The 144,179-nt window shown below is 38.8% G+C and overlaps 1 protein-coding gene across 7 annotated transcripts; it reads left to right on the top strand.

The window, feature by feature from the left end:
- Positions 1–83,820: 83,820 nt before the first annotated feature.
- FOXN2 (forkhead box N2) lies at positions 83,821–142,231 on the top strand. 7 transcript variants are annotated; one of them, XM_060413902.1, is made up of 7 exons: positions 83,821–83,882; positions 112,289–112,497; positions 116,904–117,454; positions 126,140–126,264; positions 128,484–128,548; positions 136,056–136,124; positions 137,604–142,231. In XM_060413902.1, exons 3-7 carry the CDS (start codon positions 116,918–116,920, stop codon positions 138,125–138,127), a joined length of 1,320 nt encoding a protein of 439 aa, XP_060269885.1. In that variant the 5' UTR covers positions 83,821–83,882; positions 112,289–112,497; positions 116,904–116,917; the 3' UTR covers positions 138,128–142,231. The 7 variants fall into 7 exon arrangements, with proteins under 7 accessions (XP_060269885.1, XP_042102142.1, XP_060269881.1 ...); XM_060413898.1 differs by lacking the exon at positions 83,821–83,882 and adding an exon at positions 84,071–84,207 and having other exon boundaries at positions 112,355–112,497; XM_060413899.1 differs by lacking the exon at positions 83,821–83,882 and adding an exon at positions 84,071–84,207.
- The last annotated feature ends 1,948 nt before the right edge of the window (positions 142,232–144,179 follow it).

Genomic DNA, 144,179 nt, shown 5'->3' with positions numbered 1-144,179 from the left:
GCAAATAACCATTTGTCTGAAGTTCAGCAATTCTGCAGTTTCACGTCAATTTCCTTTAACTCCATTAAATAAAAGTACAAAGTTATTATTTTTCATTTTAAAGTAACACGTAATGTATGATTCCCATTTTTGTCTACCAATCAGTCTCATTTTTACTCTACCTATATTTACCTATTCACCTACCTACTATCTTTCTGTCTGTATCTTAGATGTATATTGAATGTCTGGAAATGTCATTTGTTGTAGGTTTAAATGGAGGAATTTCTCTTTTTTCCTGTATTTTAATAAGGATTATGTCTTATTTTGATAAACTATCAACTCTACAGAAATCAAGTCCTTTTTTTTTTAAACAAAGTAATTCTTCCATTTTCTTCTGGAAAAATCATAATCATCCACAAATGAAAATGAATACTTACCCCTAAACCAGGCACTAATAGAGCTTATATTTTAAGCTTTTAATTTTATTATAATTATAAACAGAGGTAGTAACTGTACAGCAGTGACTTTGGCATAAATAAAAAATCTATACCCATACGTCTTGTCATAAGTCTTCCTGAAGGCAATACTTTACAATTGTGCCTTATTTTTACCAAAAGGAATTTTTAACTTCACAAGAAAATATGTTTTAAAATAAAATAGGTAGAGAATGTTTTATCCTCATTTTATAGATGGCAACAGCATTCAAAGGAAACAAACCTTAATAGTGGCAGAGCTGGGATTAGAACGAAAGTGTTCTAATTTCCAGACCAGATGTTCCCAGGGAAAGACAGTTACTATTATTTCCCCCTTGTTGAATACAACTGATTTTCATAGCAATAAGATAACCAACACATACTCAACAGAGCTATTGGTTCAGAGAATTTTCAGCTTGCAAGGGATGTTAGAAATCTTACACAGGTATCAGCAGAAGGCCTTGGCAATCCTCCTTTCTAGGCCCAAGCTGGAGTGCAGCTAATGGGCCTCTGGGCTCCCATTTCAGACCTCACCCTTTTTTCAAATCTTGTCTGATTTACATATTAATGTTTCACATAAGATTCCATTTGAAAAAGAGGCTGGTTTCTACAAATAGATTTTAGATCACTAAAAGATTGGATTAGACCACCCAGCCTAATCTTACAGAAATAGAGAGGTGATTTAATATAATCATTGCAAAGTGAGGAAGTTTTAAGAAGTGCCAACGAGTTCACAGGAGAATAAGCAATCTTGGACCAAGCTTATTTTAAGCCTGTCTGACATCATTCCATTTAGAAGCAGCTGCTTTTCTGAATTGACACTTCTCTTTTTTTCTAAACCACTAGTTAAACCAAGTGTACATACTGTACAAATCTTCTGTGGTCAAGAAATTATAGATTTGATGCATGAACAAGAACTGGAGAAAAATGTCAAGTGTCTTGCCTTGTAATGTTCCACAGTTTAACTTTGAAAATTGTCTAACCAGAAGCAATGGTCTGCAGTTAAAAATGTGGATCCATTTTAAAGGTAGTAGGAATGTTCTTTATTAGATAAAAATATGACTATGCTTCTGAGGTTGATGAAATCAACTGGAAGATGTAGATAATTTAATAATTTACATTTATCAAGTGATTTATAGATTATAATCAGTAAAATAGTATTTGGTACCCTAGGAAGAGCACAAGCTTTAGAATGAGACATACACAGCCTCAAACTTTTTTCACCACTTAGTTGCTGGGAAACCCCAGGCTCGTCTACTTACTGAAATAATGTTTGGTTTTATCACCTGTGAAATGGAACCAAAGTGAGGATTAAGTGCAATGACACACACTGAGTACCTGATGCTTCCCCAAGTAACTTTAATTTCCTTTCCTCCTCTTTCCTGGAATGTTGAATATAAGTGACATTTTTATTAATTGGACCCTATTTTAAATATTAAATAGGAGTACAAGTTGTAATATATGAAAATTTATTTTGATAAAGAATAATTTTGCAATCTGAATCATAACTAGTAACTATATTGCGATGTAAAGAGCACTGGATCAATAATCTGTGCTGTGTTTAGTCACTCAGTCGTGTCTGACTCTTTGCAGCCCCAGAGGGTTGCCATGCCCTCCTCCAGGGGATCTTTCCAACCCAGGGATCTGAACCCAAGTCTTCCACATTTCAGGCTCTGCATTGCAGGCAGATGCTTTACTGTCTGAGCTACCAGGGAAGCTCAGGTCAATAATCAGAAGAGTACAATTCTTATCTCCATTCTGCCACTTTTAGGTCGAATTCATATAAAATGACCGTTTTTACAGGTCACAAGTGGTTGAATAAATTTGTAGTTCTGGAGAAACAATAATCTAAGATTGTTTCTTCATTAGATGAATTTAGATAACTAGGTTCATTGATTAAACATTTATCATTTGCCTATTACAAGGCAGAAATTGTTTTAGCATATGACAATATAGTGAGGAGTATGACAATGCTCCTTTCCTGTTGGTACTCTGTTCACTAAAAGAGATGTAATTAACAAGCAAAGAAGCTTACACATCATATAAATTTTTCAGATAGTGATAAAATATTCAATAGCTAGGTGATCACTAAGGTTGCTTCAGCTTGAAAGTTGTAAAATACCAGGTCATTTTTGTAATGAATTTTACTTCTATTAGTTTAATAGAAGATATATCTGTAGACAAATTTATGCTTCTTAAAAACAGAAAGAAGTACCTTAACTGTAGGAAATCTGAAAGAGAATCTTTAGAAAACCTCAAATAAAAGGATTTAGAGGGTTATATTAGGAAATAAGTTTGGCTGCATGTAACAGAGAAATGCCAAATGATAGTGGCTTAAAGAATAAGAGGTTTTTTTTCCCCCCGCTTTAGGAATCAGGACGTCCAAATCCAGCTGCTCCAAAGCTAACATGGCACCACAGTGCGTATAGGGTGGCTGCTCTTAGCCGTCTTTCTTCACCCGTGTTGCTTCATGGTTGCATGATGGCAGATAAAAATTCCTTCTGCAACACTGTACCAATATAGCAGGCAGAAAGAAAGTAAAGACCAAGGGGGTAAAGCTTAACTACCAGCTTAGATCTGCCTACTTTTAAAGAGTTTTCCCAAAAGCCTCACTTGGCAATTCCCACTTACAATTCATTAGCAGGAATTGGATTATGCTTAAATTTTCAGTTAGGCAAATTGTTACCCTAAACAAAATCAGAATTATGTTAATAATGAGGAGTGTTCAGATAAATACTGGCTAGAGAACTGACAGTTTCTACCAGAAGGATGTACCAAACTTCACTAATATGATTCTGAACATCTGTGAAACAAACATATACTGAAAAGAAAAAAAATCATTACAAAAGGGAAACTTTGACAGGAATCTTCTTGTGTAGCAAATACTGTTTGGCATATAAATGATTTTCCGTTGCTTTCTCCAAGCTCTACCTCCCATGGGTCTGTAAGTAAAAGTTTTACTTTTTGTTATTTACTAAAGGAATGCCCATCTGTAATACTAAACTGAGGGCTTGATTTGAATAAATAGGCAAGCACTCCATTTATCCTAAATGGTTTTCTGTTTTCTTCCTTCCACATAACATTTAAGAAGACTTATAAACAAACTCAAGTGATGAACTATTGAATAACTAAGGGACTCACGTTTGAAAAAAGATAAAGAAAACAAAATCTAAGAAGGTGCAGAGGTCCCTGGGATTAAGGGAGGGTTCCACAAGTGTGGGAGTTCCTTATCATCTGAATTCTAGCAATCTAAGTACAGTGGATAGGAATCTGCCTGCCAGTGCTGAGGTCACAGTTCCAATCTCTGGTCTGGGAAGATTCCACATGCCCCAGAGCAACTAAAAGCCCGCAAGCCTCCACTACTGGAGCCCATGCACCTGGAGCCTGTGCTCCAAAACAAAAAAAGCCACCACAAAGAGAAGCCCATGCACCGCAACCAGAGGAAGTCCATGCACAGCACAAAAGACCCAATGCAACCAAAATTTTTAAATTGATTAATTAATGAAAAAATATGTGCATAAAATCAGGTAAAAATGGGACTTCTCTGGTGGTTCAATGGTTAAGGATCTGCCTGCCAGTGCAAGGGCATGGCTTCAATCCCTGGTTCAGGAAGATCCCACATGACCCGGATGACCCTGTGTGTCACAACTATTGAGCCCACACTCTAGAGACTGTGTTTAACAGCAAGAGAAGCCACTTCAATGAGAAGCTGGTGCACCACAACTAGAGAGCAGCCATCCCCACCCCTGCTCACGGCAACTAGAGACAGCCTGCACACAGCAATGAAGATACAGTACAACCAAAAATTAAAATTTTTTTAAAAAAAGAAAGAAAAAAATTAGGTAAAAGTGTTTTCCAAAGTTTACTATCCAAATAAAAAATCAGCTATAATGAACCCAAAGGTGTACATCAACTAAAGCATTGTAGGTGAAGGCCCAGTGGTTCCTTCCAGTATCCCTCACCCTGGTGTTCAGAGAAGCTGTGGATCAGAAAGTGAGAAATATGGGTACAGCGAAGATAATGGGATGTCACATTCGAGATTAGGGTACAGACAAAATGTGACTTCTGTCCTGCTCACCCACTCTAACTCTCTTGTTTCTGGTGCCAAGGAAGCCAGCTGCCATGTTGCAAGCTGCCTGTAGAGAGGTTCACAGGGCAAAAAACTTAGGGAGACCTCTGATCATGCAATGAGGAACTGAGGTCCTCAGGCCAACAACCCACAAGGAACTGGATTCTGCCAACAACCCATGAGTGAGTGTGTTACCCGATGAGTCAACAGCCCCGTTGACTTCTTGACTGGGGCCTTATACTTGACCTTGAGACCGAGATGCTTGGCTAAACTACACCCAGACCCCTGATCTGCATAAACTGTAAAATAACCATTTGTTTTAAGCCTCTAATTTGGGGAGTAATTTGGTTCCTAGCTAAGTATAATTAGTATAGGAATGCAAAAAATATTTACCAGCTTTTAACATTTTGGCATATAAAAGAATATGTCTTGGTCATATGGGATTCTCGTTCATAAATATGAAACATCTTATTCCTTAGCATTGTCAAAAAAAAAAAAAAAAAAAAAAACACAAAACTTACCAGGCAATATGAAGTACAACAAATTAGGGTTCAAGCTAGCTGGAGAGCAAATGCAAATCCCCAACACAGAATCCCTGTTTACTAAATACTAACAAAACTGAATCAATAGCCAGAGTAGATGGCTGAGCCTTGGAGGAAAGAAAAAGAGCTCCCTCTGGATCCAATTGGCCAGAGCTTCTCAATCCTTAGCAGGAATCAGAATCATCTAGGGCTTGTTAAGCCATAGACTGTAGGGCCTACCTTCAGAGTTTGTGATTCTGTATGACTGAGGTGAAGACCAAGCGTCTATTTCTAAGAAGTTCTAAGGAGATGTTGCTGGTGCTGGTTCCAGGACCACACTTTGAAAACCACTGCAGTAGGCAGGAGTTGCTATAGTTTCCTGTTGGAAGGAGTAACATGAGAATAGTCCTCCCAGACAACTCCTGGTGGATTAAAGTAAGAGCAAGGCTGAAGAGCCCAAACTTGTAGCAACAGTGAGGCTCTTGTTGAGATGAAAAAGTGCTGGTATTGGGGAGCAAAGAGTATCACAGCAGAGGGAAATAAAAGGGGGAATATTAGAGGAGGTTTCTGACTTCATCATGTGTGCTTAGTCACTCAGATGTGTCCAACTCTTTGTGATCCCATGGATTGTAGCCCACCAGGCTCCTCTGTCCATGGGGATTCTCCAGGCAAGAATACTGCAGTGGGTTGCCATGCCCTCCTCCAGGGGATCTTTCCAACCCAGGGATTGAACCCAGGTCTCCCATACCGTAGGTGTATTCTTTACAGTCTGAGCTGACTTCATCAGTTCTCCTCCAAAACAGCCAGTCTAGCTAGAGAGGGAGAAAATAAAATTGCTGTCATTACTAATGAAACAGCCACACAATCAAGTTCACCTGGCTTCCCATAAGAGACATGAAGTTCCATTCAGTATGCCTCCTTCGAATCAGGCACTCTGAACTCTGTTTACTGCTGCAATCAACTCCACCCATTTTATTTACCTGATAGAATTGTCTTTGGGCTTCCAGATGGCCCTTACTTCCTCTAGGATCATCAGTTGGGGACCCCGAAAGCCATTCAGACCCTTCAGATTTGCGCCTGATATGATTTCAGAACACTGAGTGCAATTCTCTCTATTGGCATTCGTTGTCTCTATTTCCAAGTTGAAACAGAGTGCATAGTTGTATTTATTCATGGACTGGTTTTGAAATACATTTATTTCCTGGATGTTCTAGAGACAATGGTGTTACTAGGGTATTTTCCAGACACACAGCCCATGGAGGGTGCCAGTTTCCAGGTCTGAGGCATCTGTTAGTGGATGTCATATGCAGTGGTGTTGGGGTGGCAAACAAAGAAAGCCTCCTTTGCATCTGCATCTTGGCACACACCCCTAGAGATAGGGTTACCTTGCATTTTTCTTTTATTTCCTTGTGTTTAAGAGTTTAGCGTTCTAGTATGATGAGAATAATATCTGAGTAACACTTTCAGATGTTGGTTTATTTTTGCTCTTTTGGGAAATTGTCTAACTTCCAGCAATTCCTAGTACCAAACAATACCTCCAAAACTGGAGGCTATCCAAAGATAGAGCACTATCCAAAGATATCCGTGGTTGATTTACAGGGAAGGGAAAAAGCAAAGCATCTTAAGGGTTGAGAGGATGGAAATTTACCCCCAAGGAATGTCCAGCCTAGCAGGTAAAGAGATATTTGTGAACCAAACACGCCAGCAGGTATGAATAAAATTTCAGGGCCAAAAATAAAGTGTCTCAAATGGAAAAATCACACATTTTAAATATTTTCTAAATGCAGTGAACATAATTAATTCCCAACATTATCAACAGGCATTTTTATTACAGAAATGAGTGAAGACTCTTGGACCTGAAACATGAGCAAAAAAGAAGGGAGTCTTTTCTGTCTCCCTTTCCCCAGATTTGTTTATTAAATTTATTTCTTGAGTAAAATTTTTAACAAGCAAATGCCCTGGTTTCCCTCAGTCTCTTCTCTGCCCCACCTCCTTGGCACAGGGCTTGTGCTGAACTTACATGCACATGAACTATGAGCAAAGCATCCACATAGATACAAACAGTAATTACAATGGTTTTTGTTTCATTTTGCTTTGATTTCACCTTTTTTAATAAAACGTCTATTTAAAGGTACTAATAACATTTAAGTTGAGCTGACAGATATCAAACTGAGGCTGTGTTTACACCAAGATATCTCTTAGACCAAGATAGCAGGGAGTGTTTACTGGTGGAATCAGTTCAGTTGCTCAGTCGTGTCCGACTCTTTGCAACCCCATGAATCGCAGCACGCCAGGCCTCCCTGTCCATCACCATCTCCCGGAGTTCACTCAGACTCATGTCCATTGAGTCTGTGATGCCATCCAGCCATCTCATCCTCTGTCGTCCCCTTCTCCTTGTGCCCCCAATCCCTCCCAGCATCAGAGTCTTTTCCAATGAGTCAACTCTTCGCATAAGGTGGCCAAAGTACTGGAGTTTCAGCTTCAGCATCATTCCTTCCAAAGAAATCCCAGGGTTGATCTCCTTCAGAATGGACTGGTTGGATCTCCTTGCAGTCGAAGGGACTCTCAAGAGTCTTCTCCAACACCACAATTCAAATGCATCAATTCTTTGGCGCTCATCCTTCTTCACAGTCCAACTCTCACATCCATACATGACCACAGGAAAAACCATAGCCTTGACTAGACGGACCTTAAGACGGCAAAGTAAAGTCCCTGGTTTTTAATATGCTATCTAGGTTGGTCATAACTTTTCTTCCACGGAGTAAGCGTCTTTTAATTTCATGGCTGCAGTCACCATCTACAGTGATTTTGGAGCCCCAAAAAATAAAGTCTGACACTGTTTCCACTGTTTCCCCATCTATTTCCCATGAAGTGATGGGACCAGATGCCATGATCTTCGTTTTCTGAATGTTGAGCTTTAAGCCAACTTTTTCACTCTCCTCTTTCACTTTCCTCAAGAGGCTTTTTAGTTCCTCTTCACTTTCTGCCATAAGGGTGGTGTCATCTGCGTATCTGAGGTTATTGATATTTCTCCCAGCAATCTTGATTCCAGCTTGTGTTTATAGTAAAACAAGGCTCCCATCCCACTATGCAGGTGGGCTAATACTGATGCATCTCCATTTTAATGGCAAGTTTCAGAGTTAACTTCTACTATATTCATTTTCTCTGAGGCCAACCTTCCCTGCAAGGTTTAAAGATTACCAAACAATGAGTCTCTTTCAAAATCATGGATTTCCTTGGTGCTTTAAATTCTTAACTTGTTCATTTCTCACATTCATGAGATATCTACCTCACAGCAACCCAAACACACAAGTACACTCACTTCTGTGGGTTGTTGATGTCGCTTTGAAGGCCTTTTCAGTTAGCCCTTTCCTGACTCACCCCACCATTTCCTCTGGTTTTTTATTTGACAGACCATCCAAGTCATTTGCCTAAGTCATTTGCTTCCTTCCTACTGAAGGCTTTTTACTGCTACCACCAATCTCTTTCTTCCTGAGCAAAGATCAGTGTTTTCTTCAGCCTAGGCCTGCAGCACATGGTCTCATTTCATAACTTTTAGTAGAATTCCACTCTTTGAAATGCTTACTGGGGAACAGGGGTAGGTATGAATTACAGACTCAGTCATGGAGGTGTAATATAGTTAATTGTGAGTGCCTAGAGTAACTACTCGGAGAAGGCCATGGCATCCCACTCCAGTACTCTTGCCTGGAAAATCCCATGGATGGAGGAGCCTGGTAGGCTGCAGTCCACGGGGTCACTAAAAGTTGGACACGACTGAGTGACTTCACTTTCACTTTTCACTTTCATGCATTGGAGAAGGAAATGGCAGCCCACTCCAGTGTTCTTGCCTGGAGAATCCCAGGGACAGAGGAGCCTGGTAGGAGGCCGTCTGTGGGATCGCAGAGTCGGACACGGCTGAAGCGACTTAGCAGCAGCAGCAGCAGAGTAACTACTACCTGGAGAAGGCAATGGCACCCCACTCCAGTACTCTTGCCTGGAAAATCCCATGGGTGGAGGAGCCTGGTAGGCTGCGGTCCATGGGGTCGCTAAGAGTCGGACTCGACTGAGTGACTTCACTTTCACTTTTCACTTTCATGCACTAGAGAAGGCAATGGCAACCCACTCCAGTGTTCTTGCCTGGAGAATCCCGGGCACGGGGGAGCCTGGTGGGCTGCCGTCTATGGGGTCGCACAGATTTGGACACGACTGAAGCGACTTAGCAGCAGCAGCAGCAGAGTAACTACATTTAAAACTCATACAGCTTTTCAAGGGAATGGCCTTCTAGGTCCTTCCTATAATTAACAGGTAAACAACATCATTTTAAGTAGTATATCAACTGTTCCTGCATAGAAAGAGTTCATTCTCTCAAATGATTTCACTACTTCCCTCTGAAAACCTCTCTTTTTGTCAGTTGTTTAATAAATCTCATTCTCATAGATATCACAAAGACAGAGTCGAAAGATTACATAGTTTTAAAAGTGGCTACTAATCTCGGGGCTGGAGGCCTCCTTTGACCTCCTGGAGATAAAGGTTGGTGTGTACGTTAGTTCTCCTGAGAAGTACCAAAGGCTTCCTTTCTCCTAAAGCAACCCTAAAGTAGTCCTTTATACTTTACCACTCCCTTCTCTGGGCACTGGAGTCTGAGACATTACTTAATATTTGCTTGTTTCTCCTCTGGAAAATCCCCAATTTAATGCAGGCCACTTCATACCTAAAATACACTGATTTCTCAACTCAATCTTGCTGAAGAGGTTCCCAGTGTGCAAACAGCACCAAGAAGTGTTTTTAGGTTGCCAAGTAAATGGGATCTGAAAACACTACAATTGGTTCCCAAGCTAATGCTCCTAGTGACCAGGTATGAATTTGGAAGATGGTTGGATAGTTTGATCTGTAAACTGTGTTGACAGTCTAGAGTTATGGAATATGTTCTAAACATCCAAGCTAATCACTACCCACATACTCTGAGTTGAAAATGATAAAACTATAAATTAATAAAGTGTCACTTTCTAGCTCAATGACAATAGAGTTGGAATGTGAGCCAGATACCAGAAGATACAGATATAACCCTGTCCCCAGCACTACCTATAAGCTATATCATGGATCAATTCAGTGAAATGGTTTTATAGGCTAGTAGAACCTTCTGCTCAAAATCAGATGGGAGTAGAGCAAATTAATACCATCATCTATTATTCTATCAGTAAAGTTATGCTCTTTAATTTCTAAAACTTTTTGATTTTGATGAATACTCTATTGAAATGTGAATATCTTTTGAAGGGATTGTACCAATCTTTTATCAAATGACATAAATAGTTAATATTTTAGCAGAAATTGGGACAAATGCAATACAGGGAAGGAGAGAAGAAAAGCTGAGGCTGATAAGTGAGCAAGGAGGCACCAAAGCAAATTTTATTACCCTTCCAAAGCTGCCCTTTGAGGACCACCTTCATTCTCCCCTGCTGACCATCTCTTTCTTGAAGCTGGTGGTTTTTCTGAATACAAGGTCAGGCTTCACAATTTGGATTATGAACAGTGGCAACCTTCATACTGGGTAGCCTTCAATCTAAGGCATGTTCACCTTCCTTCCACTGGTAAATGAATCCATTTTTCCTTGACTTTCTAAAAGTGATCAGCTGTCAAACTGAGACTCTTATCTACACAGAAAGTACAACACATGACCTTTGTTTGCTTTTCTCTTTTCATAGGAATCAATAATATCAGACTATCCCTGCAATGCCAGAAGGCTGGAGACCAGCATTTTGAAAGTAAGGAATGATAAGGGAAGACCCATCTAAAATTTTCTTGTTGGCAGTCCAAAATATCTAGCCCTGCCATCAGTGGAATTATCAGACAAACTGAACCCTGAATAGCTGAATTGCTGGTACAAGGGAAGGAAATTAGAAATACCAGTTGTGGCTGTATGAGCAGTTTCAGAAACAAAGACTATAGTAACTCCCCTATTTTCTTCCTAACAAATTATAGATAATAACCAGTACCCCTTCTTCCTTACTAAATTGTAAAGGTGCACTGGTGGTGGTTAATTTTATAATTTAGATCTCAGGTGATAGGATGTCTAGGAGACATTGTTCCTAAACAAGAAGAATAAACTTTACCCAGAGAAAGGTCCAAGGAAGGGGATTTCAAAATTTCCCTTTCAGAGGGATACAAAGCATGTTTTCATTTGTACAAAGGATCATAATATTTTGTTAGGTGAAAACATGTCCAGATTGTTACTATTGTTTAGAAATTAAAGTACAGGAAGAAGGGTATATATAAATGCTGAATGGTCAAAGGGTGAACTGTGATGGCTTTGGTGAGTGGCTTTCCATATCTATTCCAAACTCTTTAGAAGGCGCCTTCCTCTACTGCAGAAGCTAGAGAATTAAAAAGCATATTTTTGATTTCCTGACTCCAGAGTTAAACTAGGTGATTAAATATACACATGTAACTTTGCTTCATCTTCAACCAACACAAAAAGTACAATTGAAGATTTTTTTTTTAAGACATAAACCCTCTGGAGTGTGGAACACAAGAGGCAAGAACAATGATGTTTTGGCAGCTGAATAGTGGCAATGAGGAAGCAAAGAAACAAACAATTTATGTTGTAGGATTTCTCAAAAGGTTCAAGAACTCATGGTACTGGGTAATGCTGGAACTGGGGTGAAGGGGCATCATGCTGAAATAAGGAGTGAGTAAAAGTGTTTGAGTAACAATTAGATCCTTCAAACCCCACCCCTGTTCCACAGTGCTGGTAATTGCCCTCTGTCCTTGCAGATCCTGGGGGCTTATTACCTACAGAGGTAAAGAAGATGTCAGGACTGGGAAATGCTAGGTTCCTCTGAGTGCTAGATCCTATACCAACAAATGGTCCACCCAGATGTCCCAAAGATAAATCTCTAATTGTTAAGTCTTAACCATTTACTCAGAGCTTCCAGTATTTTTATTCCTCACTTAGTTTTGTTTTTTTAAAACAGGTATTTTGTGGGAGAGGTATAATTTATATATAGTATTGAAATGCACAGATTTTAAATGTACTTGAGCAGTTTTGGTAAATGCATACTTCTGTGTAACTCACACCTCTAACACAATATGGAACATTTTCAGTTCCCCAGAAAATCAGTCCCTAACTCTAAATCATGAACAGACAACTAAGAATTACCAGACGTCTGAGGAAAACTCCAATATGGAAGATAAAGACCAAAACAAACAAATAGGAAAAATGGAACTTAGAGGAAAGAGTTATTTTAGGAAAAATAAAAACTAATCTATATTAATATCCTTAGGCAGATGAGAAGAGTGCACACTGAATACTATGGAAAAAATTCAAAGAAAAACAACAAAAAAAAGAGCTCTTAGAAACTGAAAGCACGATGAGAATTTAAAAAAAAAAAAGTAGAAATTTTGGAAGATATAGTTGGAAAAATTCTCAGAAAAAATGGAACAAAAAGACCAAAAGAAGGAAAATCAGAGAGAAATGATGAGAAAAGAGGAGCCCAGTCAGGAGATCCAACATCTAAATAACAGAGGGGAAGAAAGTAGTAATGAAGAGATCAAGAGAATGCCTAGGGTTAGCAATGAAGAGATCAAGAGAATGCCTAGGGTATTCAGACTGAAAGGGCCTACTGGATGCCCAAGAGAATGAATGGAAATGAGACTCACACAGAAGCATGTCATTATGAAACTTCACTGGGAACAAAGAGAAAATCGTACTTTAAAAAACTGGCCACATAGCTGGAATTAGAAGAGCTTCTGATTTTTCAACAGCAGCATGTAAAACTAGAAGTCAATGGAGGAAAGCCTTCAAAACTGAAGAAAAAAATATTCCTAATCTTGAATTCTATGTCCAGTTACTTTATTAATCAAACAGAAAAGTAGAATAAAAACATTTTCTGACATTCAGTCTCAAAAAATTTACCCTCCATATGCCCTTTTTCAGAAAACTGCTAGAAAATATACCCCATTAAATGAAGAGAGTAAAGCAAGAAAGAATATATGGACCACATGAAACAGGAGATTCAACACAGTGAGGCAAAGGAAAACTGTCAGATGATGGAGATGATGGACCCCACATGCCTGTGCTACACAAAGGACAGAAGATCTTATTAGAAAATCCGATGCTCAAAACTGTAGAGGGCCCAGATGCATAGCTGTCCTTGCCTCCAGAGTAATGACATAGACAGAGTGAAGCCCGTGTATGGCCAATAAAGATGCTGCTGCTGCTGCTGCTGCTGCTGCTGCTGCTGCTGCTAAGTCACATCAGTTGTGTCCAACTCTGTGTGACCACATAGATGGCAGCCCACCAGGCTCCCCGGTCCCTGGGATTCTCCAGTCAAGAACACTGGAGTGGGTTGACATTTCCTGCTCCAATGCATGAAAGTGAAGTTGTTCAGTCGTGTCCGACTCTTCGTGACCCCATGAACTGCAGCCTACCAGGCTCCTCCATCCATGGGATTTTCCAGGCAAGAGTACTGGAGTGGGTTGCCATTGCCTTCTCCAGTGAAATCATAACAAAAGATCTTTCTAACACAATGGTACACAGAAGCCTGGGGTCTCTCTATGTCTCAGCAAAGCTTTCCTGGCCCTCATAGACTATAATGCAGAAAATAATAAACATCTGCCCAAAGAAGAGAAATCCTACATGTTAATCTATATGTTCATATGTTCTGTGTGGGTGTCTATGTATATCTATGTACCTTGATGTGCTTAGTAGCTCAATTGTGTCCAACTCTTTGTGACCCCATGGACTGTAGTCTTCCAGACTCCTCTGTCCATGGGATTCTCCAGGCAAGAATACTGGAGTGGGTTGCCATTCCCTTCTCCAGGGGATCTTCCCAAACCAGGGATTGAACCTAGGTCTCCCACTTTGCAGGCATATTCTTTACCCTCTGAGCCACCAGGGAAGCCCATATACTTGTATATACACAGGCTATCTCTAGATGGATTGTAAAGGAAATCTACTTTCCACTCTCTAGTTTTTGTTCCTTTTTAATTTATCTTTCTACCCTGTGCATGTACTGGCTATTCAGAAAATGAGCTAATGAATAAAACAAAATATATTCTTCTTTAAAACTTACAAACAACATGCCCACTGACTATTTCTACTCTTAGGAATTTATTCTGTGAATATACTTGTATACATGTCAAGTTATATAAATACAAGGCCATTTATTGCAGCATTATTTGTGGTAGTAAAGTACTGGATATTGCCTACCTGTCCACTGAGAGGGAAATGGTAAGATAAATTACATACATCTACATTGTTGACTGCTTGGCAGTCATTAAAAAAAGAATGAAAAAGCTTTTCAATAAAAGCTCACTATGTATTGATATAGAATAATATCCAAGATATTCTATTAAGCAAAAAGGCAAGGCATAGAAGAAAGTGTATAATTTATTATAAAAATACAGCAGAAAAATGTCTCTGACTCCCACAATTCAAGTGTGTAGATAACTTACAACATCATTGTAGGTTATCTTTATATTCTGTCCTTTGCTTTTGTGATGCTTAGTGTGTGTTAGTCACTAAATTATGTCCAATTCTTTGTGACCCTATGGACTGTAACCCATAGGCTCTTCTGTGCATGGGATTTCCCAGGCAAGAATACTGGAGTGGGTTGCCATTTCCTTCTCCAGGAGGTCTTCCCAAACCAGGGATCAAACACAGCTCTCCTGCATTAAATGCAGATTTTTTACCATCTGAGCCACCAGGCAAGTCTTTGTGATACTTATGACAATAATAATTAATGATTATTTGTGCTAACAAAAAAATTTCACATCTCTCCTGCTTCTTGCAACTGGTTCTAGGTGTGAAACTGATTGCATCAATTCAGTGCATTAAGCAAGATTTGGAAAGCAGAAGGGGCAAGCAACAGCTTCTCGTGTTCTTAGCTGTTGTTGCTGACAGTCATAGTCATTGCAACAGCATCCCAGTGTCCAGAGATTAGCTTCACAGACGCCCAAAGGCAGTTGCAGAGGCAGCTTCCTGACCCCAGGGATCCCAGTCTCCGTGGTATATTCTTAGACTCAACACTTCTAGAGGGAGCTCCTGAATCTCCACCTACTTGTGGTAGCTTCTGGCTAGAAAGTTAAGAGGTGATGTTCTAGGGTCATTGGAAACGACCTTGCTTATTCCACTCTTACCAGCCTTCTCAATAATTCTATTAGCATCTATTGTATTAAATGCTCCTGTGGCAGTGGTTTGTTTTCTACTACTAAACTTTACTGAGACAATTGATAACATGAACTTTTAACATATGGAAACTGAAAATCTTACTTTATAATCATAAAAGTAATTTTCTTTATTTGGTCTCTCCTGTACACTGTGTGCTATCAAGGCTTTAAAGGGCTTAAAAATTGAGGATCATCTATGAGCTTCTCTTCTGCATGTGTTAACAACTACTGGCATGTCAAAACATAAACACAAAATCAGGGGCAGAATGGTTTTTTGTTTGTTTTCTTTCATTGTTGTTGTTTTATTTTTTAACTGGAAGATAATTGCTTTACAATGTTGTATTGCTTTCTACCATGAAACAACATGAATCAGTCATAACTATATATACATATATGTGTATGTATATATATGGGATATAGATATATACATGTATATATACAGATATGTATATATATACATATCTATATCTATATATATATCCCCTCCCTCTTGAGCCCCCTTCCCACCCCTTACCCCCATCCCACCCCTCTAGGTCATCACAGAGCATCAGGCTGGACTCAGGGGCAGCATGTTTAACTTTGTTTTTCAAGTTTATCCAAAACATAGGATGAGTGAATGAATAAGTATTAGGGATTATTTTCAATAAACTAGTATATTTTTTAACTGATGAAAGTAAACATGACTGGCAGGGCACAGTGGTCTATTCTACTCTCTAAGAAAAGCCTGTGGGCATCCATTGCAAAGTATGACAGAAATAACTGGGAGATTCTAGGTTTTACTCTCCTCCATTCAGTAACGTGAAATGATTCTCAACAGGCTGAGAAACCCATTAAAACATCTCCTGGCCCATAAAAATAATTGCCTTGTTACCTCTCGATCATGGTAATCCTGTGTGAGATGACAATTCTGGATTTTGTCTCTTTCTACATTGTTCGAAATGTGAATTTGAGAGTGAGTGAGTAAAAGGGAGTGCCACATGAGCAGTTATAGCCTTTGAGTACCACTGAGCACACACTTAACATGTTTGTTTCTGAGGTAGCCTTTCATAATAACATTTAATCCAGTGACATTTTTGCGTGTGCTTTTAGAAAAGAAGCAGTTGAAGGTGGTGGGTAAAAGAGCAAATGTCTGAGAAGTCACAGCTCTCAGCAAACACAGACACACAAGTTTACAATTACCTGGTGGACAACAAACAGCAACAAACATCTGATTCTGAGTTTTCAGAGATTTACTCAATTATTAATGAGGTTGCCACTGAGGGAAGAATAAGACAGAATTGCTTTGACTTTCAGATCTATTAAAAACTGGTGGGAGCCTTCCAGTTCTTGACCATATGTGAATTATCCACCTGGCAGATTATTGTTTCCTTGAAATTCAGCCAGCTTAGCCCCAAGTGACCTATTCTGCCTAAGTTATATTTAGCAAATACTAACTTATTTAAACATAGACTATGCAAAATATTTACGAGATGAATATATCCAAGGTAAATATATATATATATGTATATATATATATATATATATATATATATAACATTTCTTAAACTAATGGAAATGTTTTATAAATCATCCAAAGTTTTGGAATTAAAAAATTTGAAGCTGCCAGGGCCCTGAAAGATTTCTTATCCAAGAGTTTCATTTCATAGCTGAGAAAAATGGCATGGTGAGGTTTACTGACTTGCCCAGAGTAACAGTTAATTGTGAAATTAAAATGTTTAAAGCATAGCTTCCCTTCTATTAAGTTTTTGGAAATATTTTTAGGAGTGCCTGCAGTATGGGGGAAATGATCTGCACAGAGTCTCCCTAAGAACAGAGCTGGACTCCGGGGGTGATGGGTTGATGGGGTGTGTGGCTGGGGGAAGGGGAGCCTGCCAGGTGTTCCCTCACTCCGCTCTGTTGCCGGCACTACAAGAAGTCTTCAGAATCCGTCCTCATTCTCTCATTTTACAACTCTCTCTAATTGCTTATTGTTTTTGTGCTATATCTCTTTCCTATGAGTAAACCTTGAATCACTCCCCTCAGTTGCCTTTTGTGAATTACAGACTCTTAGGGAAGAGCTGGGACCAAACAAGGAGTTTGGAGAGACAATCCATAGCCTGAAGAGAGAATACACTACAGCTTCAGGAGGAGAGAGTGGAGGAAGGTTCGCAGTGTGTATTTAATGCTGCTGAGCAGCTGGGCCACAGGAATTGCGAGAATTTATATCATTGAAGGTGCTCAGCAGTGGTTGATAGGGCTCTGCCAGGAGTGAGCAGATGGAGAAAGAGGAATAAGTGTCTGTGCAGCCAGTGAATAAATTCCAGAAGCTCACCTCAGCACCATTGGCTGCCTTTCAGACTAAAGACCCATAACTGGGGACTTAAATGTATTTGCAGATGTACGTAGATTTTAAAAGGAAGTCTGCAGCACCTCACATCCAATACGATGGCTACTATCAAAAAAAAAAAAAAGAGAGAAAGAGAAAGCGAGCGAGAAGAAAGGAAGGAAGGAGGGAAGAAAGAAAGAAAATAACAAGTGTGTTGGCGAGGATATGGGGAAATTATAACCCTCGTGCTCAACTGTGGGAATATAAAGTGACATAGCCACTTTGAAAACTGTATGCAGTTCCCTCAAAATTTAAAAATACAATTACCACATGACCCAGCCGTGGATACCCAAAAGAAGTGAAAGCAAGAACTAGAACCCATGGTCATAGCAACATTATTCGCAATAGCTAAAAGGTAGAAACAATCCAAGTGTCCATCAACAAGATGAATGGATAAACAAATGTGGTATATACATAAAATGGGATATTATTCAGCCTTAGAAAGAAATTAAATTCTGACACTTGCTGTAACGTGGATAAACCTTGAGGACATTTTGATAAGTGAAACGCAGCAGTCATAAAAAGACAAATACTGTGTGCTTCCATTTATATAAGGTACCTAGAATACTCCAACTCTTAGAGATAAAAAAGTAGAATGGTGATAGCCAAAAGGGTTAGGGTAAAGGTGAAATAAGGCTTCCCTGGTGGATCAGTGGTTAAGAATCTGCCAATGCAGGATACGTGGGTTCTATCCCTGAGTTCAGAAGATCCCCTGGAGAAGGAAATGGCAACCCCCTCCAGTATTTTTGCCCAGAAAATCCCAGGACAGGGAAAACTGTCCCTGTTGGGTCACAAAAGAGTAGGTCATGAGTTAGCAACTAAACAAGAACAATAAAAGGGAGAATAGGGAGTTAGTGTTTAGTAAGTACCAAGATTCAGGTTTACAATAGGAAGAGAGTTCTAAAGATGGTTGCATAAAAATGTGAATGTACTTAATGCCACTGAACTAAGATGGCTTTTTGCTCTATGGATTTTACCAAACTTTTAAAAATGTTTTTTTTTTTTTTTACAACCATACTTCTTATAAAAAAAAAAAAAAAAAGAAGTCTGTAGTATTCCTGCACTGTGTTAACTGAATTTGTAAAGGATCTTTTTAAATCAGAAATGAAAAATCAAAGCTTATCTTCATTTATTCTCTTCTTTTTTCTTTCTTTCTTTCCTTTCTTCCTTGATGTCTCCCTACTTCCTTCCTTCAAATATCTGTAGGCTACGTAACATGTGCCAAACATTGTTTGAGGCCCTAGGAAGCTCAAAGAAAAGATACCACACCCTGATCACAGTCCAGCAGTGGAGATGTGCCCAGATAAACAGACATGTTTATGTGACCAAGGCTCTAACAGAGACTCTCAAACTGTCAAGGCAGCTCAGAGAAGGGATACCTAATACAGACATGGAGATGTGAGGGAAGCTTGATGCAATTTGGAATTCCTAGGAAGAATCTTGAGGGGTAAAAAGAAGTTAGCCTGCTAAACAAGGAAAAATTTGAGTCATCATAACAATATTAGTGATAGCATATTTTATAGTAACAAAGCTGCAATTCATATACTATTTATTCAATTGGTGTCTATTAAATACTAGGTGCCAAACACAGTTCAATGTGCTGGAAATATGGAGATGAACAAGATAAGTTCCCTCTGTCATGAAGCTTAGAGGAGATAGTCAATGAATATATAGACAAGTGGCTCAGTTGGTCAAGAAACCTCCTGCAATGCAGGAGACCTGGGTTCGATCCCCAGGTTGGGAAGATCCCCTGGAGGAAGGCATGGCAACCCACTCCAGTATTCTTTCCTGGAGAATGCCCATGGACAGAGGAGCCTGGTGGGCTACAGTCCATGGGGTTGCAAAGAGTTGGACATAACTGAGCAACTAAGCACAGACACAAATACATAATTTATTATAGTAAAGGTTCTGGAAAACAATAGGGTAAGGGGAAAACAAAAGGAGGATTGGGATGAGGGAAAGAATGTTACTAATTTTTATATGTGGCTGGAGAAGGCCTCACTAGTATATTGGCATTTGAGCAGAGGACTAAAAGTAAGGGCAGAAGGAACCCTAGGCAAAGACATGGAGGAGGCCAAGGTAAAAGTAAATGCTAAGTTCTTGAGGTGAGCACATGCCACATGTGTTAGGAGGACAGTGTAGTTGAAGAAGGAGGAGGGAGGGGAAGAGTACTGGGAGAGGAAAGGATGGGGGTTGGGAGGAAGACAGTGTTCCCCTTACGTAGTGGGGCATTAAGGCCATGATAAGGACGTTGGTGTGTGAGATGAAAGCCACTAGAGGGCTCTGCATAGAGGAATGACGTGACCTGACTTAGGTCTTAAAGGGATCATTTTGACTGCTCTGTTGGGAAGATGGGAAGAGGCAAGGGTGCAAACGGTGTCACCAATTAGACGACTTTGGCAATAATCCAAGAGAAATTGATTGACTTGGACTGGATGGCAGCAGATGAAGCTGTCATATTCTAGAAATACTTTAAAGATGAAACCAACATGATTTGCTGATAGATTGGATATCAAGTGTGAGAGAAAACAAAATAGTCATGAGTGGCTCCCAAGTTGTTGGTCTGAACAGCTAGAAGCATAGAGCTGGCATTTACTAAGGTGGGAAAACTGTTAAAAGAGGAGGTTTGAGTTGGGAGTAGGCAGGGAATCAGACATTTGATTTTGGACACATCAAGTTCAAGATTTTTGTTAGATATATATGGAAATATCAACTAATTTATATATAAAGATCCAGAGTTCAGGGTAGAAGTACAGTTACAGATGTAAGTTGAAAGCTCTTGGCTTGTATTGGTTCAAAGCCATGGCAATGGATGACATTCCCAAGAGAGTGAGTCTAGATGTAGAAGAGGTCTAATAATTGAGTCACGGGGTATTTGGTGCTATTCCAATAGTCAACGGTTAGAAAAATGAGGGAGAACCAGCAAAGAAGACTGAGAAGGAATAGGCACAGAAATAAAAGGAGAGCTAAGAGACTCTTCAAAGTCAAATGAAAAGACTTGTTTTGAGGAGGAAGGGGTGGGCAATCGTGTCATGTTGATGGCAGGTCAAGATGGATGAGAGTTGAGATTGGACCATTGCATTTAGCAGCACGAAGGTCAGTAGTGATCTTTTCAAAAGTTGCTTTGTTGTAGTGGTGGGAGTGAGTGCTTGGTTGGCATGAAGCTGAGAGAAAACAGCTTTAAACTACCTACATTTTCTAAGCCTTGATTTCCTTATCTATAAAAATGGGCATGTTAGTATTTTCCAAATGGAGTTGCTGTAAACATGAAAGGAAATAAATTATTTGAAGTACCTAGTAAGTGAGTGAAAGTGAAAGTCACTCAGTCGTGTCTGATTCTTTGCAACCCCATGGACTATACAGTCCATGGGAATTCTCCAGGCCAGAATATAGGAGTGGGTAGCCTTTCCCTTCTCCAGGGGATCTTCCCAACCCAGGGATAGACCCCAGATCTCCTGCACTGCAGGCAGATTCTTTACCAGCTGAGCCACAAGGGAAGCAAAGTACCTACCAAAGGTCTAGCAAATATACAGTTGTCCCTTGGTTCCAGTATCCTCCACAAACTCCACAAATGTTGAAATCTCTAATGTAAAATGGTCTACTGTTCACATATAATGTAAACATATCCTGCCATATATTTAAATAATCTCTAGATTACTTATAATACCTAACACAATGTAAATGTTATATAAAAAGTTGCCAGCATGCAGCAAGTTCATGTTTTGCTTTTGGAAACTTTCTGAAATTAAAAAAAAATTTTTTCAACCCCCCTGGTTGGTTGATTCTGCAGAGGCAGAACATGAAGATCTGGAGTGGTGACTATATTAAGTATTTTTATTTTTTATAATTTTGTTTTTAGATTTCAACTATTCCAGAGGAAAAATAGACAGTTATTGAAACTTACCATCATCTTAAGTCAATCACCTTTTTTGAAAAGCTCAGATAGGAATCGACATAGTTAACTGATTTTTTTCACGTTTTTGGAGAAGGAAATGGCAACCCACTCTCCAGTACTCTTGCCTGGAAAATCCCATGGACGGAGGAGCCTGGTAGGGTACAGTCCATGGAGTCACAGAGTTGGACACGACTGAGAGACTTCACACTTTCACTTTTTTATATTTCTTTTTATAAAATGAGGGTATACAGGCAAATGGGGCTTCCCTAGTAGCTCAGCTGGTAAACAATCAGCCTGCAATGAGGAGACCCCGGTTTGATTCCTGGGTCAGGAAGCTCCCTTGGAGAAGGGATAGGCTACCCAGTCTGGTATTCTTAGGCTTCCCTGGTGGTTCAGAAAGTAAAGGATCCACAGCAACCTGGGTTTGATCCCTGGGTTGGGAAGATGCCCTGGAGGAGGGCGTGGCAACCCACTCCAATATTCTTGCCTGGAAAATCCCCATGGACAAGAGGAGGCTGGTGGGCTATAGCCCATGAGGTCCCAAAGAGTCAGACATGACTGAGTGACTAGACACACACATGTCAGTTCAGTTCAGTTCAGCCACTCAGTCATGTCCGACTCTTTGCGACCCCATGAATCGCAGCACACCAGGCCTCCCTGTCCATCACCAACTCCTGGAGTTTACTCAAACTCATGTCCACAGAGTCAGTGATGCCATCCAGCCATCTCATCCTCGGTCGTCCCCTTCTCCTCCTGCCCCCAATCCCTCCCAGCATCAGAGTCTTTTCCAATGAGTCAACTCTTCACATGAGGTAGCCAAAGTATTGGAGTTCCAGCTTCGGCATCAGTCCTTCCAGTGAACACCCAGGACTGATCTCCTTTACAATGAACTGGTTGGATCTCCTTGCAGTCCAAGGGACTCTCAAGAGTCTTCTCCAACACCACAGTTCAAAAGCATCAATTCTTCAGCACTCAGCCTTCTTCACAGTCCAACTCTCACATCCATACATGACCACTGGAAAAAACCATAGCCTTGACTAGATGGACCTTTGTTGGCAAAGTAATGTCTCTGCTTTTTAATATGCTATCTATGTTGGTCATAACTTTCCTTCCAAGGAGTAAGCGTCTTTTAATTTCATGGCTGCAGTCACCATCTGCAGTGATTTTGGAGCCCCCAAAACAAAGTCTGTCACTGCTTCCACTGTTTCCCCATCTACTTCCCATGAAGTGATGGGACCAGATGCCATGATCTTCGTTTTCTGAATGTTGAGCTTTAAGCCAACTTTTTCACTCTCCTCTTTCACTTTCATCAAGAGGCTCTTTAGTTCTTCTTCACTTTCTGCCATAAGGGTGGTGTTATCTGCATATCTGAGGTTATTGATATTTCTCCCAGCACTCTTGATTCCAGCTTGTGCTTCTTCCAGCCCAGTGTTTCTCATGATGTACTCTGCATATAAGTTAAATAAGCAGGGTGACAATATACAGCCTTGACATACTCCTTTTCCTATTTGGAAGCAGTCTGTTGTTCCATGTCCAGTTCTAACTGTTGCTTCCTGACCTGCATACAGATTTCTCAAGAGGCAGGTCAGGTGGTCTTGTATTCCCATTTCTTTCAGAATTTCCCACAGTTTATTGTGATCCACACAGTCAAAGGTTTTGGCATAGTCAAACACACACATACAGGCAAATGCCAAAAAAAAAAAAAAGATAGGAGAAGAGGAATTGGAGAGAGATACAAACAAAGGGGAGAGAGAAAAACCTGAAAGCTATTAGAGAATATTTTTGTTTTAGCTTGCTTTTTTAAGATGAGAGAAATAACTGTGGATAGTAGAGAAAATGATCCAATCAAGAAGGAAAATTTAATGATACAAGAAAGGAAGGAGATGTCTTTGAGAGCAAAAGAGTGGGATCTAGTGCCCAAGTGCAGAACTTGGCCTTCGGAATGTAGACAATTCATTGCAGAGTCTGCAGGTATAGATGTAGGAGACTATATAGATGTAGACAGTGGGGGTACTGAGGGCCTAATTAAGGTTGATGGTGAAGAATTTTGGGCTTCCTAGGTTCCACTTCCTGGGTTCCACAAGTGGTGGTAAAGAACCCACTTGCCAATGCAGGAGACTTAAAGAGACTTGAGTTCGATCCCTACATCAGGAAGATTTCCTAGAAAAGGGCATGAAAACCCACTTGAGTATTCTTGCCTGGAGAATCCCTTGGACAGAGGCACCTTCAGCTATAGACCATAGAGTCACAAAGAGTCAGACACAACTGATGTGACTTAGCAAATGCATGCATGCATGGTGAAGAATTTAAAGTGAAGCTAGTCAGCATAGTTTACAATTGGGTTTATGTGTGGATGGTGGGAAGGACACATCCCACAAGAGAAGGTGGGAAATCGACAGTATCGGAGTTGGGGATTTGTTAGGTGAATACAATGAAAGGAGAGAGGAGTACTGTGGATATGCAGATGGTAATTGTAGGGTGGGACCAGGTAAAAAGAGTGAGAGAGCAGGGAAGTGAGGCCATGAGGAAGTGAGGGATTATTGAATGGTGTAGAATCCTGACACAGTACTAGAGGGAAAAATTGGAAGGTGGGCTCAGAAAACAGGAAAACAATCCTCTCAATGAAACTCACCACCAGTATTCAATGAGCCATCAGAAAGAGCTTGCCTCATTTTCCTGTGAAATAAGACTTAGTTAGATATCGGAAGATAATAGAGTTTACTCAGAACAGGAAATGGGCTCTTAGAGACCTTTGAAAACACTAATTGCAATGGATGAATACTTTAACAGTCTTCAACAAATATTCATTGAGGGAAATCTTATCAAAATGTTATAAATTTTTGTTTCTGATTAATCCTGCCTACAGCATGTTTAAGAAATGGATTCGGTTTTAACAATTTCAGGAAAAGGAAGCTTACTTATTTAACCATTATCTCCTGAATCTAGGACGCAGATATACAGGGATCTTGCCCTCTAGGCATATTCTGAGGGGGATACAGGCAAGAAAACAAAAAGATACACCGTAGAGAGTAACATATAGCATAATGGATGCTTAAAGTGTAATAGAGTTAAGGCACATAAGTGGGACCAGCCTTGTGGTGATGAGGCTGCTGCCAGGGATGGATGAAAGCTTTCAGTGAATGGCAGACCTATGTTGTAATGTAAAGGCCTTAAAAACCTGACATGACACAACTTGCATTTTTAAACTCTTCTCTTTAGTAGAAATGTCTTTTTATAACTCTTTTCACTTACTCAGCATTTACTGGGGACCTACTCTGTGCCAGACGGTGGCCTAGGTCGTGAGAATACAGCTGTGAATTGGGCAGAACTTTGCTCAACATGGCAGAGAGACAAGAGAAGTATGTGTAAGTGTGAAGAACTTTGTGAGAGAAAGAGCAACAAGTGGTGGGGAATGATCTGGCATTAGCACCAACAGAGAGGAAAGAACTGCTACCTATCACTCAACTATTGGAAGAAAATACCAAGAGAAATTCTTTGTTCCTGCTTATATCATGGACTTGCCCCATAGTGGCCTGGGAAGCTCCATTTGGGAGAAATGAGAAGAAAAATGGTAAACGTCTACAGGTAGGAGAAGCAACACCGGTGTTCCCTGAGGGCTTCACTGATGTCCTGTACATTCACTGAACTGTTGACCTGCAACTCACCAGTGGTCCTAAATGGGCTTCTCCTTTGTCAAGGTAGCTAAAAGACAAGGTTGATTTATTACCTCACTTCTTTCCAAAACATCTTTGGGTGCCTACTATATTCTTCTGGATAGTGGAAATAAAAAGATGAATAAGATCCAGTCTCTGATCTCAGGAAGCTCAGTCAAGAAACTCATCAGTTCAGTTACTCAGTCGTCTCTGACCCTTTGCGATCCCATGGACTGCAGCATGCCAAGCTTCCCTGTCCATCACCAACTCCCGGAGCTTACTCAAACTCATGTCCATCGAGTCAGTGATGCCATCCAACCATCTCATCCTCTGTCAGCCCCTTCTCCTCTGGCCTTCAATCTTTCCCAGCATCAGGGTCTTTGCTAGTGAGTCAGTTCTTTGCATCAGGTGGTCAAAGTATTGAAGTTTCAGCTTCAGCATCAGTCCTTCCAAAGAATATTCAGGACTGATTTCCTTTAGGATAGACTGGATAGATCTCTTTGCAGTCCAAGTGACTTTCAAGAGTCTTCTTCACCACCACAGTTCAAAAGCATCATGACCCAGGTAACCATGATGGTGTGATCTCTCACCTAGAGCCAGAAATCCTGGAATGCGAACTCAGGTGGGCCTTAGGAATGAACAAAGCTAGTGGAGGTGATGGAATTCCAGCTGAGCTGTTTCAAATCCTAAAAGATGATGCTGTGAAAGTGCTGCACTCAATATGTCAGCAAATTTGGAAAACTCAGCAGTGGCCACAAGACTGGAAAAGGTCTATTTTCATTCCAATCCCAAAGAAAGGCAATGCCAAAGAATGCTCAGACTACCGCACAATTGCATGCATCTCACATGCTAGCAAAGTAATGCTCAAAACTCTCCAAGCCAGGTTTCAACAGTATGTGAACCATGAATTTCCAGATGTTCAAGCTGGGCTTAGAAAAGACAGAGGAACCAGAGATCATATTGCCAACATCCGTTGGATCATTTAAAAAGCAAGAGAGTTCCAGAAAAACATCTACTTCTGCTTTATTGACTATGCCAAAGCCTTTGTGTGGATCACAACAAACCGTGGAAAATTCTGAAAGAGATGGGAATACCAGACTACCTGACCTGCCTTTTGAGAAATCTGTATGCAGGTCAGGAAGCAACAGTTAGAACTGGACATGGAATAACAGACTGGTTCCAAATTGGGAAAGGAGTATGTCAACACTATATATTATCACCCTGCCTATTTAACTTATATGCAGAGTACATCATGAGAAATGCCAGGCTGGATGGAGCACAAGCTGGAATCAAGATTGCTGGGAGAAATATCAATAACCTCAGATACGCAAATGACACCATTCTTATGGCAGAAAGCAAAGAAGAGCCTCTTGATTAAAGTGAAATAGGAGAGGGAAAAGTTGGTTTAAAGCTCAACATTCAGAAAACTAAGATCATGGCATCCAATCCCATCACTTCATGGCAAATAGATGGGGAAACAATGGAAACAGTGAGAGACTTTGGGTTTTTTTTTTGTTTTTTTTTGTTTTTTTGAGCTCCAAAATCACTACAGATGGTGATTGCAGCCATGAAATTAAAAGACACTTACTCCTTGAAAGGAAGCTATGACCAACCTAGACAGCATGTTAAAAAGCAGAGACATTACTTTGCCAACAAAGGTCAGTGTAGTGAAAGCTATGGTTTTTCCAGTAGTCATGTATGGAAGTGAGAGTTGGACTATAAAGAAAGCTGAGCACAGGAGAATTGATGCTTTTGAACTGGGGTGTTGGAGAAGAACCTCACGTAAACAAATAACTGCAAGAGTGTTGTGAGTACAGCAACCTGCATGCTTAGAAGATGTAGAGAGAAAGGAGGCTATAATTTCCTCTGCAGGAGCAGTATTTTGGAGTGGTGATAAAGCTAGGTTATGAAAAAATATAAATATGGGAACACCAGCCAAACAGGAAGAGGGAAGACATTTCAAGCAGACAAAAAAGAATCATTTGTTCATCTGTTCAAAAATATTTATTGATTACTACCAGATATCTTGGACTAGGCAAGCACTGGGGATACAGTTCTGAACAAAATAGTTATTGAAGCTTGTCTTTGTTCTTGAAGTTTGCAATATGATGAAGTCGGGCAATCAAATTATCAAACAAATAAATCTCTCATTACAAACTGTTAATTGCCATGAAAGGAAAGTATAAGGTGCCATGGGAACCCAACAGAGTTAAGACAGGACAGGGGGCTTCCCTGACGGCTCAGTAGTAAAGAATCTGCCTGCCAACGCAGGAGTTTCAAGAGACATGGTTTCAATCCCTGGTCCAGGAAGATCCCACATGCCTTAGAGCAACTAAGCCCAGGCACCGCAACTACGGAGCCTATGCCCTGGAGTCTGGGAGCTGCAACTACTGAAGGCCATGCACCCTACAGACCTTGCTTAGGAACAAGAGAAGTCATCACAATAAGAAGCCCATGTACTGCAACTAGAAAGTAGACCCCACTTGCTGCAACTAGAGAAAAAGCCTGTACAGCAACAAAGGCCCAGCACAGCTAATAAATAAATATACAAATAAATAAAATTATAAACTAGATTTAAAGATAAAGGATGGATACAAAAAGGATTCAATGAACCTAAAACTGCTCTTTAAAAGAGCCTATTTTTTAAAAAAGGGACAGGAATGTGAGGGGAGGGGTCACAGGATGGCATAGCCAGGGACCTATAACCACTTTCATATGGATAGGAATGGAAGGTCTAGCTATCTTGGACAGGGCAACAAGCCCACTGCTCCCATTTGCCCTTAGGCTATTCCATACTCATAAATAGTTCTTCAAAATTCATGGAGAGAGAATTATGAATTCTTGAGTTTTTCTCTTTCACCAAATTTAGCTTATCTGAGGACTTCAAGCTTTCATTTGAAAATTATAGGTGCACAATCAGGCCTATTCTGTCATATTGCTGTCTATTGCCTCCATGTCCGAGTCTGTCTGGAGTTTCTCAAATTTCTTCAGTGGGTTTTCTTTCTGTAGTTTTTAAATTTTTTTTTTAACTTCTCCAAACAATCATGTCATCAGCTGCCTTCTCCAATGTAGGCTTTTTAAAATAGTTTTTTATTTAAATATATATATCATATAAAAGTTTTATCTCATAAAAATATGCCCCATATTAAATAGCTTTAAAGATACATAGTTATATATATATAATACTTTCAATATAGTTTATTCATTATTATGAATTATTTTGGTCTCTGAACTTACCTCTGTTTCCTCTTCTAAGGCTGGATGCAGACAGAATATAACCACCCCCACATTGAGGAGCAAGAAATTAAGAAACTAGTCTGAGTTATCATGATGCTGTCAAGAGTCACTCAGCAGAATGACTGCTATTCAAACATAAGTGAGAATATAAGCTATATGAGCAACCTTCAATAGGTGGCTCACATAAAGCATATTTCATTTCACTGAAGATTAAACTAATCTAAGTTACTTAACTATTTCTGAGTTACTTTGAAGTAACACCAATATTCCAGTTTCCACATTTTGTTAAAGTTTTTGTTGAAAACATTTTAAGCACCCAACAATTGGAGGTATTTTGAGTTAACTTTGAATGCACTCTCTCTTCTACTATAAGAAATAACTAGTATTTTTGATTCTCATTTAGCAAATCAAGGTAGCTCAATTTTGTCCTTGTACGACAATACATATGATCCTGTCAAGTTGTGGGAGTCATCACTGGTCTCTCCCACAGAGCACTGACTTCCTGATTACACCAGGCTGAATTCTTCTGATTCATACTCTATAACATCAGCAGTTTCTAGATTTGCCTTTACAAGAAAACACTCAGAGTATTCTATTAAATGCTTCCCTAAGAGATGATGTCCTAGGAGCACTCAGACAGCTACCAAGAATCCTCAGCAAAGTTGCTACAGTGTGTGTTTGTCACCTCCCCAAAACCTACAGGTTTGCTCCTCCCATGTTCCTTCTCAATTACAGTTTTCATGCTCTTAGCTCTAGTGAAGAACTCCTGAGATGGCCTGAAGAAGTCATTTGAAAGCAATGAAGAAAAAACCATGGTGGAGTGACTCTAACAGTAAATGATTCCTTGGTTCTGGAAGTATTTGAAAGTCTATGTGTCCACACCCAACTTTACTTACACATCTTGAAAGACAGGCCCTATTGGAAGGAGGGGTGGGTCTGTGGGGAAAGATAAGGGAGAGGGAAGCTGTTCAGAAAGGAGGAGCTCAGATGAGAGCTTTACCCTCAGGAGCAGAAGGGGAGCCACCAACACTTCAGATAAGGATAAAGTTGGAGGTTTTTGAGACTTCAACACTTCCTCATGTTATTAATTTTTTCCCCTTCTGTTTCTCCACAGTGATCCCCAAGAAAGCCTTTGCTATGTACTTGTTTGGGGGCACAGCAAGATAGGGATCCATCCCACTCCATATCCAACCACTCTTGGAAAAAAATGAGACCTAAGAAAGAGAGTAGATGCTAACAACATGGAAAAGAAAAGAAACCAAACTGAATTTTTCAGATCAATGAGGAGAAAAGAAGTTCAAGGGGCTGGGTTATAGAGAATCTAACTGAGAAGGGAACTATAGAGTCCCCAATAATTCTCCTCCTCCCAGTGCCTGTCCCCCACTAGTGCTCTATGTTTTCAAATGTCCTTTCTTTCCTCATCCTTAGTCCAAACTCCCATTTGGACAAGAGGAAGAAGGAGTGGACCTCCATGGCAAAATCAAGGAAGGCTTTGCAGAAGAAGCCACACATGAGCTTCTTAATTTGGTGTCATCTCTGAGAGAATTCTTACATGATTGCAGTCTTCTGGGTGAGCATTCATGGCATCTTCAGGGGAAATATCATTTTTTCAAACAGAATAGCTACTTTCTATTTAGAGTTTGAAAGGAGAAGGTAGGGAAGAGCCAGTCCCAGGAGAAATATCCAGTGGAAGACTTTCTTAGCATCTCCTAGCTGTACTTCAGAAACCACGATTTCCTTGCATGTATTCCTCAGTGTGATTATATTAGCAAGACACAAATGGCAAACATTTCATAGTAATGACTAATTTGTGTTCCTTTTACCTTGCCAAGGCAAGTGTCTGTATCTTTTCCTTTCATTCTGTCAGTTACTGAGCACTAATGAAAAACATCCTTGTGATACTTTTTGCTAATACCAGATTTCTTATGTCACTTTTACATATTATTCAGAAATAAAGACCTATATCAGACCACTAGAAACAGGAGATCCTTTTTTATCAACCCTCTAATTCCATCTCCAGACCTGGGTATTCTTTGGATCTAACCACACAGGTTCCTTCGAATCTTCTAGGATGCCCTATCTATGCATCCTCAAGGGAAACTTGAGTAGCATGCTGGCTGTACCCCATTTCCTGTCCTAGCTCCTCTTCTTCCTATTCCTTGGCTTTAGGCTGGTGGCTGGAAGGAACTATGAGAGCATATCCTACCCTTTGAGGATAGGGCCCTATGGAATTCTGGTTATGAAGGTGGCCTCTGCAGTCTGACAACCTGCATCAGAACCCTTGCCCCCTTGACTAATAACATTGCCTTGAGCAAATGTCTCAATTCCCAACACCTGTAAAATGCGGATCACAAACCCTTGACGTGGCCTGCTGACAGTGGTACAGACTTGACTTCTGCTAAAATAACAACAAATACAATAATACCTAGTTGGTATCTCATGTACACAGCAAAGATAACTGACAGCTCTAATCCTGAGTAGTCACTTCACTTAAGTGGGCAGAAGCCACTGCCAGCCAGCCCAGCACTTACATAACACCCAATTATTAAGGCCAAATAGTGCTCGCCAAACAGAGACACTTCAAGTCTTTGTCTTCTTAATACAGAAGAAAGCTGGTTTGTGGTTTTTAGCTTTAAAAGACGTGGTGCTTGCAGGCATGCTACGTCATCTCAATTGGGTCTAACTCTTTGTGACCCTATGAACTGCAGCCCACCAGGTTCTTCTGTCGATGGGATTCTCTAGGCAAGAATGGGTTGCCATGCCCTCTTCCAGGAGATCTTCCCAAATCAGGGATCGAACTCATGTCTCGTTATGTTTCCTGCATTGGCAGGGGGGTTCTTTACCACTAGTGCCACCTGGGAAGCACAAAAGATGTGGTAGTCAACCCCAAAATGGCCCCCTCCCCGCCCCCAGTGACCCATGCCTCCAGGTATTCATGTCCTTGTAATTATTTCCTACATTACGTCGGAATTGGTCTATTTAATGAACTGACCGCAGAAGTGATGGAATGTCACTTTTGAGGCTAGGTTATGAAAAACCATTGTGGCTTCTGCCTTGCTGTCTCACGGATCGGTCTATATGGAGGATGCCAGCTGCCGTGGCTTGAGGCAGCCATGTGAGGAGCCGGATCAGGCAGGGAACTGAAGCTTCTTGCCAAGAGCCATGTGTGTCAGCCATCTTGGAAGTGGATTCTCCAGTCCTAGTCAAGCATTCAGGTGACTGCTGCCCTGACCAACATCTAATCTGCAACCTCATGATAGACCCTAATCAGAACCATCCCATCTAAGCTGCTCCAAGATTCCTAATCCTCAGAAAGTATAAGATAATAAAGGTGTGTTGTTTCAAGTTGCTAAGTTTGAGGTATCTTTGGGTTTATACAGCAACACATAACTAATACCAAATGCTTTCTCTCTCTTGAACCTAAGCCCCCAGAGTCAAAACTCTACACTTTATTCCTGCCTAGCAGTAGAAAGAAATGTCTGCTCTGAGTTTATCCTGTGGTAATAGCAGTGCCTATCTGATCAGGTTGGGAGGATTCAGGAGGATAATACATTGTAAACGACTTGGTGTGAGCCTAGCACACGGTAAGCACTCAACCAATGCTAGTCATCACTATTATGCAGAAATTACAAGGGACTTCCCTGGAGGTCCAGCAGTTAGGACTCCATGATTTCACTGCTGAGGGCCTGAGTTCAGTCCCTGGCAGGGAAACCAAGATCTAAAAAGACACACAGTGGGGCCAAAAACAAAAAAGGAAAGAAAGAAAAAAGAAACATAAGATAGTTGGTGTCTGGGAGACTTAGGGAATAGTAGAGTTAGGGGTTCAGGGAAGGAAACCCTGAGGCACCTTTTCCCACTTCTAGTAGCTCTTGGGTACAAGCCCTTAAATTGCTGCAGCCGGGGTTCCTTCTGTGAGAGGAGGAGGGATAGATCTACAAGAGAGACATCCTTTTTGGCTGGCTCCTAAAGTGACTAAAGCAGATGTTAAAAGATAGAAAAAGTTTACTAAGTAGAAAAAGGGGGAAAAAAAACACAGAGTGGTGGAATCATTTTTTCTGCTTCTTAACTTTTCCTGGTACTGCCTTGTTGATTTTTAGTATCCACTGGGTTAAGTAGAAGTTCTGCTCAGAAATATTCCTTACTGTGTGCAACCACACACCCTGCAGCTCAGAGCAAAATACAGGTCTGTTGTCTAGCATCTGTTCATGGCCCAGGCCATCTCTGGTGTGAGCTGACAGAAAGGTGGTAGGCTCTGAGAGCTGCATACAAGGAGGCTTATCACTGGGCATTAGCTCTCGGCTGGGGGGGCACATCAGAAGAAAAGATTTTGAAAGACTAAGAATAAATTAAAGAATATGAAGTAGAAAGTGGAAGTTTGTCAATCAGTGTGCCGAACTAAAATGATTAAGCAGAAAAAAACCTGGAAAACGAGAGCCAAGAGTGGTCAGAGACAGACTAAAACAAAATGAGTCAGTTAGAGCAATCTTGGACCTAATTCTGCGAATGCGGCTCATATACTGAATCACTATCCTTAAATACCCTTGAGGATAAACTTCATAGTTTTTATCTGTTTCAATGACTGTGATATTCCAAGTACCTACCTCAGTGCTGAGCACATGGTGGGAGCGTGATAATTATTTGCTAAACATATTTATTTAACATGAAAGCATATGACTCAACATAGCTCAAAAAGTAGGGGCAAATCTAGAGACACCTATTATTTAAGAGTATGCATATTTATTTCTCAAGTTAAACACTTTTGATTTAGACAGTCTTTTACTGATCTCCCTGATAATTCAGTAATCAATATGCTTTATGCATCTCACCAGGCTACAAATTCTTCTTGTCCCAAAACTTTAAGCCCCACTCATTTGTTAGATCAGAAAAAGTATTCTAGCTTTGTAGGCTGTGGAGAGAGGCCAAGTTGGCTCTTTCAAAATGTTATATGAAAAAACTATAGCTTGAGTTCATAGGTCAGTAGTAACATATTAATATAGTATTAATTGTCCTATACTTACTTCAAGGATTGTAAGCTCTAATGGTCAAGGTTAGAAATATACTCCCTCACCCCTAATGATCTACTGTTAGAGAAACTGCTTTGATAAGACAACCTGTTTAACTCAGCCTAAGGCTCTACAGGGTCACTGCATTACTGTCATTCCATTTGTACAAATAAAGATGAAACCTGAAGAATTTCAATATCTTCTCTGTCACTTCTGGTATGAAAAAGAGACACAAATTGTACTTGTTTGACTAGAATCCTTTAATCGTTCAGGACTTTGAATCATTTCAAAAGTCTCCTGAGAGGTAAACAAATCTCTCTAAACAAAAGATACTGGCAGCACAAAGGTCAGGTCAGAGTCCATGTAGGAAAGACTCTCCTCAGTTACCCACAAGTTTCACTGATTGTCTGTCCACAGCAGCTTGGTTTGAGCTTCCTCAGAGCTCAACTTGGGAACAGTACAGTCATCTGGAGCCATTCTATGCCAAATGACAACCATCTGCTGCCCACATGCACGTTCTACTTGGACAAATTAAAACAATCACCCCACATGAAAACCCATTAATTCATACTTCTTTAAAGACACTTAGCCCCACCTTGGAACAGCAACACTTTTGACAGCAATTCTTTGAGAATTAAGAATGGTATTAAGAATGGATCACCTAAAGCAAACCTTGGAAGTATTTAGAATGTCTGTGCATTTTCACAAGAAAAATACTCCTGGTTGCTTTTCTATAGACTTGTATCTTCCCATCTGTTTATAATTGGATTACTCAAACAATGTACAAAGAGTAAATAATTATTTACAAGAGCCCTAGCTTATAGCCTGAAGTTTTGACCATAGAGATACAGGTTTAGATTAAGATGTGGAAAGAATACACAGAAGAACTGTACAAAAAAGCTCTTAATAACCTGAATAACCACAAAGGTGTAGTCACTCACTTAGAGCCAGACATCCTGGAGTTGAAATCAAGTGGACCTTAGGAAGCAATACTACAAAGATAGTGGAGGTGATGGAATTCCAGCTGAGATATTTCAAATCTTAAAAGATGATGCTGTTAAAGGGCTGCACTCAGTGTGCCAGCACATTTGGAAAACTCAGCAGTGGCCTCAGGACTGGAAAAGGTCAGTTTTCATTCAATCCCAAAGAAGGGCAATGCCAAAGAATGTTCAAACTATCGTACAACTGTACTTATTTCGCATGCTAGCAAAGTAATGCTCAAAATTCTTCAAGCAAGGCTTCAACAGTACATGAATTTAGAACTTTCAGATGTAAAAGCTGGATTTAGAAAAGGCAGAGGAACTAGAGATCAAATTGCCAACATCCATTTGATCATAGAGAAAGCAAGGGAATTTCAGAAAAACAATTCCTTCTGTTTCATTACAGTGAAAGTGAAGCCGCTCATTCGTGTCCGACTCTTTGCGACCCTATGGACTGTAGACTACCAGGCTCCTTCGTCCATGGGATTTTCCAGGCAAGAACACTGGAGTGGGTTGCCATTACCTTCTCCAGGAGATCTTCCTGACCCAGGGATTGAATGCGGGTCTCCCACATTGTAGACAGACGCTTTACCGCTAAAATCTTTGTGTGGATCACAACAAACTGTGGAAAATTCTTAAAGAAATGGGAATACCAGACTAACTACCTTACCTCTGTCTCCTGAGAAACCTGTATGCAAGTCAAGAAGCAACAATTAGAACCAGACATGGAACATCAAACTGGTTCCAAGTTGGGAAAGGAGTACATCAAGGCTATATATTGTCACGATGCTTATTTAATTTCTATGCAGACAGAGTACATCATCTGAAATGTTGGGCTGGATGAATCACAAGCTGGGATCAAGATTGCCAGGAGAAATATAAATAACCTCAGATATGCAGATGATACCATCCTAATGGCAGAAAGCAAGAGGAACTAAAGAACCTCTTGATGAAGGTGAAAGAGGAGAATGAAAAGATTGGTTTAAAACTCAGTGTTCAAAAACCTAAGATCATGGTATACAGTCCCAGCACTTCATGGCAAATGGAAACAGTGGCAGAGTTTATTTTCTTGGGCTCCAAAATCACTGCAGACTGACTGAAACCATGAAATTAAAAGAAGTTTGCTCCTCGGAAGAAAAGCTATAACAAACCTAGACAGCATATTAAAAAGCAGAGCTGTCAATTTGCTGGCAAAGATCTGTATAGCCAAAGCTATGATTTTTCCAATAGTCATGTACAGATGTGAGAGTTGGGCCATAAACAAGACTGAACATTGAAAAATTGATGCTTTTAAACTGTGGTGCTGGAGAAGACTCCTGAGAGTCCCTTGGACAGCAAGGAGATCAAACCAGTTAATCCTAAAAAATCTCAACCCGGAATACTCATTGGAAGGACTGATGTTGAGGCTGAAGCTCCAAAACTTTGCCCACCTGATACGAAGAGCCAATTCATTGAAAAAAAAAAACCCTGAGGCTAGGAAAGATTAAGGCAAGAGGAGAAGGGTACAACAGAGGATAAGATGGTTGGATGGCATCACTGACTCAATGGACATAAGTTTGAGCAAACTCCAGGAGATAGTGAAAGTGAAGCCTGATGTGCTGCAGTCCATGGGGGTCACAAAGAGTTGGACACGAGTTAGTGACTGAACAACAACTTACTGGTTTAAAAGCATGATTTGTTATAATCTTATCATTATTTACATTCATAACAAGTTTGCTTATCCTCATAGTTAATCCACCCTTTAAATATCAGGGATCTGGGAATGGTAGATAGAAGTGAACTGAAATCCTTCATTCAACAAGTTTTACTGTGCTCACTATTTGTTGGCCTGGGATATACAGCAGTGGGACATAGGGGTGATTTTATATTTATTGAAGTTAGATGCTGTGAGTTTTTCACTTTCTTCTTCCTTCAGAAAAGTATTTATATCTGTGTGTCTACCAATTAAGTTTTACCATAGTCTGCAGCATTATACCAACCTGCACTATAATTATTTTTAAGGGCAGAGTTTTATCATTTTTATATTTTATGCATTATAAATCTTGGACAGTTGGCCTGGGGCAACTGTATTTAGTTCTCTTTTCAGTCCAAGATTATTTTATCAAAACAATTAAAGTCAGGAAAACACCTACTTTGAGAATCAATGTTACTGTTGTCACAGTAGTATACAAGCTGCCACCTCAACACTACTGATGGAATAAATGACAATGGGTAAGTAGTAGCCAGATTCCCAGAATTGTAGAAGCCTGGGAATTGCTGAGACAAAAAGATGAGAAAGCTCCAGCATCAAAAAACAGAACAACAAAGGCAAGGCAAAGGTTTACAGTTTTGGCACTGCCCTGCCTTTGAGAAATCACTCTAGATGGCAAAGGGCACTAGGGTGATTACTGATTTAAAATTAAAAGTCACCCTGAAACACTATGAAGGGGGGATGAAGGACAAACTTCACTATACACACACATAGAGATACATGTATACGTATGCATATATGCCTACATATATATGTACATACATAGATACACATGTGAACACACATATATGTATATATAAAATAGTGTATGTCTGAGGGAAAGTAATGGGGAGAAGTCCAGCAGTCAAAGAGAAACTCTGAATCTCCTCCTACTCCAGAATTTTGAAAATTTCTACTTTCTTTTAAATAATGGGCTTCAGTGAAGGGGAGAGCAGTGAGAAAGAATTCACACCTGCCAAATCTGTTTTGTTTTTTCCTCTTTTACTTTGCCTACCACTGAGCAGAAGAATGGGCTAGGAATTCTTTTTGGACATAGGAAATTTAGTCCCTGCTACTACTGGAAAGTTAGTCATTTTGGAGTCTGAAGTTTGGGTGCAGAGTTGGGGGGGAATACCTGGGGTTTTCCTTATGCCAACTATTAAAATGGAAGTTTCACTTCAAAGCTATAAACCTCACAGAAAGGTCAGCACATAGTTGGTCCTTAAAAAATATTGTTAATTGAATAAATGTGTGAATTAAAGGATCAGTGAATGAGACAAATGAGTAATAACTGTTTTCTCTATGTGGTGGAGAATATAGAAAAATATAAGACATAACTGCTGCCTTTAGGATGCCTTATAACCAGATAGAGACATGAAGTTAATCATAAAGTAGTTGGAGGACAATATGCAACAGTAGCAATAAAACCACCATTGTTTTGGCAAAATAATCTTGAAAGCTAGCTTATGAGTGGTTCAGCCTATAATGTTCTTAAGTGGTTTGGAAAACAGAGATGATGCTGAAAGTGAAAGTGAAGGTGGCTCAATTGTGACCAATGCTTTGCGACCCCATGGGATTCTCCAGGCCAGAATACTGGAGTGGGTAGCCTTTCCCTTCTCCAGGGGATCTTCCCAACCCAGGGATCGAACCCAGGTCTCCCGCATTGCAAGATGATGCTCAGCTGGGCCTTAAATAATAAGGTTTAAATAACTGCTTGCTTATCAATCCTCCTACTCCATTGGCATCTTAGGGGTTCTGAGGTATATTCTCGAAACTTCTTGGGCTGGTTCCAATAATTTAAATTTTTAAGGATGTGCTAAATTCATCTGTCACATCTGTTTGCAAGTGCAGCACGATTTTCGTTAAGAGCAGAGGAAGAAGACAAAGGATGATTTTGTAAAATAGGTGTAGTGTCCATATATTTGGAGCTCCAACCCCGTATGTGAAATTGGGATTCCACAGAAAAACCTCTGCTCAGTGCACACTTGGACCCTGTCTGATACAGATTTCATGGCCCACTTCTCACTTGTCACAAGGAATGTGTCATTGACTGTACAGCTGACTCCTGTTCTTTGCTTTAATTAGTACTTCAAAAAGTGTTCAGAGAGATCTTTGTTGACAACTTAAAGACTGATTTGGGCTGCAAACTTATTTCCTCTGTAGCGTCAAGTCAAAAACTCAGTGGATCAAATGGATAAAAGCCCTTCTGTTTGTCTAAACTGAATGGAGTGAAGCTGTAAATTTGAACAGTGAGGGACTCCACAGCTTCTCAGAGAGGTTTTGTAATACCCTCCTACTAATGGTGCCATGCCTATGCCTACCTATGCTTTCCCAGTTTTGCTTAATATTGTGTTTTGCAGAAATAATGCTTGGATGGCAAAACATTTTTCAACTTTGCTGGCCTCTCACTGCTTTCTTCTTATCTTGTTCTTAAATCAGATTGTAGACAGAAATGTATGTTTGTTTATTATGCCAAGAACAGGTTTTGCTGAATTTAATGGGAAAATGTGGTCTCTCTAGGATTTTTGGAAGACACTGACAAGTGTCCTGAAATGAAAGCAACATACAGCACAAGTCTCTCCTAATGCTCTTCATGTTTTGCATTAGTCTCAGAAAAAAACAGAAAGAGGACAAACTTTTTATTGAAAAAACAAAACAGGTACAGAAAAACACATAAAACAAATATATAGCTTAATGAGTTATTACAAGGTAAACACTTGTGTAACCACCATTCAAGCCAAGAAATACTGATAAAACTCTGCCAATTCCAACCGCCACCAAAGCCCCTTCATATACCCTTTCTAGTAATACCCTCTGCTCCCCAGAAAAGTAGCCAATATTCTGAGTATTAAAGCAATGTTTTCTTTCTTTACCATATCATCACTCAAGTCTTAAAAGACATCCAAGTGTACATTCCTGGACCATTATTTAGTCTTATCTGCTGAGAAATTTTCTTCTTTTCAGTTCAGTTCAGTTCATTTCAGTTGCTCAGTCATGTCCGACTCTGCAACCCCATGAATCGCAGCACACCAGGCCTCCCTGTCCATCACCAACTCCCGGAGTTCACACAAACTCACATCCATTGAGTCAATGATGCCATCCAGCCATCTCATCCTCTGTCACCCCCTTCTCCTCCTGCCCTCAATCCCTCCCAGCATCAGAGTTTTCTCCAATGAGTCAACTCTTCACATGAGGTGGCCAAAGTATTGGAGTTTCAGCTTCAGCATCATTCCTTCCAAAGAAATCCCAGGGCTGATCTCCTTCAGATTGGACTGGTTGAATCTCCTTGCAGTCCAAGGGACTCAAGAGTCTTCTCCAACACCACAGTTCAAAAGCATCAATTCTTCAGTGCTCAGCTTTCTTCACAGTCCAACTCTCACATCCATACATGACTACTGGAAAAACCATAGCCTTGACTAGATGGACCTTTGTTGGCAAAGTAATGTCTCTGCTTTTGAATATGCTATCTAGGTTGGTCATAACTTTTCTTTCAAGAAGTAAGCGTCTTTTAATTTCATGGCTGCAGTCACCATCTGCAGTGATTTTGGAGCCCCCCAAAACAAAGTCTGTCACTGTTTCCACTGTTTCCCCATCTATTTCCCATGAAGTGATGGGACCGGATGCCATGATCTTCATTTTCTGAATGTTGAGCTTCAAGCCAACTTTTTCACTCTTCTCTTTCACTTTCATCAAGAGGCTGTTTAGTTCCTCTTCACTTTCTGCCATAAGGGTGGTGTTATCTGCATATCTGAGGTTATTGATATTTCTCTTAGCAATCTTGATTCCAGCTTGTGCTTCTTCCAGCCCAGCGTTTCTCATGATGTACTCTGCATAGAAGTTAAATAAGAAGGGTGACAATATACAGCCTTGACATACTCCTTTTCCTATTTGGAAGCAGTCTGTTGTTCCATGTCCAGTTCTAACTGTTCCTTCCTGACTTGCATGCCAATTTCTCAAGTCTCTTTTAATCTGTAGGTTCCTCCTCCAATCCTTTCCTTTACACCTTATCTGTTAAGGAACCCAGATCACTTAACCTGTACACTCTCTTACACTCTAAACATTACTGACTGTTCACCCATGGTTCAACAAGTTTTTGTCTTCTTCATTTCCTTTATATTGGCTGCTGGATCCAGAGACATGATTAGATTCAAGCTTTCTTTGGGAAGACTTAGTGCTATGGTCTGAAGATTTGTGTCCCGCTCCCCCAATTCATATGTTGAAATTCTAACCCCCTAAAAATGATGGTATTAACAGGTGAAGCTTTAGGAAGGCGATTAGGTCAAGGGAGGAAACCTTCATGAGTGGAATTAGAGCTTCTAAAAGAGATCCCACAGAGCTCCCTAGTCCCTTCCACCACGTGAAAGCACAACAGTAAGTCCATGACCCAGAAAATGGCCCTCACCCACCACACTGATGTGAGTCTGGGTGAACTCCGGGAGTTGGTGATGGACAGGGAGGCCTGGCGTGCTGTGATTCATGGGGTCGCAGAGTCGGACATGACTGAGCAACTGAACTGAACTGAACCACACTCTCAGCCTCTAGAACTGTGTACACTAAATTTCTGCCGTTTATAAGCCACCCAGTCTGTGATATTTTGTTACAGTACCCTAGTGGACTAAGACAATACGTGATGACATTTTCTTTCACAGGAAGGCATATAATGTTCATGGGGTTCTCAAGGCAAGAATACTGAAGTGGTTGGCTATCCCCTTCTCCAGTGGACTACATTTTGCCAGAACTCGCTACCTTGGCCCGTTGGTCTTGGGTGGCCCTACACAGCATGGCTCATAGTTTCACTGAGTTAGCCAAGGCTGTAGTCCATATGATCAGATTGGTTAGTTTTCTGTGATTGTGGTTTTCAGTCTGTCTGCCCTCTGATGGAGAAGGATAAGAGGCTTCCGGAAGCTTCCTGATGGGAGACTGGGTCTTGTTCTGGTGGGCGGGGCCGTGATCAGTAGATCTTTAATCCTATTTTCTGTTGATGGGTGGAGCTGTGTTCCCTCCCTGCTATTTGAAAGTGAAAGTGAAAGTGAAGTCGCTCAGTCATGTCTGACTCTTTGCCACCCCATGGACTATAGCATACCAGGCTCCTCCCTCCATGGGATTCTCCAGGCAAGCGTACTGGAGTAGGTTGCCATTTCCTTCTCCAGGGGATATTCCTGACCCAGGGATCAAACCTGGGTCTCCTGCATTCCAGGCAGATGCTTTAACCTCTGAGACACCAGGGAAGCCCCAAACTCCAGTGGAGGTAATGAAGGTAACGGTGACCTCCTTCAAAAGATCCCATGCATTTACTGCTACACTCAGTGACCCCAACCCTGCAGCAGGCTACCACCAACCCATACCTCCACTGGCGACTCCTGGACACTCACAGGCAAGTCTGGGTCAGACTCTTGTGGGGTCACTGCTCCTTTCTGCTGGGTCCTAGTACACAATGTTCTATTTGTGCCCTCCAAGAGTCTTTTTCCCAGTCCTGTGTAAGTTCTGGCAGCTCTGTGGTGGGGTTAATGACACTCTTCTCCAAGAGGGCTTATGCCATACCCAAGTCTGCTGCACCCAGAGCCCCTGTCCCTGCGGCAGTCCTCTGCTGACCCTTACCTCCACAGGAGACGCTCAAACACAGTTCTGTCTCAGTCTCTGTGGGGGTCCTGGGTCCTCGTGTGCACAAGGTTTGTTTGAGCCCTCTTAGCGTCTCTAGTGGGAATGGGGTTTGATTCTAAACTTGAATTCGCCCCTCCTACCATCTTGTTAGGGTCCGTCTAGTCAAAGCTATGGTTTTTCCAGTGGTCATGTATGGATTTGAGAGTTGGACTATAAAGAAAGCTGAGCACCAAAGAATTAATGCTTTTAAACTACGGTGTTGGAGAAGACTCTTGAGAGTCCCTTGGACTGCAAGGAGATCCAACCAGTCCATCTTAAAGGAGATCAGTCCTGAATGTTCATTGGAAGAACTGATGTTGAAGCTGAAACTCCAATACTTTGGCCACCTGATGCGAAGAACTGACTCACTGGAAAGGACCCTGATGCTGGGGAAAATTGAAGGCAGGAGAAGAAGGGGATGACAGAGCATGAGATGGTTGGATGGCATCACAGACTCAATGTACATGAGTTTGGGTAAACTCCAGGAGTTGGTGATGGATAGGGAGGCCTGGCATGCTGTGGTTCATGGGGTTGCAAAGAATCGGACATGACTGAATGACTGAACTGAACTGAACTGGGAGGCACATATCTTGTTAGCTCTCCTGTGTGATGTCAGCAATGTGTTGATACTCAGTGACTATACCCATTTATTTGTTGAGGGTTGAAAAATGGTGATACTCTGAATCTGTTATTTCTTTTTTAAATTATTTAAAATGCTTTTATAAAAAGAAAGTTCTCCTCATTTACCTTTTAAGTAACACAGTGGCACTGTTCATATAGGAAAAGAAAGATAAATAGTTGTTTTTGTCAATTTTCAAGACAGGGAGTTACTTTCCAATCAACCTCTAAAGGAAACAACTTTAATAGAAATGAAAAATTATAATTTTATTGTAAATTTGTGATTGTCTTACAATTGTAATTTTCCTATTTTTTTCTTTAGTTTGGCTCATAGGCCTTTGGGTATGACCTTGGTAAATTGTAACAACTTCCTCACTATCTGGTATGACAAGGTATTTGACATTTACCCAGTATATTTACTGCCTACTATAGGTTGAGTTGGGCTTCCCAGGTGGTGCTAGTGGTGTATTATATACACCTGCCAATTCAGGAAATATAAGAGATGCAGGTTCTATTCCTGGGTCAAGAAGATCCCCTGAAGGAGGACATGGCAACCCACTCCAGTATTTCTGCCTGGAGAATCCCAAGGGCAGAGGAGCCTGGCAGGCTACAGTCTATAGGGTTGCAAAGAGTTGGACACGAATGAAGCGACTTAGCATGCACACATGCAATAGGCTGAATTGTAAACCACCACTGCCCCACACCCCGAATTTATATGTTGAAGTCCTAATCACACATACCCCACACCCAGTACCTCAGAATGTGACTCTCTTTGGATGTAGGAGCTTTACAGGGGTGATTAATTTAAAGTGAGTTCATTCGAGTAGACCCTAATCTACTATGACTAGTGTCCTTATGAAAAATGGGGGAAATGTGGACAGAGATACATGCAGAGAAGATAATGGAAATAATGGAAGAGAAATAAGGGAAAGATGGCCATCCACAAGCCAAGAAGAGAGGCCTGGAATAGATCCTTCCCTTTAGATCCTCAGAAGGAACCAGTCCTGCCGATACCCTGATTTTGGATTTCTAGCCTCAAGAACTGTGAGACAATAAATTTCTGTGAGACAATAAATTGAAGTCACTCAGTTGTGGTATTTTGTTGCAGCAGTCCTAGAAACTAATATACTACCCAAGACCTAAATGCAACCATTTCCCTAAGAATCTTGGGCTTCTTTTAGGAGAAATGGTATTTTCAAGACCACAGTCTGGTTGCTAGAAATATTCATGACTACAGGGTTTGCCTAGAAAAGGAAATGGCAAGACAACCAGTATTCTTGCCTGGGAAATCCCATGGACAGAGGAACCTGGCAGGCTACAGTCCATGGGGTCACCAAAGACTCAGACATGACTTAGCAACTAAACAAACAACAGGATTTGTCACTGTTTCATGACCTCGTCAATAGATGAAGACATGAAAACTTAAAAAGAAAATTAAAAAAAAAACTTTTATATTATAAGACAATACACAGCTATGGAAAAACATACATCTTAAACATAATATATTTCTAAGTTAATACTGATATTTTTAACTCAAATTCAGGACAATAGGCTTTTTATGTAACCCTTCCTATATTTAGTCTTCCACACTGGAAATCCTGGTACTCAAGGGCAAAGGGTAAAACAGAATTTGAATATTCCATAACTGCTGTTCACGTTACCCTGTATTATATACATCACAGGCTCAGAAAAATACAAATACAATTCCTGAGAACAGACAAATATTTTTCCCATATTCCTCTCCCATTCTCCTCCCAGTTTTAATAATTATACTGTATCTACACTATCAGAGAGCCATTACATACCCTACTCTTCCTTTTAATCCTTATATAACCTTAGTCCTACATGTAATTATTTATTTAATTATTTATGTAATTATTTACTTAATGCTCATGAGCAGGCCTAATAGAAGTGTCTCTTTAGTCATTTTGATTGTCTAAAGTTTATTGTCTAATAGACTCCTCAGAGGGGAGATGAGAGTTGATATTCCCAGAATGCTTGCATGTTGATAAACTCTTATCTGTGCTTTTTATACTTGGTGGTCAGCTTTGCAGCTTATCCTGATTCACATTTCTTTTCTTTGAGTGCCTTAGAGCTCCCTGGTGGCTCAGACGGTAAGGTATCTGCCTACAATGCGGGAGACCAGGGTTCAATCCCTGGGTCGGGAAGACCTCCTGGAGAAGGAAATGGCAACCCTCTCCAGTATTCTTGCTTGGAAAATCCCATGGACGGAGGAGCCTGGTAGGCTACAGTCCATGGGGTCGCAAAGAGTCGGACACAACTGAGGGACTTCACTTTCACTTTCAAATACATTACTCCACTTCTGTCTGGCATAAAGTATTGACAAGTTTGATGATAATCTCATTGTGTTTGTCATATAAATCACACATTCCTTTTGCCTAGATACCTGAAAGGTTTTTTTTTTCCTTTTTTCTTTAAAAGTCCAATAATTTTACAAAACTATGTCTTGGGGTTTTCCTGGTGAATATTCTCAGGTACACAGTGTAATCTTTCAACATGTAATTTAAGTTATTTTTTTCTTTTTTATTTCAGCAAAGTTTTCTTGAATTATGTTTTTTTAGTATTTGATTTGTTCTTTCACTTTGATTTCTTTTTTGAGGCCTTCCTACTATCTATGTGTTGGATCTTCTTTGCCTTTAATTTGTCACTCTGTCTTAAATTGTTTCTAAATCTTTTAACTTCTTTTTCATTGTAAAAATTCTTGCTCTTTTTACCTTTTATTTCTCTTAAGATATTATTTATATGTTCTCATGTATTCTTTTTAGTTAAGACTTCATTTCTAAAATGATTTTCCTTTTATTTTTATTATAAGTTTAAGATAAAATGTGATTTTTAAAAAATGTCAATATCTTGTAGATTATTTTTCTTAATGCTTTTTAGATTATTGTGAAATTAAAGATTATGGTCTTGGAACTCCTCTGGCGGTCCAGTGGTTAAGAATTTGCCTTGCAGTGCAGAGCATATGAGTTTGATCCCTGATCAGTCAGTTCAGCCGCTCAGTTGTGTCCGACTCTGTGACCCCATGGACGGCAGCATGCCAGGCTTGCCTGTCCATCACCAACTCCCGGAGCTTGCTCAGACTCATATCCATGAAGTCAGTAATGCCATCCAGCCGTCTCATCCTCTATTGTCCCCTTCTCCTCCTGCCTTCAATCTTTCCCAGCATCGAGGTCTTTTCCAATGAGTCAGGAAAACTAATCAGGGAACTGATATCTCACACGCACTGGGGCAACTAAGCACATGTGCTACAACTACCGAGCCTGCAAGCCACGACTAGAGAGTCCATGTGCCACAACAAAAAGACCCCACATGATGCAATGAAGATACCATGTGCCACAAATAAGACCGGAGGCAGCCAAATAAATAAATAAGGACTGAAGCCTGAATGCTGTAGGGTCCATGAGCCACAACTAATGAGCCCCTATGCCGCAGCTACTGAAGCCTGAGTGCCCTAAAGCCAGCAAACTGCAACTACAGAGCCTGCATGCTGCAACTACTGAAGCCCATGTGCCTAGAATCTGTGCTCCACAACAACAGAAGTCACCACAATGAGAAGCTCGTGCACCACAACTGGAGAGTGGCCCCCACTCCCTGCATCTAGAGAAAGCTCACAGGCAGCATCAAAGAGTCAGAGCAGCCAAAAAATAAATAAATTGAAAAAAATAAATATAGCAGTGTCATGTTAAAGAAAGGTTATGGTCTTGATGCGTTCTGTGAACACATGTTTGTGATGTGCTTTCATCATTTGAAGAGATGTCATTCTGCTTCTTAGTCCTCCACGCTCCTTTCTTAGTATGTGTGTGTTAGTCCCTCAGTCGTGTCCAACTCTTCACAACTCCACGGACTGTAGCCCATCAGGCTCCTCTGTCCATAGGATTTTCCAGGCAAGAATGCTGGAGAGGGTTGCCATTGCTTCCTCCAGGAGATCTTCCCAACCTGGGGATCAGAGAAGCACCACTTTTGTTGTGGTGGTTGTTTTAGTATTGTAACTGATTTATTGTCCATTTTTATGTGAAAAGAGATTTCTGAATTTTAAGAAAGAGGCATGGTTCAGGGTAGCTTTGCTAACTTCACAGAGCTCCCTCTTTTGTTTCCATGAAGTGTTGAAAAATTAACTTCTTGCTTTCTGAGATTTCCTGGCTGTGGATCTTCTCTCTCTTTTGTCTATATTGTCTTTATCCTGACCAATTTTGATTCCACTCTCAGAAGTCTTGGTCAGGCTCTATTATGGAAGGGAGCCTTAGCTGGTAGCTTTATGAGTTTATTGTTCTAGTCCCTTCTACCCTCCCTGTAGGCCTCTCATATTCATCTGCTAAGGGAAATATCTCCCAATTTCAGCTGCTATTTTCAAAATAAATTTTTGCCTTTCCAGTAAATATCTATTCACAGTTTTCAGGTTCATCCGAGGTCCTACTGATTTCCTCTGCTTTCTCCCACACAAAATGAAGGTCTTGTGAATTTTGGTGACTTGTTTTCTTTTTAAAAAATATATTTATTTTTTTCATTGCACTGGGTCTGAGTTGCTGGGCATGGGATTTCTCTAGTTGCGGTGAGCAAGGACTATTCTTCATTGCGGTACACAAGCTTCTCATTGTGGTGGCTTCTCTCTACCTAGCGCAGGCTCTGGGCACACAGGCTTCAGTAGTCGTGGTGCACGGGCTTAGTTGCTCTGTGGCGTGTGGAATCTTCCTGGACCAGGAATTGAACCTTCGTCCCCTCATCTACTGGCAAGCAGACTCTTATCCACTGTACCACCAGGGAGGTCTGAGTTTTATGTGGATATCTTATCACCTAATTTTATGGCAAATACTACCTAATGACACTAGTGTTATATGGGGATTTGAAAAGATTAAAAAACTATGTCACTGTTGACATTATCCTAGAATCTTCTCAATCCTAAAGGCTTTTTAAATGTATGCTTAAAGCACAAAAACATTGTCCAGCACACAGTCCATAAGGAGATGGCTTCCTGACCCAGCAGGTCACATCAGAGATCTCAGAGCTGCACAGAGCCTCAAGGAGTCATCTGTTCAGTACTCTGCGGTCAGGTAAGGAAAGAATCATCCTGAATTTAGAATAGGTAGCAGTAGCACTCTGAAATTAAGCAGAAAGTAAAACTACAATTTAATTGTAGTTTTAAATTGTGATGCTTTCTTATAGTATGCATATAAAAATCTACATATATACCACAAAATACTAGTCATTCAAATTAAAATAAATATCAACATATTAAATACAAACAATTCAACAGTACAAACAGCAGGTTTATGTTACATTTGGGTATGGATGAGTGATAAAATGTTTGTATTAGTTACAGTCATGAATTGAAAATATTAATTAAAATAGCTATTTTTTAAACCAAATCTGAAAATCAGCTAAGAGTAACACCCAATTCAATCAGTTCATGAATAGCTTTTTGAGTAAGCCAGAATATTTTAACGCAAATTCTTGTGAATTAACTAGGAAATAAAATCTCTGGTAACAGTAAAATATTGAACTCACTGATGATAGACGGATCTTTTTAAAAAAGAAAGACAGCTCTCCATAATAACAAAAAAGAATGACTATAATACAAGATGAAAATAACCTAAAAGCAAACAGAACATGTCATTAATAGAGTCCTTCATTATCTAGCATAGCCTGAAATGGAGAAAACGGCAAGTGTAATTCTGTTATCTTACCAAACGCAGTACACACACACTGTAAAATCCATCTCTTCATTTTCTGGTTGAAAAGATCATTGTAGAAAAGGAATGCCAGGGAGTGGAGGTCATGCTGATTTATTGGCAATTAAATCTGCAGGATTTCTGCACTCTCTTCAAAACAAAGTATCTGAGGCTATTCAGTCAGGATGATTGCATAGCGGGCTATCTACTAAAACCCAGGAGTCTTTCTGTTAGTGCACAACAAATACAATTGACTTGGCTGCATTTAGAAGATTACTGCTATTTTTCTGTGCGGATTCATGCTCTATCTTTCTCAAATCACCTAGGCCCAAAGAACTACCTTGTTCATCAGTTTAATAAGTAGACTCTTACCAAGTGGTCTATAATTCTTGGTACAAATATAAATACGCACTCATTTAAAGCAAGGGAATGTATTACTGGATGCATATAATCTGCCTGTGGTGCCTCAGCCCATTTAGTGAAATATTTGAGATGATATTTTGGGAGTTTAATGCTTATTAGGGACTGAATATTTATACCATCACCACCACCCAAATTCATGTTGAAATGCTAACCCCTCGTGTGATAAGATTAGGCAGTGGGGCCTTTGGGAGATAATTAGGTCATGAGGGTGGAGCTTTCATGAATGAGATCAGTGCTCTTGTAAATGAGACCCCAGAGAGCTCCCTTGCCCCTTCTGCTGTATGAAGATACAATAAGTGAACAGTCTGCAGCCCAGAAGAGGCCTCTCACCAGAACCTGACATGCTGGCAGGCTGATTTTGGAGTTGCTGCTGCTGCTTCTGCTAAGTCGCTTCAGTCATGTCCGACTCTGTGCAACCCCATAGACGGCAGCCCACCAGGCTTCCTCGTCCCTGGGATTCTCCAGGCAAGAACACGGGAGTGGGTTGCCATTTCCTTCTCCAATGCATGAAAGTGAAAAGTGAAGGTGAAGTCGCTCAGTTGTGTCCTACTCTCCACGACCCCATGGACTGCAGCCTACCAGGCTCCTCCATCCATGCGGTTTTCCAGGCAAGAGTACTGGAGTGGGGTGCCATCGATTTTGGAGTTACAGCCTCCAAAACTGTGAGAAATAAATTTTTGTTGTTTATAAGCCACCCAATCTTTGATATATTGTTACAGCAGCCCAAATTGAGACAATGTTAGTGCAAATTTTGACTAGTTTTTATCCATTCCATGTCTGGATACAACCCATTACCTAGGCTAGTTGTTTCAACCATGGATACTATTTATATTTAGACATTTCCTCTTGTACTACAAATGGTAATAGGCAGGCTTAGGTGCAAGGAATGAGTCTCAGCAGCACAGGTAGGTGGGAAAGAGAAGGAAGGTAGGAATAGTTGCTTAAGACTGGGGAAAAGTGATTGGGTTTATATTTTTGCCTCTGCCCAGCCTCATTATACCTGAGTTGGTTTCACTTAGAAACAAGAATTACGACCATTATACATTGCACCATATAGGACTATCTGCTTCAGGCAATAGCCTGCTTCCATGATTCCTACTTCCTCTTCCTCCACTGGGAGAAGGCAATGGCACCCCACTCCAGTACTCTTGCCTGGAAAATCCCATGGATGGAGAAGCCTGGTAGGCTGCAGTCCATGGGGTCGCGAAGAGTCGGACACAATTGAGCGACTTCACTTTCACTTTTCCCTTTCATGCATTGGAGAGGAAATAGCAACCCACTCCAGTGTTCTTGCCTGGAGAATCCCAGGGACAGGGGAGCCTGGTGGGCTGCCCTCTATGGAGTCACACAGAGTCAGGCATGACTGAAGCGCCTTAGCAGCAGCAGCTTCCTCCACTGGCCTGTATTGGTAAAGTCTCAATTATTCATCCACCTATTTCATTCATTCCTTCACTCTGTAAATATTTATTGATACTTTAATATACTCGTTACTATTCTAGGCCCTTGCAAAATAGCATGGCTCTGTAATGTACTCTGCTTTTAAAATTTGTTTTCATTTATAAAACTTGAAAATGATATACTTATTTTGGAAAATACAGAGAATAAAGAAGAAAATTTAATCTGCTTTATAATCCTCAATAAACAGTATTAAGCATTTCACTGTGTCTTTTTTTTTTTTTCCCCACTGTGTGTCTTTTTGATCTTCTTTCTACCTCTTCTAGTACTTTTAAGTTGAAACATTACAGGCATACAAAACGATGTTGTTGTTTAGTCACTAAATTGTGTATGACTCTTTGCAACTCCATGGACTGTAGCCGACCAGGCTCCTCTGTCCATGGGATTTCCTAGGCAAGAATACTGGAGTGGGTTGCCATTTCCTTTTCCAGGGGAATCTTCCTGACCCATGAATCAAACCCGAGTCTCCTGCATTGGCAGGCAGATTCTTTACCTCTGAGCCACCAGGGAAACAGAGATTGACAAAATAAGCCCCCATGGATCCATTACACCATTTAAAAAATAAATTATTACACAGACTGTTGAAGGCCCTGTCCCACTTGTTTGTGCTCAAATTTGTCCCTGTCTGGGTCAATGTCACTGTCATTACTGTGAGCGTTATTTTTTATCACATTGACATGTAGTACTATAGTATATTTTTACTTTATATATGTTATATATAACACTGTTCTGCATGTTTTTAAAACTTTATAAGAATATCATTCTGAATATACTCTGCAATTTGCTTTTATCCCTTATCATTGTTTTTGAGTTTTATTCATGTTTATGTTTATAGCCCCACTTCACTGATTTTAACTGCTGTTAAGTAGATATTCCACTAGATGAATATGCTGCAGTTCATCTACTCATTTTCCTATAAACTGATGTGTAAGTTCACTGTAATATCTTGTTATTGAGCCTGTGGTCTAGAACCTGGAAACCGCAACAACTAAGTCCATGCCCTGCAACTGCTGAAGCCAGGTTACTCTAGGGCCTGTACTCTGCAACAAGAGAAGCCACCACAGTGAGAAGCACATGAACCACAACTAGAGAATAGCCCATGCAGAAATGAAGAACCAGCACAGCCAAATAAAGAAATAATTGTTAAAAAATAACATTTTTCCCTCCCCTAGAGAGGTCAGATCATATTCTTGGAGTGACTTCCGAGGAACAGCTATCCTCCCCCAGCTTTGGTAATATCTAGTTAGAATAGAGATGAAAAAAAAAAAAAAAAAGAATCCAGATCGGCACACTCGTTGCTCTAGTAATTTTATTTTTTTGTATATATCTTAGAGAAATACCCTCATTTTTCTTATAATCCTCCTCTTAGTAAATTCTCAGCAACAACAACAAGTACAGGCTAATCTTCTTGAAGCCACTGTAAGTGATAAAGTATTCTTTGAAAACTATAGTTACATATAGGTCAGAATATAAAGCATATATAAAGGGCTTCCCTGATAGCTCAGTTGGTAAAGAATCCACCTATAATGCAGGAGATCTCAGTTTGATTCCTGGATCCGGAAGGTCTGTTGGAGAAGGGATAGGCTACCCACTCCAGTATTCTGGCCTGGAGAATTCCATAGGTTGCAAAGACTGGGGCACAACTGAGTGACTTTCACTTTTTTATACAACATATATATTCTACATGCTTTTTAATATATATTATACGTATACTTTTTAAACATATATTATACATGCTTTTTTACATATATTATAATTTTTACATATATTATACATGCTTTGTAAATATATACTATACATACACTGTCACATTCACAGTTCATCTTTGATCAACTTAGAAGAAATCTATACTGAGAGTCTTTAGCCTGGTCAGTTACCCAAGCACATTCTATTCTAAGTCCTGGGTCCTTGAGAAGTATTCACTCTCTTTCTGCTATCTATTTCTAGCTATCTTCTAATCTCTTTTCCCATGTCCTGAACAATATGCTCTTGTGCCATATGCCCCTGGGCCAACTCTACCCCCGAGACTTGTGTTTCCCCCCACAGTGCATCAAATTTTCAGATTTATTTTCTTGTCAGAATTTGCTGGAAATTCTTTCTTTTTGACAGCAGCATGATGTTGTAAAAAGAAAACAGGTTTGAAATGGATAGGACTTCAAAGTGTGTTTGAATCTCCACTCTATCACTTTATCGTGTTCAGCAAGTTATTAAACCTTCACTATTTTTCAGGTGAGGAAGTTGGTACCTCTCTCACAGTTGCTGAGAAAATGACATAGGTCAACATAGCTTAAATGTATTTACCACAGTGTCCTGCATATAGTATGTGCTTTGGTAACTCTTAGTATTATTCTTCTTTCAGTCTCCTTCCTCCCTTTTGTCTTCATCTCAGAATTCTACCACTACTAATTAATTTAGACTCCTATTTGACAGCTATTTTAAGTCCCTTGTCCATCATAAAGAAGTTGATTAGGCACTTTGTCCCAGGACAGAGAAATCTGATACACACTTGTTACCAAGGTAAATATTGAGTCAGCCAAAAAGTTTGTTTGAGTTTTCTGCACAATCTTACAGAAAAACCCAAACGAAGTTTTTGGCCAACCTTATATATAGTGAGGCATTGAAAGGAACACTTTTTCAACAGGCAAGATAATCTTACGTGCTGGGCTAAGGGATCTACTGAGTATATGATTGTCTCCTAAAAGGAATGAAATGTTTTTCCCCATATATAAAAATATCCAATAAATACATATGTGTCCAATAAATACACCTGTATATACCTATGTGCTGTTCTTAGTCACTCGTTCATGTCTAACTCTTTGCAACCCCATGGACTGCAGCCTGCCAGCCTCCTCTATCCCTGGGGATTCTCCAGGCAAGAATACTGGAGTAGGTTGCCATGCTCTTCTCCAGGGGATCTTCCCAACCCAGGAATTGAACTGGGATCTCCTGCAATGCTGCTGCTGCTGCTGCTAAGTCGCTTCAGTCATGATTGACTCTGTGCAACCCCCTAGACAGCAGCCCAACAGGCTCCCCCATCCCTGGGATTCTTCAGGCAAGAACACTGCAATGAGTTGCCATTTCCTTCTCCAATGCATGAAAGTGAAAAGTGAAAGTGAAGTTGCTCAGTTGTGTCCTACTCTTCACGACCCCATGGACTGCAGCCTACCAGGCTCCTCTGTCCATGGGATTTTCCAGGCAATAGTACTGGAGTGGGATGCAATCACCTTCTCCCTCCTGCACTGCAGGCTGATTCTTTACCAGCTGAGCTACCCAGGAAGCCCATATATATCTATACCTATATCTATATCTCCTTACACTAGAAATCTGATACATATACTGTCTTAATCCACTCAGGCTGCTATAACAGAACACCACTGACTAGGGAGCTTAAACAACAGAAATTTACTTTCATGATTCTGAGGCTGGAAACTCCAAAATCTAGGTGCTCACAGATTCAGTGTCTGGTGATAGTCTACTTGCTGTTCCATAGACCACCATTCTATTATTGTGTCTTCACATGGCCAAAGAAGGTAGGCAGCCCTAAGGAGGTCTCTTATAAAAGCACTAATCCCATTAATAAGGGCTTCACCCTTCAGCAATACATGAACCGTGAACTCCCTGATGTTCAAGCTGGTTTTAGAAAAGGCAGAGGAACCAGAGATCAAATTGCCAACATCCACTGGATCATGGAAAAAGGAAGAGCGTTCCAGAAAAACATCTATTTCTGCTTTATTGACTATACCAAAGCCTTTAACAGTGTGGATCACAATAAACTGTGGAAAATTCTGAAAGAGATGGGAATACCAGACCACCTGACCTGCCTCTTGAGAAATCTATATGCAGGTCAGGAAGCAACAGTTAGAACTGGACATGGAACAACAGACTGGTTCCAAATAGGGAAAGGAGTACCTCAAGGCTGCATATTGTCACCCTACTTATTTAACTTCTATGCAGAGTACATCATGAGAAACGCTGGACTGGAAGAAGCACAAGCTGGTATCAAGATTGCTGGGAGAAATATCAATAACCTCAGATATGCAGAAAGTGAAGAAGAACTAAAGAGCCTCTTGATGAAAGTGAAAGAGGAGAGTGAAAAGGTTGGCTTAAAGCTCAACATTCAGAAAACTACGATCATGGCATCCGGTCCTGTCACTTCATGGCAAATAGATGGGGAAACAGTGGAAACAGTGACAGACTTTATTTTGGGGGGCTCCAAAATCACTGCAGATGGTGACTGTAGCCATGAAATTAAAAGACGCTTACTCTTTGGAAGGAAAGTTATGACCAACCTAGACAGCATATTAAAAAGCAGAGACATTGGTTTGCCAGCAAAGGTCCGTGTACTGAAAGCTATGGATTTTCCAGTGGTCATGTAAGGATGTGAGAGTTGGACTATAAAGCAAGCTGAGTGCAGAAGAATTGATGCTTTTGAACTGTGGTGTTGGAGAAGACTCTTGAGAGTCCCTTGGACTGCAAGCAGATCCAACCAGCCCATCCTAAAGGAGATCAGTCCTGGGTGTTCATTGGAAGAGCTGATGTTGAAGCTGAAACTCCAATACTTTGGCCACCTCATGAGAAGAGCTGACTCATTTGAAAAGACCCTGGTGTGGGAAAGATTGAGGGCAGGAGGAGAAGGGGGCGACAGAGGATGAGATGGTTGGATGGCATCACCGACTCAATGGACATGAATTTGGGTGAACTCTGGGAGCTGGTGATGGACAGGGAGGCCTGGCGTGCTGCGGTTCATGAGATCTCAGAGTCGGACATGACTGAGCGACTGAACTGAACTGAACACCCTCATGACCTAATTACCTCCCTGAGTCCCCACTTCCAGAATATTATCATATTAGGGGGTTAGGTTTCTGTGTATGAATTTTCAGGGGACACAAACATTCAGTCTTCGGCACATACAGAAAACAACAGCATCAATACACCAGAGATGGTCTGCCTCTCTCAACAGTGAATGTGCTTTTTACTACAGGCCCTCTAAAATATTCTTAGACTATTTTAGAATAATGTTATTACTTAGAATATTTGATTACTTTTTAAAAATAATAAAAATCTCAATACCAGTAAGATTAACTCAACACAGTCCAGTTAATTTCTTTCTTATGTGAATCTACATCAAAGTAAATTCTTTGAAGGGTAAGCAGCTAGAGAATAGCTAGTTCATTCTGAATTAGCAACCTGAAAAATCTTTTACTTATCAAATAAAACAGCTATCCTAAATCACCGCAGGACTAGATAACTTGAGACTAAGAAAAGAATCATTCATTAGGAAGTGTGAGAAATGTCTTAGGGTTGATTTTGTTTAAATGCCAAGGTGAATTGATCATTAGCCACTAGAGCTGTGCAAATACCACCTAAGAGGCTAAACCAACGTGGAATTTTTTCAGAGCAATTAATTCACTTCTTGCATTAACACCATCTTATTTCCCTAGTGTAAATAGTCAATTTGTTTTAAAAATCAACCAAACCATAGCATTCTGCCAACAAAGATTACAAGAGTGAAAAAACAACCCCCTAGTCAAATACAAATTGTAGTCATATCAGTATGCTAATAAGCTAAATGATAAACTGTGGGTCAATTTTCCTCTTCCTCAGCCTAAACAGCACTTGAAAAATCCTTATTTTCTAAGTGTCTGGGAAACCTAGGAGCAGCAACAATTAAAGTTTATTACATGAATATCACAGGTATCCCAGGGGCGTTAGTGGTAAAGAACATACCTGTCAACAAAGGAGATGTCAGAGATGTGGGTTTAATCCCCGGGTTGGGAAGATACTCTAGAGGAGAAAGTGGCAACCCCCTCCAGTATTCTTGCCTGGAGAATCCCACAGACAGAGGAGCCTGGCAGGGTCCAAAGAGTCAGACATGACTGAAATGACAGCATGCACACACACGAATATTATCTGTTCAACAATATGAAAAATTAATAGATGGGACTGAATTAAAATGAGACATAGTTCTTTCTAGTGATTAGTTATTGAGAAGCATGGCTTAAAAGAAGCATATTTTACTATTCTAAATTCGGAGTGAAATCTTTTAGAAAGTTCTTATTTAACAATTAAAATTAAAAGATCTGTTTCGTCTGCTTTGAAAGGCATTATGTTATCATGAGAAAGAGTGTCTAGATATGTGCATTTCTCTTTCTTGACTACTTATCAAAGAAGGCTTTCTGGATTGAACCTACTCCCACCACTAGATAGATTTCAGCCTCTCACAAAGAAGTTATGATATAAAGACTCATCTTTTATACATTTGTATTCATTCTGTAAGGTCCTTAAAATTCAAAGCAAGCTTGATTATATTTTGCAGCATCCAATTCAGCTCCTTGTCTGCAGACCAAGCTCAGGAAAGTAGGGTGAAGACCCAAGAGGGCCAAAAGGTATGGTGATAAGAGCCTAAAAATGAGGTTACATGGATGCCTGCTTTTCTGTGTACCCATTTCCATCTACCCTCTCTGCAATTTCTGCCAGCAGAGCAAATTACAGAATCTCTCTGGGCCTCAACTTTGGCAGTTCTAAGGAGACAACAAATCTTTAGGTCCAAGGCAGTGATCTCAATCTTGGCTGTACAATGGAAATCACCTGGAGAACTTTAAAAATATGGATGATGAGGTCCCACCTCCAGGTTGTTGCCAGAGCATAGAAGTTTTAAAAGTTCCTAAGTGGTTGTAATGTACAGCTGAGGTCAAGAACCAGTGTTCCATGTGTGAAAAGAATTAAATAAAACAAAAATAGTACCTGGTAAGTAGTAGATAAAAAAATCATTTGTTTTCTTTTTTCTACAGTTGCTTTTTCTGTTTGTGTTAGTAGCTGTATTCTATCCTGGCTGGAAGCTAAGAGACAGAAGGAGAATTTCATTCAAAAATTTGTGGTTTTTAAAAACTTTTTAGTTTGAAATAATTTTAAACTTACAAAAGAATTGCAAGAACAGTATGAAGAATTTTTATACGTCCTTCAGATTCACCAGTTGTTAGCAATTAATTATATTTGCTCTATCACTCCTCCACATATTGCTTATACATGCATGTTTCCCAGCTAAACAAGTTAAGAGGTTCAGTTCAGTTCAGTCGCTCAGTTGTGTCTGACTCTTTGAAACCCCATGGACTGCGGCACGCCAGGCCTCCCTGTCCATCACCAACTCCCAGAGTTTACTCAAACTCATGCCCATTGAGTCGGTGATGCCATCCAACCATCTCATCCTCTGTTGCCCCCTTCTCCTCCCGCCTTCAATCTTTCCCAGCATCAGGGTCTTTTCAAATGAGTCAGCTCTTCGCATGAGGTGGCCAAAGTATTGGAGTTTCAGCTTCAACATCAGTCTTTCCAATGAATATTCAGGACTGATTTCCTTAAGGATGGGCTGGTTGGATCTGCTTGCAGTCCAAGGGACTCTCAAGAGTCTTCTCCAACACCACAGTTCAAAAGCATCAACTCTTTGGTGCTCGGCTTTCCTTATAGTCCAACTCTCACATCCATACATGACTACTGGAAAAACCATAGTGGCCACACATGGAACACTGGTTCTTGACCTGAGCTGTACGTTACAACCACCTAGGAACTTTTGAAACTTCTATGCCCTGGTAACAACCTGAATGAGGTGGGCCTTCATCATTCATAGTTGCAGAAAAAATGTGACTCTACCCCTAGAAAGCAAATATTTCTTAAGAATAAGGGCATTCTTCTACATAACCACAGGATACTTATTTGGAAAGTTTAATATTGATACAATAATATTATCTAATCTACAGTCCATATGTAATTTCTCCAGATTTCCTGATGAAGTCCTTATGACATCTCTTCCATGCCCTCCCCACCATGTTCAGTAGCCAATCCAGGATCATGCATTACAGCTGGTTGTCATTACTTTTTGGTTTCTTTTAATCTGACATAATACCTCTGCCTTTCATGAAAGGCAAAATAATGACATTTTTTTGAAAAGTACAGTTGTTTTGTATCCCATGCTGTCTTTTTTTGATTTATTTACTGATTTTTAATAATTATAGAGAGTCCTGTAGCCATTACTACAATCCATTTTTATAAATACGTCCATCACCCCTAAAAAATTCCCTTTTCTCCACCCACTCCCTTAACCTTAAGTAACCCCTAATCTACTTTCTGTTTCTATAATTTTGCCTTTTCAGAATGCCTAATAATAGAAACATACAGAATGTGGTCTTTTATGCCTGACTTCTTCTATTTAGCCTAATGTTTTTGAGGTTCATACATTTGTAGCAAAGCCCAGAAGTTTGTTCTTTTTTATAGATGAATAGTACCGCTGATGGATGTACCACATTGGTTGCAGCTTCTAAGATGATGTTCAATGATTCCTGCCTCCTGGCAGTCATGCCCGTGTGTCATTTCTTCCTACTGAGTGTAGGCTAGATCTAGTGACTCACTCTTAATGAACAGAATGTAGTGGGCTGTCATCCTGAGATTAGGTTAAAATCTTGATAGTTTAGTTGGTAGAGAATCTACCCGCAATGCAGAAGACCCCAGTTCAATTCCTGGGTTGGGAAGATCTGCTAGAGAAGGGATAGGCTAACCCACTCCAGTATTCTTGGGCTTCTCTTGTAGCTCAGCTGGTAAAGAATCCACCTGCTATGTGGGAGACCTGGGTTTGATCCCTGGGATGGGAAGATCTCCTGGAGAAGGGAAAGGCTACTCACTCCAGTATTGTGGCCTGGAGAATTCCATAGACTGTATAGTCCATGGGTCACAAAGAGTCGGACATGACTGAGCAACTTTCACTTTCACTAATTAGGTTAAAATTAAAAATAAAAAGACTATGGTTTCCATCTTGGAGGCTCTCATTTTCGTGCTGCCAATTTGTGAGCAGCCCTGTAGGGAGATCCACATGGCAAGGAATAGATGTTTCTGGCCAATAGCCAATGAGAGCCTAAGGCCTGCTAACACCATGTGAGTGATAATGGAAGCAGATACCCTCTACTCTTCAGTCCAGGCTTCAGATGAGGCTGTAGCCCTGGCCAGCACCTTGACTGCAGCCTTAGGAGAGTATAAAGTAGAGTTATCCGACTAAGCAAGGTATATATTCCTGATCCTTTGATCGCTCGCAGGAATGGTGAGAAAAATAAACATTTGTTGTTTTCAGCCACTACATATTGGGGTGATTTGGTGTCATAGCAATGATAACAAAGAAACCACATTTTGTTTATCCATTCACCAGTTGATGGACATTTGGACTGTTCCTAGGTTTTAGCTCTTATGAATAAATACTGCTGTGAACATTCACATACACATGTCTCAAAGGACTTTTCTTATGGCACCAAGTTCACCCAGCTTTTACTATTCCTACAGTTTCAAATACAACTTTGGTTTTTTAACCATTTCCTTGTTTAAAACAGTTTCTTATCCTGTCAAATAAAATTGTGCAATTTACCACCTACATCCTTTAGTAATATTTTAAATCAGAACACAGTATGTTGGACAATAAATTGCTGCTGCTGTTGTTAAGTCGCTTCAGTCATGTCAGACTCTGTGTGACCCCCTAGACGGCAGCCCACCAGGCTCTCCCGTCTCTGGGATTCTCCAGGCAAGAACACTGGAGTGGGTTGCCATTTCCTTCTTCAATGCATGAAAGTGAAGCTGCTCAGTCGTGTCCAACTCTAAGCAACCCCATGGACTGTAGCCTACCAGGCTCCTCCCATGGGATTTTCCAGGCAAGAGTACTGGAGTGGGTTATTATTGCCTTCTCCAGGAGAATAAATTGACTTGATTAAAAAAAAGTTAAGGTCAATCTGTACAGAGTACTGTCTCTTGATAGAGTATTTGATGTTTCAGAAATTAAAATATAATTTAGGGATAGCAGTGACTATTTGTTTACTTTAATTTTAGCATACCCTAGATATAGGGTAAAGGGTAGTTTTGTGCCCTGGGAGAATTAGGAGCATATTTTCTTTTGTCATTTCCCTGTTCTCCAAAAATCTGCTATACCTGCACAGTGGTACCTGTACTCCTTTATTTCTTAGCTAAGGATACAGTTACCTCGACAATGTGTTCAGTATTTCCTTTGCCTAGCCAAGACATGGACCATTTTCTAATAGTCAGCACCTAACGAACCCTCACAATGTGCTGGCACTGTTCTAAACCCTTCACATGCATTCCACTTCATTTAATCTTTACAATGATCTTAATCATCACAACTCCAGGAGGTAAGGACTCATAACAGGATAACACTTTTGCACAGTTTTAGGGGATGCCATTGACACTGTAGTCTGTAACAATGGGATCCCCGGAATTAAATAGTGCTAGGCTGCCTAAAGATATTATCTATTAGACTATCTACTTTACAGATGAAGAGACACAGAAAAGTTAAGATTCTTGTCCACGTTTACCCACTTTGTAAGTGGCAGAGCCAGAGTTTGGATCTAGGTTATCTGGCTTCATCCAAGATATGATCTCATAATTATTATACTCTTCTGAGGAATCTCAATTTTTGGTTTCAAAATAAAGTTATGTTAGTTATGGGCATCTTAGATAATTATTCCTCGGGCATTGTTTCTCAAGGAGTGGTGAAGTTTGAGAACTACTGTTTTTAGGGAATAACTTCATTGTTTTTTTTTAAGGAAAAATATTAAAACATTTTTTCCATTTATTTTAGAGCAAGTTTATTTCAAATAGCCTACTCAAGTTGGTTCAAGTGTTTATCATTCTCTTGATCTGTTATTTAAGAAATATTGATCTTACGGAATTCAAGGAGAAATCGAGGGGTGGAAGCAGTGTGGGCACTGTTTCTAGCTCCCCTGTGAAAAATGGTGCAGCTAACCACTCTCTAGGTTTCTGTGCCTTCACTCTCAAATGTTCAAACAGGAGAATTTGATCGGTTTAGCTGCAAGATAGAGTGCATCTCCTTGGGCCAACCAAGTGTCTGCCCATTACTTACTTGCCAAAGTCCGGGGGAGAGATGGGATCACATAGCACAAACAGGCCAGCAAGGGTTCTGTTGTGATGGAGTCAGAATCTTTTAGAATAGAGGATGCGTAGAATCAATGATCTGCATCTCTAACACACAATTTATGTCTAAAATTATGTGGTAAAAAGAAAAGAATGCATTTCATCCCATCATGTTCATTATTCAACAAGTGGCATTTAATATTCTTAATTGGCTTAGAAAAGGAAGGAGACATGGGCCTGACTAGAGAACATAGCACGAATGGCAGGGTAGCAGTGGGTGAGAGTCAGTGAATTTCTCCATTAATTGACAACACAGACACCCAAGAAACATCCAGTAATAATTAAATAAAATAATGAAAGGGAAAAATTATTTTCTATGCCTAATCAACTGAATTAAGGTTAGCATTTTTTTTCTTTTAGAGATCTGAAGTTTTTTTAAACAGAATGTAAAATGCAGTATTTATTAATGAGAAAATAAAGCCAGTGGTAGTTCAGACTTGTTTAAAATGACATCATTGGTTGAATTGCACATTGTATCTCGCTATTTCCTGAACAGTGTATGTAACCTTTGAATAAATGCTGACTGGAACTGTTGTGGCTGCCCTTTTTCTACCTCTGCCACAATTGACTGGATCAAAGGTAGACATCTGACTAAGGAGAAAAAAGCCATTTCAGCCAGTAAGATTTTCTATCTCATGCAAAGTGTTATTTTTACAATTCAACTCCTTTAAAAATTACATATTATTTAATACTACCTGTACAGATGGTCTTGGAGAAGACTCTTGAGAGTCCCTTGGACTGCAAGGAGATCCAACCAATCCATTCTGAAGGAGATCAGCCCTGGGATTTCTTTGGAAGGAATGATGCTAAAGCTGAAACTCTAGTACTTTGGCCACCTCATGCGAAGAATTGACTCATTGGAAAATACTTTGATGCTGGGAGGGATTGGGGGCAGGAGGAGAAGGGATTGACAGAGGATGAGATGGCTGGATGGCATCACCAACTCGATGGACGTGAGTCTGAGTGAGCTCCGGGAGTTGGTGATGGACAGGGAAGCCTGGCGTGCTGCGATTCATGGGGTCACAAAGAGTCTGACATGACTGAGCGACTGAACTGAACTGAACTGAACTGTACAGATGGTAAAATCTATAAAGAATAACAAAAGAATGATTATCTCAAAAGAGCTGTATAGGACTTCCCTGGTGGTCCAGTGGCTAAGACTCCACACTCACAATGCAGGGGCCCTGGGTTCCAGCCCTGGTCAGGGAACTAAGTCTCACATGCCACAACTAAACATCCCACATGCTGCAGCTAAGACCTGGGGCAGCCAAACAAATAAATGTATTTTTAAAAGCAGTGTAACTGTTACCTCTGCAAGGGTGGGAAAGAGATGTGTTCAGAGAGGTGCAGATAAGGAGCTTCTAACATATGGCAGTTTTCTATTTTTCAGTCTGGGTGGTGGTTACTTTATAGTTATTTTGACTATGTACTCATACATGTTATTTTGTGCCTTCTTGTTCTATATGACACAGTTTCCCAAATAGAAAAACAAATTTTTACTTGAGTAAATTCAGTATGTTTCTATTTATTCATGCAAATATGTTTCAAGACCCATAGTTACTAAAGATAGTTTCATAGTAGTAGTATTCATTCAAATTGTGTGTGTGTGTGTGTGTGCGCGTGCGCACACGTTTAAAACATGCTATTCAAACTTCACTGGATTCCAGGGTTGGAAGAAACCTGAGAAATTTTCTAGTTACTTGAAGGTCTTTATTTAACAAAGATAAAATTCAGAACCAGAAAAGTAAAATAACCCATTTTCTTCTTCTATCTCAGAATCCTGGGTTCTTTCAACTAAACCATACTACTTCCCTAACAAAAGAAGAGACAGAAAATGTGCATATCAAAGATTCAATTATTTTTGAGGATTATTTTATTCTTAGAAGACTTGTCTGCCTCAGAACTGAAAATAAATTCTCCTATGTAATATAATATCTATACAGAAGCAGTATTTTATATCATGATTGCTGGATATCATGAACATCCAGAAAAGAAATTACTACAATTTAAAATGAAATTCTGCTGACAACTACTAAATTTCCTTCCCTCCTTATTAATTTTAAATCATACAATAAAATGAATTTAATGATAGAGCAATTCTTATGGGTATGGGAAAAATTGCTTCCTCTTTACTAAACTTATCAAAGGTAATTGAAGATTGTAAAAATTGGCTTATTTTCACTAATGGAAGACACACCACCATGTCTGATACCTGTTACTTAGAAAAGAAAATTGCAAAATGCATACAGACAGGACCAGCCACATTATTTGTAGAGCCCAGTGAAAAGTGAAAATACAGTGCCTTGTTCAAAAAGTAGAAAAAGTGCCAACTCACTATAATATTAAAGACACCAAAATATAAAACATTTTTCATTTTTCTTCTCTTTCACCTCATCATGGTGGTTTTTTTTTTTTATTAGCCATTTAATGTCCTGCTTCCTTGCACAGGGATACTTTCAAGGTACCACTCAAAGGCACCCTTGGGCACCATTCCACTAATGTGTGTACTCACCATCCATCAACTGCTAAGTTCACCTCTCACAGGTGTAGGAGTTAGGAGCTGAGTCCTGGGCAGGGGTGGAAGTCAACCTCCCTTCCCATGGCTTGCCACCCAAAAACTCATGGCAGATGGGCAATCCCCAAAGGATTGCAACCTCCACTCCAGGAGGCTTTTGGTACCCAGATGGGGGTAGTAAGAGCTTATCCCTGCTAAGACATCCATCAAATGCACTGTGATGCTGCCAGCTCAGGGCAGAGATGGGCCACTGTCATGCCTGCCCGATATGCTGCAGGTATGTGCTGGACTGACCTCCACCCACTACCCGACGAAGACCAATGTTCCTACTGGAGGGTGCTGGTAGAATGCAACCTTCTACATTCCCCCACGACCCAGGTGCCACTTTAGACACCTGTGTTTTTTATTTCTTTATCTTCCTAGTCATGGCTTAATAATTGGCCTTATATTATATAAGTCTAATCAACAATTTAAAAAATAGGGCTCGAAACCACTGAGAACTTACTTAAATGAGATCAAAACTTTCATTGGAAATAAAAGACAATGGGAGATGAGGATATCCATGATCATAAAAGGGTAGGCCAAGAATTACATTAGGCAAAAATGTGATGAAATTGAGTAGACTATGACCCAGCCTGTCACACAAAGGAACAGCACCTTAACCATGCCCTCTCCTCACTGCCAGGGTGTACACCGTGGTACCAATGCTTGTTTAAACCTGTTGGCAGTATGGTTGGCCTCCAAACAACCAAACATTTCTGAAATGCCTGTTCCATCAAAACTACAAATACTTTCCTTTTACTTTTTGTTTCAAGGCTTTGTTCCCTTTTAATTGAAGAAGCTAACTAACCTCAATTGTGTAAGTGTAAAATGGGATAGACCCTACCAATATCTCCATTCCTAGTCGGCATTTAGACATTTAAAACAGATATTTTGAAGAGACAGTCTTCTAACCCAAAAGGAGGGCTCTAATTATATGAATTTTTGTCATTTTTATGGTCCCTTTCCCAACACATCTCTCAGTTACTTGAACAGGTCTTTATCAGTTCTGCTAATCATACTCCTTAAAACTTTCCTTATGTAACCCTGTCCTGAAAGCCTCCATTTTGGCCCCATGTCAACCTTAAAGTAGGAATCAGAATATATTCAAGTCCCTTCCAAGGAAAACCCACCCTTCGAATACTTAAAGCAATGTAGATTATTCTGAAGATTTTGTAAAGGAGCCAAGGGAGGGTTTTATAAACCATGGCGTAGAGCACACAATTTTATTAATGTCCCCACTCCCATTTGTCTTCTTTCTCTTGTCCCATAGGGGAAGGGCTAACAGAGTCAACATTTTTCCACAGAGGGGCCAGCCTCCAGATCTTCCTCTACATACCAGTGCTCCAATTATCAGTTATCATCCTATTATCCATTCTTTAAAGCTGTAGTCTCAACCCAGATTACTGGTCTGAGGATGAGTGTCTCTCAGCCAATACATTAGACCAGGCAGTCCTAAAAATAATGGATCTTTAGACACAAAAGTTCTGTTTTGTGCATAGACAGGGTATAGCTGAAGACTAGAGAGAAAATAGAAATGGCATAGATATATATTGAACAACCTGAGGAACATGGATTCTTAGGTGAAGAAATAAGCACATCAGCTTAAAATAGAGTTGTATTTGAAACATTTGGGTTTGTTTATTTGTTTGCTTTTTAATCAAAGCATGAAGAAGAAATTGAAACAAAGCGAAATGAAAAGAAAATGGAAAACCCCCAACTTGTGTAATTATTAGATTTGCTAAATTATTGTCAGTTTAATTTAGTTTTTTCAAAATAAGGCAGTGCAACAAACACACACAAAACAGGTAACTACAAAACTAATTAATTTGACAAATATTTGTTGAGTGTGTATATATGTCAAACAGTGTTCTAGATGCTTAGAACACATCAATGAACAAAACAGAGGCTGCTGCCTCTCTGGAGCTTACATTCGTGTGTGTGTGTGTGTGTGTGTGTGTGGTGGAGGGGGTGCAGATTTAAGCAAGATATAAGAATCAGCTATCTAGTGTGTTGCAAAATAAAGTACAATTCAATCAGGGAAAGGGGACTGGGATTTCTGGGATATGGTGGGGGTAATTTTTGTATAAAATTAGAAGGTCAAGGCAAGTCTCAGTGAGAAAGTAAAATTCAAGCAAAGACTTAAAGGAGGTTAGAGAGTTACCCAAATAGATATCTGGGAGAAGAACAACCCAGGCAAAGAGTAAAGGTCATAGGGCAGGGTGTGCCTGGCATTATCAAGAAAAAGCAGGGAGGGCAATGGTGGTGGTAGTGATGGGGTGAGATTATGAAAGACTTGGTGGACTATTAGGACTTCAGCATTCTTCTAAGTGAAATGAGAAGGCCATTGGATAGTTTTGAGCTGAGGAGTAATATGAACTGCCAGTTTTTGAGAGGATTAATCTGACTGCTGTGGTAGGAAAATACTGTACAGGGACATGAGTAGGTGTAGAGGGTTGGGAGGCTAAGTCATTCGGTGAGGGGTGATTGTGGTTTTGACCAAGGTGGTGGCAGTAGAGGTGGGGAGAAGGGGTCAGAGTCCAGACATATTTTAAAGTTATGAAAGAAATAGAAGCACCAAGGATGACTCCAAAATTTGGGGGTTTCACAACCTAAAAGACAGAGTGAGGCAATGGACCATAGTTACTAAAAATGCCTGACTCTAAATGCAACACTGCTATGGATCTAAAAGTTGCATATACTATAATTTGGAATCTCTTTAATACTCTCTGCCTTCTTTACACATATGCTTTATTTATCAAGAACTATTTCCACAACTGCAGCATTTAATTTTGAAGAAACTCTATTTACTGCAGATAAATTTGCTTTACTCTTCTAGCAGTGGAAAATGGTTTTATCTGCCTTCACGCATGCAATCATTTTAGGCAATTTCTAAAGCTGAAGTAGGTTGACTTTTCAGTTGTTTATTTAAAAATAATATCAGACATGAAGAGGTTTAGAAAATGTTGAACTATTTTGCCTGGGCTAGGAAGTAGCAGATCCAGATTCAAACCTGAGCCTATCTAAATCTAGGGCTTTAAAAACTGCACACACTGTCTCTCTACTTCATTGCTACATAAAAAAGAAAATGGCATTTTAGCACTTTCTTATTTCTGAGAATGACTGAAGCTTCAGAACTATCTCTGTGTTTCTTCATTTCAGATGCTCCAACAAAATAGACAGGATGACTTACAAACATCGTTTATTTCTTACAGTTCAGGAGTCTGGAAATTCCCACAGTTCAGCATCTGTTTAGAATCTGATTCCTGGTTCATGGATTACCATCTTCTTGCTGTAATCTGATATGGCAGAAGGAGCAAGGGAACTCTGAGAGGTTTTTTAGTGTTGGTTGCTCAATTGTGTCTGACTCTTTGCAACCCCATGGACTGTAGCCCACCAGGCTCCTCCATCCATGGAGTTCTCCAGGCAAGAATACTGGCATGGGTAGCCATCCCCTTCTCCAGGGGATCTTCACCACCCAGGGATCAAATCCAGGTCTCTTGCATTGCAGGTAGATTCTTTACCATCTGAGGCACCAGGGAAGACCAGAGAGGTCTTTTATAAGGGCACTAATTCCATTCCTTAGGATTCTACTCTCATGACTTAATCACCTTCCAAAGTTCTCACTCCTAAAACTATTGCTTTAGGCATTAGGAGTCAAATAGATTAATTTGAGGAGACACAGATATCAGCCCATCAGTAAGTAGGAAGGTGAAGTTGCTCAGTTGTGTCCGAATCTTTATGATCCCATGGACTGTAGCCTACCAGGCTCTTCCATCCATGGGATTTTCCAGTCAAGAGTACTGGAATGGGTTGCCATTTCCTTCTCCAGACGATCTTCCCGACCCAGGGATTGAACCCAGGTCTCCCTCATTGTAGGCAGACATTTTACTGTCTGAGCCACCTTGTTAGCAATCAGTGTAGTTTTAAATGTGGCCATATTTTAATGAAGTTTCATTGGTCATGTTCTGAGCCTGAGTCTCCCCATCTTTAATCTGAGTGAAGGAATCTAGGTCAGTGATTTTAAAGTCTTTAAAAATTCCAACTCTCTCAAGGCAGGACATATTCCATCACTAGCAGGGATTCATTGTAGCAGACATTCTCAGTGAGGTGGAAGTGGAAGAGGGCCTGGTTAACAGAGCTTGGCCCCGAAGATTCTGATATTACTTCCATTCATTATGTTAGATCTGTGGATTTTCAAATTGTGTACTGGGGGTACATTGGATGGAAATGCCTGGGCTTTTTCGGTCCTTCTCTGCATGCCAGTATTCACCCATCTTCAACCAGAGAAGGTATACTTTCATCATTTGATAGAGTTGGGCTCCATGTAAATTTCACTCAAACTGCGCCGCCCCCCCCCCCCCGCCCCCCCTGCTGAAAAACTACAACTGCTCTTCTTTGAATGGTCTAAAAACTACTGTTCTAATTCAATGCTTCTCATACTTCAACATGTAGATGAATCATCTGGGCAATATTTTAAAAATGCAGAATCTTAATCAGTGGGTCTGGGATGGGACCTAAGATTCTCCATTTCTAATAAACTCTCTGGTAATGCCAATGATACTGAATGAGCTCAGATCACACTTTGAGTAACAAGGACTAGAATTAGCTCTAAGATGGTTTAACCTCTAATATTAAATAATTTTTCTATTCAACCCAAAAGACTGCTTAGGAAAGATTTTCCCCACAATGATCTTAAGTTTCCCCAAATGGTAAATTTCGATTTTTTAGATTTCATCTTCCCCTCCCCTGAAAGTTTCAGTCCATCTGCCTCTGTCTTTACATTTATTGGTCTCATTCTCTCAGTGCCTCTTCTCTCTCATTTTGAAGGTAAATATATAACCTTGTGGACATGCATTTAAAAATCTTTATATGTACACACTGTGCCTCAGCCAGTTCATCTCAGGAAGAGCTAACTATGGAGGGTCTGGGAAATTTGCCACAAGCCAGTTATTTATAGGTAGTTACTGTGACATGCTCTTCTAAATTTAGCATCTTAATGAACTTCTCCAGATTAAGGAGTAACTGTCTTGCACTCTCCCATCCTTTGTGTAAAAAATTTAGCACATACTTAGACTGATTATTTTCTTTCCTGTGCTAGAACATTTAAACAGTCCTTTTCTCAAATTTTTCCTAGACTGCTTTTTCTCTGCATTATTCTTTTTCTACATGTGGGGTGGGGGGTGGGGGGGGTGATTATCCCCTCTCAGAAGAAATTTGTTACCAGAGCTGACCGCCCCCGCCTACCCTGTGCCACTCAAGCCCCTATACAACCCTGTATCTCCACATCCAACTGTTTGATGCAGAGGTCAGAAAAGTTTTTCTTGAAAGGTTTAGATAGTATCCGCTTTGGGATTTGTGGTCCATAGGTTCTCTGTTGCAACTACCCAACACTGTCCTTGTAAATGCCAAAGCAGTCACAGACAACATGTAAATGAATGTGTTTGGCTGTGTTCTAAAAGCAGAAGACAGGGGCTTCCCTTGTGGTCTAGTGGTTAAGAATCCACCTTGCAATGCAGGGGACAGGGATCTGATTCATTGTCCGGGAAGATCCTATATTTCTTGGAGCAGCTTAAGCTGGTGCACCACAACTACTGAGCCCAAGTTCTAGAGCCTCAGAGCTGCAATTCCTGAGCCCATGCACCACAACTAGTGAAGCTTGCATGCCTTAGAGCCTGTGCTGTACAAGAGAAGCCACTGCAATTAGAAGCCCTCGCACCACAACTTGAGAGTAGCCCCAGCTCGTCATAACTAGGGAAAGCCCAGGCACAGTGATAAGACCCTGCACAGCCTGAATAAATATATTAATTAAATATATGTATTTTTAAAAGCCCAAGACAGGACAGATTCTTCCCATCCCAACCCCACTTCAGACTGTAGCTTGCTGACCCCTGATCTACATGCTTGTTGAAGTAGTACCAGTCAGATTACAGTCCCTGGAAATTTGGAGTTGCAACCCTGTGGCTGAGTTAAGTAATAACTGGGTTGTTAAGCAGTAAAGTTGGGCAAACTGGGAAGGGGCCGGTGTAGGAGAACTGGGATCACTATTTGAGACAGTCATAGGACACACGCAAGCAGAAAACAAGCAGAGAAGCCAATCTATGGAGGGAAGCGGACAAGTGAAGAGACACCAAGATGAGAGAGAGCAGTGGGGAAGGGGAGTTCTTGCAAAGTTGGCTGTGCTTCCCACAGTTGTGTCTCATATAATCCCTGCCTATTTTTGTATTCATTCCTCCTTTCCTTTAGCCAGCTGGCATGAATTTCTGTTTCTTGCAACTAGATAACCCCTAACTCCATCTTTCACACTCTAGACATTCCAAATGACTGGTAGTTCTCTGACTTGCACGGTCATCTCTCATACAGCCAGGCTTTGTCACTGCCTACCCAACACTGTCACTTCTACTCTATATTCTTTTCTTTTGTCATTTTGCTTAGGCGTCATCTGTGGCTGAGTTAGGACTTGGTTCCCATTACTCCTTGTGTGCAGCTCTATCACTGCACTTATAGTACCAAATTATATTTTCTGATTTGCTTGTCTGTAATTTTAACCATAGCTTTCATCTCTGTGCTAAGCATAGTGCCTGGCATATAGTAGGAACTTTATATGTATACGACAAGCAGGAACTTTACAAGTCAACTTTATATGTTGACTTAACGAAAGAGGTAAAGGTACACACTGGTAAACAGATATGTAAAATATAGATACGTTCCAACCAGCCTGAAGGCTTAGGATCCTTGGATGTCCATTCCAGCTTCAGGAGCCCAAACAGAAATAATGTAAGTGATGAATTTGTTCATATGCAAAGGATTATAGAAACAGCCTCAATATGTTCTTACACTCAGTTTTGCTAAAAGTGTTGTTCAAATCTATACTCTTACTGAAATTTTTGTCTGCCTATTTTTTCAGTAACTGAATATGTTACCCTCTTCCACCAAAATTGTGAAGTTTTATTCTTCCTTGTTATTCTGTAATTTTTGCTTTATGTGCCATGAGGTTACATTACCAGAACAACACAAACTTAGAATTAAAAAAAAATCTTCCTGGCCAATTAAATCTTTATCATTATGAAGAATCTCCCGTTATCTCTAGTACTTTTTTTTTTTTTTTAGTCTACTTAATCTATTCTAGCTTTCTTTTGGTAGTATTTCACAGTTTACTTTTTTTCATCCCTTTTCTTTTGCATTTTTAGAGTCTAGATATATCCCTTCTAAACAGCACACAGTTGGATTTTGAATTTTTGTTGAGCCTGACATTCTGTGCTAGCTGGTTACAAGAACCAGTGGCCCCAGATTCATCATGCCTCCTAATATTTATGTCCTTAACTATTTCTCTCCCTTTTACTCTGGTATAGACCTGTAATTTACTTTATCCAGTAGAATGTGGCAGAAGTGCCAGTGTGCCAGTTCCAAGCCTAATCCTTCTGGAAGCCCTGAATTTGTGTATAAGAAGTCTGCCTCTCTCCCAGGAGAGACTATTTAGAGAAGCACATGGAAAGGAAGTCATGAAACTATTTATACAAAAATCAAAGAATCCAATCAATAGTGAGAACCAGTGTCCTATACATACAATCTAAGTTAAGCTGGTCCATCCTAACTGAGGTACCAGACATGAGAGTGAAGCTATCTGGGCTGTTTTAGCCCCAGTAGAAATCACCCACAGATGAGAGGAGCCATTCCCTTTGTGTTCTATCCATGTTCCCGACCCATAGAATCATGAAATAGAATAAAATGGTGGTAGTTTAAAGTTACTAAATTTGGGGGTAGGTTGTCACACAGCAATAGGTAACCAAAAAAAACTTTTTCATTAAATTATGAGCTCTTTTCAGGTAACGTAATCAGTGAGATATTTGAGTTTAAATACACCATCTTATTAAGTACTTGCTATTTGTCTTGCCTATTACATAATACCATGTTTCTCCTTTCCCACACTTAGATTGATTACCTTTTATTACTCCATTCTTTCTCTCCTTTTAGGTTAGAAATTGTATGATGTGATGATTCATTTTATGTGTCATTTTGGCTGTACTATAGTGTCCAGATAGTTGATCAAATATTATTCTAGATGCTTCTGTGAAGGTTATTTCTTGGATAAGATCAACATTCAAATTAATGCACTTTGAGTAAAGCAGATTACCCTCTATAACAAGGGTGAGCTTCATCCATTCAGCTGAAGGCCTTAATAAAACAAAGGCTGATCTCTGAGCAAGAAGGAATTCTGCCAGCACACTGCTTTTGGACTCAAACTGCAACTCATCCTTGGCTTCCAGCCTGCCAGAATAGCCAGCAGATTTTGGACTTCCAAACCCCACCATAATCACTTGAGCCAGTTCCTTAAAATAAATCTCTCTTTTTTTCTCTCTCTCCACTCCCCACCACCCACATTCTGTTAGTTCTTTTTCTCTGGAGAAACTTGACTAATACACATAGTATATATTATTCTCTTTATTCTCTTAGTGATTATTCTAGTGATAACAAAATGTATTCTTAACTTCAGCTCAGTTCAGTTCAGTAGCTCAGTCGTGTCCGACTCTTTGCAATCCGAGAATCGCAGCACGCCAGGCCTCCCTGTCCATCACCAACTCCTGGAGTTCACACAAACTCACGTCCATCGAGTCGGTGATGCCATCCAGCCATCTCATCCTCTGTCGTCCCCTTCTCCTCCTGCCCCCAACCCCTCTCAGTATCAGAGTCTTTTCTAATGAGTCAACTCTTCGCATGAGGTGGCCAAAGTACTGGAGTTTCAGCTTTAGCATCATTCCTTCCAAAGAAATCCCAGGGCTGGTCTCCTTTAGAATGGACTGGTTGGGTCTCCTCGCAGTTCAAGGGACTCTCAAGAGTCTTCTCCAACACCACAGTTCAAAAGCATCAATTCTTCGGCGCTCAGCTTTTTTCACAGTCCAACTCTCACATCCATACATGACTACTGGAAAAACCATAGCCTTGATAGACGGACCTTTGTTGGCAAAGTAATGTCTCTGTTTTTGAATATACTGTCTAGGTTGGTCATAACTTTTCTTCCAAGGAGTAAGCGTCTTTTAATTTCATGGCTGCAGTCACCATCTGCAGTGATTTTGCAGCCCAAAAAAATAAAGTCTGACACTGTTTCCACTGTTTCCTCATCTATTTCCCATGAAGTGATGGGACCAGATGCCATGATCTTCATTTTCTGAATGTTAAGCTTTAAGCCAACTTTTTGCCCTCTACTTTCACTTTCATCAAGAGGCTCTTTAGTTCTTCTTCACTTTCTGCCATAAGGGTGGTGTCATCTGCATATCTGAGGTTATTGATATTTCTCCCAACAATCTTGATTCCAGCTTGTGCTTCTTCCAGCCTAGCATTTCTCATGATGTACTCTGCATAGAAGTTAAATAAGCAGGGTGACAATATACAGCCTTGACGTACTCCTTTTCTTATTTGGAACCAGTCTGTTGTTCCATGTCCACTTCTAACTGTTGCTTCCTGACCTGCATACAGGTTTCTCAAGAGGCAGGTCAGGTGGTCTGGTATTCCCATCTCTTTCAGAATTTTCCACAGTTTGTTGTGATCCACACAAAGGCTTTGGTATAGTCAATAAAGCAGAAATAGATGTTTTTCTGGAACTCTCTTGCTTTTTCCATGATCCAGCGGATGTTGGCAATTTGATCTCTGGTTCCTCTGCCTTTTCTAAAACCAGCTTGAACATCTGGAAGTTCACGGTTCACGTGTTGCTGAAGTCTGGCTTGGAGAATTTTGAGCATTACTTTACTAGCGTGTGAGATGAGTGCAATTTGTGTGGTAGTTTGAGCATTCTTTGACATTGCCTTTCTTTGGGATTGGATAAAAACTGACCTTTTCCAGTCCTATGGCCACTGCTGAGTTTTCCAAACTTGCTGGCATATTGAGTGCAGCACTTTCACAGCATCATCTTTCAGGATTTGTAATAGCTCAACTGGAATTCCATCACCTGCACTGGCTTTGTTCGTAGTGATGCTTTCTAAGGCCCACTTGACTTCACATTCCAGAATGTCTGGCTCTAGGTGAGTGATCACACCATCGTGATTATCTTGGTCGTGAAGATCTTTTTGTACAGTTCTTCTGTGTATTCTTACCACCTCTTCTTAATATCTTCTGCTTCTGTTAGGTCCATACCATTTTTGTCCTTTATCAAGTCCATCTTTGCATGAAATGTTCCCTTGGTATCTCTAATTTTCTTGAAGAGATCTCTAGTCTTTCCCATTCTGTTGTTTTCCTCTAATTCTTTGCACTGACCGCTGAGGACGGCTTTGTTATCTCTTCTTGTTATTCTTTGGAACTCTGCATTCAGATGTTTATATCTTTCCTTTTCTCCTTTGCTTTTCACGTCTCTTCTTTTCACAGCTATTTGTAAGGCCTCCCCAGACAGCCATTTTGCTTTTTTTGCATTTCTTTTCCATGGGGATGGTCTTGATCCCTGTCTCCTGTACAATGTCACCAACCTCATTCCATAGTTCATCAGGGACTCTATCAGATCTAGTCCCTGAAATCTATTTCTCACTTCCACTGTATAATCATAAGGGATTTGATTTAGGTCATACCTGAATGGTCCAGTGGTTTTCCCTACTTTCTTCAATTTAAGTCTGAATTTGGCAATAAGGAGCTCATGATCCGAGCCACAGTCAGCTCCTGGTCTTGTTTTTGCTGACTGTATAGATCTTCTCCATCTTTCGCTGCAAAGAATAGAATCAATCTGATTTTGGTGTTGACCATCTGATGATGTCCATGTGTAGAGTCTTCTCTTGTGTTGTTGAAAGAGGGTGTTTGCTATGACCAGTGTGTTCTCTTGGCAAAACTCTATTAGCCTTTGCCCTGCTTCATTCCATATTCCAAGGCCAAATTTGCCTGTTACTCCAGGTGTTTCTTGACTTCCTACTTTTGCATTCCAGTCCCCTATAATGAAAAGGACATCTTTTTGGGTGTTAGTTCTAAAAGGTCTTGTAGTTCTTCATAGAACCATTCAACTTCAGCTTCTTCAGCATTACTGGTCAGGGCATAGACTTGGATAACTGTGATATTGAATGGTTTGCCTTGGAAACAAACAGAGATCATTCTGTCGTTTTTGAGATTGCATCCAACTACTGCATTTCGGACCCTTTTGTTGACCATAATGGCTACTCCATTTCTTCTAAGGGATTCCTGCCCGCAGTAGTAGATATAATGGTCATCTGAGTTAAAGTCACCCATTCCAGTCCATTTTAATTCACTGATTCCTAGAATGTCGACGTTCACTCTTGCCATCTCCTGTTTGACCACTTCCAATTTGCCTTGATTCATGGACCTGACATTCCAGGTTCCTATGCAATATTGCTCTTTACAGCATTGGACCTTGCTTCTATCACCAGTCGCATCCACAACTGGGTATTTTTTTTTGCTTTGGCTCCATCCCTTCATTCTTTCTGGAGTTATTTCTCCACTGATCTCCGGCAGCATATTGGGCACCTACTGACCTGGGGAGTTCCTCTTTCAGTATCCTATCATTTTGCCTTTTCATACTGTTCATGGGGTTCTCAAGGCAAGAATACTGAAGTGGTTTGCCATTCCCTTCTCCAGTGGACCACATTCTGTCAGACCTCTCCACCATGACCAGCCTGTCTTGGGTGGCCCCACAGGGCATGGCTTAGTTTCATTGAGTTAGACAAGGCTGTGGTCTTAGTGTAATTAGATTGACTAGTTTTCTGTGATTATGGTTTCAGTGTGTCTGCCCTCTGATGCCCTCTTGCAACACCTACTGTCTTGCTTGGGATTCTCTTACCTTGGGCGTGAGGTATCTCTTCACGGCTGCTCCAGCAAAGCACAGCTGCTGCTCCTTACCTTGGACAAGGTGTATCTCCTCATGGCCTCCCCTCCTGACCTGAACGTGGAGTAGCTCCTCTAGGCCTTCCTGTGTCCATGCAGCCACCGTTCCTTGGACATGGGGTTGCTCCTCTCCTTAACTTAGTCTATTATTAGTTTTACCTTTTTCCATTCCCTTAGACAATGCACAGATTTTAGAACACTTGATTCCATTTCCCCTCTCCTGACTTTATGTCATTTATCCATGTTCTACTCTTTTGTGAGCCCATGGACTACAGCCTGCCAGGCTTCTCTGTCCATGGGGTTTCCCAGGCAAGAATACTGGAATGGGTTGCCATTTCCCTCTCCAGGGGATCTTCCTGACCCAGGAATTGAACCCACATCTCCTGCACTGACAGGTGAATTCTTTGCCATGAACCATCTGGGAAATTCATTTACCATTTCTGTGTACTTTTAAATACAGAAGACATTACTACTATTGACATAAATAGTCAGTATCAATATTCAGATAGATTTACCCACATATTTACTGTTTTGGTTGATGTTTATTTCCTCATGTATCTCTCATTTAACAACTGGGATGACTTTTTTCTGCCTGAAGAATACCATTGTCAACCTGCTGGAGACAGATACTCTATAGAGACAAGTACTCTATTTTGAAAAGTTCTTAATTTCACCTTCGTTCTTAAAATATTTGCTTTTAATCCTTGGAAGTTATAATTCGATCATGTTCTGGATTAAGATATTTCTATTAAAGAGTTAGTTATAAGTCTAATTTGTTTCTTTAAAGGTTAATTCTTATTTTCTCTAGCTGCAGTTAAGATTTTTTTTGTCTTTGAATGCTCACATAAACACACATTTTCATGATGTGTTTATGTGTCAATTAAAAACATTTTTTATCCTGCTAGGGATTCATTCTTTGAAATATTATTTCTGCTCAATATTGTCTTTTCTTTCCTTCTAGAATTCCATTTTCATGCATATTAAACTTCATTAAGATATCTTCTATGTTCTTCCTCTGTGTTCTATATTTTCCTTTCTTATTTTTCTGTGTACTTCATAATGAATATTTTTTTCTGACTTATCTTCTAGTTCACTAATTTTATATCTATGCTAATATGCTAACGAGTTAGTAAATTTGGGGATTCTAAAATTTTCATCTGCTTTTTCTTATGCCACATTATCAGGCAAAGGAAAAAAGGAAAGATGTACCCATTTGAATGCAGAGTTCCAAAGAATAGCAAGAAGAGATAAGAAAGGCTTCCTCAGTGATCAATGCAAAAAGACAGAGGAAAACAATAGAATGGGAAAGACTAGAGATCTCTTCAAGAAAATTAGAGATACCAAGGGAACATTTCATGCAAAGATGGGCACAATAAAGGACAGAAATGGTATGGACCTAACAGAAGCAGAAGATATTAAGAAGAGGTGACAAGAATACACAGAAGAACTGTACAAAAAAGATCTTTACGACCCAGATAATCATGATGGTGTGATCACTCACACTCATCTAGAGCCAAACATCCTGGAATATGAAGTCAAGTGGGCCTTAGGAAGCATCACTGTGAACAAAACTAGTGGCGGTGATGGAATTCCAGTTGAGCTATTTCAAATCCTGAAAGATGATGCTGTGAAAGTGCTGCACTCAATATGCCAGCAAACTTGGAAAACTCAGCAGTGGCCACAGGACTGGAAAAGGTCAGTTTTCATTCCAATCCCAAAGAAAGGCAATGTCAAAGAATGCTCAAACTACCACACAAATTGCACTCATCTCACACGGAAGCAAAGTAATGCTCAAAATTCTCCAAGCCAGGCTTCAACAGTACATGAACCATGAACTACCAGTGTTCAAGCTGGATTTCGAAAAGGCAGAGGAACCAGAGTTCACATTGCTAACATCCATTGGATGATCAAAAAGTTAGAGAGTTCCAGGAAAACATCTACTTCTGCTTTATTGACTATGCCAAAGCCTTTGACTGTGTGGATCACAACAAACTGTGGAAAATTCTGAAAGAGATGGGAATACCAGACCACCTGACCTGCCTTCTGAGAAATCTGTATGCAGGTCAGGAAGCAACAGTTAGAAGTGGACATGGAACAACAGACTGGTTCCAAATAGAAAAAGGAGTACATCAAGGCTGCATATTGTCACCTGCTTACTATGCAGAGTACATCATGAGAAATGCTGGGCTGGATGAAGCACAAGCTGAAATCAAGATTGCCGGGAGAAATATCAATAATCTCAGATAGGCAGATGACATCACACTTCTGGCAGAAAGAGAAGAACTAAGTAGGCTTTTGATGAAAGAGAATGAAGAGAGTGAAAAAGTTGGCTTAAAGCTCAACATTCAGAAAGTGAAGATCATGGCATCTGTCCCATCACTTCATGGGAAATAGATGGGGAAACAATGGAAACAGGGACAGAATTTATTTTGGGGGCTCCAAAATCACTGCAGATGGTGACTGCAGCCATGAAACTAAAAGATGCTTGCTCCTTGGAAGAAAAGCTATGACCAACCTAGATAGCATATTAAAAAGCAGAGACATTACTTTACAAACAAAGGCCCATCTAGTCAAAGTTATGGTTTTTCCAGTAGTCATGTATGGATGTGAGAGCTGAACTATAAAGAAAGCTGAGTGGCAAAGAATTGATGCTTTTGAACTGTGGTGTTGGAGAAGACTCTTGAGAGTTCTTTGGACTGCAAGGAGATCCAACCAGTCCATCTTAAATGAAATCAGTTCTGAATATTCTTTGGAAGGATTGATGCTGAAGCTGAAACTCCAACACTTTGGCTACATGATGTGAAGAACTGACTCATTTGAAAAGACCCTGATTTTGGGAAAAATTGAAGGTGGGAGGAGAAGGGGGCGACAGAGGATGAGATAGTTGGATGGCATCACCAGCTCAATGGACATAAGTTTGAGTAAGCTACAGGAGTTAGTGATGGACAGGGAAGCCTGGCATGTTGCAGTCCATGGGGTTGCAAAGAGCTGGACATGACTGAGCGACTGGACTGAACCGAACCAGGCTTGTGGGATTTCAGTTCCCTGATCAGGGATTGAACCTGGGTTTTCCTCAATAAGAGCATGTAGTCCTAGCCACTGGACTGTCAGGGAATTTCCTGATTTTTTTTTTTTTTCAAGTTTCTGGTTGTCTGCCTAAATTTTAAATCTTATTATTTATTTATTTATATATAGTAAGCATTGTTATTTTTAAATGTTTGATAATTTCACTCTCTCAACCCCTTATGTGACTTTTTTTTCTATTGCTTCTGCTGTTTTTCTTTCTTTGTATGATTTACTTTTCAGTTCAGTTCAGTTCAGTTGCTCAGTCGTGTCCGACTCTTTGCGACCCCATGAATCGCAGCACGCCAAGGCCTCCCTGTCCATCACCAACTCCCAGAGTTCACTCAGATTCACGTCCATCGAGTTGGTGATGCCATCCAGCCATCTCATCCTCTGTCGTCCCCTTCTCCTCCTGCCCTCAATCCCTCCCAGCATCAGAGTCTTTTCCAAGGAGTCAACTTTTCGCATGAGATGGCCAAAGTACTGGAGTTTCAGCTTTAGCATCATTCCTTCCAAAGAAATCCCAGGGCTGATCTCCTTCAGAATGGACTGGTTGGATCTCCTTGCAGCCCAAGGGACTCAAGAGTCTTCTCCAACACCACAGTTCAAAAGCATTAATTCTTAGGCGCTCAGCTTTATTTACAGTCCAACTCTCACATCCATACATGACCACAGGAAAAACCGTAGCCTTGACGGACCTTAGTTGGCAAAGTAATGTCTCTGCTTCTGAATATGCTATCTAGGTTGGTCATAACTTTCCTTCCAAGGAGTAAGCGTCTTTTAATTTCATGGCTGCAATCACCATCTGCAGTGATTTTGGAGCCCAAAAAAATAAAGTCTGACACTGTTTCCACTGTTTCCCCATCTATTTCCCATGAAGTGATGGGACCAGATGCCATGATCTTCATTTTCTAAATGTTGAGCTTTAAGCCAACTTTTCGCTCTCCTCTTTCACTTTCATCAAGAGGCTCTTTAGTTCCTCTTCACTTTCTGCCATAAGGGTGGTGTCATCTGCATATCTGAGGTTATTGATATTTCTCCCGGCAATCTTGTGATTCCAGCTTGTGTTTGTTCCAGTCCAGCGTTTCTCACGATGTACTCTGCATAGAAGTTAAATGAGCAGGGTGACAATATACAGCCTTGACGTATTCCTTTTCCTATTTGGAACCACTCTTTTGTTCCATGTCCAGTTCTAACTGTTGCTTCCTGACCTGCATACAGGTTTCTCAAGAGGCAGGTCAGGTGGTCTGGTGTTCTCATCTCTTTCAGAATTTTCCCCAGTTTACTGTGATCTACACAGTCAAAGACTTTGGCATAGTCAATAAAGCAGAAGTGAAGTCGCTCAGTTGTGTCCAACTCTTTGTGACCCCATGGACTATAGCCTATCAGGCTCCTCAGTCCATGGGATTTTCCAGGCAAGAGTATTGGAGTGGGTTGCCAGTTTCTTCTCCAGGGGATCTTCCCTACCCAGGGATCAATCCCGGGTCTCCCGCATTGTGGGCAGACGCTTTATCCTCTAACCCATTCTCTCTTGCTTTTTCCATGATCCAGCGGATGTTGGCAATTTGATCTCTGGTTCCTCTGCCTTTTCTAAAATCAGCTTGACCATCTGGAAGTTCACGGTTCACGTATTGCTGAAGCCAGCTTGGAGGATTTTGAGCATTACTTTACTAGCGTGTGAGATGAGTGCAATTGTGTGGTAGTTTGAACATTCTTTGGCATTGCCTTTCTTTGGGATTGGAATGAAAACTGACCTTTTCCAGTCCTGTGGCCACTGCTGAGTTTTCCAAGTTTGCTGGCATATTGAGTGCAGCACTTTCACAGCATCATCTTTCAGGATTTGAAAGAGCTCAATTGGAATTCCATCATCTCCACTAGTTTTGTTCATAGTGATGCTTTCTAAGGCCCACTTGACTTCACATTCCAGGATGTCTGGCTCTAGGTGAGTGATCACACCATCGTGATTATCTCGGTTGTGAAGATCTTTTTGGTACAGTTCTTCTGTGTAATCTTGCCACCTCTTCTTAATATCTTCTGCTTCTGTTAGGTCCATACCATTTCTGTCTTTTATCGAGCCCATCTTTGCATGAAATGTTCCCTTGGTATCTCTAATTTTCTTGAAGAGATCTCTAGTCTTTCCCATTCTGTTCTGTTCCTCTATTTCTTTGCATTGATCGCTGAAGAAGGCTTTGTTATCTCTTCTTGCTATTCTCTGGAACTCTGCATTCAGATGCTTATATCTTTCCTTTTCTCCTTTGCTTTTCACGTCTCTTTTCACAGCTATTTGTAAGGCCTCCCCAGACAGCCATTTTGCTTGTTTGCATTTCTTTTCCATGGGGATGGTCTTGATCCCTGTCTCCTGTACAATGTCACGAACCAACCTTGATATATACCAAATACAGACTCAGAACCAGGCAAAACAAGAAAATTGGTCATAGGAAATCTGTTAGATATGCCCCGTAAGTGAAGTGAAGTCACTCAGTCGTGTCCGACTCTTTGTGACCCCATGGACTATAGCCTACCAGGCTCCTCTCTCCATGGGATTTTCCAGGCAATAGTTCTGGAGTGGATTGCCGTTTCCTTCCCCAGGGGAACTTCCCGACCCAGGGATCAAACCCGGGTCTCCCGCATTGTAGACAGATGCTTAACCATCTGAGCCACCATAGAAGTGAGTCAAACCACCAGAAGAGTGCAGCTCTCTCTGAGCCCACCCATGTGTCTATCCAAACATACTGTATTCTCTTTTCTCCTAATAAATTCTTTACTTGCTTCACTACTTTCCGTCTCTACGTGGAAATTCATTTCTACACAGCTTGTCATTGTAAACTGGTCCCTGGTGGTCTAGTGGCTAGGATTCAGCGTTTTCCCTGACACTGTCTCACTTCAAACTCTGGCTGGCAACTGAAAGCCTGCTTCAAGCTGCTGCAGGCTGAGGCCATCCCAGATCACTGTCACTTTTTAACCTAAACATGAGGACATTTTAAACAACATACTTTTAAAATTTGTCTTCAGTAAAGTTTATTAATGACTATGTTCCTGTAAAATATTTTGGAGAAAGAAGAATACAAGCTTTGTTTGTGCTGTGTGCTCAGTTGCTTGGTTGTGTCCAACTCTTTGCAAACCCATGGACTGTAGCCCACCAGCCTCCTCTGTTCATGGAATTTTCCAGGCAAGAATACTGGAATGGCTTTCCATTTTCTTCTCCAGGGGATCTTCTCGACTGTAGGATCAAGCCTTGTCTCCTGTTACCACTGCACCACCCAGGAGATCTTAAATGCCAGGATTCTCTTTTTCCTAAAGAGTTAGGCTCTGGTTTCTTAGCCTTTTTACTCTTGTAAGCTCCTGGGGAAAAGCTACTCACTCTAAATCATAGTTATTTTTAATCAGAGATTTTCCTCGGTAGGTATTCAAAGTCCTCTAAAATAGCCACTAAGTATACAAGTGTCCCTGGACTCTGAACTAAGTGTGACAGATTTCCTAAGAGACATGAGCCTCACCCACAGAAATTATTTAAATGTTCCAGCTTCTCTGGGGTGAATCAACCAGTAGAGAGGACAAGTAGAGAAAACTTATTGAATATAGATGCAGTAGATTCATTATTTGATCATTGACAAGTTACATCATTTTTCTGGATTTGTTTTCCCATCTATGATAGATTGAGCTCCTAGATGAAATATCTTTAAAGTATATATAACTTCCAGTTCTTATTCTGTAATTCTTCTGGAGTTGAGGAGGATTGTTTGGTCATCTGGGTTTAAAATAGATTAGAAGGAAAAAGAGAAACTAAAGTCCCATATTTCAAGTAAAACACTAGTACAATAATCTGTAGGGAGATGAAGACCTGTGTCAGTGGTCACCACGACAATGACCAGCAGAGATAAAACAAGACTGAGGTCTGAGAAGATTGTCATTCCCCAGAAGCCATCTTCTCTCAAACTTCCTGCTTACCTCTCTTCCCTTACTGCTACACTCTTCCTCTAAAACTTCCTTGAATTTGCCCACTTGAGAGGGCAACAGTCATTGCACTGAAGGGAGAAACTGAAGCAACTCTTACTTCAACCGAAGCATGTTGTACATTTGCCTGTGGTCTTTTAACTCTAAATGCAGCTATGAGGTCCTCTAGGACAGTGTAATCAAAAGCAAGCGGAACTAGTAGATGACTGAACAACTCATATAAAAAGTGTTTTCATCCGTGGAATGAGGGGAACATTTCCATTTTTGTTACTATATATGGTTACTATATACGGTGATTATATACGGTGAAGTATATACTATACTTCTGTATCTCTATCATCCCCACAGCTTGGCTTGTTTTCAGCAGGCAGCTTGTTTCATATTCTGCCCACTTTGTACTTAGAACCTGGCTCATATACTGTTAACATTCTTTGTTCAGGAAGGAAATGAACTTCAGTTAGCACCTACTGTACCTCAATTACTGTCTACGTTTATTTCATATACCCTTGGGCTTTCCTGGTGGGTTAGAGGATAAAGCGTCTGCCCACAATGCGGGAGACCCCGGTTCGATCCCTGGGTAGGGAAGATCCCCTGGAAAAGAAAATGGCAACCCACTCCAATACTCTTGCCTGGAAAATCCCATGGACTGAGGATAGGCTATAGTCCATGCGGTTGCAAAGAGTTGGACACGACTGAGCGATTTCACTTCACTTCTTAAAAAATCCATTCAACACATTTGCGACGTTGGTATTGCTACTCTAGTTTTTGAAAATGTAGTATAGGGAATTCATCATTTTAATTATCAGGATCAAAGCGGTAACGGTAAAATGGAGCCTTTTGTCACTTACCCATTTTGACAGGTTATTTTTCTATGCCCCAGTTTCCTTAACTGTAAAGTGGGAATTATTAGGAGTTAAGAGAGAGTTGGCAGATTTCGTATAAAAACAAAACAAAGTAGGAAGTATTTCTCAAATGGAACATTCTTATGCTGAAATTCGGCTCTAACTAGGCACACCTGTATTTTATCTAGCAATACTATTTTAGCATTACGGTTACAACAGTGTAACCCTGTAAAGAATTTAGACTAGTCCATAGCACTTAGTGCGCATTCCGGAGCTCCTTATTAAATTTTGGGTCTGATTCCCAAGCCCTTTTTTTTATTTTAATCTCACTTTGAGCATAGCTTCCACATATACTTTCAGTCAAGCAAGGGTGATACTACCGTAAATTTCTATTAGTGTTTTACTGTTTTTAAAGCTCTTTCAATTAAGGCCTGGCCAATGGCGGAAAGCTCCTGAGGAAACACAGAGTTCGGGTTACAAAGGGCGGTCGCTGCAGTCGCAGCACTAGCTTCTCTGACCAGCCTGGCGTCCATCCTCGCCCCGCCCCCTCCCCATCACGGCCACTCAGCGGCCGCCCCGCGCCCCGCCTCACTCCTATAGGTCCTTCCCGGACAGGCGAGGCCTTTCCATTTTCCCGCCTTCTCCAGCCCCTCCACAGCCCGAAACCTGACTGGCTCACAACGTCACCGCCCTGCCTTCCGTGAGAGCCCCGCCCTTCCGGACACCGCATCCCCCTTCCTCCACCTCCTGCCGCCTCAGCAGCCTGCCAGTTCCCAGGCCTGGGCCTCGGGTAGGAGGTGGGAGGGGAGTGGGAGGGACGGGCGGAGCCCCCCTCCCGAGGAGTCGGTGGAGGCGGGGACTGGAGGGAGGGGCGGGGCTAATCTCCTTGGCGCCTCGTTGCCATGGCAGCGGGGGAGGGCGGAGGGAGGGGAGGAAGCGAACGGGAGGGGGATGTGGTACTGCTGCGGCCGCCACCGCAGCTGCCGCTGCCTGCTTGTGGCCGCGTCTTCCCGGAGGCGGCTACTGGAAGCGGCCGAGAGCAGCTGTGGTGCTCTGCCATATTGTGTCTTCCCCTACCCATCCCTCGCCCCTCCGCTGCGGCGGCCGAGCTGACGGTGAGTCCCGAGCGGAGCGGCGCCTTCCCCAGCCGGCGCTGCCCGGCGTCCGTGCTCCCGGCCCCGAGCCGCGCCGCGGCTCCCGGGCTCGGGGACAGCGCGTGCGGCAGGCGCCGGGCGTGGGGCGCGGAGGCGGCTGTCCCGTGACGCGCCCGGACATTTTTGTCCCGTGATGAATTGGCGCCGCCACGGGAGTCTTCCCTTGCGCGTGGCTTGGGTGGTTTGTGGGCTCCCGGGGGGCGGCGAACTGAGGGTAGTGCGGCCCGGTGAGGAGTTAGGAGTTTTTCTTGAGGGGTGTAAGGACGGCCCGGGAACGGGTGTCCACGGCGGAAACCGCGCCTAGTGTTGCCGGCGCTTCGGAAAGGCTTGGAGGTGGCCCCGAGGACTCTTCGGGCTCGACTCGGGGCGAATCTACTGTTGAGGGAAGCGCCCCAAGCCCGTCGGGAGTCATTGCCGGAACCCCCTCCCCCGGCTTGAAGTGCAGCGAGACGTGCCGGGCGTGGAGTTCTCGTCCGGCCCCGGGCGGACTGGCTGGGCCGGGCCAAGTAGAGCCCGGGGAGGCGCCGGGCGCGGCCGGCTGTGAACTCCGAACAGCCGGGCGGCCGAGCGTTGGGGTGGGCAGGGCTGGGTCCCGGATGTGGGGGTGGCAGACCTCGGCACGCTCGGGCCCTTCCTCCAGCGGGCGCCCGGGGGTCCGCCGAGGGTGCTGTCTCGGGGTGGGAGTTAGTGTTTCTGCTCTGCAATATGGACACTTCCTGTTCGCCGCTTCTCTTGGGCCCTCTATCTCTGCCCTTCAGTTCTTTTTACTGGGAAGGCGAGAGGTCGTGAGGGCGTGTGCGAGGTCCCTCAGCCCTTCTGAGTTCGCCCCGCAGCAAAGCCAAGAGTTTGGAACCCGGGAAGAACGTGGGAGTCAGGGGAAAGCCGCCCAAATGTATAGTGCTCTATTTTACTAAACTCCACCCCGTTACCCCTTTGCGGAATGCCTCTGTTCCCATCGCCGCTCACGAGAGTTAGCGTGTCTTAATTCACTGGGGGCACACTCTCGGGAATCTTCCGGGACCTGATTTTCTGCTTTAAAATCTCTTTAAAGCAGCCCCTGTATTTCGTTGTCTGTTTATAGATAAAAGCCTTAGCGTGCAAGGAAATGACACACAACTTTCTTTCTTTCACCCCAACTCTGAGGTTTTGGGAAGAGGTCGATTGTTATTTCCAGGTTAGTTTACGCTGTTAATCCTGTCTTCTGATTGTGACAGCCACGTGGCCGACTGAGTGTCATTGAGTGCCCTAGCGCCGCTAGAGCAGAGGCTTCAGTGGCAGCCAGGGGCTCTGTAGCCCTGTAGTTGCTTTGCACCCACATGTGGTGTTTCCTGAGATGGGGAAGTGGAAAAAGCTGAATTGTTACTCTCTTATCTCTGTTCAAACCAAGTCGACTTCTCCCTGTTTTCTTGCAGTCCGTGTAAGGTGCTTTCTCCTATTTTGATGATTCGTATTTAAAATCTAAGCAGTATTAGGTACCATTAAGGAGTGTTGGGGAACAGAACAGTACATTATGGAGTTTCTCAACTCGGGGGGAAAAATCCGTTTGAGTTTCAGAGTGGTTAATAAGTTTCTAATGTAATCAGAAGTAATCACATTCTGGAGGATTTGTTTTTGATAGTTTCATTATGACCTGAAAAGATGTATTACTAGTGGAAATACTTGTTCAGAGATAAAATACTTTGTTTGATTTGTGCATGGGCACTTTTCTTTTTTTTTTAAGGGATTGTATTAACAGCTAGTATAGATGTTAACATCAACAGATTTTAAAGAAATGAAATTGTTTTAGAATATATAAAAGTAAGAGACCAAGGACTGAAGATCAAAAATAACAAAAAGCAAAATAAATATTAAATTATTTTAAAGTAAGATAAGTTAAAAAAAGGTTGAAGATGGATATTTGGACAGTTTGGAGTTTTCAGAATTTAGGTATCAATACATACAATTTAAGTACATGCAATCTTTGATTTCATCATGTTAAATTTTGTAAATGTTTTGGCGAATTTGAATTATTTCTGTAACATATGTTTTTATTTGCATCAGTTTTATTTGAAGAGTGCTAAACCACAGGAAACATTTAGAATTATGTGTAAAAGTTATAGCAGCACCATTCATTAGAATTTTAATATGCCATAATAATGGTTTTCAGGGAAGCTTATAGCTAAAAAGATTGGAGAGGCTTCAGTGCAGAAAAGACAATGCAATTGAGAAGTGAATATGTGGAGTGACCACTGAGACCAGTGCATAGTTGAGAAAGAAAACTAAATGAGATGAAAAAGTACTTATATAATGGAGGAAATACTGAAAACATATGCTGGGAGATAACTACATTAATAGTTATGGGATGTGGCTATCAAAACTTTACAAAGTGCCATCCACACAAGGATTAATCTTGTTCTTGTGGCAGCTTGTGTATGTGTGCCTTGCTTTTGGATTGTTATCATTTTCGAAACTGGATTTTGCATACTTGCAAAAAGGTCCTCCAGAATAAAGGGCCCAATTTTTTGTTCATTTCTTAGGGAAGAAAAAGTACTCTAGGATTTGATCCTTGTTCTTGGGTTGAAGAGACATGATTAATACATGTGAAAAAAAAATTACAGTGTGAGATGATGTAATTAGGAGTTAAATTGTATAATGCAGGCAGGTACTGTAAGAGTTGAGAAGGAAATTAGAAGGTTTGAGTAAGATAGAGGGGTAACTTCTTGAAGAGAGTAAGATTTTTGCTTTCAGAAGTCCCACTAGATTAATCTTCCTAAAGATTATATCACTCTTAATGACCAAAACCTCTTATATCAAGAGGAATATCAAATTTCTTCTTAAGAGTTTTTGAAATTTGGACCTAGTCTCCCATCTTATCTTCCACAGGAACTGTTCATTATTTACTGCTTCAACATGGTGTAACAATTTACTTCTTTTTCCCTTGGCTGATACAACATTTTTCTGTTGGAAATGCACCTACACACGTCCTCTTAACCACTGAAAATCTACTCAAACTTGAGGCTTGGTTAAAATGTTAATTGTCTTGAGAGCCTTGGAATCATTTTAGATCTGCCTTCCACCTCTCCAGTGGAAAAGTCTTACTCTCTTGGGTTGTAGCATGCTATACTACCTTGTGTGTGGTTTTTTGTTTGTTTGTTTGTTTGTTTGTTTTTATTTATTTTTTGTGTGTGTTTTTTTTATTTTTTGTTTTTGTTTTTTTTTTCTTTTTTTTTTTTTTAATTTTTGTGTGTGTGGTTTTTAATAAATAGTTTTCGAGCACCTACCATTTGCCAGGCACTGTTATGGGAACTAGGGCTACAGCGTTGCAAAACAGATTCCCTATTCTTCATCCCAAGAAAATTAAAGTCTTTGACCACCCAGAGGAGTCTTCCCTCCACCGCCCCCAGATAAATGCTTAGTATTTGATTATTTTCTGAATAAAGGAAAGGCAGCACTTACAAGGTAGAGAGATGGATTGAAAGTATGTATGAAGGGTACGAAAGAATAACCAATTATGGATGGCCTTGCAGATATCACTTTTGAATTTAAACATGGTTTAATCCAAAAAAAAAAAAGATGTCATTTAAGCCTGGGAATGAGGGGATAAAGTTCTTATTTGAGGAAGGTTCATTTGACAGCATTGTGCAAGGCTAGTTATTGACTATGGAAGGGGAATAACTTTGAGAATGAGGTTTGGAAAGGGAACATAATCAAGAAGATGGTGAGTTTAGTTAGAGTGTAATGTGAGTAGAAGATATCAAGGTGAATATAATCTTTAATGACTATAGAGATTAGAGGTATGAGATAGTTCATTCAATATAGAGATGACAGCTGATGTTATAATTTTTTGTTACAGAGTTACTAATTGAAGTGTGGAGGCCTAAAAATGATGCTTTGGAAAACAAAAGGAGCATCTGCTTTGGTCATATGTGACTTCATAATTAATACTGTAGACTTGTTCAAAACCTTAATTTACACTGTATGAGAGTGCTACCAAATATAAAGGATCCAAAAAAATGTTTATCACCATTCACTTCCAAAGGATTTTGGTTCATATATTTATTTCCCTTGCCCTTTTTTTAAATTTAAATAAACTTTTGGTTTTAGAATAGTTTTACAATTACAGAAAGTAGCCAGACAGTGGAGTATACCTCACCCAATTTACCCTATTGTTAACTTCTTACATTACTATGGTACAGTTGTCATAACTAAGGAAACAAAGTTGCTACTTTACTATTCACTAAATTGCATACTTCATTAGTTTTTCCCAAGTGTCCTTCTTCTGTTTGAGAATTCTAGTTTCTCACATTTTTCTTATTTTTGATGATTGTGAGAGTTTTTAGGAGTACCAGTCAGAAATCTTATAGAACATCCCTCAATTGAAAATTACTTGATGTTTTCCTCATGAGTAGACCTGGGTAATGGGTTTTAGGGAGGAAGACCACAGAGGTGAAGTGCCATTCTCATCACAGCATATCAAGGGTACATACTGACAACAAAAAATTGATGTTAACAGGCTTTGAGGTCTTTGTCAGGTTTCATTCCCTACCCATTTATACTCAGCTGTTTGGAGTCAAGTTGCCAAGCAAGGCTCACGCTCAAGGCCTTGACCTAATTTTGATTTGTGTATTTTTTTATTTCCCTCAACCTAATTTTCCTGTCCATAAATAAACATTAAATTTGGGCTGATATTTATCGAGCATCTACTGTATTTAAGTGCTGTATTTAAGTATCCGAGCATCTACTGTATTTAAGTATATCTCTTGTGGTGAACAAGAGACATCATTCTACCCTTCTGGAGTCAGTCTGATGTGAACATAAAATAGAATATATCCGCTCACCTATATAGGTCTTATTTCATTGACAGTTGTAAACATAGTATTACTGTAAGCCTAAAAGGCTAAATAAAGCTAAGTGGCCATGTAGAAATATGCTGTTATTGTAAAAGTTAAATATGTATACTATTAAAATAGCCATCTTTTTGCTACCAACATGAATAATGGAAAATTATTTTGATTCTCTCCAAGTAGGTGTAGTATTGTTGAGTTAGAATAGTTTAATTATCATTAATTATCTTCATATCTTATCAAGTTTGCACATTGTATAAGAAAATTTTTGACTTCTTGATTGTATTTTCATAGATATTTGCTGCTTTTGCTACTTAGAGGTTTTTTTTCCCCCCTCAGAAGTGCTTTGAAAGATAATGTTGAGTAAGAATTTCAGTTAATTTTTTCTGTTTAACTGGGTTAACTGAAAGCATTTTTATGTTGAACTCTTATTGAAATTCTCTCTAAAATGCATTGCTAATACATTTACACTTTTCACATTTTATAATGTTCAGCTGACTGAGCATAATTTATTTAAATTAGAATTTTGACACAGAGTACAGTTATTTTGAATTTTTTATATAACCTTAGAAGTAGAGAATTGAGGAAATTGATGAACTTACATCCTTGTGGTTTATTTGTCTTAAAAGAGGAATTACAGGAAAAAAGGAAGAGATTTCTTGTAAATTGAGATTTTACTGTTCCATCTGCCTGCCCTAACTTTCTGTCCAACTCTTCCTTAAAAGTTCAGGTTAAATTCTTCATCTATGCTGAGTGAGCAACACTTACTAATAATCATAGCAACAATTCCTACCTTTTATCAAGTGCCTGCTATATTCTGACATGGTATTATATTAGACACATGAATATATAATTATCCATAATGACTGGGCAGGATATATTTTATTCTTATAAAGAGACAGAAGTTATGTAAATACCGAGCTGAGTGTTTGAACCCAGGTCTGTCAGATTTTAAAATTTCATATTCTTTGTACTGTGACCCAAAGTCTTTGAAAAATGGATGTTTGCCAGGATGAGATAGATGTTTCTTTCCCAGGAAAAAATAAGGAAGAATACAGTTTAGAGAAAGCAAACTAATATTTATACAATGCTTATTCTGTGCCCAGGTGGCTCTAGTGGTAAAAGAACCTGCCTTCCAATGCAGGAGACACAGATTTGATCCCTGGATTGGGAAAAGCCCCTGGAGGAGGGCATGACAACCCACTCCAGTATTCTTGCCTGGAGAATCCCATGGACAGAGGAGCCTGGCAGGCTACAGCCCATAGGGTCACACAGAATCAAACAGGAATGAAGTGACTTAGCACATTTTGTGATATGAAGGCCACAACTTTGTTGTCATAGTGAATTAAATAAGTAGTGTTATTCCTTGGGATGTAAGGGGGTGAAGTCATTTGTCAGAGACACATAAATAAGTTGGTAGGTTATGGGTCTGCTTGACTTCAAAGCCTTATTACTCTTTTACTTTTCTAGTACAGAATGCTGCTTTATTTACTCATTTAAACATTTGCTTACTAAATGTTACGGTATGTGGCCGAGAATAAAAATGAATGTATTTTTGTTCTGCCTACAAGGATTTATATTCTAGTACAGCATTTCTTAAATGGATGATAGAGAATCAATATAGTAAATTGTGACCAATGTTTCTTAAAAAATACAATCAAATAGAAAATGTGAGTGTGTTGTATGTGGTAAGGGTAAAAGTGCTATTTCATTTTGTTTCAGTTATATATGTAAGCATGTCATGGTTCTCTTATAAAAATGTATTTCTTATTGTGGGGTAGCATCAAAAGTTCGAAAACTACTGGTCTAGTGCCTGAATTAGAAAGGTAAGCAAATAATGGTGAATAATTAGAAGTAGCAAGTAAGTTCTATATGTCTGAGCCACCAGGGAAGCCCAAGTTCTGTAATAGTCCTCTAAGTAGGATGCTGAGGAAGCATGATTGGAAAAATTAAGTGATTCAAGGAAGGCTCCTAGAGAGAGAACTTTGAGTCTCTGAAACATAGGGTGGAGAGCCTGTAATACATCTTAAGGAGTAAAAGAGCACTGGATATTCAGGAAGCTTGGAGGTGTGAAATTGGTGCAAACCGAAGCCAGATTTTGTGTGGATTTGTCAGCCACCATGCTAAAGATTTTAGATTTTATTAGGCCCGTGGTTTTTCTGAAACCTCATGGCATTCTTTTGCTAAAGAACAGATATATTAATATATTTGATTCTATCATATAATCTAGAAACAATTTTAGGAACAGAAAATTTGACCATGTAACAGGTATATAGTATAAAATGATGTGAGCACAACTGTTGATCACAACCAAAAAAAGGTGAAGCATTTTTAAGGTGACTATCAAATGTTCCTTTTCTATTTTTTCTTGCATTTTTGCTATTGCCAGCAGACTAATGGTAGCAGGTGCTAAAGTTTGAAGAAAACGTTATGAGAAAATTGTTCATTTTTTCCTTTGAATTTGAAGACAACCGTTATTTTGAGGACAGTAGGGGCCCTTTATTGGAACGTTAGTATTTCTGTAAGCCGAAGTTTGCAACCTTTACCTCCAGCTGTGTTTTGTTGGGCTTGAAATATTAAAAACAAAACAAAACACTTTTTTTCGCCTATTTGCTAATATTTAAATGTTGGTGCATTTCACACAAAAATCTAGAGTTCTTTTGTCCCTTGGAAAAAATGAATATTGTGGCAGCATTGGTTTCATAGTTTTGATTGGCTGAAACTTATAAGTAACTGCCCTCTTTTGGCAGAGTCCATCTTTCTTACAGAAGACCAGTTTTACTTGTTTGTTGCCTGCCTGGTTCTTGTAAGGCTTTTGAATTGTCTGCTGTGTACTGTTATTTTGTGAAATCCCTTTTAAAAAGGGGAAAAAAATCCTCTTTTAAAAAGAGGATTTGGGGTCTTTGAAAGATCATTCTGCTAGAATTGGGGAAGATGAATTGGAGGAGTATGAGAGGCATCTGGTTAAAATGCTAAGCAGGCGGGATGTCCTTTTCTTCTGTCCTTTTCTTCCATAGTACTTTGTACCTTTCTCAGAGCACTTACTGTGTATAGCTTTCTCTTATCTGTGTTACTTATTTCTTCAACTGAATTGTAAACACCTCATACATAACATGGGCATCCCAGGTGGCACTAGCGGTAAAGAACCTGCCTGCCAATGCAGGGGACACTAGTTCGATGCCTGGGTGTGGAAGATCCCTTGGAAGAGGTCATGGCAACCCACTCCAGTATTCTTGCCTGGAGAATCCCATGGTCAGAGGAGCTGGGCAGGCTACAGTACATAAGGTCACAAAGATTCAGACATGACTGAAGTGACTTATCACACATGCACACATAGCATATGCTGAGTGAATGCTTGTTTAATTTAATTGTGTTTATTTTTAAAATCACTATGTTTGTTTTTCTCAAAGGTGAGTTTTCTTGGCAGTTTTAGATTATCTCTCAATGGAAAAAATCTTTTGCATGTTTTAAGTATTGCAATTTACCCTAAGAATGAGTAAATGCCAAATACTTTTAGAGCATGTGTTACGTGTGAAAAACAGATCACATCAGTTCTGTATAATAAGACGGTGGACTTTTTAATTCGTTGTCCTGGTTGCCAAACATCAGGATGAAACACTGGGAAGCCTGTCTCTTGGTTTGTCCTGTAATTTTATTAAGTCATTTTGAAGGTTATTCCAAGATGTTTTTGTTACTATGTTTTGTACTGATAGCTAGAAGTAGTAACATAAAAACAAAGATCATGGCTGCTGCTGCTCCTGCTAAGTCACTTCAGTCGTGTCTGAATCTGTGCGACCCCATAGACGGTGGCCCACCAGGCTCCCCCGTCCCTGGGATTCTCCAGGCAAGAACACTGGAGTGGGTTGCCATTTCCTTCTCCAGTGCATGAAAGATCATGGCATCTGGTCCCATCACTTCATGGCAAATAGATAGGGAAACTGGGAACAGTGACAGACTTTATTTTCTTGGGCTCTAAAATCACTGCAGATGGCGACTGCAGCCATGAAATTAAAAGGCACTTGCTCCTTGGAAGAAAAGCTATGTCCAACCTAGACAGCATGTTAAAAAAGCAGAGCCATCACTTTGCTGACAAAGGTCCATCTAGTCAAAGCTACGGTTTTTCCAGTAGTCATGTATGGATGTGAGAGTTGGACCATAAAGAAAGCTGAGCACTGAAAAATTGATGCTTTTGAACTGTGGTGTTGGAGAAGACTCTTGAGAGTCCCTTGGACTGCAAGGAGATCCAACCAGTCCATTCTAAAGGAGATCAGTCCTGGGTATTCATGGAAGGACTGATGCTGAAGCTGAAACTCAAGTACTTCGGCCACCTGATGCGAAAAACTGACTCATTGGAAAAGACCCTGATGCTGGGAAAGATCAAAGGCAGGAGGAGAAGGGGATGACAGAGGATGAGATGGCTGAATGGCATCACTGACTTGATGGACATGAGTTTAAGCAAGCTCTGGGGGATGGTGATTGACAGGGAAGCCTGGCATGCTACAGTCCATGGGGTTGCAAAGAGACATGACTGAGCAACTGAACTGAACTGATAGTTATTTTCTAAAATTTCTAATGCTTTTTACTGTTAAAATGTAGATGCTAAAAACCACCCAAGAAATGTGTAGCTTAGTGAATTATTCTAAGGCCAACCCTCATGTAACCATCCTTCAAGTTAAGGAATAGAATTTTGCCAGCCACTTTAGATGCCCTTTTACATGCCTATTCCAAAGCATAGCTCCTTTTCTTCAAAATGTAACCAGTATTCTAGCTTTTCTGAGAGTCACTTAAGTTTCCCAACTATGTATTCTTATACAGTATGGGTAGCCTGTTTCCTCTTTATTTCTTTCTGATTAGCTTTTCTTCCTTTTCATCCTCTGTTTCTCTTAAGGCTTTGTATGTTTATTTTTTCTCTTCTTTACTTAGGTCTTCATTTCTGAAAGTTTTTTTCCCCTCTTTTATTTCAGATTATTTCTTGAGCTCTGTTTTATTTCTGAACTTTTCTAATTCTGATATATGGGGTTTTTTTTCATGTCTTATGTAATTTTTAAGCTCATTTTTGTGTTTGTACTGTGGCAAGAACATTTAACATGAGATCTAGCCTCTTAAAATTTTAAGTGTACAATACAGTATTGTTAACTATAGAAGCTCTGTTGTACAGCACATCTCTAGTATTGAACATACTCATTTTGTGTGATGGAAACTTTTACCCATGGTCCCTGTTTCCCGTCTGCTTCCAAATTTAACTGTTTTTCTGTTTCTCTTATTGTAATTTTGTGTGATATTCTTCCTCAATGCCTTTCATCATTTCTTTACATGAAACTAGTTTTCTTGAACTTCTAGGAGGAGGCTTGGTTCTGATAACTCTTTTAACTTCACATTCCTGTTTTTTTTGTTGTTGTTCATTATTTTAAAAATGGTGAATGGCTTTCTGAGATTTCCCAGCTCTGTTCCACTCTGGTATTCTGTCTGGACTCTCTTTTTATCTCTTTTTTTCTCTATCCTGCTTAATTTTTTTTTTTTTTTCTTTTTTTGCCATTCCTAGTACTTCCTCTTAAGCTTAGAGTTTGTCTTAGAAGAGAGCCCCAAATGTCAAGTTTTGAATGCTCAAAGGGACTAGATTGTTCCATGCTTATAGGAACTGTAGCTTTACTGTAGTCTCCTTGCATTTAGTTTCAGCTTTTGTTCAGTACAAACCGCCTGTCAGTAGTTTCCAGGTCGTTTTGTTCTCAAGTCCCTCCTTGCTTCCCTCTGTCTTCTCCCAGACACTGGCAGAAAGTAAGACTGTGGACTGTTGGTGATTTGTTTAAGCCCTTTGTATTTTGGGGTTGGTGGGGAGACTTTGTTAAACATAGTTTTGTAGATATCCGTATTATCCGTGGGTTTGGGGTTTGCTCTCTAGTTGCTCACTGTTTTTATGTGAAGATTTTCAAGGAATCAAAATTTATTACCACCAAAGTTACTATCTTCTCAAAATCCTTTTCCTAATTTAATTTGGGGAGTGCGCATGTCTTTTTCCCCTCAAATCTTAACAAAAAACTTTCATTTCTTCTGATATTATTGCCACTTGATACTGTCCACTGATTGTAGGTACATGTTACAAAACTCTGAACCTATTGTTTTGCTGTGATTATTTATTTGTAATAAGAGAACCTTTAAGAATCTATTAAAGATCCTTTGGGAAATTGTGAAAGGGTCATGGGCTTGCCTTTCTGTTGCGTGTATACAAGTGTTCGTGCTTTGACTTGTAATGCTTTAGCTTTTTCCAGTATTTAAAAGCTAACCTACATTTAGGTTACCATACAGTGATACACCTAGAACCGTTCTTAAATTATGGAGCAAAAATGGGTTAAATACTAAGAATCAGATGCATGTAAGTAAATAATTGCAGTATGAGACATACACTTCTAGACGTAGATTCTAGTGCTGTGGAAACAGAGTGAGAACTTTCCCCAAGGAATGGGATATAGTGAGGTGGGTTTCATAGTCATAGTGGGGCTTTATTAATGCTGTGTCAGTACCTTTAATAACTCATCTTCCCTATTTTGTCAGACTTTCCCTTTGGTAGTTCTTTATACAAATGGATTAACAGTAGGCTTCCTTTAATTGCAACTTCAAAATAGCATATTGTTCACATGGAATTAAAATAATTGATGTCTTAAAGTTTTCTTTTGTGATAAACTTTCTAAAGTAGAGAAGTGAAATTTAGGAAGTAAAAAGATCACAGAGCACAGTGGAACATAGTATCTAACGTAATATTATCATTGCAGTATAATTTAAATATAATTTTACCTTTGTGTTTCTTGTCTAGTTGGCAGCAAGTTAGAACCAAGTTGTACTTGCTTAAAGTATTCTTCTTAGGTGTGTTGAGCCCATTATTTCCTAGTCTCTTCTGGGTTTTATTAGTTTTTTATTTACTTTATAATATAGAACTTTAGTGTTTATAAAGGGATTTCATGTTGATTATTTCTTTTGCGCTGTTGACACAAATAACCACTGTAAAAAGAGGACATATAAACACATTTAGAACATTGTTAAGAGAGACTGAAAATCCCTAAGAGAAGTTCAGGTGGGAATTACATGGAGGAATTGTCATTAAATGAGGCCATAAATATTAGGGTTTTGACTGAACAGTGGTAGGGAGGGTAAACAATCCAGATGTTGCAGGAGAAAGCAGATATTCTGTTTAATAGCATGTATCTTTAATAATTTAGCATAAATATATCTGACGTCAGTAAGTGTTCATATAAGGTTAGTTTAGTCCTGTTTTAAAGAGGACTTAATTTTATGGTAACTTACTTTTGTGGGGGTGTTTGTTTTTATTTGCCTGTTTATTTTTACCTGTGCTGGGTCTTCGATGCTACATGGACTTTTCTTCAGTTGTGGTGAACAGGGGCTGCTCTCTAGTGGTGGTGTGCGGCTCCTTATTGTGGTGGCTTCTCCTGTTGCGGAGCGCAGGCTCTGGGGAGCCCGAGCTGCAGCAGTTGCTGCATGTGGGCTCAGTGGTGGAGGCTCCCAGCACTCGAGGACCGGCTAAGGTAGTTACGGTACACGAGCTTAGTGGTGTGTGTGGGATCTTCCTGGATCAGGGATTGAACCTGTGTCTCCTGCACAGGTAGGCGAATTCTTTACCACTGAACCGCCAGGGGAGCCCCTGTATTGTTTTTAGAATTACATAAAAAATCACTATATTAAATCAGCCATATACAGTCTTAAGTTCTAATTTTGCTTTCCAAATTTGTTATGGGGGCATTAGTAATGCAAGATATCACTGTTTGCCTTTATTAAATTTATTTTGATCATGAATGTGCTTTTAAAAGATGCTTATTTTCAGTGGAACAATTTAATTTACTGTATACTTACTGCATGGCTGACTAATTATGGCTTATATTCAAAGCACTGAAAGCCATATTACCCATAAATAAATTTTGGTGACAAAGAATACCACCTGTTTCTATTCTCATGCCAACCAAATTTATCTTTTTACTTTAGGACATTTGATCTGTTGATTTTTCAGGTTTCTGAAACTTTGTTCCTTTCAAAATAGCTTTTCAAGTATAGTTACAGCACTATCGAAAAACTGAAGTGCTGGTTGGCTTCCTGGTTACAATATGGTGATATTACTTCTCATTCTACATGGTAGAGGTATTTTCCTTCCATTTGTGTTTTGTTTACTTTTCTGTACTGTTTTTTTCAGCTTCTAATGCACTTTTCTTCAGACATTACATTGATCCGTCATCCCAAAGATTGAGAAGATGGGTCTTCTTAAGCTAGATTTACACCAAAAGCTACTAGTGCTTTTTTTTCCTATCATGTTTCATAACATGTAAGATAAACTCGTGCTGTGTTTTAGATACTAATAAAAGTTACAAATTATTTTGTCATTACCTTGCCTGATTGTTTTCAACCCCATGAACTGGGACTCACAGTCCCACCAGGCTTCAATTGTCCATGGAATTCTCCAGGCAAGAATTCTGGAGCGGGTAGCCTTCCCTTCTCCAGGGGATTTTCCCAACTGAGGGATCAAACCCGGGCCTCCTGCATCGCAGGCAGATTCTTTACTGTCTGAGCCACCAGGGAAGCCTTTAAAAGCATTTATTCAGTTCAGTTGCTCAGTCACGTCCGACTTTGCGACCCCATGAATCACAGCATGCCAGGCCTCCCTGTCCGTCACCAATTCCTGGAGTTCACTCAGACTCAGGTCCATCGAGTCCATAATGCCATCCAGCCATCTCATCCTCTGTCGTCCCTTTCTCCTCCTGCCCCCAATCCTCCCCAGCATCAGAGTCTTTTCCAATGAGTCAACTCTTCGCATGAGGTGGCCAAAGTATTCAGCTTTAGCATCAGTCCTTCCACAGAACACCCAGGACTGATCTTTAGAGTGGACTGGTTGGATCTCCTTGCATCCAAGGGTTAGAAATACCTATTTTTCTCAACAGAGAAAATTTTCACTCAACTTAGATCTATTGTGGACTATTTTTTGAAACCAGTGTCTCTCTGTGAAAAGCGGGTTATGTGCTAGGGTTCATTAAGAAAAAGGGTAATTTGGTCTTTATACAGAGAATATCAGGTTTCTTTACTGGTTTAGAAAAGGCAGAGGAACCAGAGATCAAATTGCCAACATCCGCTGGATCATGGAAAAAGCAAGAGAGTTCCAGAAAACATCTATTTCTGCTTTATTGACTATGCCAAAGCCTTTGACTGTGTGGATCACAACAAACTGTGGAAAATTCTGAAAGAGATGGGAATACAGACCACCTGACCTGCCTCTTGAGAAATCTGTATGCAGGTCAGGAAGCAACAGTTAGAACTGGACATGGAACAACAGACTGGTTCCAAATAGGAAAAGGAGTACGTCAAGGCTGTATATTGTCACCCTGCTTATTTAACTTCTATGCAGAGTACATCATGAGAAATGCTGGACTGGAAGAAACACAAGCTGGAATCAAGATTGCCAGGAGAAATACCAATAACCTCAGATATGCAGATGACACCACCCTTATGGCAGAAAGTGAAGAGGAGCTAAAAAGCCTCTTGATGAAAGTGAAAGAGGAGAGTGAAAAAGTTGCCTTAAAGCTCAACATTCAGAAAATGAAGATCATGGCATCTGGTCCCATCACTTCATGGGAAGTAGATGGGGAAACAGTGTCAGACTTTATTTTTCTGGGCTCCAAAATCACTGCAGATGGTGACTGCAGCCATGAAATTAAAAGACGCTCACCCCGTGGAAGAAAAGTTATGACCAACCTAGACAGCATATTCAAAAGTTGAGACATTGCTTTGCCGACTAAGGCCCGTCTAGTCAAAGCTATGGTTTTTCCAGTGGTCATGTATGGATGTGAGAGTTGGACTGTGAAGAAAGCTGAGTGCTGAAGAATTGATGCTTTTGAACTGTGGTGTTGGAGAAGACTCTTGAGAGTCCCTTGGACTGCAAGGAGATCCAACCAGTCCATTCTGAAGGAGATCAACCCTGGGATTTCTTTGGAAGGAATGATGATAAAGCTGAAACTCCGTGCGAAGAGTTGACTCACTGGAGAAGACTCTGATGCTGGAAGGGATTGAGGGCAGGAGGAGAAGGGGACGACCGAGGATGAGATGGCTGGATGGCATCGTGGACTCGATGGACGTGAGTCTGAGTGAACTCGGGGGATGGTGATGGACAAGGAGGCCTGGCGTGCCTGTGATTCATGGGGTCGCAAAGAGTTGGACACGACTGAGCGACTAAACTGAACTGAACTTACTGGTTAGAAGCTAACACCTTTCTTTTTTTTTTTTTAACTTATAAAGCTATTGCTTCATTTTAACTTCTCCAAGAAAGAAATGAACAACTGAGACCCTTTTTTTAATTTAATTTTTTAAAGACAAGTTCCGCAACAGTGTGTATGGAAACTCTATACTGTGTACAAAGAGCACAAAATTTTTCAGATAGAAGTGGCATTTGAACCATGGTTTACACAATGTATCTGGGCAAGTTGATTTAGGAGATAAGTGAATTCGGTGGAAGATTGCCACACCAGTTCCCCCCCCCCATCCCTGATTTTAATGTTTTCTGCCATTTAGCATGAGTTGGTCAAAGGTTTTTCCCTCATTCAATTTTTTTTTTTTTTTAATCCCTATTTGAAAAACAGTTTCCCTATGAGACAAATCTTTGACCCTTTTGTATTCTGTGTCCTCCCCTCCCTTTCCCTTTCTTGACTGGCAAATGCAGCTGCGCACATTTTTTGTTTAGAGACAATGGATCACATGCTGTGTCACCTAAATCTGTGACCAAGAGGCAGTTTTATCCCTCAGAGACCGAAATGCTTCAGTTGTCCTGGATATGTGACATCATGTAGCATTATAACCAAACATGTGTCTTTTTGCAGCCGTACTTTTGGGATTTGAACCTACCCTGTACTCTCAATATTGGATTTTACAGGATCAGTTCAGTTCAGTCGCTCAGTCGTGTCCGACTCTTTGAGACCCGCACGCCTGGACTCCCTGTCCATGTTTATAAAGAGAACCTTAAAACAAAGAATGTATTGTAGGAAAAGGTTGTGAGTTCCTTCAATATGGCTTATTTTTTTCTTACTTGAGAGTTACCAAAGTTATCAGATAATGTGAGCTAGTAGAATATTAAAGTTCCTAGCGTTGTATTTGTTACACAATGCCTTGCAAATAGTATTGCTCAATAAGTGTTACAGTGTTATTACTACCAGTGTGGTATATTAGCAAGAAAATTGTTTTCGTGATTTAAAAATGATGAACTTGAGATTTTGGAAATAGTATCTGTAAACTGCTAAAATATTTAATGGTGAGCTTGTTGTAAGCTTATTGTATTGCTGAGTCAATCTAGTAAATGTAGTACTGTGACTTCAGTCTTGAGTAGTGGTACATTTTATAATTAATTAATAAAAATGGTTTATTCCTAAGGAGATGAAGATGAGGAAAGGAGGGGGAAATTGAGTGGAAATTCCTTTTATTATATAGCATATCTTAATCAGAGACCAAGCTTAAATCACAGTAAAGAACTGAAGTAACTGCCAGGCAATTCTGATAAAATTCATAAACTTCTTGGATCTCTGTGTTAGATATTTTCCGTGGAAAGCATTGTTTAGTCATCTGAGCTAAGTGAATGACAGCTTGTTTCCCCTTGCTCAGGTTGCCGTAGCCTGTCAGATGATGTTTTATATTGGTTACTTTAAGGTGATTGGATGGAAAAACCACAAGTCTGAGAAGGGGCCTACTCTCTGGTTGCTCTTTTGACACTTCTAAGATTGTTTAATTTACTGATAACAATAAGTTCTTGGTGAGAGGTAAAATGACAAGTCAATAGACATGTTTCCAAATGTCTTAAGAGCATGTAAAAAGACATAATGAGATATTGTATGTGTACAAAATTAAATATAACCAAATATCATACTCATTTGTCACAAGTTTTAGGAATTTAGATGTTTAAAGTATTTATAGTGAGACTGATTTTAAATAGGAAGCTAGACTAGTAGGGTGAAAATGGTGAGAAACAACTTTATTTGTAGTTCAGATGCCGCCATATAGCTTGAGATTATCCGTCCCTTGCTTTAAGCATGGGACTGACTGGAAGCCTTCTTCAGGGCCTCTCGGTATGATTGCTCAAGAGAGTTTCAACTTCTTTCCAGTTCTAGTAGAACATAACAGATGGCATGGTTCCTTTTCGCTCCAGTGTAGTAAAAGTTTTTTAGAAACAGCAAAATGGTTTTTCTCATTTACCTTTTCTGTATAATGAGGAAAGAAATATTCGATGATGTTCAGGGGTGTAAGAAAAAAATAAATTGTGATAAGTTTGCTTCCTAGTGGTTCAGATGGTAAAGAATCTGCCTGCAATGCAGGAGACACAGGTTCAATGCCTGGGTCAGGAAGAGCCCCTGGAGAAGGGAATGACTACCTACTTCAATAATCTTGTCTGGAGAATTCCATGGACAGAGGAGCCTGGCGTAGTACATAGGGGTCACAAAGAGTCAGACATGGCTGAGCAATTAACATGAATAAACACACATCAAAAATTAGCTATTTTTTGATGTCTTTTTTCAGTGCTACTCTTCATTTCCTAAAAACAATTATTATATGATATAATGAATTAAATATAAATTTAAAATTAAAAAATTTTCTCACAAACAACTTACAGATACAGGGTTCTAAGAACTATGATACAGGGAAGATAAAAACAGTTAAAATTGAAAAATGTAACATGAAACTCTAGAGTAATTTGAAAAGGACTTTTAAAAAGTATTAAACACATTTATAGAACTGAATTAATTGCAATTAATTCCTTACTTGCCATGGATTTATTTTACTAAGGTATACATGAAAAAGCTTTTATGTTCATGGGAATTGCTGGACTGAGGGCCTGATTTGGGGGGTTGTTTAATTTTATATACATGAGTCCATATTTTTAAGGTACTATAGATATTATCCAGAAACTTACAATATAGTAATATCTTGAAAGAAATTATTTTGTATATTTTAACTTGGTGAGAATTCTGTAGATTCAGGATAGTAGATTCTGAACTAGTTGGATATAAATAAAACTATGTATGTAGATGGGGCTTCCCTGGTGGCTCAGTAATAACGAATCCACCTGCCAATGCCGAAGACACAGGTTTGATCCCTGGGTCAGGAAGATACCTGAAGGAAATGGCAATCCACTCCAGTATTCTTGCCTGGGAAATCCCATGAACAGAGGAGCCTGATGGGCTATGGTCCATGGAACTACAGGTGTCGGACATGACTTACCAACTAAACAACAACATGTATGTATTTATATTCTTGTCCTGTTTTGATCATAGCATTATATTGCCACTGCATCTTTTTATTATTGAGAATGTCATTACTAGTGAAAGCTTAGCATACTTTATTTCATAGGTAGTGTAGTTGGTTTGTTTTTTGTATATATATAAATTCTTTTATTATGTATTAGAATGTTAGCATTAGGCAGAGCTGTTAATAAAGGAACTTAAACTCTTCAGGGGCTATTAATAGCAATCAACTTTAAAAAGTTCTGAAAGTTTCTATATGGTTTAATTCTTTTAGATTATTAAACTAGAAAGGTCTGAAGAAAGATTCTGTCATGTGGCATGACTGGTAAAAGATTGACATAACATAAAGTTCATGGAAACAGTAAAAGGAAGTGAAAGTCACATCATAAAGAAAATGATGAAACTGTTATTGCAGCACTCTTCCGAGAAGTCCTAATTTGTGCCATACCAGCGGATGTCCTTAGTTTAAAAGGAGACCCGTCCTTAATGTTAGAACTTTTTTAAAATTTATAAACTTTAAAACATAAAATATTGTTATGGATCTTATACTCTATTTTTTTAATTTGAGAGATACTATCTATCTATCTATCTATTTATCTATCTATATATATATATATACTGCTTCAGAAAGAAACCTAATAATAGTTTAAAAATTAATAATAGTAATAATAATTACCAGCTAGTATTCATTGTGTCCTTACTCTCTACCTCTGTTCTAAGTCCTTTATATTCTCATTTAGTTTGTACTGACAATCCTATGTAGGTACTGTTGGAATTCTGCATTGATAGGCCTTCTAGTCTGTTGAGTAGCAGAGCTGGAATTTGAACCCAGGAGTATCTCTTCACGACTCATGCTTCCTCTTAAACCCTCTGCTTCACTGCCACCAGATTCTAATATTAATAATAGTGATTTCTATTTTATGACTTTATAATATGAAATTGTCTTATCTTTCACAATTGTAACTTCAAATGTACTGCCTCCTCACGTTTCTATTCAGTGTTTTCTAGTATTACATACATTTATTCCTTTCTCAAGGAAGAAGCCTTTCATTGTATAGTTGTACACTGTTTTACCATATAGCTAGCAACTATGACAACAGAGCCTTAAGTGTAGTAGGAATAAAAGGTTTCTTCTTGAAGGACCAGGAGAGAGCATTCTGAATAGTATAACTTTTATACTTCTCTTTCTCTCTTTTATCACATTACTTTATGTAAAGACATTATACTCATAATCCAGTATAGCTAATATGTTATCTTTGGAATATATTTAAAATTCCTATATGCATTTAGATATTTCTGGCATTTTAGAGTTCATATTATAGTACATTTCCTGCTTAACAGGAGATTATTTATTCTGTATCCTCAACTGTTAAATTATAAGTAGACAAAAAGGGTCTCCTAAGTAGTTGGGAAAAAACTTTCAAAGTTTATGCACTAAATTCATGTACCCTAAGGTGGACTCTTTGCACTTATCAAATCTGTATGAAATTCTAATGAAACTTAGCTGGCTTTCCAGTCTATAGCAGATAATGTTTCTATAATTGTATTTCCATGTTTTTAATAGAATGCTCCGAAAGCCAAATTTTCTTTTAACCCATTGAGTAGTAAAACATAATCTGAACTGTTAGAAGACTATTGATGACCTTTATTTACTCCCTTCTTAGTGTGGATATACATTTTTCTGCAGAAATATTAACATCTTTCTTATGGGGTCCTGTCTCAGACCTCAATGACACGTCATATAACATAGCACATAAACATTGTAGTCCCTTTTTAAAATCCAAAATACTCTATAAATTCTGAAATATATCTGCCCTCAAGGATTTTAGATAAGGGATCATATACCTGCATAATTAGGTACAGTGACTACAGTACAACTGAAAACTAGGATATAGAACTAAGATTAATCCAGTAACTCAAGTGTAGCAAATGTGAGACCTTTCAGTGTGAAGCAGTGTTTGTAACTGGAATAACACATGGATCTCTTTTAAAGAAAATAATTATAGATCCCATTTTTAGAATCACTGACTTTAGTATCTGAAGTAAGTTTATTTTTGATTGTTTTCCTTTATATTGCTTCTAAAATGAAAGCACAAAATGAAAATTTTTAAAACTTGTGTCCCCCAGAGTTTATCTATGGCAGATACTAATTGAGAAATACTGAGAAAGTGGCAAACAGTCCTATATACTTGAACAATCCCTGTGAGTATTATTCTTTGCCAAATCTTTGTTTACAGTAGCCTGAATCATGTATGTATTGAGTTGCTTCAGTTGTGTCCGACTTTTTGTGACCCTATGGACTATAGCCCACCAGGCTCCTCTGTCCATGGGATTCTCCAGGCGAAAATACTGGAGTGGGTCGTCATGCCCTCCTCCAGGGGGTCTCCCAACCCAGGGGTCGAACCCATTCTGCGGCTCCTGCGTTGCAGGCAGATTCTTTACCACTGAGCCCGGGAGAAGCCCTTCATATATGCAACTAGGAGATATATGAACATAAGTGGAGTTGGGAAGGCTAATGATTTTTCTTGCAAGCCACCAAGCATTTCTGAACACTTTGAGTATTTTTGCTATGTGCCAGACAGCCTGGCATTTGGATGAAGAGGTGAGAGGAAAGTGGAGCGGGGTTGGGATGGAGAGAGTGGGCTTCAGAAAACTCAGGTGTTGTCCTGGATGCACTGCCTCACAGGAAATGGTTTTGGCAAAATCACTGGCTCTGAGGCTATTTCTTCCACAGTAAAATGAAAGGGTTGGAGTGTATCTCTCGGCCCCTGTTCGCTTTGGTGTTCTGTGACCTGGTGCCATGGAAACAGTACAAACATTGAAGTGGGGCTTAAACTTCACCTTCCACTTGGAACCACATTTTCCCTTTGACTCCTAAGGCTTCTAGATCTGCCTCAACTATGAGAGTCATTAGAGGAAAGGACACAAAGGTAGACTGAGTGAAGACATGCCAGTGGGGCCCCAGCGCAGATCAGGGGCCCCCAGCGTGAATCGTAGTGAAGGGGTTAAAATCTTATTCCTATATTTAAAAAGTATGATTTTTAAAGGGGATGAGAAGAAGCACCCTCTTGAACAAAAAATGTACACATGACTTTTAATTACTATCTTTCACTTCCAGGGAACTGTCTTCTACTTACTACCAGCTGGCAATCACTGTCATTACAAGCAACTCTTAGTGATAGTCAAAGTTCTCAAATGTAGGGAAGCAGAAGAAACTTAAGAACCAGTGCCCTGAAATACAGGATAATATACTTCAGAGATAATTGCCATCAGAAACTAATGTAAACTAATGTAAACAGCAACATGGCGAACTAAGTACCTGGACCAGCCTTTCTGCTGAAAACAACCTAAAGTGCTGGATCAAATACATCAGTACTCAGGCCCAAAACTAAAGACTTTAAACCAAACGTTAATTGGAAACCCCGTGAGGTAAGCTGAGTACTGAAGCTGGCTATTGCCTTGAAGATATTTACCAAGTCAAGTGAGCTTCTGTTTTCATGGCCTTGTAGGGGCCCAGGGATCATGAATCAAAACCCAGAGCCAGCCAAAGTAAAAACATTTAGGTCGTCCCCGAAAATGGCACTTTACCAAACAGAAAATAGGTATAAGAGTGATCTAGAAATTCTTTCCCAACAAAGAAAGTTATCTTTCTAGAATATTGCTGTGAACAGGAAAAATAAGTCTCTATTGAAAATTTGTTACCACACACCAACCCTGACACTTGTTTGCAGCCTGAATTCACGTTAGACCGCAAGCTAAGAATTTTAACTGATCCTGGATTGTTGCTACTCCCAGGGGCCTGACAGAAGTAGCACAAATCATAATCGTGAAAGAATTCCTGTATTGGTAAAGTTTTAATGAAAAAATGAGATGCTTAAAATAAAAGTTTACAAACCATCTAAGGAAATAGGGCACAATATAAGAGAATCTGTAGAATCAGACCTACAGTTAGATCATGTCTTGGGGTTATCAGATGTAAAAGATAAAAGAATATAATATGTTCAGTGAGGAAAAGAGCAAACATTTTGTAAAAGAATCAGAAGTTCTAGAAATGGAAATATATAGTAACTGAAATTAGAATGCAAGGGATAGATAAAAGCAAATAGACCCCATTGGAGAAAAAAATGATATAACGAAAGATAAACCTGAAGAAATACAGAGAGACAAGAAAATGAAAATTATAAAAGAGCTTAGTAAAGGGGAGATATTTAAGAGAAAACATGGAACACCTTGAAAGGATTATCAGTTTTCAATAGCAATAATGGAAATAGAGACCGTGAAAATAATAAACTCAGTGAAAATAAATCTAGAAACTGACCTACTCTGAAACTGAAGTGAAAGTGTTAAGTCCCTCAGTTATTTCCAACTCTTTGCGACCCCATGGATTGTAGCCTGCCAGGCTCCTCTGTTCATGGATTCTCCAGGCAAGAATACTGGAGTGGGTTGCCATTGAACTACTCTAATTCAACCCAGAATTCTATAGCTAGCAAAAAAAAAATAACTTTTGAGAACAAGGGCAAAGTAAAGACATGCTCAGAGAAATTTGAAAGTTCACTAGCAGACCACTTTTTTTTGTAGATTGAAGTATGATTGATCCAGTGTTAATTTCTGCTTTTTAGCAAAGTGATTCAGGTGTACATATATGTATATACTTTTTCATATTCTTTTCTATTATGGTTTATCACAGGATATTGAATGAATAGAAATACATAACTTCCAAACTAGTAGATGATGAAAAGGTGGAACCAGAGAAAAATAATCCCAAAGAAGGCAAGCGGGATAAGAGAGAAGGAAACAGAATGCAGTAACAAATAAGATGATACAAGTAAATCCCAGTATATCAGTGCCTTACATTTCAAAATGTCTAGCTATATGGGAGTTAGTACAGACACAAAGAAACAGTGAAGAAGGGAATGGCAACCCACTCCAGTATTCTTGCCTGGAGAGTCCCATGGACAGAGGAGCCTGGTGGGCTACAGTCCTTGGGGTTGCAAAGAGTCGGACATGACTTAGTGGCTAAACAACAAAGAAACAAAAGGAAAACATGTTGTAGGTAAAATGATGGGAAAAGATACAACAGGCAAATATTGCTGCTGCTAAGTCGCTTCGGTCATGTCCGACTCTGTGCGACCCCATAGACGGCAGCCCACTAGGCGCCCCCGTCCCTGGGAGTCTCCAGGCAAGAACACTGGAGTGGGTTGCCATTTCCTTCTCCAGTGCATGAAAGTGAAAAGTGAAAGTGAAGTCACTCAGTCGTGTCCGACTCTTAGCTACCCCGTGGACTGCAGCCCACCAGGCTCCTCCATCCATGGGATTTTCCAGGCAAGCGTACTGGAGTGGGGTGCCATTGCCTTCTCCAGGCAAATATTAATGGAATGAAAACTGGGATATCATTTGAAATAGACTTTTAAGGCAAGTAGAATTACTAGAGATAAAAGAGTTGATACACAATCGTATATGTTTCACTTCTCCATGAATATATAGAAGTTTTAAATTTATATGCAACTAATAATCAAAACCACAAATAAAACATACTAATAGAACCACCAGGAAAAATTGACAAGTTTCACCAGTGTAGTCGGAGATTGTAATATATCTTCCTCATTAATTGGTAAAGAGAGCAGACCCCCCCCCCAAAAAAAAACAATCAGGAATATGGAACACTTAAACAATGTAGTTAACAAGTTTCATCCAATGGACATATATTGCATCCAATCACTGTAGAAACATCAGCTGAATCATCATGAAAATCAACACCAACTGGACCATCAAGCAAGTTTCAACAAATTTCAGAGGATTGGTATGCTATAAATCATTAAAGTTAGAAATCACTAAGAAAAAAAAATCCCATGGAAATTAGGATATATTCTTTTAAATAACTTACGTATGAAAAAGGAAATGTTAATGGAACTCTTGCTGCCCTTTGTCTAGAAAGTGTTAAGTCATTCCTCAATTTTGCGTGTGGCAAACACAGTCCTGAGAAATGGGCCACATAAATGTCTTTCATTCTTGGCATACCTGGTGAGAATGTTAGAGTGCTAAGAGCCAATGATGGATTGGTTCTCCCAACAGAAAGGACAAAATTTTTAGTAAGTGATGCTGGAACAATTGTGTATTCATATGTAAAAGATGAAATTGAATTTTAAAAAATACATCCATACATTTTGGGGGTGAATTGAAGACTTAAATGTGAAAGGTGAAAGCTATAATACATATAGAAGACAGTATGGGATAAAACTTCTATGAATTTTGTATACAGAAGAAATTCTTAAATGAGAAACAAACTATAGTAACTATATAAAAAAAGGGTTAATTCACCCTATTAAAAGTTGAGAACTTTTTCAGTAATAGGCAACAAAAAGACAAACCATATAAATAGGGAAAGATTTGCATTACATATAAAAATTAGTATCCAAACAATACAAATGTCTTCAGTAGACACTTAATAGAAAGGGGCATACACTTAATAGAAATGGCACACACACGAAAATTATATATATATTTATATATATATATATATACATTTGCCTTCTAGGTTTCTTTTGTACTTGAAGAGATAGTCAACTCCATTAATAATATGGGCGATGCAAATTATACCACAGTTCAGTTCAGTCGCCATGTCCGACTCTTTGCGACCCCATGAATCACAGCACGCCAGGCCTCCCTGTCCATCACCAACTCCCGGAGTTCACTCAGACTCACGTCCGTCGAGTCCGTGATGCCATCCAGCCATCTCATCCTCTGTCGTCCCCTTCTCCTCCTGCCCCTAATCCCTCCCAGCATCAGAGTCTTTTCCAATGAGTCAACTCTTCGCATGAGGTGGCCAAAGTATTGGAGTTTCAGCTTTAGCATCTTTCCTTCCAAAGAAATCCCAGGGCTGATCTCCTTCAGAATGGACAAGGAGATACAAATTCACAGTCATCAGGTTGGCAAAAATTTCTTTGATGCGTTCATGGAGCAAACAGTATACTTGTACATTCCTGGTAGTGATCTGTCATTAGCAGGTAAAGTTGAAGAGAAGAGTACTCTGACCCAGTAACCCTGCTGCTTCACATGTATTGTGCTTTTAGAATTTCAGAAAACTTGTTTACAGTTGTGTTCCAAGGGATATAAACAAGTATGTCCATAGCAGTACTACTTGTAATAGCCCCAAACATAAACATAAATAAATGTCTAAAGAGTGTAATAAATTGTGGTGTATTCATAAAGTAGAATGTAAGTCATCTATAAAAAAACAAATGAATTACTGCTGCAGTAATGTTAATGAATTTGGTGGACGGGAAAACAAGCTTCAGTACAACTCAATTTTGTAAGATGTGTGAAAAACTTAGAGGGCTAAGTAGTATAATATTCAAGGATTCTAATTATAAAGGAAAAAATTTTCATTTGCTTTGTCTTTGATACAGTCAATTAAAATGTGGACAGATTAAAGCATAAAAATCTATGTGGTTTTTAAACAACACTGTATGTTTAGGAGGTTTCTTAGTTATTTTGGGCCAAAAAAAAGCTCTCAGTGTGATCTCGAATACCTTTAATTCAGCACCTTGTAAAACTGAAAATTCACTGCCTTGGTTTCTCTTATTTATTCTCTGTCAAGCATTTCTTCTCAGACAAGTATTATTAATAATACAAACCTAAGCAAAAGTGCTCTCCTCTAACATTTTGAGATGTGATCTAAGAATTTCAAGATGAAATCTTGTTTGAAGTTGAGTATCACTGTTTCATTGAACATGATATGCAGACATGCAGTTCCCTGTTAGACCCCTTTAGAGATGCATGAGCTGCGTAGTTGTGGAAAAAATGTGGTGCATGTGAATACTGAGCCCTGTTCTCAAGATACTGCCGTGACCGTCACACAGTGGAACTCTAGGCAGAGGCTCAGATAATACTGGGATTATGTGAACTCTCCACTTTAAAAATTGTCCTTGTGAGAAAAAATTCTGTTCTTTCCTGAAGTGTAGATTTAGAGCCGCAAATGTGTATTTTGCTAAATTGTCTTGTACATTTACTTCCTTTTTTTTTTTTTTTGTAGCAGAGTCTTGGTTTTAGAAATCGGTTTATAGTGAATGTATTCATTATTTGAGTTATGTTAGTTCCACACCTAATAAATTAGGACACATTTTTCTTTCTTTTTGGCTGTGCAGTGTCTTCATTGGTGCATGCAGGGTTTCTCTAGTTTTGGCAAGCAGGGACTACTCTCTAGTGTGATGTGCAGGCAGGCTTCTCATTGCAGAGGCTTCTCGTGTTGCTGGGCATGGGCTGTAGGGCATGCAGGCTTCAGGAGCTGCAGCACGTGAACTCAGTAGTTGGCAGCTCCAGGACTCGAGAGCACAGGCTCAGTAGTTTTGGCACACGGGCTTAAGTCGCTCCATGACATATGGGATCCTCCCAGACCAGGGATCAAACCCCTGTCTCCTGCACTGGCATGCAGACTTATAACCACTCTTTCCCTGGGCCACCAGGGAAGCCTAGGATGTATTTTTCAAATCCCACATTTTCTAGGCTTAACTACCTATTTTGAGTGACACTTATTATGTGTAACAATTATGTTTGGTTGATTGAAGTATTGTTCTTAAAAGATTACTTGAAGTATTACATCACTAGTCCAGATTTCCTTCTATTTCTGTACTTATTTTGCTTTATGAATCAAACTTCCATGCGTATTATTATCTGCTACTGAATATTTCCAGTTCATTTTAAGAAGTAGTTTCATAAAAACTTAAAGCTAAAAGTTTTCTTGATTTTGGTGTAGAATATACAGACCTTTTGTTATAGTATTACATATTATATATTTCTGAAAACACTGAAATTTTGCGTAGGTGGTATGGGTCACAGCCAAAACTTGCAAAGCTTTGTAACCAGAACACTAACAGAAGTAAATCTTAATAAGAATGCTAGAATATTTTAAAAGATACATTAAATCTATTACAAGTAAAGAAATATTACAGATAACCTGAGGTTTAAAAAAAGACGAAAATAGCCTGATTGAAGGGTGTGCCAGGAAAGATTGAAGCTACAGGGTTAAGGAAGCAGTAAAATGCATAAAGATCTGGAGAGGAGATTTCATTAAGTATTTTCTAGAAAATGCCAAGAGGAGGAAAATGGGTTGAATGAGAATTGTGTACAGCGCTCTGTTAGCAGCAGCTTACTGCTTTCCACTATGCTAGCTTATTTCAGGTTTAGCTATTATCACTTAGCAGTGTAAAGACATAGGCTGAGAAAAATCATGTACAAACCTTTGTGACTTTCACGTTGTACTAAAATCTTCTGCCCTACATACCAGTGAGCTAATTTGTGTTACAGAAAAGCTTAGTAACAAAGTAAACTGTGCTAAGAATATGAGAGGTAGCTTCTGTTTTTGACAGAGGCCTTTGATCAGATTGTGATTTTGTTTTGTGTGAAATGGAAATACAACTAAAAATAATCTAACGCAACCTTTTCTGCCTTGAGTATATTGTTTTCATTTTAAACTATAAAAGTAATAAACATCTTAAACACTGGAAAATATAACAAAGAAAAAAATTACCAAGTTATTATATAAACCACTGTTAACTTCTTGTATATTTCCTACTTTTTTTTCCCCAAGTTTTTAGGAAGGTTTTTTTTTTACTTCACAATCTTCAATTTTTACTTCATAATTTTCATTTTTAATGACTATTAAATATTAGATTAAATAGATGTGCTTTTGTTTACTTGGCTATTTCTCTTTAATAAAATATATAAACTTTATAGTTTTCCTCTTTTTCATAATTCCTGGATAAACATCTGTGTGTGTATGTAAAAGAAAAGGAGAGAATATTTTCTCTGATTTAGGATTATTTCACTGGAGTGACTCATAAGTGGAAGCATTGAATCAAAGAATATGACATTTTTAATGATTCTTGGTGCATATTGCCATCTTGTTTTTCAAAATGGCCCCAAGTCCTTGCCCAAAATTGTGTATTATAGATTTTTTAAACTGGTGATCGGGCTTCCCAGGTGGCTCAGCAGTAAAGAATCCACTTGCCAATGCAGGAGACACAGGTTTGATCCCTGGGTCTGGAAAAATGCTCTGGAGAAGGAAGTGGCAAACCCCCCCCCGCCCCCGCAACTATTCTTGCCTGAAAATCCCATGGACAGAGGAGCCTGGTGGACTGCAGTCCACGAGTTCGCAAAAAGTGAGCAACTGAGCATTAGCATGAAACCATTGATATTAGGCAACAAAACTTGTATAATGTTACTAATTATTTGTGTTTATCAGACACTATGCTAAGTATATTATCATACTTACTGTCACATTTTTGTTTTGTATTTTTTAATAATCAGTGAAGTTGAATATTCTCTAATACATAAGTTTGTTCAGTTCAGTTAAGTCGCTCAGTCGTGTCCGACTCTTTGCAACCCCATGAATTGCAGCACGCCAGGCCTCCCTGTCTATCACCAACTCCCAGAGTTCACTCAGATTCACATCCATCAAGTCGGTGATGCCATCCAGCCATCTCATCCTCTGTCATCCCCTTTTCCTCTTGCCCCCAATCCCTTCCAGCATCAGAATTTTCCCAATGAGTCAATTCTTCACATGAGGTGGCCAAAGTCCTGGAGTTTCAGCTTTAGCATCATTCCTTCCAAAGAAATCCCGGGGCTGATCTCCTTCAGAATGGATTGCTTGGCTCCCCTTGCAGTCCAAGAGACTCTCAGGAGTCTTCTCCAACACCACAGTTCAAAAGCATCAATTCTTTGGTGCTCAGCTTTCTTCACAGTCCAACTCTCACATCCATACATGACCACAGGAAAAACCATAGCCTTGACTAGACAGACCTTGGTCGGCAAAGTAATGTCTCTGCTTTTGAATATGCTATCTAGGTTGGTCATAACTCTTCTTCCAAGGAGTAAGCGTCTTTTAATTTCATGGCTGCAGTCACCATCTGCAGTGATTTTGGAGCCCGAAGAAATAAAGTCTGACACTGTTTCCACTGTTTCCCCATCTATTTCCCATGAAGTGATAGGACCAGATGCCATGATCTTCATTTTCTGAGTGTTGAGCTTTAAGCCAACTTTTTTACTCTCCACTTTCACTTTCACTTTTAGTTCCTCTTCACTTTCTGCCATAAGGGTGGTATCATCTGCATATCTGAGGTTATTGATATTTCTCCTGGCAATCTTGATTCCAGCTTGTGCTTCTTCCAGGCCAGCGTTTCTCATGATATACTCTGCATAGAAATTAAATAAGCAGGGTGACAATATACAGCCTTAACGTACTCCTTTTCCTATTTGGAACCAGTTTGTTGTTCCATGTCCAGTTCTAACTGTTGCTTCCTGATCTGCATATAAGTTTCTCAAGAGGCAGGTCAGCTGGTCTGATATTCCCATCTCTTTCAGAATTTTCCACAGTTTGTTGTGATCCATATAGTCAAAGGCTTTGGCATAGTCAATAAAGCAGAAATAGATGTTTTTCTGGAACTCTCTTGCTTTTTCCATGATCCAGCAGATGTTGGCAATTTGATCTCTGGTTCCTCTGCCTTTTCTAAAACCAGCTTGAACATCTGGAGTTCACGGTTCACGTGTTGCTGAAGCCTGGCTTGGAGAATTTTGAGCATTACTTTACTAGCATGTGAGATGAGTGCAATTGTGCGGTAGTTTGAGCATTCTTTGGCATTGCCTTTCTTTGGGATTAGATGAAAACTGACCTTTTCCAGTCCTATGGCCACTGCTGAGTTTTCCAAATTTACTGGCATATTGAGTGCAGCACTTTCAACAGCATCATCTTTCAGGATTTGAAATAGCTCCACTGGAATTCCATCACCTCCACTAGCTTTGTTCATAGTGATGCTTTCTAAGGCCCACTTGACTTCATATTCCAGAATGTCTGGCTCTAGGTTAGTGATCACACCATCGTGATTATCTTGGTCGTGAAGATCTTTTTTGTACAGTTCTTCTGTGTATTCTTGTCACCTCTTCTTAATATCTTCTGCTTCTGTTAGGTCCATACCATTTCTGTCCTTTATCAAGCCCATCTTGCATGAAATGTTCCCTTGGTATCTCTAATTTTCTTGAAGAGATCTCTAGTCTTTCCCATTCTGTTGTTTTCCTCTATTTCTTTGCATTGATTGCTGAAGCAGGCTTTCTGATCTCTTCTTGCTATTCTTTGGAACTCTGCATTCAGATGCCTTTATCTTTCCTTTTCTCCTTTGTTTTTTTTGCCTCTCTTCTTTTCACAGCTATTTTGTAAGGCCTCTCCAGACAGCCATTTTGCTTTTCTGCATTTCTTTTCCATGGGGATGGTCTTGATCCCTGTCTCCTGTACAGTGTCATGAACCTCATTCCATAGTTCATCAGGCACTCCATCTATCATATCTATCTATATGTTTGTTATTTATATACTTATCTGTAAGGAAAGGTCATTTGCCTATTTATTTTGGTGGACTTGGTATTCTAAAGTACTCGTCAAGGATGGTTTAAAAACAGCTTTTTCTTTCCTTGAAAATACAGTGACAACTGATACAGAGTGACAACTGATCCTAACTAAGAGGATGTCAGTCTTTCAGCTTGATTTTTTAACTTTGCTTCGCTATATGTGGCGCTAGTGGTAAAGAACCAACCTGCCAATGCAGGAGACATAAGAAATGTAGGTTCAATCCCTGGGTGGGGAAGATCCCCTGGAGAAGGAAATGGCAACCCACTCCAGTATTCTTGCCTGGAGAATCCCATGGACAGAGGAGCCTGGAGGGCTGCCATCCTGGCTGGCAAAGAGTTGGACACAACAACTGAGGCAAAGTAAGCAAGCAAGCAATGCTTTATGTAATCTTGGGCACATTTGCTGCCATAGTATTGTCTTGCGTCTTAAAGTAATGGGATTTCATTCTAAGCTTGTGATTTAGAGGATGACATATTTGCAACCATTTGAATTAGTTTCTGATGAGACTGTCAACAGTATCTGTTTTAAGTAGTGTTGCTAAAAATGAATGTTCCTTAAGAAATTGAGTGTATTCAAATGGACAAAAAAGCTTGAATCTTGAACTCAGCCTAGTTTGTAATTTTGGCTTCACTTTTTCTTAGCTTTAGAATGTTAGGCAGTTACTTACTTGGCTTCCATAACAGTGATTTTCAGCTTTCTGATTGTAACTAGTGGGGATATTTCCTAGCATTAATGATTTGTTTCGAAAATAAAGTAACTTTTAAAAGCAGGTAGCACAGCACTTGGTATTTGTTGCTTATAAGTTCATTTCAGTTTGGAATTATAATTTGAGTGCTTCCTTATGCCCAGTGTTTTGTTATGATGTATTAGGAGTACAAAAGTAAAAGACTCTTATCATGGGATTCACAGTGGGGGGAAAAGGACCATATGTAGAACTAAGTGATAGTGTAAAAAATTTTATGCATTTTAATTGATAGTCATTTGAGATACAATATGTAGTATTTAGTACAATGGCTTACACCCCAAATATTAGCTGATAGATGGTACTGATAACTGGGTATTCTGAGACTACATCTAATAGCTACAAGAATCCAGATTGTTTTATATCCAGCATTGACCAGTTTTCATAATTAGAGAAACCTACCAGCTATGTTTTCAATAAAATAAAATCCCAGGGTTGCTTCTCGTATTTCACTTACATAAGTATAAGAAGTTTGAATAGAATAATAGTATACGTAGAGGGTTTTTCACAGAATTTGGAAATGAGGTACCTTGATGAACCATTGAAAATGAATTAAATGGCGCATTAGTTCTGCCACTTTCCCTTTTGGTCAGTTATTCTTCCATAGTAAGATTTTTGAATTGAAGTATGTTTCAGAAGTAAAAAAAAAAAAAAATCATTGAGAGAATAGAAATATAAAAGGATAGCTTAGAAACAGCTTTTTTTCCTCCCCTTGAAAATGCAATGACAGTTCAAAGTTTACTAAGAATGCCAGCCTTGCACCATCAGTATTTGATGAGATAGTATATAGAAGGAAGAGTTAAAAATACTGGAATTTACAATAATAAATCTGTAGTAAATATATTTTGCTAGTAATGAATTTAGTGATTAAGAAATGTTATCTTTTTAGTATGATATACTATAAAAATATTAGTTATTTCTTTATAGTATTATAATCATATCTGAGGAAAGAGTTTGTTTGGAATTACTGTTTGAGCTTATTTTAAATTTGATTATTATCTATTTTGAGCCTTATGTATGACTTAATTTCACTGTAATTATAGTGAAATTATAGATGAATAGATTCTAGAATTTTAGAATTCAAAGATATAATCTGTTCATTTTTAGTAATAGCACACATTACTTACTAGGCAGTTATGGGCTAGGGACTGTAATAAGTATTCAGAATACATTCAACTTTATTAATATCACCTGTACATATTGTGCTATAGTGGGGCATTTTATTTATAGCCATTTCAAATAACATGAAATAAGTTCTGTATTATAACCTTTAGCATTTGTTATGCAAATATTATACTTAAATATTATATGGGATATTGATTGTAAAATTTCTCTGATTTGGGGATTTTTAAATTTGTGTTTCCTTTTTCCATGTGCCTATGAATCTTAAGTATAACATTGGTTGATAATTGTTTCTTTTGTTACAGAACTGTAAGAGTAAATGGGTCCAGTAATTGGAATGACTCCAGAAAAGAGAGCTGAAACTCCAGGAGCTGAAAAGGTTGCAGGATTGAGCCAGATTTACAAAATGGGAAGCTTGCCTGAAGCTGTTGATGCTGCCAGGCCAAAGGCCACTCTAGTGGACAATGAGTCAGCAGATGATGAACTCACAAACTTGAACTGGCTTCACGAAAGTACTAATCTCCTAACAAACTTCAGCTTTGGAAGCGAAGGTCTTCCAATTGTTAGTCCATTGTATGACATAGAAGGAGATGACGTGCCATCCTTTGGACCATCATGCTATCAGAACCAAGAAAAAAAATCAGCAACTTCAAAGCCCCCATACTCCTTTAGTCTTCTCATTTATATGGCTATTGAACACTCTCCAAATAAGTGTTTGCCAGTCAAAGAAATTTATAGCTGGATTCTGAACCGCTTCCCGTATTTTGCAACTGCACCAACTGGCTGGAAGAATTCTGTTCGACATAATCTGTCCCTGAATAAATGTTTTCAGAAAGTGGAAAGAAGCCATGGCAAGGTCAGTGTTTATGAACGTTGCTATATTTAGGGAGGTGGGGGGAAATAGCATGGAGATCTTAAAATATGAGGAAGTCAAAGGAAGACAAAAAATAGTCAAGTCAGATTACTTCAGCTTGAACTTAATTTTGTCTACCATTTGCTTTCATCTCAGATGTTTTTGAATTTCTTCAGTATTGATGTAAATCTAGCAGAATTATGTTCAGTCTACTAAAGGTACAAATTAGGTATAAATTAGGAGTTTATTATTTCCTTTTTATTTCCTTTAACTTTTAAAAATTGAAGCATAGTTAATTTACAATGTTGTGTTAGTTTCAGGTGTACAAAAAAGTGGTTCGATTATTAATTAATTAGTTTTTTTTAATGTCGAAACTTTCTGTTCTTAGTTTCTATAATGTTCTTGTTGCTGTATTTATATATTCTTATTTATTCAATATGACAGTGTCTGCCTTATAATTGGAATATGGATCATTTACATTAGTGTAATTGATATGGTTGGATTTAAATCTATCATTACATTATTTGTTTTCTATTTAAATACTTTAAGACATTATTCTCTCGTCTTCTGGGTAGCATAGTTTTTGATGAGAAGTCTGTTGACATTCTTATCTTTGGTCTTCTGTTTGTAGTTTTTTTTCCTTACTGTCCTCAAGATTTTTATCTTTATCACTACTTTTTAGCAGTTTGACTATAATGTGCCTAAGTGTGTTTTTCTTTATTTTAGCCTGCCTTGGTTTTTCTGACGTTCTTGGATCTGTGGTTTGTTGTCAGTCATTAAACTTAGAAATTTGTTTCCTCATTATCTCTTCAAATATTTCTTGTGATTCACCACCTACTTCTGGGCTCCAAGTGAAAATATGTTAGACCATTTGCTGTTGTCTCACCTCTTGATTGCACTGTCCCTCTTCCTACTCTTTTTTTCTTTGTTTCAGTTTGGATAATTTCTATTGATCTGTGTATAGTTTTATTCTTTCTTGTATCCATTCTGATGATCACCCTAATAAAATCATCTTCATTTTTTTTTAAGTATTTTCATTTTCCTTAAAAAAAAAATAGTCTTCATCTTTCTGCTAAAAATTTCCCACTAGGTCTGTTAAACAAATTAATCATAGTCGCAGTGTCTGTCTGATAATTTCAATATTTGGATCATCTCTGGGCCTGGTTTTGTTAATCGTTTTGTTTCCTGCTTTTGTGTGTCACATAATTTTGCAGTAAATATCAGACATTGCCTGTGAAAAAATGGTAGAAACTGAAGTAAAGAATATTTCTATCAAGAAACAGATATGTCTCTACTTCTGTCAGGTTGTTAGTATGGACAGGTATTGATCAATTTAGTTAACAGTTGAGTTGGGTGGGTTTTGTGGTTGTCATAGTCACCTTTGCTATACCATAGTCTTTACATTCGTGTGGAGAGACTGCTGATACTTTGTATTTAGTGTGAGGCCTGGAATGTCAGGTGATTTTTCTTAGCTTTTCTGCTCCACCTTTATCTGTCAGTTTGTGACACATTTAACTTAGAAGTGGGAGGGGAGTTAAATATTTCTCTCTCTACTCTTGCTCCTCCCTTAGCGATAGATTGTTCTTCCTTGTTACTTGGTGCAGGGTTCCTGATGTGAACAGGAGAGGTTTCTTGGTTCTTCTCCAGTTTTAGTGTCAGGCAGGCTTATTGTGTGCCTGTGTCTCAAATGTGGGACGTCCCTGTCTCTTCCATGAGCGGACTCCCATCTACCCAGTAAAGTCCAGAGCTGCACTTATCAATAGCCAGATACCTCCATGTGGCTAGTGGTTGGTATACTGGAGAGAATAAATATAAGATACTTTGTCATTGTATAAATTCCTTTTGAACAGCACTGTTCCCAGCATTCAGGCCAGTTTCTTGTCCACTCCCATCATGGTAAGTAAATGTTACCTAATATCAGTGGGAAGTTCTGGGTACAAGTGAGTGACCATTTCCCAGGAGCAGCAGATCTCTGCTTTGTATCTTTGGAGCATTTGGGCATGAGCCAATTTCCTGTCCTCCATATGATGTATACTGCATTGCCTAGTATCAGTAAAGTGTGAGGATAACTGGGTTTTGTACTTTTCTTCCAACAGCAGCTGTCTTTTGCTGGTGACTGGGGTGAGGGAGGGTACTTTGTCTCTCTCTCGGTGGCAGACAACTTTTGCTTCTTATTTGCTTTGTCCAGGGTTTAGGCAGGTTTAGTGCCTCTCCCAAACGGACACCTGATCTTACCTTATACTCACTCAGGGCCTGGAGCATGAATGAGCTTTGCCTGATAACCTTGCTCTAACCACAGACAATAGTCGGCTCAACACATCTATCTCCATCTCCAAGGGTGTCTTCCTTAGGTCCCCTTGAGTATTTTGTTTTCTTACTTTTTATCGTGACTGCCACTTTTTCTATGCTCTACTGAAAGTGAAACAGCTCTTATGTTTCATCCCTCCTCACAGGACCTGTCACACCTCAAAATCAATTCTTCTTGCAGCCTAAATTCTCAGGCTCATAAAAAAATTATGGTTTGTAGATTTTTTTTTTTCTTGTTAATCTAGGAGTGTTGTTCTTTTATAGTTTTCTATAACCCAAGTGATAGCAGAAAGCTCCAATTTTTATTTGGAATAAAAGTTTAAAAAGCAAGTAATTAAATCTTTAGATAACTGAAGGATTTCATAGGACAGTGCTGTTCAGACTTGAAAGTATCTACTGATCATCTGGGGATCGTGTTAAAATACAGATTCTTCTTCAGCAAATCTAGGATGGAGACTGAGGCTTTCTAATTTCTAACAGGCTCTGAGGTGATCCTGATGCCTCTAATCCATGAGACACCCTGGGTAGCAAGGCATTTGGACACATCATTTTCTTATGATTAAAGGAGACTGTATTAGTTATCTATTGCTATGTAATAAATTCGTATTTAACACATTCTTTACTAAACATGGAATATTTATGAAGGCCCAGCTATGTGCTCAGCCATTAAAAAGCCTCAGCAGTTTTTAAGGATCAATCTGTTATAGCTAGCCTCCAAGGTAGCCCCCAAATGAGCCCTGCCTTCCAGTATTTGTGCCCTTGTAGAGTCCCCCTTCAATACAGAATTTGGCTGGTTTGTGTAACCAAGAGGATATTATGGAAATGGAGTGTGCCTTTTGAATCCAGGTCGTAAAAGACATGGCTTCCATCTTGGGTTCTTGGCCAATTAGCTGTATGGGAAGTCAGCTGCTATATCATAAGGACATTTAAACAGCCCTATGGAGAGACCCATATGGCAAGGAAATCAGACTCAATATACATATGAGTAAGTCATTTTGGAAACACATTCCCCTATCAGTCAGACTCTCCTTTCAGATGACTGAAAGTGTTGAAAATTTTGGATATATTCTTTCTACTGTGCATCATTAGATTTTATTTTTTGAACAGTATCAGTTAATTATTTTCTAGTTTTAGACCTATTGTATTTATGCTTATGGCAAGATATAAAAGAAACTAGTCATCAGCACTGGTTTTTAGTAGAAGGGTCTAGGGAAAGTATGGTATAATGGAAGCCAGCGAGGGTAAGTTTAAGTGTGAATGAGCAACAGTGTCAAATGTTGCACAAAAAACCTGGAAATGGGAATATCCCTGGCAGTGCAGTGGTTAAGACTCCACACTTCCACTGCAGGGCATGCAGGTCTGATATGGGTCAGGGAACTAAGATCCCACATGCTGCATCTCACAGCCAAAAGAAAAAAAAAAAAAAACTTGATTAGCATCAAGTAGCAGCCAAAAGATTAGAATTAAAAATATATGAACAGTGGTGTATTGCTGAATATTTAACAGTTGGATGAGGGTTAAGGTATCACTTTTGCCGATTTCTGTGATATAAATATTTCTATTGTGGCCATCTTCAAGCTGCCAACATTCTGTCATTAAATGCAAAATTTGGACAAAAAGTGATACATTCAAGTGAGATTGGGAGTGCTTGTGGTTTGTTTTTATTTTATTTTTTTAATAAAATACTGCTTGAATCAGTACCTCAAAATACTGATTTTTTTCTTTTTCAACCTGCAAAAGGCAAGTAAGTTAAACTTATTTCCATTAGATTTGGCAACCTTGAAAAGCACTTTTTCTGATGAGTAATTGTCTGGAGATGATAATCTCAAAAAAGAAAGCAAGATGACAAAGGTCCAGGTCAAACTACAGGTTGATATAGATACCTAGTCACCTGCTATGGCTGCTGCTTAGCTCCCTGCCCTCATCCATACCATAGTTACCACTCTCAAAAGATAGGCCTAAAAATCTTGGCTTGTTATTTTGAATTTTTAAATCAGAAAAGCTATGCAAGGTGTTTCTGTTTTGTTTTTATGTTTTGAACATTAACATTGAAGTCTTAAAATTTGTTTTTCAAACTTTGTTATAAAAGCCAAACTAAAATATTTAAGGTGAGAATTTAGCTGGGGAACGTGAAATCAGAAGTTTTGCCTGATTTAGTACAATTTCAGGGTGTACATTTTCGTGGTGGTGATTTGCTTCAATAGCTGAATCCCAAGAAATGAAGTCATGCAAGCCACCATTAAAAGTTCACACTATGAGCAAGAATTATGAATACCCTTTTAAATTCAGCGATTCTAAAAAACACTGAAAAAGGTAGTCGGGGAGGGGGATATTAAAATGTGCAGTGCAGGTACATGAAAACATTTCAGGAATAGTGAACCTTGTTTCTTCTCCCAATGTTCTTTACAACTTCCATTAAGATAAACCTTAAAAGTTCAATTCTCAGTATATTCCTTATTTCTTCAGAACCTTCGGTGGTTCTTTACCAAATATGTCCAAAAGCCTTAGAGTTTCAAAATGCAAAATAGTACCTGAGAGAATGCACATTTCCTGTTTCCACTGCACAAAAAAGCATTTCTTGTAATAGTCATATTCACTTTAATACTTCTTAAACTCTTTAATATTTGTGTTCTATCATCTAAGCACAACTTAATAAAGAGGCATAGTTTTTAACTGAGACTTAGATTTAAAAATAAGTTTTTTGCTTTAGACTCTAAAACACAGATTAGCAAATACATAATTCTGTCTTGTTACTGATAGTTTGTGAACGGGCTCAGGGAACGGAAGTGCTGCCATGGTAACACAAAACAGACGGTTATTTGGAGACCTTACTCAAGATACTTAACTGCCCTGAACTGCAAGTTTTCAGTACTAGTGCTTCCAATTTGCTATTTCAAGGAAATACCGATTCTTCTATGATCAAAACAATTTGCAGTTCTCTCACAATAGAATTTTAAAAGTCGACTTGAACTAAACAGCTTCTGGGAGTATAATCTTAGGAATACCAAGATAGAACATGGTTGGAATCATTAAAATAATTCTTAATCTATATATAAAAAATAATTATATGAAACTGAAGTGGTTTGGGAACAGAGGATATTGTGGGTGTTATCACTTTAAAGTTTTATTTCTCCATCTTCAGAATACACTTACCACTTAGGCCAAGTGATTGGAATTACATCTAATTTAAGATGGGATGGTCCATCACTTAATTCAAAAATACATGGGTAGAAATTTGACTTCCTTTGGAAAACTTAAAATTTCAATGTAGTTCATGTGATATCTTGCTGCCACAGGCCAGAAAAAGTTTCATCTGATAGTATGGTAAAAAAGTGTTTTTCCCTTATCAGTTTAATTCTTGTTTCTAACTTCTGTCTCATATTCAAAATTAATTAATGTTTGTTCTTATTGTTTATGTTTTTAAAATTCCTTCATCTCTTAGAAGAAAAGAATAGGAACATAAACTGACTTTCTGCCATTTTCAGTACAACCTCTTAGTATTCATTTACTTTGCAGCTCTGTCACTTACATAAAAATTATCTTATTTGAATCTCATCACAGCTCAGTGAAGTGGTCTGTTTTTTTACAGATAAAATATGAATTAGAGGACAGATAGAGATTAAATTATTAATCCAATGTCATATAGCCAGTCAGTAATCAGTGTTTTAAGATTTCACTTTTAAAACCTGTGAAACCGTTCTTTCATTATACTCTTCTGCTAGAGTAGTTATGATATTCAGAGATTTTTTAAAAAAAACCTCAATAGTAGACTAATGTTACTTTGAAAACAGTTCAGGAAATGGAAGCACCCTGGAATTCATCACATTAAATCTTCAGCAATCATAATAGCTTACATCATATGGGATTTTATACAAGCAGAAAGGAGCAGGGGAATAAGACACAGGTCAGTTTTACTGTTGTCTAGATAATTGTTAATGTTGTGAGGTATAATTCAAACTTTCAAAAGGGGTTTTTGAAATAGAAAAGATGTAATGTAAAACCAAAAATTAGTAGCAGTTTGAGTTTCACTAATCTTGTGAGGAAATTTTGTATACCATGGTAAGAAGGGTTCAGGTTATACCTTATATTTAACTTTTGATATTTATATCTTCAAAAGATTAAATATCTTCAAAAATATTTACTAAAATTTAATGTCAGTATCTAGTGGAGTAGAAACAGAAAAACAAATTATTAGAGAATAGAAACAATGATATTAGACTGGAAGAAAGAGGAACAGTTTTTAAAAATGCAAAGAAAATGAACATAAAACATAACAATAGTAGTATTTGGTGTTAAGGACTTATGGCCAGAAGGTACAGTTTTATATATATTTTGAGCATACTAATACACAGAGAACCATAGACATTTTTCTAAAGGTTACACAGCTGTTAAGTGACAGAGCCAGGTTTCCAAAGGTAGGTATTCTTCTTCAAGGCTTATACTCTTTAACTTCTGTGCAAGTGGTGTTCAGCTCTGGGGAAGTGGCATGAGTTTGCAGTTGAACCTCCTTCTTGCATGGCTGTGGGCTTCTATGTGTAAGCTGCGGGTCCATGTGGTACATTTGTAGGGATGTTCTTCTAGTCAGACTGTTCAGGTTGGTAGATAGGGATGGATGTTCAGCTAAATAAATAGGATAGGTGTATCCTTAAGGAAGAGTTAGCAGGTGATGTTACAGTTCCTGAAATTCTTCAGTTATTTCATTTAACTAGCTCAACTAATGTCTGTGTATTTGACCACATCCACTTAGTTTTTATGTTTTTCTTATGCCCTTTGTAATAGTAATTATAGTTTGGATATCTTTTTAAATTCAAGAGCATTTATAAATTTCCAAGTGGTCAGAGAATTTTGCAATTGGGTTTTTTTTTCCTTTTTGCATTAAAGTGACCTTTAAATAAGATTTATTTTTCTTCATGGTCTAATCAATGTTTGTATTTTTTCCTACCAAAAGAAAAAAACCCATTTCTCAGTGTTAACATTAGGAAAGTATATTCTATAAGAATTCATATTCATCAGTTACATCAGTGTTTTTAATACAAAACAGGTTTAATTAAAGCAAGACTACTTAGAACCCCTCATAGCTCAGTCAGTAAAGAATCTGCCTGCAATGTAGGAGACCCAGGTTCAATTCCTAGGTCAGGAAGATCCTCTGGAGAAGGAAATGGCAATCCACTCAGTGTTCTGGCCTGGAGAAGCCTCATGGACAGAGGACCCTGTCAGGCTACAGCCCGTGGGGTCGCAAGAGTCGGAAATGACTTAGCGACTAAACCACCGCCAACCTGCTAATACGTAGTGTGACCTTCTAAGCAGAAAGGAGGTAAAACATGCAGCATTTTTCAAACCTCTTTGAAGGAATTATCTCCTGGTCTGGTCTTTCGCCTGCACATTAGATCATTTTAGTGATATTCTTCAGGTATATTGTCCACTTACCTTCCTGGTGAGCTGTTCCGTCATACTAGGGAAACTGTGGAGCAGGCAAGCCATCCTTTGAGGCATCTCTCATCTGCCATTTAGTGGGTGATTCTGTTTATATTTTCTCTAGTTTCCCATAATCATACGTTTCTATTATTTTTAGATTCTTATGACTATTTCCATGAAATCTGGGCTTGTGTGCCCCTTACCTTATTATCCAAAAGGCCCTCAAATGTTGTAACTTAACCATCTTGAGGGCAGGGATGGTATTTTTTCCTCTTTTTTATCTTTTACAAGAGTCTTTTCCATCCCTCAGTTTTTTTATTTTACTCTCTGAGACTTTTGCCATATCTTCATTAAATTGTTTGCTTTGAACTTAAGCAGTTTAAATGGGAAAATAAACACTAGTGTTAATGCCATAAAAATAATTATTTTTGGATGCATCACCCAGTATCATATTGTTTAGCACTTTGGGGGGAATGACACCACCTAATTGAAGGGCCATCATGTATAGCCCTTCATGCTGTTCTCTGCATAGCTTGGTGTTGTGTATCATTCTCACAAACTGTGATGTGAATGGTGTGTCCTAGAGTGTTGTGGTCTTGTGGCCCTATGCACCATGCAGTGTGCAGAGTACTCTATGTGTAATTAAACCCATGGAACAACCCTGTGAGGTAGGTAACGTTATTATCCGTACCTTCCAAATATGGGAATAATGACCCAGAGAAATAGAAGTTAGTTAACCTTCCTAAAATTACACAGGGGGTAAATGGCAGAGCTGGAGATAGGAACCCAGGCTGTCTGCCTCCAGGGCTTTTAATCACACAGTTCATTGCTAGCAAGTTTACTTCAGTGTTTGCATTGTATTCAAAAGGTGCTATTGGGTTTTGTTCCCCCACACATTTATGAAAAACATTCAGATGCTTTTTGTGTCTGATTCCAGGTAACTAATTCTTATGTAATTTATTTTAGGTTAATGGAAAAGGTTCCTTATGGTGTGTTGATCCAGAATATAAACCCAACCTTATGCAGGCACTGAAGAAGCAACCTTTCTCCTCAAAATCCACATTTTACAGCCCTCCTGCATCACCACAAAGGTACAGGATCTAAGATGTAAATGTCAGTGGCAATATATAAGATTTCATTATATGAGATGGAATAACTTTTAAGTTGTGAGGGTTTTTTCATCTTTTTTTTTTTAATTACATAGAGAATTGTTTACGGATAAGACATTAGACTAAGGCATTTTTGCTTATTAGGAACTGAGATGTTGTGTAATTGAGAGCATAAATTCTGGAAAATGTATTAATATATTCTAACTAAACTCTGAAGATAGTGATAATATGAATTGAGGTATAACCTGAAACCTTTTTGTAAAGATCAGATCGTTTACATTGTCTGCAGTACTAGTACTGACCTAAAGACACAAGAAAGTAGAAGTATATTTAAAATTTTTTAAATAAGGTAGTTTGTTTGCAGCATTTATATATATATACTTATATTCATTTTTCTATTTTAAGATTTTTTCCCTTCACAGCATGTTTAATATTTGAAAATTATGTTCAAGTCTCAAATTTTTAAATGTCAAGTAAAATAATGCTTTGGATTTTTATTTGATTTGTTTCTGTTGGCAAATATGCTTTTCCTTGGCCTTTTGTTTTCTAACTCTGTGATCATTAAATTGATCTTATAGCTTTCCCATTTTAAGTCAAATCTGAAAATGATGACTTTAAATCTGACTGTTGCCTTTGAAAGAAGCCTTTAGAATCTTTATTTTTAAACTCTATTATATATATTCATTTGAGTTGAAAATGACAGTTTTGTCAAAATACTTTTAAGGGTAGTCTATAAAAAGTTTTTTAAAGCTTTTTAGTAAAATAATAAATGAAAAATTTGAAGCATTCACAAAAGTAGAAGAGTGAACTCCCATTTACAGCAGTTACCAACATTTCATGTAGTGTTCAAGGAATTAAAGTATTATATAACTTTTAGAGGAGTGTTTGTAGCTGATACAGTTTAAAAAATTAGCCTAAAGTTGAAATTTCTGCGTTATATATACATAATACTTATTGAGATTTTAAACTTATTTACCGTATTAGTAGATTAGGAGGATCATTATAAAAAGAACTAGTTTATCCTTATGAAATGAAACTCTGAAAAGATGTTTCAGAGTTTATATTCTCATTGTTTGGGAGTTGATACTTTCCTTAGTATTGGTACTTAAGAGATGTCCTAGTTTAAAAGAACAGTAGTTGGGAAACTAATGGTAAGCTCTGTTGATACTACTTTAATGTTTTATTTAGCAATGCTATTTTTTATTAAAAATCAAATGGGAGAATTGGCACAGTTTTTTTGTATACCATCAAAAATATACTTTCCTGTGCCTCTGATATGAAACATTTTCATGTTTTCATTCTTTATATGTTTAAATGTTAAATAGAGATGATTTTGTGGTTTAAAAACAGGTAGATAAACAACAGCATAGAGGTTGTAATCTTTGACTTTAAAATATTTTTAGAAACATTTTCTCTATATTATTGTTGGAGAAAATGACAGTTCCATCTGACATGCCTTTGTGTAGTCCTTTCATGCCATAATTGGTTAAGTCTGAGGAAGAGAATGAACTATAGTGTATATGAAACTGTGACTAAGAAATAAGAGTTTCAATTTAGTTAGCCAAACAGATTTTTTTTAAAATACTATCACAAATTCCAGAGAAGAGGAAAGTTTGTTCCAAAAATATTTAAAAATTTTTGAAATTTAAAAAAAAAGAAACTGCTGGTCTCTTTCATAAATATAGAAATTTTAATTTGTAATTGATATTTTTAATTAAATCAGGAACTTTTTCCTTTTTTGTCATCACCATACAGTCTTCTTTTTAAACATTGTTTTGATAAACACTTTCATTTCTGTAGTAGCACCTGTATTAATATCTTATCAAATGTAGGCATCCAGTGTAGAATCAAACAGTAACTATTATGTATTGTCTGTTGTTTTGGGCATTTTAAATTTAATGTTCTTATTTAATTACCACAACAACCCTATGTGGGAGTTTTAATTATTCCTGTTTTACAGATGAAGAAACTAAAGGGTTAATTATTTTGCCTAAGAACACCCAAATAGTTGTGATTTAAACTTGGATCTTATGCTCTTTCTGCTTTGGCAGACTCTTGCTAAACTGAATAGTATTAGCAAAGAAAACAAGGTAAAAACTGTTTTTTATTGTAAAAACTAGTTGTATTTGTAACTAAGTTTTATAAAATGTGAAATATAAAACATTTTTTAATGAGTGTGCTTGTCTTATCTCTTTTTTCAGTGGGTCTTTATCACCTCACTACTTAAGCTCTGTACTCAAGCAGAACCAGGTGCAAACTCTCAAAGGTATGTGAAAGATCAGTATTTTAAATCATAAGAACTCAGGTTAAAATCAGAATTTTTATTTAATTTTTTTAATTATAAAAATATTGCCTGTTCATTATAGAAGGTTTAAAAAATAAAAAACATTTATAAAAAAGAAACTAAAACTTACCCTTTATTCTGCTGTTAACTTTTTAATTGGGCTATACTGGGTGTACAATATTGTATGTTTCAGGTGTACAACATAGTTATTCACAGTTTTTCAAGTTATACCCCATTTATAATTATAAAATAGTGACTGTATTCCGTGTGTTGTACAGTATATTCTTGAAGCTTAGTTATTTTTTGCATAGTAGTTTATACCTCTTAATCTCTTACCCTGTCTATCTTGCCCCTCTGCTGTTAACATTTTTAATGTAATTGCTTTGGTCCTTACACAAGAGTAGATATGTTTGCATGCATGCCCATACATGCACATACCACCACTCACCTCTCAAACACACTTTTTCTCCAAGTACTTAGATTTTACTGTGTATACTGTTTTATATCCCTGTTTTCATTTTCCTTTTATTGTATACTTTTCCTTGAAAATAGGGAAATATTTCTTAGTAATGTGATAAGTACCGAATCATCTTTTCAAGTCTGTCGGTCTGGAATAGTTGACAAACTGTGGCCCATGGGCCAAATCTGGCCGCCACTCATTTTGTTATGGCCTTTGAGTTAGGGATGGTTTTACATAATTCTTTTATAGATTAGGTGTAAAGAACTATAATTTAGGAAGAAAGCAATAAGCTTTCAAAAGCTAACTTTTGAACTTGGTTGACTTTTAAAAAGTAGATCAAAATTTTGAATTAGTTGTTTTTTCCTCTACTCATAGTTAATATTATCGGTTAGTGATATACTAACATAAGTTTTCCTCACATTGCTACTTTGGAGCTTGCAGGTGTTACTCTGATCTATAAAAATAAAAATTATCAGATGAAAAGCCTTTCTGTGTATCGGAGACATTTTGGCTCTTTAAATCTGTACTAAGCCAAGCCTAGGAAACATATGATGATGGTCTGTAAAAATAAGGGAGGGAAAGAGTGTGAAAAGTTTAAGAGAACTCTGCAAAGAAGTTAATGCAATTAGGAGTCTGCTTCAGATAATATTGTGACTGAACATAAGGCAAGTACCCATTTTCCTGTTACCTACATGAGTAAATGTGCTCTCTTTATGTTTAGGTATTGCTGAAACTTCCTTTTTCTTTTTATTACTTCAGTAAATTCTGACCCTTAGTCTATTAAGCTTTAGCTCATGTGCACATTTTGAGAACGTTTTCTGTCTTGAATTCTGGGGTTTATTTAGAATTTCTTCTTGTTCTTGTTCTATTCCATCCGAATTCTGCTTCTTCCTTTGGGGATCAGCTTCCACAAGGAGAGCATAGGTACTTTTTCATCTAATGAGTTGTATGTATTATCCATCATCTCTCATAAGTTTTAGGAGAAAATGAAATACTGTACCACACAAAAACTTTAAGAAATTTTATATTTAAATCAGGTTGACTTAGCACATATATGTAGATTCTGAGGAAATTTGCTTTTTTTTAACTCTTGATATTATTTCTAGGGAAAAGTTTGAAAAATACAGCAATAAATTGATTAAACATTCAAGTACTTGTTGAATTCATCCATTGTGCTAATCACTGAACTCTGGGTGCCTTGGGATATGCAGAAAGAGACCCAGGCCCTAGTCTCAGAAAATATACAGTCTAATTAAAGAATTAATTCTTGTTTAATTGATTAGAATTATACAGAATACACTGGGAGAAAAGGAAGTGGGTGGCAAATTAAGCTTAGAGGTAGGTTGGGAAAGGCCTCTTCAAGAAGAAAGTGTGATGCCTGAGCTCTGGGCCTCGAAAGTTGGACGGATACTTAACCTTGGTTAGAGGTTTGGTCTGGGACAGTTGCTAGGAACTACAGGTTGGTAAGCATGGCTGAAACCTAAGCGCGTAGAAGACTAAGTAGCCTTGGTCCTGCAGCTATAGATGTGATCGTTTAGCATGGGCAAGGCGAATGAAGAAGTTTAAGCAGGTATTAGCAAAATGAACGGAGAAGAAAGGGCAGCCCACTCCAGTGTTCTTGCCTGGAGAATCCCAAGGACGGCGGAGCCTGGCGGGCTGCCGTCTATGGGGTCGCACAGAGTCGGCCACGACTGAAGCGACTTAGCAGCAGCAGCAGCCAAATCAAGGAGAGCTTCTTTAGCATAATGAGTTGGAACTTCTTCCTGTAACTGTAACATTAGTTTACATTGAGTTCCTGACTTTAGTGTTTTGCTTGCATTATTTCATTTAATTCTTACAACAACTCTTTGAGGTTTTGTTACCCCCTTTTATAAATAAGGAAATTGAATTTTGGAGAGATTAAGTAACTTTCTTAAGGTTACACAACTAGTAAATGGTACAGAAGGAACTCTGATTTCAGAGCCTGCACTCCTACCAGATATGAGGAGTTAGGGGAACTACTGAAGGTCTTTAAAGAATAAGGTGACATTGTCAGTTTTGTGTTTTGTAAGTATCACTGAAATTTCAATGTTGGCTCTAACTTTGTTGTTGTTGTTCAGTTGCTCAGTCATATCCAACTCTGCGACCCCATGGACTGCTGCATGCTAGGCTTCCCTGCCCTTCTCCATCTCTCAGAGCTTGCCCAAACTCAGGTCCATTAAGTCAGTGATGCCATCCAACCATCTCATCCTCTGTCATCCTCCTCTCCTGCCTTCAGTATTTCCCAGCATCAGAAGTCTTTTCAAATGAGTCAGTTCTTCACATCAGGTGGCCAAAGTATTGGAACTTCAGCTTCAGCATCAGTCCTTCCAGTGAAAATTCAGGACTGATTTCCTTTAGTATTGACTGGTTGGATCTCCTTGAAGTCCAAGGGATTCTCAAGAGTCTTCTCCAGCACCACAGTTTGAAAGCATCAGTTCTTCAGCACTCAGCCGTCTTTATGGTCCAGCTCTCATATCGGTACATAACTACTGGAGAAACCATAGCTTTGACTATATGGACCTTTGTTGACAAAGTAATGTCTGCTTTTTAATATGCTGTCTAGTTTTGTCATAGCTTTTCTTCCAAGGAGCAAGTGTCTTTTAATTTCATGGCTGCAGTCACTGTCCACAGTAATTTTGGAGCCCAAGAAAATAATAGTAGAATCAAATATACAATTCATCTGTCACTTCATAGAATTATCCTTTTTAAAGTCTCCTGTGTTTTGCTCATCTGGCCAATGGCAGTGTTACAGTATTGTACAACAGGCAGCAGGAGGCAGAGAAATCTCATACTGAGATAGCAGAACAAAACCTTTTTTGGTCAATATTTTGATTTGGTGTGGGTTTGTAGTAAATTCATGTGTTGACAAATATTTATTGAGTGCATTTGTGTGCTAGTCACTGCTCTAGGCACCAAGGATGCATCAGTGAACAAAGAAGACAAAAATGGAACCATGTTCTGATTAGTAAATTTTAGTATTTATACTTAAGCACTAAAGTATATGTAGTGTATTACAAGCAAATATAAAATTTAGATAGTTAATGATGAAGGTAGGAACTAAATGCAAATCTAAGTTCAAATTTAAGTTTACAAATTTGCATAATTTGTATCTTAATGAAAGTGAAAGTAAACTGGTAGTTCAGACAGCTTCACATACTAGTAATTTATTGAAATCACTCTCCTACTTTTAAGAATCATGAGAAACAGCTTCCTTGTTTGGATGCTCTGTAAATGTGTATACTGGTTTTGATAAAGGCAGTAAATCCTGCTGTAGTTAATACTTGGCTTATAATCATTTAAATTATGCACTGTGGTTCTTATATCGTTCCTTAAGCAAATGGACTGAGAATCAGGTAATAGAAACTTGGCTTATTATAACTCTTACTTTTGCATAGTTAAAACTGAGTCTTTAATTTTCTCTGTTATTGTTAATAATTTCTTAGCATCAAGGCTAAGAAAATATAAACTAGGAAGCATAAGTTAACAGTTTTGACAGAGATTTATCTGAACCAGTTACTAAATCAGTAGCATATTTTGAACTCTAGTCAGAACTACGAAGGATAAAAAGGGAACTGTTTAATATGACTTTTAACAGGTCATTTTTGTGATTATTTAACTCACTGTTTGGATGGCTCTCATGGCTCTCATGACAAATGACTTTAAGCTGGAAGTGAATTATTGGATTAAATAGTGTCAGAGAAAATATATACAAAAGGCTTTATAAAAAAATGAAATTTCTATTCTGAATGTGTTAGATAATATAGCTAATAGTATGTTTATTGAGAACACAGAGCCATCTTTAAAATTGCAAATGTATTGAGTTGACCAAAAAGTTTTTTCGGATTTTTCAGTAAGATGTTATGGAAAAACCTGAACAAACCAACCCTATACTTATTAATGAAAAAAACATTATAAAGTGTTTTCAGCTGTGACAATAAGTACGTCTTAAGTTTAATTTTAATACCAAAACTGATTTGGTACTATAAATAAGCATTGTAAAATCTACACCGTTTTGTTGCTTTTGTTCCAAGAAGTTCAAGAATGTACTTTGGACAAATCGTTGATAATTAGGTGGTGGTGGTGTTTATTGAAGTTGATAATTAGGTGGCGGTGGTGTTTATTGAAGTATAGTTGATTTACAGTGTTGGATAGGAGACTTCCCTGGTGGGTCAGTGGTTAGGACTCCACACTTCCAATGCCATGTTGGATAATCAGGTGTTCTTGATTACCAGATGGGATCATTTCTCTGGTGCTTATTTTAACATTGAAGTTAAACTTTTTTTAAGTTAATTGACAAGATGTTGTGGGAAGCATATTTAACGAATGTTCTAAATCAAACAAAGTCAGATGTAGATAAAATCCTTTTGCAAAGAAGTAATTTCATGTTGGACTATTCAAATTAATTTGGCTGTAACAAATTCCTACAAGAATTTGTATTTAAAGAACAATTTTCCTGTCATTTCTACTGTTACAGAAAGTGAAAGTGTTAATTGCTCAATCGTATCTGACTGTTTGAGACCCATGGACTATCGCCCTCCAGGCTCCTGTGTCCATGGAATTCTCCAAGCAAGAATATGGAGTTACCTTTCCCTTCTCCAAGGGATCTTTCCAACCCAGGGATCGAAACCCGGTCTCCCGCATTGTGGACAAGATTCTTAACCTTCTGAGCCACCAGAGAAGCCCCTATACACACTATAAAGATATACTAATTTTTAAAGTTAAAAATCTTTTATAGGTGCTTCATTACATTTATAGGTGCTTCATTAATAAATTTCCTGAAATTGTTTACTTGTTATAATGCATTCCAGTATTAGATTCTTTCCCTCACCACCATTCTCCCTTTAAAAAAAAAAAAAAAGTAAATTTTTTTTTTAATTAAAAGAAAACAAAATTATTTCATGGAACAGAAGTCTCTCTGTTAGTATAATGCCAGCCAGGTTGCACCCTGCACAAAGGACACCTGGCTGAGACAATGAGTGGGCTGATGTCAGAAGGACTGGACTACACCCAGTCCTCAAGCTGTGTGCCCTGGTTTAGAGAAGCATTCACCTGGAGGCCAGTTGCTTTTTTTCCAGTTCACACAGAGATACAATATGGGCTAGAGCTGTACTAGCTTTTTTTCTTTAAAGACATGTTAGAATACTGAACTCTATTATAGTCAAGTCTCATTCTAAAAGATGGGAATTGGAGAGGTCTTTGTCTTACTAGCGTCTATGGCTGTGGCATCTGGGAATCATTGATTCAAGTACTTTTTAACCTGACTTTTTTTTTTTTTTCCTGCCTGAAATGCTTTTTCTTTGAATATCTTCATAGTTTCCTTTCTTTCACCTTCCTGAGGTTTTTGCTCAACTATTACCTTTCCTTGAGGCCTTCCCTAACCTCTGTATTTAAAGTTGCAACTACCTTTCCCCACATTCTCTGTCTTGCTTCCCTCCAATTTTCTTCTCCCTAGTGTTTATCTCTCAGAAGTTGTATTTCTTTGTGTTCTGAGAGTCAGGGATTTTCCTGTTTTGTTTTCAGCCTGGAATGTGAGATAGGACACTCAATTTATTGAATGAGTAACAGAGAATTTCCATTATACTCTATAATTTCCTGCAAAATTTCCTACTCTAATTATAGATACTTGGTAAGTTTTGAGGGATGAGGAGATTACAAATTGCCTGGATTCTGGAGGTAGACCGCACAGGTTTAAATCCCATCTCTATCATTCCTAGAGATCCCTCTTTGTCCATTTTCTCATCTTTAAGATGGAAATACTAATAGTACCACATCATAAACTTATGAGAGTGAGATGAGTTAATAATACTTAGAACATGCCAAAGGCTTAGTAATTTGGTGATAATCAGCTTAATCTAAAGAAAGGAGATGTGGCAGAGATACAATATATTCTTCACTCATTTATCAGGGAACTACTGTGTGTTCCAGGTATTATGGAATATAGAGAATAAGACATGATTCTTACCTTAAGGGAGCTGACAGTCTAATTGGAAAGACATTCATATAGAAACTCTGATTAATGAGATTGCACTGTATTCAAAGGAGAAGAATATGTGCTCTCTCATAGCAACAATCTTCTGATTTACTTAAACCTATTTTTTAAGGTCATAACATTTCCTGCCTTTACAGAGTTTGTGGTCAAGATGAGGAGGAAACTATTAACTATCTGCATGGCTTTATTATCTAATATAATTTTATAATTAGATATAAATAGAATGTAAGATTTGGGGATAATAAAAATTTTCCAACTTTGGGGCAGAAATGGAATGTTTTTGAGTCTTGTTTTAAACCTATCCTTTATAATTAAAGGATATATAAATTATTATATAAATTATCCTTTATAACCTATCCTTTAAAATTTGTAAACATTTTCTAACTTTTCCTTCGCATTTTAGATTGTACCATTTTACTTTTATTTGATTATGGTTATAAAGGCTAACAGATTGCCAAGATGTAGAGGACTGCTAGTGCAAAAGTAGATATGAGAGTTTAATGACCTCTGGAATAGAACCTGCTGTTTTTACCAGCCTATTAAAATCCATTTTTCTTATGGAATATCCATAATTGTAGTACTTATAGGCTTGCATGTAATTATGACTAAAGACAGTGCTAATATTTATGTGTGTTCTTAGCTAATTTAATCTGTTTAAGGGCAATCCTTATTGAAATGCAGGTCAGGTTCTTATTTTCATTGTGAATAATTAAAGAAAACTTTCATTATTTCTAGTGCCTCTCAATTCTCCTTTATACAGTATTGTTCATAATTTTAAGTGAACAAAAGTAGATTACGAAATAATGTCTCATTTTGTACATTTATCTGTATGTGTTTGTGTCTATATATATATGATATCTATGTACATGTGTGTGTATAAATTACATGTTATATACATTATACATATTTTTACTAGAAAATACACCAAAACCTTAATGTTGGTTACCTTTGTTTGCATACACTATAATAACCTCTTTTTTATAAAGAACATTAATATTATCACTCTTTTCCTTTTTTAGAATCTGATATTGATGCTGCCACTGCAATGATGCTTTTAAATACTTCTATAGAACAAGGAATTTTGGAATGTAAGCAAACATGCTTTTCTTTTTCATGAGCACCTTTCAAATGTCATTTAGGACAGGCAAAATTACTTCTTTCTAACTAGGTTGTGTTTTCATCTAAATAGTCTCTGTTTTATTTTCTTTTAATTTATGTGAGCAGTTGTGAAATTGAGGTTAATGCTATGATAATTCTTGTTACATTGACCAAGAAATGAAGAAATAGATAGCATGTTTAGAAATTAAGCTTAAAGATTTAAAAGTGAAAATGGGGATGTCCCTGGTAGTCCAGTGGACAAGACTCTGTGCTCCCAATGCAGGGGACCCAGCTTTAATCCGTGGTTAGGGAACTAGATCCCATATGCTGCAACAAAAGATCTCACATGCCACAACAAAAGGTTGAAGATCCCACATTCTGCAACTAAGACCTGTTGCAGCCAAATAAATAAACAAAAATAAATATTTTAAAGAAATGAATAAAAGTAAAAATAAAAGCTATGAATAAGAAAACATAGAAAGTATGCTTATAACCTTGAAATGAGAAAAGCTATCTTTGATATACAAAGTGCAAGATCCATAAAAGCTTGTGTAAATTTAATTAAACATCAAAGTCTTATTTAGAGCTCTGACAACAGCAGATACCTGTAAGAAAAGTAACACAAGCATAGTACTGGGATGACGTATTTCTTCACTGTATATAGCAGACAAAGGAATAATGTTGAGTATACATACATGCACAACATAAAAAGATTCTGTAAGTAAGAAATAAGAAAACAGTTCAACAAAATATATGAATTGCTAGGCCTCGGAGCAGGAAATACACAGATGGATAGTGCACATTTGAAAAGATACAGCTTCTCTAGAAATCAAGGAGATGTAAAATGAAACAATATTGAGATAATATCTTTTTGTCATGAGATTATGAAAAATTAAAACGATTGATAATGTTAGAGGTTAAGTATAGGAGCTGGGTGTTGTCATGCAATGTAGGATATAAATTGATACAACTATTTTGGAAGGCAATTTGGAAACACCAACTAAAATTTAAAACATATATATATTTTACTTATAATTCTGTTTCTTTTTATCTCTCCTAGAAAAATGCCATATGTGTAAGAAAAGGCATGTAGAGGATTTTCATCGCAGTATTACTTGTAATAGTGAAAAACTGGCAGCAACCTAAATATCAACAAGTAGATTGTTAGCTAACCAGTGACACATTAATATTGAGGCATTTTCTGCAAGCAGCTCAAAATAATTGTATTTTCCATGGGAAGGTCAAGATATACCATTAAATGGTTTAAAAATATTTTAGATTGATTCCTGCAGGATGATGGTCTGCATAAAATTTAAAGACCCACAAAACATCACCAGTCTAAGGCACTTATTCAGGAGTGATATAATAGTTTTAAATGGCCTGTTTCTGCAGTCAAATAATAGTTTTAAATGGCCTGTTTCTGCAGTCAGATGCATTTGATTTACTGATGGAAGCTTTCTTTTCCACAGGTGAGAAGCCTCTGCCTCTTAAAACAGCAATGCAAAAAAAGAGAAGTTATAGCAATGCGTTCAGTCATGCCAGTGCTGTGCGATTACGTGAGAGTGATTCTTTAGCCACCAGCATTGATCCAAAAGAAGACCACAATTACAGTGCAAGTAGCATGGCAGCACAGCGCTGCGCATCCAGGTCTAGTGTGTCCTCTCTGTCTTCTGTGGATGAGGTGTATGAATTTATCCCAAAGACTAGCCATGTAGGAAGTGATGGCAGTGAAGGATTTCGCAGTGAAGAAGACACAGACGTTGACTATGAAGATGATCCACTTGGAGACAGTGGCTATGCATCGCAGGCTTGTGCAGATACAACTGAAAAGGGGCAGCCAGACAAAAAGATGCGAAAACAAGCATGTCAAGAAATTGATGAGGAGCTCAAAGAGGCAGCTGGATCTCTGCTCCACCTTGCTGGTATTCGTACATGTCTAGGTTCCCTAATAAGTACTGCAAAGACACAGAATCAAAAGCAGCGGAAAAAATAGAAATACTTACTAGTGTGAAATTATTTTTAAATGTGGCAATACTCTTCTACTTAATTCTTTACAAGGGATATCAAAGCCATAATGGACTTGTTTTGTTTTAGGGTGGGGGAGGGGTGCTAATTACTTGTTTATTTCAAAATATTTTTGTTTTTTGAATTTTTATTAAATAGTTGCTGTTAGGATCATGCCCAATCATCAATATGATGTGAAATCCTAAATGCATAATTTTTGTGATAAGTGTCTTCAAGATTGGAACTTTTATGTTAAACAAAAAAGTCCAGAGCCTCTGTCTTAAACTTGTAGGGAAGTCTTTTGTTCTGTTAATATGTCCAAGTGTAAGAACTGGCAACTCTAACTTTTTTTTTCATTTTCTTTTCCTATCTGTAATTAACTATAGTTGCCGATCCAGCTATAAATTTTGCTGCTTTCTTTCTCCCATACTCCTCTCTTGACGTGTAATCCAGTAGAATGAGATTTGAATATTTTATTTTGTCTTAATTTTTGTTTTAAAATATTTTTTGTTGACACATGAACAAAGTTGAATATAAGTTGGAAAAGATCCTAAATGTCTAGAAAGTTCCTTTTGCATACATCAGCAAAGAGATAGCAAAAAGTTCTAAGATTTAGAAAAGGCAATTTTGTGATGTAATTTCATCTAAGAACTTCAATTCCTGTTACAATATTATTTTTTCAAAATTTTTAACTTCCTAGATATACCATAGTGTTGATTGGAGCCATTTATTGGAGCCAAGGTGCTTTGCAACAATTGTTTTGATTTTAGCCACTAGCTGTCTTTGTTGAAGAGAAAGTATCCAATGAAAGGATATAGCCATGGAGTCCCATTTAGGCACACTTTTGCAATAAGAGGATCTTTCATTGGCTTGTTAAATGTACTGCATTCTGAAAATTACATGAATGGAGTGTAATCTAATATAAACATTTGAATATGTGTTATTTATGTCATCATAAATAAAGGTAGATCATTTAGGAAAAAACTTCTATTCAAGCTTTGTATGAATTAAATTGTATGTGCACCCAATTACGTTAAAGGATTTAACAAAACTGTAGAGATAAAATGCCTTCATGGATTTTAAAATTTGTATAAAATTTTATACATCCTTTTAAGGAGGCAGTGTAATCACATGCCATTAAATCCATCCTAAAAGATTTTGTTACTCTTCCAAATGTGTATTGCCCAAGGCCTTTTTATTTGAACAAATCTGCTTATATGATACACATTTTTTCATATCATTTATATAGCTTGACTATATCATTCAAAAAGGACAAAGGATACTAATAAAGTTAAACTTATTCATAATGTATTTTTTTACAATGGCAAAAGCGGCTTTCTAAAAGTTCAGTCTTATCACATGCTACATCCTGTTTCATAAATGACCTTGTTTTTATTTTCTGATAATTTCATATATACATATACATACAAACACACATAAGCTTATGATTTTGGTTTGTTACTTTTAGCTGTTTCTATGATGATAAAGCATTTTAAAAAAAGACATTTTTCTTTTAACTTGTAGAGTTTATTTGGGCAAAACTGTCAAATGAGAAGCATAATGAAAATGTTTTTTTCAGTTGTCAAGACATTAAGCCAGGGATAACAACTTTATCTGTCCTGTTTCCATGTTAATTGTAGTTGAACCTGGGTAGCCACAGTAATAGAATTGCTGCTGTTGAAAGTAATATCTTTCAATTTGTTGATAATAAGTATGCAGGATGAGGTATTGAATTTTTTGTTCTTCATATATATCACATCTGCTGCATAAAATTGCTAACCTAAGTTAACATCTTTTACTATCACAGTGAATATAACACCAAAAATTATTAAATTGTTTTTATCACAGTATAAATAGTACATGGGGCTTCCCTGGTGGCTCAGTGGTAAAGAATCTGCCTTTAATGCAGGAGGCCCAGCTTCACTCCCTGGGTTGGGAAGATCCTCTGGAAAAGGGAATGACTACCCACTCCATTATTTTTGCCTGGATAATTCTATGGACAGAAGAGCCTGGTGGGCCACAGCCCATGGGGTTGCAGAGTCAAATACGACTGAGAGACTAGCACACAGACACACACACATGCACACAGACACACACACGTACACACAAATAGTGCATAGATTATAAAAATCATTTAATAAAATATTTTTAAGCTGTTTACTGTGGTCCTCTGGATAGACCTTATTAACAGTGTTTTAATGATCTGGTTCCACTTTATTTTGCTAACTGAAATTCTCTACTACAAATGTTCTCTCTGGTTCTTGTCCATTAGATCATTAGTCTTTGTAAGTAAAGGGAAATGATCTAAGATATAAGGAAGGGAGAAAGTCATTCTCAGTTCAAATAAAGATCTTTAAAGTTATTTTTGTCTTAATATAAATAGCAATAACTTTTAAACTTGATTTTCTTTCCCTCTTCATGTACTCTTACCACAAATTTAAAAGTTAAAAATTATGTTCATCACTAGCAAAGTCAGTAAACTTTCACACTAAATGCTAACAGGAGTAAGTTACAAGATGCTTTATTGAATTCTTATATAGAATTCATTGTATCACTTTCCATGTGCTGATTTTCCAAGGCAGTTATTTTTAAGGGGAAGAACCTTAATTACCATCCCCCTTTATTACTTCCATAGACATAATCCCATTCCTCAGGTGTATTGAGATAAAAACATGGCTAATAACCACCCAATTAAGGGAAGTCATTTCTAGTCCTATGGACTGGAAATTGTATTTCTAAGAATATATTACTAGCAAATTTTATTGTAATAAAAAACAACCTGGAAATCCTGGAAAGGTTCAGTCCTTTAAAATTGTGACTTAAGCTAATGTATAATTTTCATTGAGTCAATATAAATTGTTACAGCCAATCTCAGTTTATGACAGATCCCTAGTAGAAGTTTTAACAATTAATCTTCATCTTTCACATGCCAAATAGAATCAGTGTTTCATGAATATATATTTTTGAAATTTATTTGTGCAGTGTATAACTCAATTAGTTCATGTTTTATTTTACTTTTCAAATTCAGAGAAAGAAAACATTACATGGAAAATGAATTGATGGATCACCTCCTTTTTTCTACCTTGAGCCTTTCCTATCCTTCTTATAACCAACATGGCTTCTCTTAACTTTGATTTCTTTGTATATAGTAAAGTTTAGAATATACATATTTTTTTCTTTTCCTGTTCTCTGAGGCATTGTGTAAAGGGTCATACTAGGTGGTCAATTAATTATATGTTAGCACAAATTCAAAGCTAGAGAAAGTGTTAAGGGGGGAGTGTGTGTGTGTGTGTGTGTGTGTGTGTGTGTGTGCGTGTGTGCGTGTGTGTGTCTTGGTAGACCAGGAGGCCTTTCTCAGCAATTTAAGCAATGGTTGTGAATACTTCACAAAGCTGTAAAGACTATTGTCTTAAATACTACAGTAGCTTAACAACCTTTTGTGAAGACCATAGCATTTAATTAAGAAACTGAGGCTTTCTGGTCTACATATATATACTTTATAGTTTTTTTTGGTTTGAAATGTTATATAAGCTTTGATTTAAACAGTTTGCTTCAATACATTAATGATGTAGTCAGAATATTTATTTTCTGAAATACAAAGTATTTTAATGTTATACCTGCCATTTTTTCTTAAAGCACACATTTTTTTTTTGCATCTGACTGCCAGTGCCATTGTCAAAATTGTTGTACATGTCTTATTAAGTGCTTAATTTTAAAGTATTATGTTGCCATTAAATAGTGTATAAAAATGTGTAATTGCCAATTCATTGTAACTATTATTTATTTTTAAGTGAAAGTGTAAGAATGGTTTCTGATTTAAGAAATTTGAGTTATTAAATTGTATCCTTATCCTTTTTTCTAATGTAGCATAAAAATTACCCTGAGTTTGAGTTATAACTGCCAGTAAGTAGATGACCAGTCTAAGTGAACCACTTCTTAGTTGCCAGTCTTTGCTCATATTAAAAACAACTTAACAAATGTTTAGTTTTTGTATCTAATCTCTGATTATTAAATTGTTTATAAAGTTTATTTTTACCAAAGAGATGCAATTCACTCTGATAAAGTATTACAGAATAAATGTTGTTTTATAACATTTTTGTGCTTTCTCTGTCTTTTGGGGGTTGGTAATACATGTAGGCGGTTTCATACTCCACACGTACACTTTCCCTTCCAGTATTACAAAGCTGGAGTCATACAGATGAAGGATAAAAGTTTAATTTCAGAATGTTTTTAAAGGCTATTTTTTGAAAGCATTGTTTTTCCAAAGAACCAGATCTTAGTTTTAGATCTTTTCTATTGTTTTTTAGTCTCTGTTTCATTTATTTGTGCTATGATCTTTATTTCTTTTTTTCTGCTGACTTGGGGTTTTGTTTGTTCTTCTCTTTCTTTTTCTTTTGTTTACCTATTCATCTATTGATGAACATTTCAGTTGTTTCTACCTTTTGGGTCTTGTACATAACGCTGCTGTGAACATTGGTGTACAAATATCTGTTTAAATCCCTACTTTCAGTTCTTCTGGGTAGACACCTAGAAGTGAAATTACCAGATGATATGATAATTCTGTGTTCAGCTTTGGTTTTTTTGTGTGTGTTTGTGGAACCACAATAAAGTTTTCTAAAGCACGTGCACCTTCCCACAGCAATGTGCAAGTGTTCCAATTTCTCCATATCCTTTCCAGCACTTGTTCTTTTCTTCCTCTCTCCCTCTCTCCCTTTATAATAGTCAGCCTGAATCGTCCTAGTGGGGCTGAAGTAGGGTGTGCCACTCTTTTGCATGTCTTGCAAGCAGAGGCATTGCAATATTTTCTTGCAGCCTATATTTAAGAATATATGTATGGTAAATAACTGTGGAAAATAAAATGTCTTCCTTCAGAATGGAGGACAGATTTGTTTGCAGTCCAGTATAATAAAGATAATGGCTCCCTCTGGGGCAAAGGTCAGACACATTTGCTTGCAGCCTTTATAAAATATTAGGGTTTCCTAAGCAGCATTCAGCTGGGCTGCTCTGCACATCCCCATGGGAAAACTGAGACCCAAACCCTGAGTGTAAAGCTCATGTTGCTTGCTGTGAGTAATAAATTCCTTTGTCTCTGACCCAGGAGTCATGTTTTCTGCCAGCTTCCATGAAACTAGCAAGCAAGCTTGTTAGTGTGAAAGTACTGTAAAAGCTTACATCCTTCACAGTTGTGTTTTTTTTAAATAATCCACTCTTTTTTGTTGTTCCATTTATGTATTTTTGGTTGTGCTAGGTCTTCATTGCTGTGTGTGGGTTTTTTCTAGTTGCAACGAGTGGAGTCTGCTCTAGTTGAAGTGCACGGGCTTCTCATCGGGTGGCTTCTCTTTTTGAGGAAGCACGGTCTATAGGTCCCGCAGGTTCAGTAGTTGCAGCTCACAGACTCACTAGCTTAGTTGCCCTGCAGTATTTGGAATCTTCCCAGACCAGGGATGGAACCCATGTCCCCTGCATTGGCAGGTGGACTCTTAACCACTGGACCACAACAGTTCTTGACATTCTTGTGTCTGATAAAAGGCATCTGTGAAAAATTTACCGCTAGCATCACATTGAATGGTGAGAGGCTAACCATGTCCCCTCTAATTATGCATAAGCCATGCATGTCCCCTCTCATTACTACTATATTTTAGTGGACCTCTTTGCCAATTTGGTAAGGTGAAAAAATAGGGGGAGGAAGAAGGAGGTGGGATAAAGGGCATAGTGTTTGGAAAGGAAGACATGAAGCCAGCCTTGTACAGACAACATGGTTGTATATGTAAAAGTTCCTAAGGAATCTGCAAAAGGCTACTAGAACTGTGGCTCAGAGGTTAAAGCGTCTGCCTGCAAGGTGGGAGACCCGGGTTCAGTCCCTGGGTCAGGAAGATCCCCTGAAGAAGGAAATGGCAACCCACTCCAGTATTCTTGCCTGGAGAATCCCATGAATGGAGGAGCCTGGTAGGTTATAGTCCACAGGGTCGCAGAGAGTCGGACACAACTGAGCGACTTCACTTTCACTTCAGGATACTAGGTCCAGTGATTGATAAAAATCA

The sequence above is a fragment of the Ovis aries genome, chromosome 3 (genome assembly GCF_016772045.2).
Source record: "Ovis aries strain OAR_USU_Benz2616 breed Rambouillet chromosome 3, ARS-UI_Ramb_v3.0, whole genome shotgun sequence".
In the NCBI taxonomy this organism is placed as follows: Eukaryota; Metazoa; Chordata; class Mammalia; order Artiodactyla; family Bovidae; genus Ovis; species Ovis aries.
This window is presented reverse-complemented; position numbering and strand designations above follow the sequence as displayed.

Coding starts and splice junctions, on each gene's coding strand:
- FOXN2 (XM_042246208.1), top strand. CDS start 116,918: ATGGGTCCAGTAATTGGAATGACTCCAGAAAAGAGAGCTGAAACTCCA. Junction 126,265..128,483: donor CCTCCTGCATCACCACAAAG/GTACAGGATCTA, acceptor CTCTTTTTTCAG/TGGGTCTTTATCACCTCACT. Junction 136,125..137,603: donor AGAACAAGGAATTTTGGAAT/GTAAGCAAACAT, acceptor TCTTTTCCACAG/GTGAGAAGCCTCTGCCTCTT.